The sequence below is a fragment of the Nothobranchius furzeri genome, chromosome 14, assembly GCF_043380555.1.
Source record: "Nothobranchius furzeri strain GRZ-AD chromosome 14, NfurGRZ-RIMD1, whole genome shotgun sequence".
In the NCBI taxonomy this organism is placed as follows: Eukaryota; Metazoa; Chordata; class Actinopteri; order Cyprinodontiformes; family Nothobranchiidae; genus Nothobranchius; species Nothobranchius furzeri.
In genome coordinates, this window is record NC_091754.1 from 33,488,011 (window position 1) to 33,632,189 (window position 144,179).

At 43.9% G+C, this 144,179-nt stretch overlaps 2 protein-coding genes across 2 annotated transcripts; both read left to right on the plus strand.

Annotated features, from left to right (window-relative positions):
• Positions 1 to 11,497: 11,497 nt before the first annotated feature.
• On the plus strand, positions 11,498 to 35,333 carry wars2 (tryptophanyl tRNA synthetase 2, mitochondrial). Its single transcript, XM_015965836.3, has 6 exons — positions 11,498 to 11,630; positions 24,868 to 25,128; positions 30,663 to 30,743; positions 31,776 to 31,858; positions 33,089 to 33,207; positions 34,678 to 35,333. Exons 1-6 carry the CDS (start codon positions 11,526 to 11,528, stop codon positions 35,124 to 35,126), a joined length of 1,098 nt encoding a protein of 365 aa, XP_015821322.1. The 5' UTR covers positions 11,498 to 11,525; the 3' UTR covers positions 35,127 to 35,333.
• Positions 35,334 to 38,242: 2,909 nt separating this feature from the next.
• tbx15 (T-box transcription factor 15) lies at positions 38,243 to 76,141 on the plus strand. Its single transcript, XM_015965835.3, has 8 exons — positions 38,243 to 38,659; positions 41,019 to 41,226; positions 43,053 to 43,154; positions 53,939 to 54,110; positions 62,743 to 62,910; positions 62,997 to 63,061; positions 67,592 to 67,689; positions 75,076 to 76,141. Exons 1-8 carry the CDS (start codon positions 38,473 to 38,475, stop codon positions 75,906 to 75,908), a joined length of 1,833 nt encoding a protein of 610 aa, XP_015821321.1. The 5' UTR covers positions 38,243 to 38,472; the 3' UTR covers positions 75,909 to 76,141.
• Positions 76,142 to 144,179: the final 68,038 nt, after the last annotated feature.

Here is a 144,179-nt window from a genome sequence, read left to right on the forward strand (position 1 = left end):
TTACATCTCCAATCTGGTTTGGGAACGTCTTGGGGTCCTGCCGGAGGAACTGGTGGAGGTGGCCGGGGAGAGGACGGTCAGGAGCTCCCTAGTTGGGATGCTGCCCCCGCGACCCGGATAAGCGGAGGAAGATGACGACGACGATGATAAACAAAAGAAAAGCATAAAATCCCAACATGTAGTAATCTCACGTGATGGCTCTTTTAGCTCCATTGACTTGCATTCATTATTTTGTTCTTCTGGGGATCCATGAGCCGACCGGAAAGGAAGGAGACTTATTAGACTCCTTAAAGTCCCTCAATTTGCAATGACTCCAGTTGGGTTTGGAGAGTGAGGAACCCATCCAATATGGCCGAGATGCTGTTACGTTCTGCTGCGTAGGTAATCGTGTTTATGGTTTTAGGGGTATGAGAGTTAATCAGCCTTAGGGAATGCAAAAAAAAAAAAAAAAAGGAAACCTCTCTGGCCTCCTCTGGGCTAAGTTAAGAACTCAGCTACTTTTCACTGATTTATGGGACGTCTTCATGGTTTCCAGGGCAGTGAGGGAACGTCAGACCATCGTGCGTTCTTTGCTCCGGCTCATATGGAAATCTGCACTCTGTGTGTGTTCCATTCCCGGCTCAGGTTCTGTTGTCATACATCTTTCACTCGTCATCTTCTTGTCATTTGTTGCAATAAAATCTGGTAAAATAGTCCAGAGCAGCGTCTGCCCACTTTCCCTTCGAAGGACTTCATTAAAGTGCAGCTCTGAGCGGTGGCTGTAATAACAACGCTAATACCGATGCTGTTGCTCGCTGGCAGGAATAACTCTTCCCTGAGATTATATGAGGTGACCGTGAGCAGAGCTGAACCCATGTGACCTGAAGACAAGGGCAAGGAAGCTGGAAACACACTCATGATTCCTTTGGGCGGGTGGGAGATCTGTGATTAAGACAATAAACAGACAAGACACCCCTGGACAGTTGCGGGTGCAATTCCCTTGCTGCTGGAGGCAGCTGAGTAAACTCAGCTGAATGACGTCCAGACTGGAGACAGTCAGTAGAGAAACTCCTCAGAGGGAAACAGATCTAGTTTAGTGCAGGATTATGTTTTAAACTTAGCTGCAGAGCAAAACGTTTACCACTCACACTTAATGCAATCCTAAACAATGTGTTCCACAAATGACTATTCATATTGATTTACTTAATATTTAATAAGAAGAATGGCATTCGCATTTTATTAAATTAATGCAAGGAAAGTGATTTAACCTCATACTTTTGTTAAAAAGCAAAAGAAATTTTCCTAAATTAAACAAACATAAATGTCACGTTGTGGGGAAGATTAGGACCCAAAATGCAGATTACCCAGGATGACTCGAGGCAGGAGTTGGTAAAAGTAAAAATCCTTTATTTGGCAGGATGAAAACAAAATAAATCCATAAGGCAGCGAGCCAAAATCCAAAAGTCCTGGAGCACAGGACACCAAAAGCTCACTTAGAGCACCAAAGTCTGGGAACAAAAGTCCTGGGACACAGGACATCGAAAGCTCACTAAGAGCACCAAAAACCTGAAGACACAAGCTCACATAGAGCACGAACAACGCAGACAAAAACACAATGGACCGACAACCACACAGAGACAAGACAGGGCTTAAATAGACTGGGAAGATGAGAGGGAGATGAATTGCAGGTGTGTGGGGAGAGGGACCAGGTGAACACAATTACTAACTCAGGGAGGAGGAAGAAAACACTGGTGGGAAAAACACACTAAATATTGAAAGGCTGTAACAAAGGAAAATGACCTAAGAGAAAAACAAAAGACCAGGAGGCATGAACCATAACTAATATTCTAAGGGGAAGCTGACACTAAAGGAAAACACTACAGAAAGAAACTACAGGGGCGTGGCTAAGAGGGGGCCAAGAGAGCACAGGACCTGGGAGAGGGAAGTCTGAGGAGGGAAACCTAGAGGGCAAATGGGGAACACCAGAAGACACATGAGGAAGATGCAGACATGACACATGAGGGCGCTAGAAGACACAAAAGGAGCACCTAGAGACGAATGAGGACAAAAGGAGACACATGAGGTGAGACGCAGAGACAGACCATGACAATAAATAAATCCAAAAAAGCTGCTAAGTTAAACTTTGTTTCCCAAACTTCTAATAACAGGTCTGATGAAAACAGAGTATAATAGAGCCAGGAGCATGTGCTGGATCTCAGGAGCTGCTTAAGTCAATATTAGAAGCTAATTTAATTTAACTGTAACATAAAACTAATCCCAGTGACTGCATGTCTAAACACTTCTCCCTCACTCACTCCGGGGCCATTTGACTGATGATGTCACGTCTTTTCCTGAGCTCTTTCCTTTGATGTTTGCAGAATTCAGATTTTTATGAAGTGAAAACCTGCAGGAACTCCAGCTGGCTGATTGTGATGCTTACAGTTGACCCACATACAGTGGGCTGGCATGCCTCATCCTTTTAACTTAACTAAATCATCTCTTTTCTGCATGAATTTGCTTAAGCTCTAAATGGAAATGGACTTTATCATTGCAATAAAACTCCTTCTAGCCTTAAAGCCATGTGGAGTATAAGGATTAGTACCATCGTCAGGAACCGGCCAAATCCAGTCTTGTTCACGTCCACACAGGTGACACGGCCTACTTTAATCTTTTATTACCGTTAAATTGTTATAGAACTACATAGTAAGATGCTACTTTTTTTCAGGCTTTAAAGGGTGAAAGTAGTCAGTTTTAATTGAGCTGAGCTGTAGCAACATGAATGGCCTCATTTGTGACCCAAAGGTCACACTTCCTCAGCTGGGTCGAGCTGTCCTGGCTGTACTTCTATCTACAGATTATCCATCACAGGAGGCACAAAGTCTGCTGTAAACCATCTTTAATCTGACTGCTGTTCTATCCGCAAGATGAAGGACACTTCAAGATTTAAAAGAATCATTTAAAAAAACCTCTTTTCACTGTTTATTACAATGTTCATAAATAATCATCATAGTTCATTATTAATGTATTTAATTACTGAAATGAATTATTATTATTTGGTTAATAATTATTATTATTTATGATAATCAGTAATGTCTAACAGTGACAAGAAGGTCATGTGCACTTGTACACACCATGCAGGACTCAGACATCAGGGTTAAAGGTAACTGCTCTCACATGTCTTTGCTCCATAACCAAAGCTTTCTATCTCTGAGAGGGCGTGTCCTGAGGTTTGTTAAATCCTAAACTCCTCAGTTCAAGTTCAGTTTTTATGAGCTCACCAAAATTCTCTCCGTGGCGACGAGAGTCCCAGAGGATCGAGACGGCCAGTGGCGGCTGGTGAAAAATATTTTTGGTGGGGCTGTGCTATTTTTTTTTAAACAAACTTGTGCTTTCTGAGCTTTGTGCACAACTTCACTATTTCCTGAATTAAGCACAGCTCTTTTATTTCCTGTCTTACATTATTGGACAAACTGATTAATCCAGGTGTGTCTGACTATTGGCACGCTGCCTTGCGGACCAAGGTTGAAAAATACTGCATTAAATTGCACATAAAATAACATGACCATAAATGGTAAATAGGCAATGCAAGAAGCAAGTAACAAAAACATTTTGTTTAATTTCAACATTTGAGTGAACACGAAAAATTATGAGCAGGTCACTGTTACAGTAATGGTAGTAAACACTACTTAGACAAAATGCCAGAAATTTACACTGTTAGGACTTATGGAAAGTGGAAACACTTTCATAGGAACTAATGTCATCAGTATCCTCTTACAAATGTCATATTTCCCACTTTTTGGGACAATAACACATTTCTGGTTCTCAATTAGATGTTTTTACTTCAAATGTAAAAACATCTCATTGAGAATCAGAAATGTTTTATTGTCCCAAAAGCTGGGAAATTTGTTTGCTGCAGCAGAAGTGTAACAAGTAAAATGGAATCAGATTGATGTATGTACAAATTTACTTGAAATACACATTTACATGATTAAATATGTATAATAGGTATGTGTGTTGAAATTAGTTTTTACAGTTATTGCACATTAAACAATTTACATGTTATTAAACAAATGTCCCGGTTTGTGGGACAACCAAGGATTTCTGATTCTGATTGTCTTGTTTACAGAAATGTAATGTACAGCTTACCTCTGCACCCAGCTGCTGTTCTCCCTGTCCAAACGTCCTCCGTTTCTTTGTTGGCTGCTGCACTGATGCGCTGCATTCCTCAGTCAGAGAATGAATGGGGTCCCCAATGAGACACAAGTTCCACATCCACCTTCTGTGGATCCCAGCCGTTTTGAATAACAAACACAGAAAGCAAAATAACGCATTAGCGTGATTGCATCCAGCTAGCCACTGCTTCCTGGTGTACCAATTTTGGGATAAGCGTCGTGTGTACAGTTTACCTCTCTCCTTCTCCTGCTGGCTTATCTTTGCGTCGGGCTGATCTGGTCCAAGCTCTTTGACATTAAGTTTTTCCACCATAGTTCTCCTCTCGAACGGATACTGGAGAAGAGAACGAACTGAATTCAGTGGCTGCTGAGATCCGGTATCCATGTTGTAGGCGCACTGGCGTCCATGTCTGCATCTACTCCATGTGCGTCACGAGTCACGACCAAAAACGTGCTGGAGTCGAGACTCTCCGAGTTCTACCGAACACCAGCGAAAGCCTTGGCGGTAGCTCTATCGCCCATCATGCTTCTGAAACGTTCTGAAACAACGTCGACGCTGATTGGATACATTCCCATTCCTACCCTTTGATGTTCTTGTCATCAATTGGACAACTGGTCTCGTCCTGTTTGGGCGATTGAAAAACAGCACACAGCCTCCACCGCTTGGCAGAGACCGGCAGAGACCAACATAGATATATAATATATGATTTATTTTTGTTACAAAACACACAATTAACTTAGAATATGTGATTATTGTTAATTTTATTTATTTATTTTTTTAAATAAAAATTAAAAACAGTGGGGAAACTGAGAGGGCGGCGCCCTATCGCCCTCTACTGGCCAGCCGCCACTGGAGACGGCTGCTCGAAACCTCTACTAAGCTGCTCTGTCACGCTGATAGAATTGCTTCAACAAGAAACATCATCTGCAACCAGCTGAGTCAAAACTCCTTCAGAGTTATTGATTTTTGAGACGCAACCAGTTTCATCAGTCGTTGTGATCCGGAGACATCTCAGGACCGATTTGGTCGCACTAAGGTTCTTCTACCCACGTCATGCTTGGGGGTCATCAGCTCCTCCTGACATCTCGGATCCAAGAAGGGGGTCTCCTAACTGGGTGAGGTAGACACTTCCGACAGACTGCGTCCGCATGCCTGTTTCTTTAAGAAATAACTTAGCTCAGCTGCAAAACAACTCTTGCACCCAGAACGCGTTTTCTCTATCTGATAGGAACCTTCTGAGATTCCATTCACACATCAAACACACACATTTCATTTTAGTTCTCATACAGACACAGGTTGCTTTTAATACCAAGTTTTAATATCAAAGTTTTATAAATTGTCATTTATGAATTGTCTTTTAAATTGTCATCTTTAAATTGTTATTAATAAATTCTTAACTTACTCTTCTTTGAATAAAACACAGAGTGGTGTGTATTTGGTCATTGAATGAGCAAAGATTTCATTAAACCTTCTGATTTAATAAATAAACTTTTGCTATTAATTAAAAACTCTTAAATTAAATATTGATCTTTGGATTAAATATAGATCAAGCCAGTTGGTGTATGAACTTCTATTGATTATATAAATATCCGTGGATATCTATGTAAATATAAGTTCATAAGTCAAATTGTTTGATCTTTCTCAGGATTTAACAGAGCTGAATAGCAAACAAGGTTAAATCCTAGTTATGTAGATAAACCACGCCACAGAGCTAACTGTAGCATCCAGCCTCTGCTCTGAGATCAGCTATGAAGCTGTTTCACATCTTTATTCATCATCAGACATTCCTGTATTAAAAAATGTAAATGAGGCATTAGAACGTTAGAACACTGTTGCTGGATCCCTGGAGGAGTGGACAGTTTATCTAACACACACACACTCACACACACACACACACACACACACACACACACACACACACACACACACACACACACACACACACACACACACACACACACACACACACACACACACACACTTGGGAATCAACCGTTTTTATTCACCCTCCTTTTCTACTTAGTGATAAGTCCCAGAGTATTTGTTAATAAAAGTTAATAAGAGGTAAAATAAATGATCTGAATACAATTCAAATGTTTTAACACTAACAGAAAATGCAAGTGTCGTCTAAAGTTTGAGTTCATATCTTGGGTAACATGTTTCAGTATTACCAGCTGTAATGAATCAATAGAGGGTAAATTGGATAAAATAAATTGCTTCAGAGCTATTTACTTTTACTGTCATTACTTGTGACCCATAGCTGTGATAATCTATTCATTATAGAATATCACCTGCTTGGTCTTTAAGATGATTAGGCAGAAGATTCTAAGACGCTTTGTTCATTCAGGGACTGTCATCACTTTGTTAAGGATTTCAAGAACAAGTCAGGTTTGCAAACAAATAATAATTAATTTAACAATTTTAAGCCTTGACAAATGGTTTAAACTATTATTTACTGTGAGTGGATGCGAACTAAGAGATGGGTGTCTGGAATTAGGTGTGACTATAGAATTTCAGAGTCAAAGTCTCCGTATCTCAGAGAGAGGTGAGTTCTGGATAATAAAAGAATTTGGTTTGCATCTGAGCTCAGCTGTAAGCTGTTCTTATCAAACTGCATACAGACGCTATCTCACTGTGTTCTACGTACCCAAGTGGAGACGCCCTTGCGGATCCGAGATGCCAGGGGGTTGGAGATCCCAGGTACAGAAGTCCGTAGACTAACTCCTAGTACGACCAGGATCGCTCCAGGTAACACAGGGGGACTGGATGAAACCAAGCGTCTCAAAATAACTCTGAAGGAGTGTTGCAAAATCAGCTTTGTTCTGCAGGAAAAATCTCTCTTTGTCCTCAGCTTTGCAGGTGCAAAAGCTTAAGGTTTTGACAGTGTGTCAAAATCCTTTGGTAGCTCAGCTAAAGATGGCCAGTCTTAAAGCTTTGCTCTCCTACCCTCATTCTGTTGGAGGTTGGAACAGAGCGGCTGGTTTTATAGCCCGCTGTTTATCTATTACCAAAGTCATCAAGAATTCTCAGGACGCACTCTCTGTGATGCAGAGCCGCCGAGTCTGCGAAACAAGGTTAGTTTATGTGTAATGCTTCTTAATTTAGCCTTACTTCTTGTCTGGTGTGAGTGATCTAATCCAGTAAACATACTTAGCATTGAACAAATTCGTGAAACATTTCATCATTTATAATTATACTTGGCAATATTTAGTGATTATTAATTGTAAGATCTTCTTTTCTTCAAGGATTATTCTGAAAAATAAAATAATTACTTATATTATGAAATCTTCTTTTCTTCTGGGAATAAAAGTTTATTTTAGAAGTTCTCTTGTGAGGAACCTTGGGGAAAGGAATGCTACTGTCATCTTTATTATCTGATGAAGCTTCAGTTCAGCTGATGAAGTCATCTGATTAAAGCCCCTGCGTGCAGACATTCCATCTCCTGTCAGGGTAAAATACAGCAGAACGTGTGTAACCAGGGTTATTTGCTCTGGACGTGCACATGAACTGTGGGATCTCAAAATCAGTCCATTTGGTGACGTTACACAGTGAATGATTTAAGTAATACTACTACTACTACTACTACTGTGCTACTACTTTGGTTTCTCGTTTTTACAGCGTTAGAGGCTTTTGTGTTCTCAGGGTAACTGATATCTTGATTTATTCTTCTACTTTTGCAGCAGAAATGTTTACTCATAAAAAGGAACAAATTAACGAGGGCTGCATTCCATTTCTGCTGCTGAGCACGCTGGCTTTTCTTTAGGAAAGCTAACGAGGAGACTTCGTTAACACACCTGTGCCCTCTCTGCTCTCCTGTTTACTGTGCAAACATCACTGTTTTTACTGTTAACACAGACCCAAACGGTGGATTCAGCCCTGCCTCATTAGCACAGCCGCTAGTGTCCCATTTTTCAGAGGTGAGTGCTGTTAGGTGTGTTGGACGTGTGTTCATGCTGGTAGAGGTGAGGAAGCATCCACACCGTTACAGAACCTCCTCTGCTGATTTACACCATCTCTTGGTTCCTGGATGTTTGTTATGTTTGCTGAGGCATCCCTCCTGAGGTCAGCACTCCATCGGCCAACTTGAATTCTCTAGTGTGCAGGTCATCATGTGACTCATGACCCCTCTGGTTCTTCAGTCCATCTGCTTGTCAAAGTGTCCATCATTCTGCTGGCTGTCTCTCCATCCATCCGCCCATCTAACCACTTGGGTGGTGGACGTCCTGTGGACTCGGAAGGCCTGAGGTGTCAGAGGGGAGAGCCTGTCTTTCAGCATGGGGACCCCCGCCTCCCCACACTTGCTCTGCCTCCTGTATTATGACAGGTGGAGCTTCAGTTTCTACCAAACCAACAACCCCACTCAGCTCAGGATGGCTGCTGTCATAAATGTGTGTGTATGTTTTCTACACGTTGTGTGTGATGTTTCTAGCTTGGAGGAACAGAGAGTTTAGGGACGATTACGGTAAAGATAATTAAATCCAGCGAGCAGGATGAGGTGATGTTGACGGTAAAAAGGGAGATGTGATGATATCTGAGATCTTGATTAGCGAGCAGAATAGATCACTTCCATGGTGAAAGCAGAAAGGATTAGTCATGAAAGCAACAAGTCCTCACTCACCACCTGGCTTTCCTCTTGTTTCTCTCAGGAGATCAGACTGCTGACTTTTTGTTTCTGTTTCTCAGCTCCTCACTGAGTGATGGATGGATTCGACCACGTTAAAGAGCCTCTTCACCATTACCTTCTTTGAAACGATATAAAGATATTCATATTTATTATTATGGCCAATGGAAATGGAGGTAGATTTTTTTACTGTGTACATGTGTGTGATTGGGGTCAAAATGAGTCATTGGACCCATTTATAAAATTCTCAGAAAATATTGACTGGATAAATATCAACCACTGATCAGAACTGCAATAGCAAATCTGTGAAACAAGCTAGCTTTTAAAGGGGACCAACAAGTTAATCAGCAGTCTAAAACTGGGCTTTGAGCCTCTAAAAAACATAAAAATATTTCTTTCAGCTTTCATCTGTCCCAGGAGCCGTGATACAGGACATTCAAACTTCCCAGTTTCAGTATTGCTCTGAAGAGAGCTGTTTACCCCCCCACTCGGCCAGGACATGAATATGTTAATGAGCTGATTGCTGATTGGTTGGATCCCCAGAAGGCCTCAGACTCAGCCCAAACCACACAGCTACAGTTACAGCAGCGGTGTGTAGCATTAGCAGCTGGTAGCAGCTAGTATCTTCCTAACTTCTGGCATTCAACCTTATATGTTTGAACCCAAGGATGTGCAGTGGTGCAGTGGTTAGAGCTGTTGCCTTGCAGCAAGAAGGTCCTGGGTTTGCTTCCCAGCCTGGGATCTTTCTGCATGGAGTCTGCATGTTCTCCCTGTGCATGCGTGGGTTCTCTCCGGGTACTCCGGCTTCATCCCACAGTCCAAAAACATGACTGTTAGGTTGATTGGTCTGTCTAAATTGTCCTTAGGTGTGTGTGTGTGTGTGTGTGTGTGTGTGTGTGTGTGTGTGTGTGTGTGTGTGTGTGTTTGTTTGTTTGTTTGTCCTGTGTGTCTCTGTGTTGCCCTGCAAAGGGCTGACTCTCAGTCCAGGTTGTACCCCGTCTGATTGCCCATTGACCGCTGGAGATAGGCACCAGCCAGCCAGCCCCATTGTTATCTGAAGTCTTGTGAGGAAAAATCCTGTCAGTCTGATGACATAAGAATAAATCCCAAGCCTTTACATATTTCCTTCATGATCAGATTTTGTGCATCATGTCAACTAAAAAATAGAGGTAAACATTTTATTTAGCCCTGGTAATTAGATGGTTGTGGTATTACATTAACAGGATGAATCTCACTCTGCAGAGATGGCTGCAGGATGTGTTTGCCAGAAAATTACTGAACTCACCCCAGTATCACAGGAAATGTATTGATGAGGTTTCAAAAAACAAAAAGCATAATAATTATGTGTAGTTTATTTTTATTTTTATTATTCTTAGAAAAAAGTACAGATGAGGAAACAAAGAAAAGGGTGAGAAAAGATGAAGTAGGAACAGCATTCTTTCCTGGGTGGCCAGAAAACAGGATCTGAGACAAACACACACACACACACACACACACACACACACACACACACACACACACACACACACACACACACACACACACACACACACACACACACACACACACACACACACACACACACACACACCAAACAAACCCTTTCTCTAAGTTCCACCAAACTAAGATCTCCCATCAACCAGGCGTGGGAGAACACACCAAAGAGCTCAGCCTCAGCGCCTCAGGAAATATTAATGAATATGGAATGATAGTTTTGTTCTGCAAATGCAACCAGATGCATAAGGTGGAGGGGAAAAATCAGCAGCAGATGTTTAAGAAATGAGAAGTCCCTGTGCCCTGCAAACATGCTGTAACCTTACCCAGCATGAAGTATAATCACTTGTTCTGTGTATATCGCCACTTTGTAATGAGGTATGGTATAGAAGAGAGGAGCTGTGCAGCTGCTGCTGGGAAATTTGGTTGTTGAGCAAGCAGTCAGACACAACACCACTTAATTAACATGGAGACGAGGAAACCACACATGTCTGACACATTTCTATAGCCTACTGTACATGTTGTGGTGGGAGTGTGTGTAGCTGCATATCTTCCTCTTCTATAGGCTGCAGAGCTCACACATGCATTAGTGAAGAAAGCTGACGTACATCACAGCAAAGAAACCAGAAGGTTTCAGCTTGTCTCATTTTAACCAATCAGCAGCTGAGGGTTTTCCAACAGTCATCCACACAAATATACTTTCTATGTTTGATTCATTTGTTTTTTCAAATTCATTACGAAATAATTAATAAATTCTAGATAAAAAAGGTGGGATCTTGTACTGCTTAGATTCATCAAATAAAAGTTTCTTCTTTGTCCAGTAAAATGAAATAAATGCCCTCAAACCAGCAATTAATCTCTTATCTGATAGACAAAGTTATACAATTTTATGGTGGAAAAGTGATATATAAAAAACTAAATATTGCCAATCATAATAAAATTACATTCATATTAGTTATAAATGTATGTGAGGCTTAAGTTATTAGTGTGATCATTTTTACCATTTAAAGATTTCCTTTAGAGAAGGTAGGCTGCATGTTGTTGGAATGATTTCCTAAACCAGTTATTTTACTTTGAAGCAGCAATGGGGTTTAAAACAAAATAAAATGTGTTTTGAAGTTTTTCCTCATTTTTATCAAATGAGGTTTTAGAAAATGATTAATTAGTAATCACCCATTGTTTTATTTATTTTTCTTTTCGCCAGCTGAAGCTTTCTGTCCTTTCACAGCCACCGTAGTGGGAGTCTAGCCAAACCAATATGGCGCTGCCCTGTCGGAATAATCTGAAGTTTCTGTTTAGTTTCCTTCCGAAGTCTAACTACTGGAAAAGGTCATTTTGCGCTGCGATGTCTCCGAAAAACCAGGTACGAGCTGTGGAGAAATAAGAAGAAAACCTGTTTTTATATCTTGTGTTTATTCGTGTTTTCACGCTCTCGTGTTCGAAGCGGACCGAACTCGTTAATATAAATGTCATATTAAGCGATTTATATTCTGTCTACTTTCTCAGACGCTTAGAATAGCGGTTTGAATCTATCTAAGGAGAAAACTCTGTCAAAATGATGTAACTGCATAAAGTGTTTCTGGTGCATTTAATAGATTTGGCACGGCAAAAGGAAGTACGGAAGCCCGTTAGTCCTGTAAGAATGGGAGGAATTATTTCCTCCAGCGGCTTTTTGACTTAGTTTAGTTAGATTTGTTTAGTTCAGTAACAAATGAATGAGCAGGGCTTGTGCTCTGTCGCCTGTAGCATCACTCCTGTCATCATGAATCAGAATAAACAGGTGCTGTGTTGCAACAGAAAAATGCAGCTTTGTCTGAAAAGCTTCAGTAGAAAATATATTTCATGAAGTGATGGAATTTACTGATTCATAGGAAACAAATTTTTATGTTCTCTATTGTGTTTTCTTGTAATCAGTACAGGTGCCGGTTATTAAATTAGAATATTGTGACAAAGTAGATTTTTTCTGAGATGTAGAATTTGTTATCTTCATTAGTTCTCAGTTATAATCAAAATTAAAAGAAAAACATCTGAACTATATCAGTCTGTGTGTAATGAATTTATCTAATATACACGTTTTCCTTTTTGAATAGAATTACTGAAATACATCAACTTTATCATGATATTCTATTTTTATGACCAGCACCTGTAGAGCAATGGTACCTACAGTAAGGTATGCCATATTTTAACTATGGCTGATGTAAAAGCTAAAAAATAATAGTTGCAAATGAAAACTAATATAAGTTTGAGACATATTGTATGGCACTATCCATCCATCCATCCATAATCCATCGATTCATTCATTTAGTTTTACATATAATATAAATAAATTACATTTTTATATAGAATATTAATAAAAAATATAAATATTGATGAAAAGCTGAATACATATTATGTGTGTGTGCGTATGTTTGCGCGCACGCGCGTGTGTGTGCATGCTTTTCTGTCATCTGGGGAGTGTTGCAAAGCAATTCCCCACCAGGTCAACAGAGGGCAAAGCACTTTTCAGTGTACCCTGTCACTATAACACTCATGTATCCGGTCCATGATGGTATATTTACTAATGTGTTTATATTTCAGAGACTTTATAACACGGACACATTTTCCCTTCATTCTCCTCCACACATTTAAACCCAAGTTTCCCGGCATTTCCGTTCATGAATAAAACGTTTGCTCCATATTTTGTACTCCTTCAGTCACGAGTGAATAAACATTCACATTTTTAGACTTTTCTGCTATGCGTTCTTCAATCTGCACTGGGTCTGCCGCAAAAAATCTTTTTACTTTTTAACAGGGCAATGGTCATAGTGGTGCAACAGGGAGCCTAAGTCACGCCCATCTACTTCCGGACCACGGGTCCCCGGAAGAACGAAAAAATGAATCCAAGTCAATGGGGATAAAAAGGCTTTTTTCGAATTCCGCTTGTTATATACCATGGATTTCACATATGATGTCCTTGAATTTTAAAGACACATTTTATACCAAGAACGCACTTATTTTTGAACAGGTGGAAATGCTATTTTAGGTTTTGTGCGAAAATAAGTCTAGGACTACAAATGCTCTTCACGAAAGTGACGTCATCGAACCAGACACGGAGAAAACTGAGGGAAAAGGCTGTAAGTTCAGCAAACTTCCCACAGGAGGAAAGAACCTCCATAAATCTGGTCTTTTGGTAAGTAGCAGCTAATTTTGGGAGAGGAGATTATGTGGTGATGTCACATATGCAACATGCCGATTTCTGGTGTGTAGTCATGCTAATTACGAACTTTTACAAGCTGATAACTCTCAAAGTACATGACTGGCGTGGTCGAAACACCCATCATTACTTCTCATTTAAATTGCAGTACAACATATGTGTGATCCAGGGCGTAAGCCAGGCAAAGCGTATTAGAAAATAGTGTTTTTTAGCCCCGTTGACTTGCTTTCGTTTTTTCATTTTTCCGGGGACCCGTGAGCCGACCGGAGAGGGAGGAGACTAAAGCCTGATTCATGCTTCTCCATCAGTGCGGAGACACGCAACCTCCATGCGTGCCTGCCGGAGAGCTCCGCAAGGACGGACGGAGTCGAGCTCTCTTTTCTAAACATCCGTCAGTCGAGACGGACAACGCAAGCTTGTGATTGGTCAGGACGCCGCTGTTGTCTACAGTGCCGCCATTGCGCCCTCAAAAACATAAAGAGAGCTGAGGATAACTAGCGGCAGACACGGAGAAGCTTGAAGAATACCTCGCGAAAAAACTCTAAAAACATGAACGTTTAATTCCCCGGGACTGGAGGAGTGAAAAGATACGCAAGCGTTTTATTTGTGGACGGAAATGACAGGAAACGTGGGTTTGGAGGTAGCGAGCGCATGAAGAGGTAGAGGAGGATGAGAGACAAATATGTCTGTGTTAAAAAGTCTCTTATTTACCAAAAAAAAAAAAACCCCACAATATAAACGCACTATCTTGAACCGGATACATGACAGGATACCACAGAACAGTGCTACGCCCTCTGTTGTCCTGCCGGGGAATTGCTTGGCTACGCTCCCCAGGAGACGGAAAAGTATGAGAGCAAACCGCTTCCGTCAATCCGTGCGTGTCTGTCCCTTGTGGAGCTGACGGAGAAGCATGGATCAGGCTTTAGGCTCCCTATAGATGACTTTACAGGACGTGGCATCCTGAACAATCACTAGCTTGCGGTTTCCTTCACTTTTTAGAGTCATTAACTTTGAGAATCCCTGCAGCTCTGTATGTGTCACATCTTCTGTGACATGTTAGCATTGATGTAGTTTTTGTCATTTATGTGTTTAGTGAGTATCTGTAGTCATGACGGCCATCTTGGAATGGTTTGGTTCCGGTGGTTGATGGAAGCTCAAACGCTGTAGCAAGTCTATTCACCTGATAGTGGGTGATAAGACGGCTAACATGACTTATTCCAGTTATTTAGATTTGGAGCTTCAACCCTCAGTTTGTTTATGTTTGTATTTTGCAGGTTTCAGACTCCAACTCCCCCGGTGTAACAGTTATTTAGAGTGAACAAAGTAGTTTAGTGCCTTCAGTATTTTCAAAGCTTGAAATAAAAAAGGAGACTTGGTTCCTCTGTAGGGGACGTTTTGGTTCCTCTGTAGGGGACGTTTTGGTTCCTCTGTAGGGGACGGTCTCATGTTACATCAGCAGTAAAGAGAAATGTAGGTTTAAGTTATTACTGGTTACCGTCTCCACAAGTCTGCTGGTCTGGTGAAAATCTGAACATTGATGTTCGTAAACATATTTATGGCACATCAGCAGAGTCTCTGCAGGTTCTAGTATTTGTGACATCTGCCTTCATAAAACCGCTGCAGTACCTGTCAGCTTTGGTTTTAGTTTCCCAGAGGCTGTGAGAGAAAGACAGATGAAAGCTAACTCCCCACCCAGGAGGAAATGCACTCTGGGAAACAGAGGAAACCATAAACTGATGCTGAACTAAAAAAAAAAAACTAAACAATGTTAAGCTGCACGTAAAACCTTTTCTCAGAGGAAAGAAATGGTGGAATTTGTTGGTTGTGGCTAACATGTTTTCGTTAATGTGATGCTATTTTTATTGACCTTGCTAATCCCTGGTTTCTGTGTGAGGTTAAGGCCTCCTTAGTGGATTTGGGAGATGATTTTGGTGTTTTAGAGGGGAATCAGCCCAGAACCCTGCTGCTGTATGAGCTGTATTATGGTATGTGTGTTCACTGCTGGCCTGTCTGTAGACCGTTAGGAGGTGTGAACCATGAAGAATGGAGGAGCTCTGAAAGCATCACAGCAGTGTCTCATTATCGTCAGTAACATTAGGGCTGGGCAATACGGTCTAAAGACAAAATCTACGATTAAATGTTTTGAAATTCGATTTACGATTTTTTTTCCCGATTCTCTCTCCCCCTCAATTATTAAGAATAGCAATAAGTACAAATGGAAGGCACCTTAAAGCCATTTTTTTTTTATTTAATCACAAGCAAGACAAAAGTAACCTTCATTTCTGAGATGAATAATGAATACATGAACACCCTCTTGGAATAAAAGAGCCACGCTCCACGTCCGTCGCAGCAAACCCAAACCAGCTCCAAACAACCGAGGATTTCATTCCTTTCTTAGGAACAAACTTCCCGCTCTCACCGGTGGCCATGGAGTCGCTTGCTGTTGCTGTTTCGAGTGCGCGCTGTGACGTTGTTGTCACGGTTACGTGAAACTAACGCTACGGAAGCTCCAGGGGGCCAAAAAGGCGCCATTACATAAAAATTCGATAAACTTTTTTTTTAATTGCCTGCAACAAAAAATTAGAATTAATTCATTAAATCGATTTATCGCCCAGGTCTAATGTCGGTCTGCATGTGTTTTATTTTTCTGCATGGTGACTAAAGTCAGAGGTATGATGGAGTAAATGCTCCATGTTTTATTTACTCAGATTGTAGAACAAAATCAGCAGTTTGTTGTTTAGTCGTCGCTTTAGTTCATGCTGATCCTTGTAACAGAAATCTGATGCTTTGCTGTCCTAAAATAACTAAATTCACCCCTAATCTGTTTATTTTGAGCAGATATGTGTTACTTACTCCTAAGGGATCCTACCTAAAGCCATGGTGAGGGATGTTTTCACATCTGCTGCAGCTCCCACCCAGACAGCCTCTTATTGGCTGATATCAGTCATGTCAGCTCAGGACTACAGGAAAGAGGAAGTGACTTCTAATTTGCTCCCTTCTTTTCCCTCAACCTCAAAGTCAGTTTCTCAGGTGTCAGCTAAAGCCATTAGAGCGCCCGCGCACCACATGGGAGAGGTCAGCGAGAGTGAAGAAACATGGCCTCCACTTTGAGGATGTTCATTAACTGCCCTATTTATTTTCAGCTGTCAGAAGGGCCGGTTAATTCTCAGCAGTCCCTTCTGAGTGATTAGGTCTGTCATGATCCTTCTCCAGCCAGAGCCCTGGCTCTGATGCTTCTACCCATCTCTTAAAACACTCCCATATGTCTCCTCAGTCCTTCTAATTCATCTCGCAGAGCCGGGCCGTGGAACCGCAGCCACAGCGGTGTCTGGGTAGTCCTCCCGTAGTTGAGTTGTCTTCTTGATCCAGAGCTTTCTCCTGATCATGTGACATTTAATTGAAACAAACCAGCTCTGAAACTGAGCGTCAGACTGTGCTCTTAGGAGGCGGAGGTGGGGGAGGTTTTCCCTGAGCCACGCCATAATTACATACTGATAAATTTACAATGCTGTGCCGGTTTCTGCTCTGGTGGGACTTTTTCTGCGTTTCTTCAGGTATTATTAGCTCTTATGTCAGTCAGTTGCTTCCTACCACTAAAGACCTGGGGGACGTTACAAAAGCAGGCTGATGTTACCTTTGGATGTTGTGATAATTGTGCTAAAAAAATAATTTCACATTTTTACTTTATTTTTTCAATATTCTTATGAAAATCAAACACATTTTCTTAGAAATAAAAAAATAATGAAGTTTCTAAAAGCCAAATCCAACTGTTGTATTATAATTTAAAAGTCCAAAATGGTTCCTAGAGAACATTTAACATTCAGCGCTAATTCGTTAAAGGCGCATTAATTAAGAGTTTTATAGTAAAATAATCAAAAACAGTCTAATGTTGATAGGGTTAGGGACAAATTGTATTAATCTACATTAATACAATTTGTCTTGTTTCCATACTTCCAGGTTGCCAAATCTGCGCCGGCATTTGTAATTGTACTCAATACGACAGAAAACAGCGTCGTGGACAGAATCTTAGCCAGTAAACAGGTGCGACCCAGAAGTTATTTCTTATACTCCTAAGGAGACACAGCATCCTTTTGTTTTACTCTAATATGTGGTAAAAAAAAAAAAAAAGGCTAGACGCTAACATTGAGTTAACAATGCTAACTAGTTCACAATGCTAGTTAGAAAAAAACGGGTGACTCTAAAAAATTTTTTAAGTTAATTCTCGATACTACTGTGAAATACATTTATCTACTTAGGAACTTACTGTGTGTGAGTTGTTATCTAATCTTCTGGTTCTGATGCGTAGCTGGCAACAGAGCGGACTCAATTGTTTTGATACATGGACTGCAGTACCCACATTTGACCACAGGATGTCATTCTTGCTTCATGCACCTTTAATCAGGCTCTCAGATGATGACAGAGACATGCCCAAATTTTTAACTGTCTGTTGAAATTGTCGGAGATTGCGAGGTTGTGATTGGTCAGTACTCCACTTCCTTTAAATTCGTCAACAGCACCACGATTGCCCCGTCAAAAAGTAAAAAGAAATTTTGCGGCAAATACGGAACAGAATGAAGAATGCGTCGTGGGAAGAAGTTCGAAAATATGAACGTTTCTTCACCCGTGACTGAAGGATACAAAGATTCTCGGCGAACATTTTATCCGTGAATAGAAATGACAGGAAATGTGGGTTTGGAGGTGGAGGAGAATGAGGGACAGATTCTTCCATGTTAAAAAGAATCTGAAATACATAAACGCAATAATAAATACCGGACACGAGTGTAATACTGGCATGATACCACAGAAAAGCACTGTGCCCTCTAATGTCCCAGTGGGGAATAGCTTTGCAACACTCCCCGGGTGACGGAGAAGTCTGAAGGCAAAACGTCGCATGTGGAGATGACAGAGACGTATAAATCAGGCTTTAGACTTAATTATCAGTAAGCATGGATTACATTAATGCATCAATAAAAAATTGCTCTTTTTCACCTTTAGAGTACTCCGGGGTCCAAATAAAGACTTTGTAATACTCTAATATAAAGGTTTGGAGTGTCCTCATTGGTTTCAAAGCTTTTGTGGGAGTTAAAATGAAAGTTGTGAATGGTAATATTTGTATTTTCATTGGCTGACTTGAGGCTACATCCTGAATAATAAATAATTTTCCTGTCTGATAGATAGAAAATCATCCTTCACTGCTGTGAACTTATTTTAGCAAAAGTAGAGCATAATAAATCACCAGGTGATATAAAAACTGGCATTGGAACAAAATTAATGAGTCACTTCCCACAGACCAGAGAAGTTATTTAATGTAAGTTTCTAATGAGGCAGATAACAGTTTCCTGCTTTGAAAGACCCCCCCCCCCGAAGCTGCAGCCTGTTAGGCTTGGAGGCCGGGGCTGCCACCCCTGCCAGGTTATTTTTGGAGGACTGTCAGGCCCAGTCTGCGGGGAGGGCTGTTTTTGAAGGGCCTCCAGTCCCATTAATCAGCCCAGGGACCCCACGGCGCGAGCGGGCCCCGAGCCCTGTCCTGCCACACTGCAGTGTTCTGTTCCTGTACCCCCGCTCTCTGCACAGTGTGAAGCTCAGAGGAACCTCATCAATCTCACCTGTCTCACATGTCAACCGCAGATTGAATCAAGCGCTCCTTCTGGGCCTTCCATTTCGCCGCCCCTCCAACACGCTCCCCTCAGTGGAAAAAAAGAGAAGTCTGTGCTAACTAGAGTGACACGTTATTCTCTTCCACAGCTCTGATCATCCAGCACTATCTCCTAAGCTTCTGTGTTTGCATCAGTGTTTTCTTTGTGGTCAAACACACTTTGTTTCAAGCTGTGGTGTGTGTCAGCACCAACTTAATACACACATGCATTCAGGGATAAGAAAGGGTAATACAGTACGGCCCGTTTCCTGCTTGGTAGCAGAGCGGCTCTGCTGGTTGCCGGCTTTAACGGGTCCCAGTGTGAGCCAGCGGCAGATGAATAAAGATACTGAGGCAGGAGCTGGGTTGTTCCAGCGTGTTTCAGGGTAGCGCTGGTGCTAATGGGATGCCCAGGGAGGAGGAGGAACACTGACTCTTATGTGTGAGGCATGGAGCGGGAGCGTCCTCCATCCGTGGGCCGCTCTCGGTGCTCTGCAGACGCCCTCAGACCTGGAGCTAAGAGCTGCTGGTAAATCACAGCCAATCAGGCGGCGATGCTCCCAGAGGAGGTTCAGCGACGTGTTGAAAAAGGTTTGGTGAAGAGACGGGGATGGTCCCGACCTCGCCTCGGCTCCCTGGTGAGGTGTCGGTAGGCCGCCATGATGTGATGGATTAGTCCTGAGAAACAACTCGGAGCAGACATTGGGAGAAAAACTCAGACTTAACCAGATCTGTGTTAGATAATATGCTTAGAGACTTTAGGATTAAAATCTTTGCTTTAGCACCAATAAACATGGTTTTGTTGTGTTGTAGATGCTCTCATTCAGTTCTTTTACACATGTTTGAAGACATTTCCCTGTTTTATCTCAGTATATTCCTCAGTTAAAACTGTAAAGGTAATTTATTGTCTCAGATGTGCTCTTCTGTCTGAATCACGAAGTGAAACCATGTCACAAACAATAGAACACGTCAGTTTCTACATTCCTTCAGTTATGAAGCAAAGAAAAACATTTCCATGCATCCTGGATCCGACTTTCTCTGGATTAAAGGGAAAAAGAGCGCAGACCTTTCTCTTTCGTTCCATTAAATCTCCATCGTGCTCTTCTGGTCTCATAGTTTCCACTGAAGCCGCTCCACGATGTGAGCTGTCAAACTCTTATGAACAGACACCTTCACAGCTTCACTAATGTTGATGTAGGCTGAGACTACGACACGTGTGGACGTATGTCTATGTTTGCACATGACCTCTATCCCCATGGATGTTACCACACACACCGACCGATGAACACATATTCCCGGAAAGGTGCAGCGAGTGTGAAAACATGGCCTTTTAGTGTATGTAACCTTCTAGCTGTTGGTGTCAATGGCACACGCACATGGTGCATAATGCATCCAGCACATGGCTGACCTGGACGAGGAAGGCTTTCGTCGCCTTTGCATTAGTGATGTGTGATTAGGCCGCTCCTGTCAGGGTCAGATATGAGGAGGGGACAGCCAGTGTTGTGTCTGTCATCTCATCGGCAGGTGTTCATGCAACAAAGACAGTTAAACGGCATTGTTAACCAGAGCTGTAATCAGATTACCTTATGTTTCATTAGAATTAAGATAATTCAGGATGTTTTAGCCAGCCAGAGCATCTCCTTGTATCTGGTTCCACTATATGCATGAAGCCCCACCCCCTCTAAAAACTTTTTAACAACCAAAGAACAACGCTATTATGTCTCACACATTGACTGTATATCTAAGATGGACAAATCCTCAGTGCCGCCACCCGTAGGTTTCTGAAAAGGTGAATTGAAGGTAGGGCTGAACAATTCTGGAAAGTAATCTAATTGCGATTTAATTCACGATTATTTTCTCAAGAGGCTTTTCTCATATTTTTCAACTGACGGGAGCAAAAAAAAAATGTATGTAACTTGTACTGAATATAAACAAATGTATGTATCTTTATCTACATATCATATCTACAAGTTTATTTGTGTACATCAATCAATCAGTACTTTATTAATCCCAGAGGGAAATTAGAGTTTCAGTACACACAATTCAGAGATCAGTCATACATGGGCAAGACACATGACAAGAACTGGTGACTGTGGTCATTCGCAACCTGAGTTGCGCTACCTTAATAGAGATAAGAGGGTTACATGAGGATTGGTTCAGGTGGAGGGAAAAAAAGGTTGGGTTTTCACAGCATCTGTCTGCATTTCTTCGTGGGGGTTTTAGTTGCTTGCCGCTCAAGGCTACCCGGGCATCAGATTCAGATAACAACAATTTGTTTGGGTCAGCCTGAGATAATTTTCCTCTCAGCCTTCAGTCTTTAAACTGATCATTTCCAGTCCTTCAGTGAAGCCAATTTTGGGTTTTTAAACCTGTCCATACCGTCCGGTGAGTCTCTCCGAGATGACATCCATTTTGCGCACTAATACCGGTATCGCAGCTAGAACATTGTCCAGCTTACGATTCACCTCGAGTAACGTCCCAGTCTGTGAGGTCTCCACACAGACGGTGCTTTCCGTGGGTGCGGGTCGCCCTCCAATCGCTTCCGTCTTCCCAACTTTCCAGAAAACCAGATATCCTCCCAATCCAATCAGGAGAAATCCAGTGATCATCAGGCCGAATATCCACACGTCTTCGATGTCCTCAGTGGACAGCTGGGAGAGGCATATGATCTTCCACTCCTTCCAGGAATCCAAAATATACCCCACCGGGTGTGTCCCTTGTGGACATGTGGGAGCCCCCTGTTCCGTTCTCATTGTTGAAAATATCTTATCGATCGCATTGAATGACTAGTTTATCAAATCCATGGTTAGTAAAAAATAGAGTTTTTCAGAAGAAATGCAGAGAAGCGCTCTGTGGGCAGACAGGACAAAGAGCCTTGGGAAAAAAGATAAAGGAGTGAAAGAGAGAAGCGTCTGTACTCCTCGAATGCCTTGAAGAGAAAAACACTGGCAAGTAAAGACAAAAGGTTGTATTTGAAGGTGCGATGCTTTGCAACCAGGAGCGCATCCCTTGGCATAGGTATTAGCATCACCTGTGAAAATGTATTAGCAGGAAAGAAGTGTGTCCCATTTATTGGTCTTTTGTGTTTAGTTTTTGTCCATGCAGAGCTTCCGTAGTACTTGACTTGACTACAACAGAGCAAATAAAGACTGAACTTAAGGAGATGCTTTTACACGCTAAAAATGAACAATGGATCTCACAAAAAGAACATGACTTTCTACTGAATGAGCACCCAAGAATTCCTTCCTTCTACATGCTCCCTAAAATCCATAAGAACTTGGAGAATCCACCAGGCGGCATTGATGTTTTTAACAATTTAAGCCATGTACTAATAAAGGCTTTTATTTTTGTACCTCCTGAGTGCCTCAGATCTCCTTTTGCCAACATCTGCCTGTACTTATTTGATTAATGGCAGTTTAAACGTTTTATTAGACTCCAAATGTAATCATTTGGCACGTTCCTAATTCGTAATTTGTAAGAATGTAATTGGCGATATTAGCATTAGCGTCCCTATGGGTTTTTCCATGTATATTAGCATTGTGCTAACCACTTGCTGCCAGTCAAATCTCAGCCTTTGCGTTTAGAAAATCTCATTTTGTCACATTGCATTTAATTGTATATGCAAATTATCGTTGAGCCCTAATTGAAGCCCAGTGGGTGGTTCCCATCACCACAATCTTGGCCATGTCACGTCTCCTCACTCTGGAAAAATACAAAAATGTAGCTAAGAGCGGGGCTGTGAGGATGTGGGCAGATGTTTAGCACACAAGAAGCTCGAGACAATGCAGCTATAAGCTAACCGAAGCTAACTGATGCTTTTAGCCCGAAAACAGCAGTTGAGTGACTGCTACCCTCTGCCTTTGAGGCTGTAACTCTTTTAACGTGAGGCCTTTCCTGGAGCAAGCGGGAGAGGAATGCTGCTAGCACTGGCGGAGCATCTGACACCTGGCTCGAAGGATTCATAATTTTTAAAACTTGAATTACATCTAAACAAATGGCTTATGTGGAAATTCACCTCCCTCAGAGTTGTCATGATGGCATGTTTTTTTCTGCTGTGAAGTTGGCATTTTTAACATGGGAGTCAATGGGAATCAGCCCCTAGTGGACGAGGGGGGAACTGCAGGGTTCTTCACTTCCACGTTGGCTTCACTTTGATAGGGGGAGTTTGTGCCTTGGTCTCATGTGATCTGGCCACATTTAAAATATCTGATGAATGTGTTTTACCCTTTCAGCACGTTTCCTATCGACACATTAGACATTTATTTCTTCTCCAGATAGTCACTAACAGCCCCGCTCCAATGAGCTGTAGGAAACTGGGCTTTACCTGCTGGTATGTAAAAAGCTAAACTTATCTAAGCTGAAATATCCATCCATCCATCCTTTTATTCTGCTTATCCAGAGCCGAGCTTCAAATAAATAAATAAAAATAATCAAAGCTTTAGTAAAAGCCTGAAACTTGTCTTTATTTGTAGGCTTTGTCAGTGAAGTTAATGGATTAACAGCAGATTGCTTTATTTTCACAACACAACATTAAAAGTATTTTGCGTGTGAGAACAGTCTACTGAATATTTCTTACTGCTGGCCTTTCTGTGCAGGATTCATTACAACATTTAATAGCTTTACAACATTTCCCGTCTGCTCTGTCAACATGCCGTTGCTGATTTACCTCCTGTGTAAACTCCCGTTTCCGCCGACAGCTGCAGGGGCCGCGTTTAAGCGTCTGAAGACACCTCCTTCTGGCCAAAAGTAACACGGAGGTGTCTGGGTAAGCAGCATAATGTGTGATAGGCTGTAATTGCCCAGTGGCCAGTTAGTCATGGCGCTGACTCTTATTTGACACTCAATTGGTTCAATTGACACCATTACCATGTCTGCATGGCTAATGGCCTCCCCAGGGGCCCCAGGCAGAGGGGGAACATGCGTTAGGCGTGTCAGCTTGAGGTGAGAACACACATGAGCCAGGCTCGGCCTCGTCCACACCCAAGTCAATCCTGACACCTCTTAAGAGGCTCTCAGCATCAGTGGCACTCCAGTGCAATTACCCCCTTGGTAATGACATAAGCACCCAGTTCCTTCCTGCCCGCCTCTGTCTGCTGGAGCAGAGCCGCTCCTGCAGGCCGGTAGGTGGGGATGTTGTCGGCCACGCTGTGCTCGGACTCAGAGCCGTTGTTACTTGATCCCTCCAGGCTCCGGAGGACAGCCTTCAGGAGATGTGGATCCCTGGGCCGCTCCGGGGAGAAAGCAGCTGTTATCTGATCACAGATGCTGTGCTGAATCTGCCCTTCAGTCCGATTGGATGTGATGTAGCTCAGCAAGCTGTCAAGATAAGCAGCTTCTCAGCGGCGACCAAGCAGGATTTCCTGTGAAAGCTTCAGGTTTTAGTGATTAGTTATGATAACCTTGAAGACTGCAGCGGGGGAACACATGATCAGCAGTCAGATCTGAGGTGATAACCCACAGATCCCAGGGGTCTGAGGGGAGGAGCTTCAACAGGAGAAATCTGTACTTTAGACCCTTCGTTCAGGCACAACACAGCGCTGAACTGTTTTTAATATGTCATCACAGCCAATGAGACGGTTTGAGATGAAGCCCGGCAGCTTCATAAGCATGGACACCTCCCATCTGGGCGACATCATCACACCTTAAGTGGCCCTCCTGTCTTGGTGCAGGTTGGCTGTTGTCTGATTCTGACACTGTGGCATCCATCATCCCTACAAACACATTAAAAATCAGAACTCATCCTATATCGGGATGTCTCCTCTTTTTTCCCAGACTCCTCCTGGAAGTGGTCGCGTGTTCTCAGGTATCCAGCCCACTGGAGTACCGCATCTAGGGAACTACTTGGGCGCCCTGGAGAACTGGGTGTCCCTGCAGAACCAGTACTCGTCGGTGCTGTACAGCATAGTGGACCTGCACTCCATCACGCAGCCCAAGGACCCGGCTCTGCTCAGGAACAACATCCTGGACATGGCAGCCAGCCTGCTGGCCTGTGGCGTCGACCCAGAAAGGGCGATCCTCTTCCAGCAGTCTCAGGTGGGTCAGAGGTGGACCAACATGGCCGACATGAGTTCATCCTTACCCCCTGCTGCTAATAAGTAAAGACCGTAATCCTATTGTTTTGTTTTCAGCCTTATTTCCACGCTACTGGTATCAGAAGTGAGCAACATGCTATGTTTGCACATGACCTCTAACCCCATGGATGTCATTTATGAAATTATGCAGGGATTTGTGGATTCAAATTTTATTAACGTGAAAAAAAGGAAAGATCGATAGTTTTATAATTTTCAGGTTGAAATATTTTAGCCAATGTTAATAAAACACTAAAGTGGCTACATAAAATACCAGAAAAAAGGTACTTATGCTGCTTTTCAGCTGTTTCATTTACAATGAAATTACATTTAAAGGGACTTTACTGAGTTTTGAATTTTTATGCTCGTGATTGCCCCCTCAGGCCAAAAGCGTAACGGCAGCTTCAATAGTAGGCTCGTGCACGAGGCGCGCATGCTGTACGTGCACACGAAAATAACAGCTGAGACAGTCCTGTGTGTGTGTGTGTGTGTGTGTGTGTTGGTGTGTGTGTGTGTGTGTGTGTGTGTGTGTGTGTGTGTGTGTGTGTGGCCCGGAGGACAGAGGACAGGAGAACGTGCAGCTAATTAATAAAATAATTTGGTTCTGTACCTTTCTCTTCAGCACAGCCGACAAAGGTTTATGATGGGTCAGTCCTCCTGCATGCTCAGATCATTCCCTTCCCTTGCTTGAAAAATTGTTCCAAAATGAAAGTTGAACCCACATCTTTTTTATCTGTGAATTCAATGCCGTTCTGCGAGTCTCAAATAAAAATTTGGGCATCTTACTGTAAAAAAAATTATACCATTAATGTAAAAAAGAAACTCTAAATGAACTATGTTCACATCCAGAATCAAACCCAGGTCTTCTGCATGAGAGTCAGACTTCTTACAAGGTGAGCTACGCTCTAGTAACATTCATAGTATTTGTAACTTTTATATCCTTCATGACAGCTGAAAAAACGTCAAACCAAAGAACAGTTCGGAGCGAAAATGGCTATTTTGTTGCTAATTTGAAGGAAATATCTAGAAGAAAGTTCTACAGAAAGTAGCTAAGGGTCCTCAGAAATATAGGTTCATCACTAAGCGTTAGGAACAGCGACAACGTCGCTGAGTTGGCACTCTCTCTCTGCTGCTAAAGCTACTGATAGCAAATGCTACGGGCTATGCCTGAGCGTGAACGTGCATGAAGCAGCCTGCTCGACCCGAGCAGCTCTCTTTTTCTGTGATTTTACAGAAAAACAGGCAATCACAGTAAAAATGCCAGGGCTCATTCTACAGGACCAGGGCATTGCAGGAGAATGTATGAAGACATTTATTATTTCTATACATGTTTTGGCTGTCAAACTTCCATAATGCCCCTTTAAAGATAAAAGTAAAAGCTGCTCTCTCAAACCAATCTGCATCCCAGATGAAGGTATTTGTTATGAAAGGGATAGCATGGGACTTGTTTGTATGAATTAGGGTCGGAAGAAACAAACATCCTACGATATTTAAATTTGTTTATACTGATGCTTAGTATTTATTTCCTGCTGCTGATTCTAATCACCACCGTGGAGCTGCAGGAATCCCAGTTAAACCCTGCTCTGGCCACCTGAAGGAGCTGGGGAGGACAACAACAGTCTCTACGTTTGCAGAACTAAACTCAGATTTTAGAACGGTCCGAACAGCTGCTCTGTTTTCCCCCGACGCTGGATGTGTGTTTTCGTTTTCTACAAGCTTGGGTCTTGGAGTGTGTGCGCGCACATGTGTGTGTGAGAGTTTGAGTTAAGTTCAGTCCATCTGTGTTTCTTTAGCGCCCCCTCCCAGCTCACACACACACACACACACACACACACACACACACACACACACACACACACACACACACACACACACACACACACACACACACACACACACACACACACACACACACACACACACACACACACACACACACACACAGGCCTATTTTTATTCCCAGTTAGCTTCATGCCACATAACTTGGAAGCGAGGCGACCCCCGTGCTGAACACACCAACTCCACATGTAAAAATATGACGGGGACCAAAGAAAATACTCAACTTTATTGAAAAAGTGAGCAGAGCCAGTGACCAGCTGGAGTCGGGGGGATTGTGGATCTGCTGAGTCATGGATTCATGCCTGATGCGAGTTTTCTAAAACTATAGAACTACCCTATTAAGGAGACATTTAGCCATGTTGACATGACAATTGTCTTCTTTCTCATTAAAAATGGACTTCTGTAGGGACTCGGCTTAAAGGACTGATGAGCTAACAGCTAGTTTGATCACCATAATGACCAAAGATGCATGAAGCATAAATATCACAAGCTGCAGTAAGAAATGGTGCTTCTGTGGTTCATGTCCTGCTAGAGTTTTAGAGATTAAAGCAGATTTCAGATTTAAACATCACACGTTAGTCCTGATGACACCCCATATATTTATTATTATTATTATTATTATTGTTATTATTATTATTATTATTATTGTTATTATTATTATCAATAATTTATGTTCACATTGTTTGTTCATCAAGGGCATGAAAAATGAAACGTAAAACAAAGACCATTAATAAAACGACGTGGGAAATAAATAAATATCAAAAAGGGAATGATGGAGGGGAAAGAAAACTCAATGCAATGAAAATGTTTGGATTAAACCAAGGAACCAAATTAGTGATAATAAAAAAGTGAAATGGTAAAAAACAAATAAAAAATAAAATAAAAAGCAATGGAATAAAAATAAGGAACTAAGCAAATGATGCTGAAACAAGAAATGAAACGATGAAAGAGATAAATTGTGATGACCAGTGGATGATTTTATGCAGCAGGAGATACACAAATAATTTATGTCATGTTTTAATAAATCTGGTAAAAATATTAGAACCATTTAGAGATTATTATTCCCTCAATGATGGCTTGCGTGGCTTTCGGGGGGGGGGGGGGGGGGTCACCATGGCGATGCTCTCAGATGTTTTATAAAATGAGGACATTTTCTGCTGTAAAATATTTTTATCCAAATCATTTTTTGATGTTAATCCTTCATATAGCACACAGGCCATACACACACACACACACACACACACACACACACACACTGAGCTGCATCACAACATTGTTTCTGTGTGCTTAAAGTAGAAACAAATGCAGGAACTCAATGAGGAGTCATTTTTAATAATAATAATAAAAATGAATTCATTCTTAAAATGGTGATTAGGTTTGCAAACAGAGACACATCTTAGAGGATCTGGCTGTATGTGCGGTTGTGATACAGTCCCTAAGCTGAGCGAATCCTCCTCCCTCATCTTTAAACTTCACCGATTTACTGCTCTTCTTCTCTCCATCTCATCCTCCATCAGCGCTGTCATCAACATGTGTCCGTCTGTGGTGATTAATGAACGCCCCACATGTTAGCCCGAGGTCCTGCTTCATGTTCTGATGTCTGACACTCTTCAGACACCAGGAGGCACGGGAAACCGTTTAACTGGCTCGCACAGATCTGCTTTCGTCTGCATTAAAACACATCTTCCACATCCGTTTCTCGTTTTCAGGTTCGCCACCGAAGGAAGCCGAACGGTCCGTTTAGCTCCACCTCAGCAAATAAAATCCTAATAAAGATTGTGTTTGTGTGGATACAAGCTGCAGTTTACAGATAACATTTGTTCAGTGAAGATTAACAAACGGTTTTATTTAGCCTCTCAGCCGACAGGGACATAAAATTTGTAATAATAAACTAAAATCACATGTTGAACTGAGGAGAATAAACAAAAGTTTTGTAGTAAATGGGATTTAAAACAGGAATAAGTTGAAGAAGATGTTTATAATAAAAAATAACGTTTTTGTAACAAAATAAGAGCGCCCGGGGGTGATCGTTCTTTTAGAACAGGCACATCCAAAGCGTGGCCCGGGGGCCATTTGTGGCACTCGGAGGGATTTTGTGTGGCCCTCAATTACATTTATAAAATGATGAATTTAGTATTTCTGGGAGCGTGTTTACATAGATTGATATTTTCTAACAATTATATGATCAGATTTTTACCAAAATGCCAATTTCTGAACTATTTAGAAAAGTAAACATTGAAAAAAAATCACCATAAATTCATTTTTTAACTTTTTAAATGAAAAAATATCCCATTCTTGACGAGGACAGTTGACGATGTTGGCCCTAATCTTGAAGAGTTTGGTCAGCCCTGTTTCAGAAGGATTTATTGAGTTGTTCAGCTTCAAATTCATTTGTTTAGAGTCCTAATGCTCTGTGTGTGTGTGTGTGTGTGTGGGTGTGCGTTTGCGTGTGTGTGTGTGTGGGTGTGGGTGCATGGGTGTGCGTGTGTGTGTGTGCGTGGGTGTGTGTGTGCTCTTCTTATTCCAGTATCCGTGAATACAACAACATGTTTCCCAGTTCGGAAGAGATAGCGACCACATTTGTTTGCGCTTTAGTTTCTTCGTCACTCCAAAAGTGTGGAGCTGTGCCGCGACTCGCCATGTTGCTCCCAACTTGTTGTTTACTTCCGGTGTTCTGGCGCATACAAGACGTCTCGCTACTCAAAAGACCAAGATTCCTTGCGAACAGAGCATGCGCAGAACACACACTTTGATGGGGATATCCCGATGTGCGTTTACACGACCAAACATTCGGGTTAGAAAAGGGTTACCCCAGGTGTAGTAACCGGGTTTTTAAAAACCCGGTTATGAGCATATCCGGGTTTTTGGCGGTGTTTACACGGACCTGCGGAACCGGTTTATTGTGAATATTCGGGTTTTAAAAGGGTTACTGGCTGCATGTAAACACACTCAGTGTGTGTGTGTGTGTGTGTGTGTGTGTGTGTGCGCGCGTGGGTGTGTGGGTGTGCGAGCGTGGGTGTGTGTGTGCGCTTGGGTGTGAGTGTGTGGGTGGGTGTGTGTGTGTGCGTGTGTGTGTGCGTGCGTCTGTGTGTGTGTGTGTGTGTGTGGGTGGGTGTGCGTGGGTGTGTGTATGTGTGTGTGCACGTGTGTTTGTGTGTGTGTGTGTGTGTGTGTGTGTGTGTGTGAGTGTGTGTGTGTGTGTGTGTGTGTTGACACATTTTACTGACATAAAGACACACAACAAACCCCTGAATTACACTTACAGGTAACACAGGTGTGTTGGGCTGCACCTGTACCAGACTTGTAATACCCCTCCTTTTCACTGGGAGTCACTGTGGAGTTGACTTCTTTCTTTTATCTGCTGATTTTTTTATTCATTTATTAAAGCTGCTTGTTTTTTCTATTAGGAAATATTAATATCAGGTAATTTTCAAGAATTAAAAGTTAAAACAGTCAAAGATGTATAATCCAAAACAGATTACACATTTCTATTCTAGAAAGAGCTTTTGGTTCTCAGTCATCTCCTGTGTTTTGTTTGATTTGGGGGAATAATTAGAGTAAAACAGTAGATAAAGGGCATTTATGGAAACACTGCAGTTGGAGGCTTTTACTTTACAGCTGTTCTTGTTTTCTGTGTCTCTAAATGTCTCCATGCTGCAGGTGTCTGAGCACTCTGAGCTCTCCTGGATCCTCGGATGCCTGACCAGCATGCCCCGCCTACGGCACCTGCCACAGTGGAAGGTTAACACACACATACACACACACACGCCTGTAGTGTTTGACTCACTAAACCAGGACTAATTAAAGACTTTGATGTTTGTGCCGACTGTTTTAATCGTGCCTGATTGTTTGCAGTTGAGCCTGATTTTATTATCAGCTTTATAAGGATAAAACGAGGGATTGGTCATAGTGATGCTGATTCAGCATAAATAGAACTTGAACGATGATAAAATTCCAGTAAATCCATCATCTCTGATAAGTCAGTGTGGTTGAGTCAGGACTTTGGAACCGAGGTTCTACCCACCAGTAGACATGTTCCCTTTACGTTTCATCTGATCGTTTTGCAAGGCGGGAGTTCCAGCCACACATCCAGACTACGGTTCCAAAAATACAACATGGCAGCGCCGGAGGAGGCAGAACGGGTCATCCATCAGTAGTCGTGTGGAGGGTTCCTCCTGCAGGATTCAGCTCAAACACAAAGATCTGGTTCAGAACCAAAAGCAGGAGTGATTATGGACTGGGAGGAAGTTAAACTGCAGCTGAAACTGGTGGTGTTCCTGAAGCAGGCGTCGGCTCTTTACTGGGCCTACTGGTGGGCGTTCCTAAACTCACACAGGTTAGATGTGTTTATTAAGACCAGATTTTTTGAATGAACACGTTCCAGACGCTCAGATGAAATAAACATAAGCTATGAACACGGGCCAGACGTCGTACGGCTTTCCTGCATCACAGTTTTAGGATCATCACTCACCAGAGGTTTGGAATGCTGTCGGTTTTCCGAGCCAGATCCAGATTGTTCTCTGTCTCTTCATAAGAAACGCTTTTTGGGTTTTCCGACAGAAGAGTTGGTCTCACACGTGCTGGAAATCATCCCAGGAACTCGTCCGTGACGAGTCGTAAAACCTAAAGTGACTTTTTATAAGAGAGGAGACAAAAACTCATCTCATTCCCTCGGCCTGCTTTTGTTTCTGCTTCTTCCCTTTTTCTCCTCCTCCCTCATGCTTCCTCTTCTCCTTCATTCTTCTCGTGCTTCTGTCCCAATGGTTCCTGCAGGTGAAGAGCAAACAGAAGAACGAGGGCAGTGTAGGCCTCTACACGTATCCAGTCCTCCAGGCTGCAGACATCCTCCTCTACAAGTGAGTTTGTGTGTGTGTGTGTGTGTGTGTGTGTGTGTGTGTGTGTGTGTGTGTGTGTGTGTGTGTGTGTGTGTGTGTGTGTGTGTGTGTGTGTGTGTTAGGATGTTGGTGTTTAATCTTGTTCTTATTCATTTTTGAGTAAAACAATTTGATTTTTTTATGTTTTGTTCTTGTGAAGAGCCTCGTGATCTCGTTATCCTGAGAGAGGTTGTGTAAAACATCATTACTTCTCCTTCCCGGTGATTACCGTGTCCCTCCTCTCCAAAGCGCTGACCTGACATCAGGGCTCAGCCCTGCTGAAGCGACGCTCCTGGTCGTTGGGATGAACACACATCTGGAGACATCCTGTTCTCTGCTTTTTGAAATCCCAAACTTTTGTCTGTGTTTAATCTTAGATCTGCAGATACGTCACTTCCTAAGAGCTCCACCTGCTGCTGAGGTTGTCCTTCAGAACGTCTCTTCGTGTTTTGGGTCAATCACATTTTTATTTGTCCTACCGGGGCGGGGCGTCAGATATGGCTTGTCCTGTGGAGCTGCATCCATGAACCATGAGAACTAAATAACTGAAAGGACCAGCTTTCTCATCATCCCTCAAAGGAGTCCATGTTGTCCTCTGTTAATTCAATTTCACGTTGAGAAATGGCAGTGTTCCAGTTGCTGATGTCAGATGTTCTCATGTTGTTTTCTGAGGAGTTTCCAAAATGTCTTCAGGTGTTTGCAGGTTATGGATTCCCTCTCCTCCTCCAGGACGCTGCTGTTGCGTCGCTGACATTTTGTTCAGCATAACTGAGACAGGTTTTCCCCTCTAGAGTTGTGGCGAGGATCTGGATCTGGAGACAGCTTTGAGAATAGTTCGGGATCAGATCCAAAATAAAATCTGGATTTAAAACGGACCGAGACATTTTGACACAAGAGTTGTGACCTTGACAAAAAAGTACTTCATCATGTCACAAATCCTGAAGTTACAGATGTAAATATTTAAAGGGACAAATTAATGATTTACACTCACACACACACACACACACACACACACACACACTCACACACACACTCACTCACTCACTCACTCACTCACACACACACACACACACACACACACACACAGGAACTTAATGTTAAATATCAAACCACAGATGATCTGGATTTTAGAAATAAAAGAACCTAATGGGTTCCTGATGAGACACTGAAGACATCTCCGGTGGCGACGCTGTCTCTTTTTGTGTCCTCCAGGTCCACACACGTCCCTGTCGGGGAGGATCAAGTCCAGCATCTGGACCTGGCTCAGGATCTCGCTCGTATCTTCAACTATCACTATGGAGATGTGTTTCCTGAAGCTCGTGCACTGCTGAGTAAGAACACACACACACACACACACACACACGTGTAGCTTCACAGATTCCCGTTTGGAGTCTCATCTCTAGCTGCCAGCATGGTTCCTCTGGGTGTTTAAACTCAGGTCTTCTCATGAGTTTGATGCTTCAGTTTACTTGAAAACTCCAAATTTATAACATCTTATTTTTGTTACTGAGCTCAAAAAGAGAGAATCTAACAGCGTTATTATTTCAGTGAGTTTCTGAAAACAAAATCCTTCATTAGATTGTCTTCATCTGCCTTTTCTCTGTGGATTTATTTTAATTAGAATATTCTTTAGTTCTGATAATAAAAACTGTATTCTTTCCATGTTTTAATCATTGATGTTATAAGCGTTAATAATAATAATGATGTCATAGTTATTGACTTTTATCCAACTGTTGTTGCGTTTTCCTCTTTTTTTATATTAGTTTGAGGTTTTTGGACTGAAACCGTAGCAGCTGTGGCGTCTGATCTGAGGATATTTGTACCAATGTTATTGGATTTTTTTTAACACCAGGCCGATATTAAGTCTCGGTCACCAGAAAACTGAACTCATTGTTGCTGTTTCATTTTAAAATGAATTCTGTGAACTTTCCAAGATCTAAAAACACGTGGCCAGCATGTTCCTGGATCCCGCCCACCATCCCAGCTTGATTCTCCCTGATTATAAGGCCTAAAAAGCTGAAGACGGACTCAGTGGAGCATGAAGAGGAGCTTTGATTAAAGAAATATGATCTCCTATCAGAATAATGAACAGATCATAGCAGCAGCGTGTCCTCAGGATGACTCGTGTGTTCATCGTGTCTGCAGCAGAGCAGAGCCCAGAGGAGCCACCGCCTCTTTGAACAAACCAAACACTCAAAAGGCTTTTAATTTGTCTGAGATGAAGACGTCTCCAGAGTGATAAACAGGACACATGTGGACAGCTCATATGGAGCTGGCAAGATGGCGGAAGGATGCTGTTGATAGATGAAACAGGAAAGGAAATCCCAGCTCTCACAGTCGGCTCATCACTTCACACTGTGATACGCCTGCATCACATCGGGGTCTCACACACACACACACACACACACACACACGCATGCACAGAGACATGCACACGCACACACACTCACACACACACACAGGCACACACACACATGCACACACACAGACACCTACGTGCGCGCACATACACACATGCACAAACTCGCACACACAAACATACTTGCACACACACATGCACACACAGACATGGACGCATGGGCACACACATACAATCAAAGACACCCACGCGCTCGCGCATACCCAAGCTCAGTCACACACTCGTATGCACATGCATAGACTCAAACACGTGCGCACACACACACCCACTTGCACATGCACACACATATGCTCACACAAAGACTCCCACGTGTGTACACACACACACACACACACACACATGCTGAATCTTGCTCTTAATCCTGGTTCTGAATCTTTTGCAGGCTCCACCAGAAAGGTCAAGTCCCTCCGTGACCCCTCTGCCAAGATGTCCAAGTCAGACACACAAGCAATGGCGACCATCAGCATCACCGACTCTCCCGATGACATCGCCCTCAAGATCCGCCGCGCTGTCACAGACTTTACCTCTGAGGTCACCTTTGACCCAGAGACCCGCCCAGGTGTGTCCAATTTGGTGACCATCCATGCTGCCATGGCGACCATCACCGTGCAGGAGGCGGTGTCGCGGGCCAAAGGGTTGGACACGGGAGCCTACAAGACGCTGGTGAGTGAGGCAGTGATCCAGAGGCTGACGCCCATCAGAGAGGAGTTCCAGAGGCTGAGGGCAGACCGGGCTCACCTGCAGAACCTGCTGGAGCTGGGGAACCGCAGGGCCCGGGAACTGGCTGCACCTGTGATGGCAGAGGTCCGACACAGAGTGGGCTTCAGCTGAGGGGCGGCAAAACAACGTCCTGTTTGTACAGCAGCTCATTAAAGTGTGAGGTTTTATTCCAGCGACGGTTTCTGTCTCGGTTTTATACGGTTTCTAACTCATGCAGAGAGAAAATGTGTGGAAACGACCCAACGAGGCGGATGTGGTTTCGACGGAAAACCGTTAGCTGGTGGTGAACCCGGTTTTTCCCAGAGACTGGAACAAGGAGACTGCACACTCTTCAGGGTCTTACAGCCCAGTTTTCTGCTCTATTTACTTTTGTCTGTTATAAATACATGATCTTTACCGTAATTACCATCTGGTCTGTGAGCCACCAGGAGAGAACTAATAAAAAAATAAGAGTTAATTCAACTTTAACCTTTCAAGTCAACAATTTGTTCAAACAACAGAAACAACTTACCTGATTCAAACGTATGAACAATGGAGATTTTGTCCGTTTTCCTTTAGCTTTGACTCATCATCCTGGTACTAAACCCACATACACTCAGACTAGCTGTTAGCTTATCAGTCCTGTGGAACAGGAGCTGTTTCTTTAAACAGGTTGTTCACCAGCCTGTAAAAGCTTTATTGGTCGTTTCAGATGCGCCAAAACAATAAATCTGAAAGGCTGGACTGTAATGATTTTGTCCCGGAAGCATTGGTTATTCACGTGGAATAAAATGTTTGTTTACATATAAAAAAAGAATTGTTTTATTTATTTATTTTAGTTGGGACACATTTTTTCAGTTTTACATTTAAAGATAATCCAAACTTGCCCACCTGTATGTTTTATTTTCCCTTCAGCAGTTAACCGTCATTAACTTAGACTCTGGTTTTTGAGGGGTTTTTTTCAGCACCAGAAATAAAACGGATTTATTTTATTAACATGTGTGAAGTTCCTTAAACAGCTGAAGGGGTTCCCTGTAAAACTACACATCAGTGGTTTTATTTATAATGAGAATAAACTTGTTTTGTCTCTTTAATTTCACTCTTTTATCCAAATTTACCTCTCTTGCTTTTCTATTTTCTATTTATTTTACTCTTCATTTCACTTTGTCTCATTTATTTTTGCCTTCATCGTTTATTCTCTAATTTGTGTTTAAAATGTTGCTTTCTCCTCCGGAAGTACCTCACATCTGGATTCCGACCCATTATTTATGATGTCGACTTTATTTCTCATTTCATTTCTTTTATCGTATATTTCTCGTGCTGACGTCATCGTCGGGAGCAGCGGGCGTAAATCAGCGGCCTGTTCCCGTTTCACGCGTCAGAGATAAAAGCCTTTAAACGGAGTTCTCGCGAAAACCCGCGACGAAGAAGAAAACGTAAACATTCAGTTCTGTTAGATAAATCTGCGAACGTGTTTTATGGAAAATAGATTTAACGGTAATCAATAATCAGGTGTTGAAACAGAGTTTCCGCTGTGCCTTTGAGCTAGGCGCTGCTTTGATTAAATGGATGAAAAGGGAAGAGTTTTATTTTCCGGACCGGACCGAGTTTGACCGAACCAGACTTCTTATGGAGCTAACTCTTCCTCCTGCACGTGGCCCTAAAATATTATAAATCATTCATAATCTAGATGTGGAATTACTTTACTATAATGGCCGTTTTTCAAAAAAATTATATTCTCTTTTATTCCCAGAACCCGAGGGTTTGACACGGATAATGTTTGGAGTGAAGTCATTTAAAACTTTGTGTCATCTGCTATATATTACTTTCATTTTCATTTGCTTCTAAATCCAGTTATCTGTAAATATTTGGCTGTAAACGTATATTTATTCCGTTTTAGGCATAAATCTTATTTATTTCTTAATTTGAAAATAGATTGGACCCCTCCCAAATTTGATCATCAGTTTAATGACATCACAATCTAATTAAATTCTTACTTTTGTCAACAAAAAAAAAATCAAAAAGACCATTGTTACGGTACATTTTAGGGCTTTGGTCATTCAATTATTTTTAGCAGCTCAGGTTGATTTATTAAGACCTCTTAACGCGTATCCTGCGTGCCGTCGGAGCCTGTGGCCTCAGGCGGAACCAGCTGAAACAGACCGAGAGTCTGTCGGCTGAGCCTCAGCGACGGAATCGTCTCCTGATCAGTGATGCGTTATTTATGTATTTATTTGTTTATTATATTACATTATATTATTGTATTATTATATTATTTATTTGTTAGTGTTTCTGTTTGTTTGCTAATTAATAGATAAATTATATTTTTTATAAAGTCATTAACATTTCACACTGAATCTATAGGAGAAAAAAAAAGATTTAAGAACGTGACCCGGTTCTGGAGAATCAGAGCAGCGGGTCTCAGCGGCAAACAGTTGGTTTTAGGTTTTACTGCTGGATGTTCCTCTTACAGGGATAAACACACACACACACACTCACACACAAATATCTATCTATCTGTCTGTCTACCGTTTCTCCTGCTCTGGCCTTAATTGCGCCTGTCTGGCTCGCAGAATAAAAGCTGCTCTTTGCGTGTTTCTGGATCTGCTCCGCAGCTTTTTTCACATCATTAAACTGTTTCTGCTAAACAAACAATAGGTGGTTTAGAAATTACCCGTTTGGTTTATTTCAGCAGAACCTTTTGGTCCCGGACTATTTTGGACCATGCAAGACGAATAAAATCCACTCAAAAACATTTTCAGCCACGTTACTGAAGGTTAAACGTTACTGAAGGTTAAACGTTACTGAGTGTGCGGTACCGAGCAGCGGAGGCGCCGACGTGAAGCAGAAATGTTCCGATCGAGCCCACCTGTCCTGCAAAACCTTGTTCTGCTGCCTGAAGCTCTCGAGCAGAAATGAGGAAGACTGATGCTGCGGAACCGGGGGTGATGACGTCATAACAGCGTTCACATTTTACTGGGTTTATTGATTCTGACGTAGAAACCTGATCTGACGTGTTTGTTTCATTGAGGTTTCAGACATCCAGAACTCAGCCTCTGTTATGCAGCCATTGGACCGGACCCTTGCTGCAGTTCCGTATCCTACCTTCTGATTGGACGGAGGGGTTCCTACAGCACGAGGCGGGCCGCGCCCCTCCGCCTGGAGAAAAAAGTCCTCCAGAAGTGAGAATCAATCAGGGAGAAGTTAGAGGGTCAGAAGGAGAAAAAGAGAGTCAGAGAGAAGGACGGAGAGGAACATCCGAACCCCCGCGCAGCCAGGATGGCTCGGTCCAAAACGTTTGCTCGGCCTTTCTAGTCCAGTTCGGATTATTTGGACGCTCGGTGAGTTGACGTCCTGCTGTAAACACTGACGTGTGCGCATTTTTTTTCTTTTTCTTTTTTGAATTGTTTTGCTGCTGCTGCTTTGGACGGACGGAGTGGGTTTTTGTCCGAACCCCCTTCGGGTGGATTTGAGAGAAATGAGTGAGAGGAGGCGATCAGCCGCAGCTCTGAGCTCTAGAGCCCACGCGTTTTCCGTGGAAGCCCTGATCGGCTCCAACAAGAAGCGGAAGCTCCGCGGCTGGGAGGAGAAGGAGCTGGAGCTGTCCATGGAGAGCCTCGCGGCGGACGGAGAGGACCCGGCGCACTGTCTGGATATGGACCCGGGTCAGTGCGCAAACACGCACAACACCGCTCAAATGTCGGGATCTGCGTTAAAACAAGGTCACAAGTTCGGAGTACAAACATGGCTGCACTTTTATCTGACCCAACCTACCAGAGAGGTTCTGGTACCGGTACCGCTTTGCTGCTGCGCCACTTAAACTGACTAAACTAACTAATAAACTAATAAACAGAACCGTTTAATGTCCCACTGAGACTGCGGGATTGCGCACAGGAGACGTCAAACACAAGAATGCTAAATTTGTTGCTGCTAAACATGTTCGGATAAATCTGACCTCAGACCGGCAGAGGCCTCGGCTGGCTGCGGGAAGGAAACATTCATGTTGAAATGTTTCACTATTAAAGAAGAGTTTTAAATATCATTTAAAAACCCGTTATCCAGTGCGTAAAAGTGTGTCCGGGTAGTTGCGCAGACAGAACAAATCAGAACGTAGTTGTTCTGATCCAAGGGTAAATGGTGTGTGTGTGTGTGTGTGTGTGTGTGTGTGTGTGTGTGTGTGTGTGTGTGTGTGTGTGTGTGTGTGTGTGTGTGTGTGTGTGTGTGTGTGTGTGTGTGTGTGTGTGTGTGCATGTTTAAAGCCAGCTGAGCTGAGAAAGTAGATTGATGTTTTATTCAAACACGAGGAAAAACGGAAGCAGTGGAAAAGCGCGCGTTGCGTAAAGTAAAACAGAAAATAAAAAACAGACATGAAAATTTTATTTAAACATATTGAAGTAATATTAATTAAAAATGAAACGATGTTTTATTTTCTGTAATTAGATTGTTTAGGCAGCAGCTGTAATTAACGCGTCTCCACCGCCTTAAATGAACTTGCGTTTTAGATTTAGTGATAAAAACACAATGATCAGTCAATTTAACAGTGTGTGTGTGTGTGTGTGTACCGCTCAAACGCAGCTCATGGTTTAGACAGGATCTCATATGATTACTTGAATGCTTTTTTGGGAGATTTAATACAATTTTGGTGAAGGGGCAGCCCTTGCATCAGTATTGTTACAATGAGAGGATCTGACACACACAGGTTCACTGAATCTGAAGGTCGACTCTCCATCCTCGGCTCCTCTCGGTATGACCTCCTGGCCGCAGCGCTCCGCTCTGAGGCCGGATGAGAAGCCTCTGGCGGGTTGGTGGGGAGACTTTAGTCCGCTGAGCTTGTTGTAGCTGTCTGGGCTGTGGTGTGTCAGAGATCAAAAATAATCCCTGTTCCGCGGTTTTGCTGCTTTTTAAACAAAAACCTAAAACAGGACGTTTGATTTGACATCATGGGTTTGTGAATGTTGTCACAGAGGAAATTAAAAGGTTTTCACAATAAAACTGATCATGTTCATATGAAGAAAATTACATTTTTGTAAAAATAAATAGATTCAAAAGACAGCTAAACCGTATAAACAAAATTCACTTGTGTGTGTGTGTGTGTGTGTGTGTGTGTGTGTGTGTGTGTGTGTGTGTGTGATCTGCAGATTATGTTTTGTTCTTTAATTAATGAGTTGTCAGCTCAGAAACGACAACTTTAGCTAAATAATCCTGAAACAGGAACATATTGTGTGTGATCGTTTGAGTCTCTGAACTTCTCTTTTGAGTCTCGTCCATCTGCCCAGATCAGACACAGGACGCCTTAAAACTTCAGATGATTTTTAAAACCAAAACAAAGGCAGAAACTTTTAGACAGACTTCAGATCAGATGTTTGACTCTGGGGGACTCCGGGTCATACATGCACAACACTCATTCTCTCTAAGTGTATTAGTGGCCCGGCAGCAGCAGGCCTCGTGTCGGAGGCCGTGATAAACAAGATCATACGTTTTGGTGCCCGTGGTGTTGATTTTTAGAGGACTAACGAGAGTGCGTGTAGAAGTGCGTGGATGAATTGACAACCAGAAAATCCATCCATTAAACCTTAAAAATGTCCATTTTGATTTAAAATCAGATTACATAAGTGTTAGGATGCTTTAGGCTCCATATCTGACTGGAAAACTCCACGTGCCCTGGGATGGAGCTGATATAAGAACAGAAAATAACTGTATCCCGTTAGAATGGCCATGGGCTAGTGGGAAAGGGTGGGTTTTAATGGTCTGGTCCAGTGGATGTCTCTGGGTAGCTTAATAATAATAATAATAATAATAATAATAATAATAATAATAATAATAATAATAATAATAATAATAATAATAATAATAATAATAATAACTGTCCTCATATTTCAAAGGCGTTAGGCAGCACTGATTCTGGTTCTGACTGTGTCCGAGTTCGGAACGCAGGTGCGGATTCATCACTGTGCGACAGGCTTTCTGCTCATAAAACGCACAAATCCCGCTGCTTCTCACGACCTCCTTATTTTCCACCCTCAGACTCAGAGGCGAGTCCCGGTTCGGACGGAGAGGGTCTGGCCGAGAGGACGTCGTGCTCCTTCGGCTCCCCGGCAGACCTGACCCCGGGCCCCTGCGACGCCTCTCCTCCGGCCTCCATGGAGGAGATCCAGGTGGAGCTGCAGTGCGCGGACCTATGGAAGCGCTTCCACGACATCGGGACGGAGATGATCATCACCAAGGCGGGCAGGTATGCGGCACGTGCGGGAAATTTGATTATAAACACGTTTTCTCACAAAGGCCTAAACCCCACAGAAACACTGATTCACACACCCACTTCCACACGCACACGCGCCTCTGAGTTGAAGCAGTGCGTTAATGTGCCGCACACGCGCGTCGCTCCGCTCGGGCCTCCCTGCGTTGTGCGCGCGGAGAGCTGGTTCTAATTAGTCCCCTGTGACCTGTTCCTGTTCCGTAGCTCTCCTGAGTGCACACGAGTCCAGAAACGGAGCAGGAACACGAATTAACCTCTGGATCCTGCGGGAAGGAGCTTTTCCCCAAGCGCAGCTGCGCAAATGCCTCTACGCTGCGCAATCAGCAGCAGGACTGCGCTGGAGTTTACGGCAAATTTACCCCGAATAATAATAATAATAATAATAATAATAATAATAATAATAATAATAATAATAATAATAATAATTTTCTTGGTGCATCATGAAAAATCGAAGGTAATAATTAGGCTGAATGACTACATGCATGAAAAGCAGGTTAATTGTTAGTAAATGAGTAAGCATTGTTCCTGAAACATTCGCTGTTTAATTTTACTTCATGTTATAATTAATAAAATCAGCGGAACTCGCGTCTTCATGCGTGTCCAAATGAGTCCACTCAGCCACCTCGTAGTTTTTTGATAGAATTGTTGTCAATATTTTATCATCTGAGTATCTCTCTCTCTCTCTCTCTCTCTCTCTCTCTCTCTCTCTCTCTCTCTCTCTCTCTCTCTCTCTCTCTCTCTCTCTCTCTCTCTCTCTCTCTCGCTCTCTCTCTCTCTCTCTCTCTCTCTCTCTCTCTCTCTCTCGCTCGCTCTCTCTCTCACACACACACACACACACACACACACACACACACACACACACACACACACACACACACGCACGCCGCGCGCTGCTCCACATCAGGGTTAAATTGGTGATCAGCTCATAAACGGAGTGTGCGCTGAAGCGTCCTGTTTGCGCGTCACGGCCCGTTCCTAATTCGCCCATAAACCCAGAGGAGCGGAGAAAAGCAGACCTCTTGCCTCATCAGGCAGATTTACGAGCTTTAAATGAAAAAAAGGAGAAACAAAAATATTTTCTGTTGGCCTCTCATTTGTCCTTATTCTAAACAAAGGTCAGAGGTCAGACTGGCTGGGAGGGAAAATGTTTATTTTAATTTTTATGATCTAAAGGTTTCAAAAATATTTTAAATAAATCAGATCAGAGCAAAAAGAACTGGAATCAAAACCATAATTATTAAATGAGTTTGTCAGAGGTGAGCAGTAACAGAAGCATTTGCAATTAACTTCTGTTTAATTTAATTAAATGAGAGAAAATGATCAGTCCTAAGTTATTTTACTGTTTGTTCAGATAAAAATACAGATTGGATTTGAGTTAAATAAAAAGAAGAACCCTGAATAGAAAAATTAGAGAATTTAAATAAACCAATAATTATTTAATAGCCACAGTATGACGTCCCAGTGATTTATGGGATTGATCTTTCGTATAAAAACTCATTTTCAGAGATTTCCCTCCTTCTATTTGATGTTCATATTTAAATCACTTCATTAATAACCAAAGAAAACCTATTTTAAAAATATAAAAACACCAGAAAAACAAGCATCTCTTTTGAAAGGTTTATTTTTAACTGTTTAAATGAGAAATTGTGGATTTGGTCGAAAACTCAATGAAAATAAGAATAAAATAAAGTAGCTGTTTGGTGAAAGGTGCAGTTTCCCACATCGTCCTTCTGACCGCCTTTATAACAAATCAATCTGGGTTTAATTCCTTCTCAGATGGTTTTATTGGTTCTTCCCGTTAGGAGGATGTTTCCCGCCATGAGAGTAAAGATTGCAGGACTGGACCCTCATCAGCAGTATTACATCGCCATGGACATCGTACCTGTGGACAACAAGAGATACAGGTACGCCCTTTCCTTTCAGCAGCACTGGTGTGTCCTCCAGATCAGAGACCTGATGCATGAAAGCATCTCCTGGTCAGGAACTCCAGTCTGAAAACAGCCTGGCTGCTGCTGCAGCAGCTGGACTAACATCTGCTTTATCCTAGAGCATCTAGCATAGACACGCTGTAGTTTTGTCCGATCTACGCCAGGCTGGAGGCACTGCTAACAGGATTTGGATTAAGGAACACTGCAAAGCCCCCCCCCCCCCCCCCCCCATCAGATTCCTGGTTGTGTAACGGCACAGCAGAGATCCGTCACCGCGGCGCTCTCCATCGGTGGAGCAAAGTAAACGTGCATGTGTTGGAGGACGGGCTGGTTTGTGATGGATCTGCCTCTGGATAAGCTTTAAGATCCAAGCCTTGGCTCGCAGCCACTGCTGAGGTCCCGGCCAGAGGCAGAGATTGAAATGTATTCATCATCATCCCAGAGAAAACTCCAGCAGGGCCAGGAGCAGAACCACATCCAGCCCGTCTGAGCAGGATTCAGGAAAAACATGCAGGTGATGAGAATGTAGGTTCACCTGCAGACGCCGAGTCTGAGGCTGTTAAAACACCTCCAATCAGAACCTCATTCAGGAAGCTTTCATGTTTTTATTTATTTGTTTGTTTGTTTGTTCTGTATAATTCAGTCCTGTTTCATTTGATTCATTATATATAATAAACATTTTATTGGTTCCTCCTGAAAAACAAGAACAGATCATTAATACATTAATAGTCAATATTAGAGTCTTTATTAAATTTAATAAAAACTCATTATTTATGCAATAATTTATTCTAAACAAAAGTAAAATATCATTATTTAGTTTTAACTGAACACATTTTTAACCCTTGAAGAAAAACCAAAAACAAGTTTTTGGTGAATTAATCTTTTTTTTCTGATTAAACATTTTAACTGAGAGGACATAAAATAATGTCTAATAAAATTTTAAATGAGCTGAATCAGCCTTTAGAATATTAGTTTTATGACACTGGTCTCTGAACTGTGTGTGTGTGTGTGTGTGTGTGTGTGTGTGTGTGTGTGTGTGGGTGAACACCAGCATCAGATGAAACAGTTCCTGTTGTTCTGCAGCGGGATGATGTTGAGTCATGTGACCTTCCTGCAGTCTCATACACACATTAGTCAGTCGCTCTCTGCTCTCTCTGGCAGACCAAGGCATCATGGAGGAGTTTTAAAGGTCAGAAGTTCTTGTAAAATTAAGCAGGATTTTCTTCCTGGCTGGGAAGTCACCACACGGCTTTGCAAACTGAGCTGGGGTCTGTCACCGGAGCGTCTCACGCTCTTTGGGAGTTTGGTGTCTGGAAACCCGGTCTTTATGAACTGAGCTGTTGGGTTCAGAGCTCATGAAATCTGCCCATCACAGCACTTTTATAGAAACACTCTCTGGGACTGAAGAGGCTCACTGAGCTTTTACACGTGTAACACAGACCGTTACAGCTGTGCTGCAGGGCACACACAGGTACACACACTCAGCTTCCCACTGGGACTTGGACACATCTACTCGGTTAAACCCGATCCTACCGATCCGATCTTTGGTTCAGATCGTCCTCGTAGAGCACACGCCTCTATAAAACATGTTACACACCTTCACAGATACATTTAAGAACAATCCCAGACTGATCATCTTAAGATTCAAACATATTTTGTACACTTTTTCCTAAAAGTTTTCTCACCACAGACAAAAATAAACTCAGCTAACGTAAATCTGAAATCTAATTTTCTGAGCGCCTTCAACGGCAGCTGTCGTGGTCTGCCTGTATCTCTGTTGATCTACATGCTTGTGTGTGTGGCCTCGGTCAGGCTGCTGCGGAGACACGTGCATCAGGACTCTGGGGCACTGACAATAAAGTTGATTCTGAATGAAAAGGCACGCCCTGCTCCTGAGGGTCAGAACAGAAATGATGCCTTTATTAAGGCTGTAAAAACATTTAGTCACTAATTAAATTGTTATTTCAGGGTTATAACTGTAACAGAGCCTCGTTCTAATCTGAACCTAATCTGAAGAATTAGCTTTCATAATTTTTGTCCTCTTGAGTTTGCTGATGAACATAAAATAAATTATGTTAAATCAGGCTTTAAATATCAGCTTAACTAGATTTATTTGTATGTTTATGAGGTTATTTATTTGTTTTTAATTATATGTATTTAATGTAAATCAATCTGGACCACCGACACACACACAAACACGCGCGTGTGTGTGTGTGTGTGTGTGTGTGTGTGTGTGTGTGTGTGTGTGTGTGTGTGTGTGTGTGTGTGTGTGTGTGTGTGAAAGAAAGAATGTCAGCATGAGTTCAGTCCAGTTTTATCGGCTGCATGGTAGACCCCCTCACCCCCCACCCCACTCACACACACACACATCTGTCCTGTAAGAGTGTCGCATAAAGTCGGGTCTTTATTGATCGTACCGGTGCCAGATGGCAGATTTATGAAAGATGAAAGCGTGTGTGTGTGTGTGTGTGGGGGTGGGGGTGGGGGGGGGGGGGGGAATCAGATTTCCAGTGGTGTTTGGAGCTAAGGTTTCCTCGTTCCTCAACACTTTCCCCGTTACGCCGAGCGTAACCATAAACAGCGCTCCAAACAGGAAATTACAGAGACGCCTGGCACCTTTTGGAGTGTGTAGACGTGTGTGAGTGTGTGTAACAGTCAGAAACCAGATAAGGATGTTGGGTTTTACCGTAAAAACGAAGATTTCACTTTTTAGAAATGAGAGTTTAATGCATTAAATTTACTAAAGAAACACCTTTAAAATAACCTACAAACAGACTCTGAGCTAATTAATGCAACAGATGCTTTATGATGTCATAAAGGTGAAACTAGCTTCTATCATAAACCTGCAGGTGGGACCTCACAACAAAAGAGTCCTGTCTTTGTGCACTAACACAGATCTGGAGTCATGGAGGGTAGAAGGTGAAAGGATAACGCTGGTTTGTTGTCATGGCAACACTGGGAGTGAGGAGCTCAGTGTGTGGGTCATGATGGTTAGGTGGACCTCACTAAGACAATAGCATGTGTCAACCTGGTCATGTTGTTTTTCTCTGTTTGGCCGTTGTCACGTGATGTTGTCTGCCTGTTGTCGGCTAAGGAGGTCCAGACTGTTGGGGAGCCAAAAGGCAGAGCTCTGGGTTTACTGGTCTCTCTGTGTTCCAGCCATCTCCTCTGCTTAGGAGAGCTGGGTCTTGACTTAACCCTTCCACTTTCCTATCGGGTGACCCCACCAGCACAGGGGGTGGCTAAACAGGGTTTAAAGTTTATGCCTTGGCAGGGGTGAAGTGATGCACCCCGTAAAAAATATTAAAATAAAAAATAAAAATACGCCAGAGCTCCATCTGACCCCGTTAACGATGCGGGAGGGTTAAAGCACTAGATGAGGTGAGGGTCTCCATCGTCTGAGGGGAGTTTAGAGCAGAGCTGCTCCTGGAGCAGTCGCCTTCATACCCAGCCTTGGGTAAGCAGAAGAACATGGGTGGTTGGACAGCAGCAGCCTGTTGGGTCTTGAGAAGATTAGTGGCAGCATAGTGTGATGTCTCTTATCTGTACTACAGCTTCTTCATGTCCTGTTGGCACGATGTAGCAGCATCCTGATGTAGCAGCATCCTGATGTAGCTCTGACCTGATGCACCCCTGAGGAGCGGAGCCTAGATGACTGGCTGTAGGCTGATGTGACAGAATGCAGGAGAGTCTAGTGGAGGAGAAGAGCAGGAAGCATCAGTGGTTGCAGCATCATAACTCCTGAGATCATGCTCTAATGTGCAGCTCTTTCTTCTCTCACAGATTTATGCTTTCTACCAACATTAATGGTCCCATTTTGTCTATCTCCTCAGCTCAAACTCATCTCCACACATTGCAGGTCTATTTTCCTATCTGAACTTTGGATGTTTGGTGACATTTTATCTACTGATATGAAGATCATGCATGAGCTCATGTGCTCAACTGCTGCAGGTTTATCTCCATTCACTTTTACATGGTGGTTGCCTCCTTGTCTCAGATCTGGGATGTCCATAGTGTGGCCTGCGGGCCATTTGCAGACCTTGGAGTGATTTTTGCAGCCTCGGCTCCACCTCTGGACTTTTCTCTTTTCAGCAGTCTATTATACCTATGCACATTTATCAGCAGCACAAATAAAAATCACAATAAATACATTTGGCACTAATTAATTTAAATAAAAAATGTGTGCACCACAAAGACTTTTAACTCAACGGTGTTGTCGTGTAGCTCCTTTGGAGCCTCCTGTTTTAGATGAGTGTAGCGTGAGCTGCTGGTTGCTGCCACAGCTGGAGGGAAACTCAGTTTGACTTGAAAACAGCAAAATCAACGTGATAATGGATGAATGATGCACTTGTTGAACAGTAGATTTATTTATAAATGTTATGTTGGAGAAACAGCTCCCAGGTTTCTGATATGACAGCCAGTGTGTGTGTGTGTGTGTGTTTATACTGTAGAACAGGGTGGCGTAGGTCTTCCAAGGCCATAACAAAAGGACCAAATGAGAGTTTCTGTCCATGTTTCAGGCGTGAGTGATGACTTTGGCAGAAACGCTGCAGATAAAACACGTTCTACTGAGCGCTGGGCCAGAACTAAGAGCAAACAGCTGTGCTTCACAGTCTGTCTCTCACTTCCAACCACACTGTCTCACTCTTCTTCTCCTCTTCCCTTTCAGTTCTTACCTATCTGCTTTCTGTATTTATTCCATCCAGTCTTCTTTTTCTTCTTCTCTTGTTTGCCTACTTTCTGTTTCCACTCGGTATTTTTCTTGCTTTGCACACTGTCTTACTCTTTTTTTTAGCATCTATTTGCTCTTTTATTTATTTATGAAAACAGAATTAACTTTTAGTTTTGAAAACAACACCCTCATCCTTTCTCTCTCCCTTTCTTCTTGCTTTCACGTGGGTAGGACGCCCACAACACCATCAACTATTGTGGCTGAGCTTAATTGAAACTATGCAGCCACGCGTGTGACGGCATATGGGTTATTGTATGTTGGTCCTGTCAGAAATTGAAGCAGAATGAAGAAACGGCGGATGAGTTTTAACAGCCGGTTTTGTGGCAGTGAGGTGGAGTTTGGAGAGCGCTCCAGCCCCCTTTAATCCGACCAGGCTTTATATTAACCGGAAACACCATGAAGTGACCTCCGATGAGTTTTGAAAACAGTGAGGTGGCGGGGGAACATCAGACCTCTGGCTGGTTTCTGTGGAACATTAACATGATCAGCAAAAGCAGCTGAAAGCATCAGAAACCACGATCATAGGAAGGGGATAACCTTTGTAGTCTAAATAACAAAAACACTTCTGCTTTATTAGTTTATGAAAGTTTTGTAAATGAAAAACTATTTTAACGAAAATGTAATCTCATTTCAGTATTAAAGCAACATTTAATAAGGTTCCGCTTCTACCTCCTACTGGCTGAACGCAGAATTACAACTTTGGTAAACACCCTGCCTCAGTTCGCTGTAGCTAGCACTAACAACAAGATAATGCTAACGTAAGCAAACTGATGCAAAATAACCCAAAAAAGATGAAAATTGTTGGACAAAAAACAAAAATTCCGGTAGCAACAAAGCCAGGTCACCATCAGTCTGTTTTTTTGTAGCCTCCTTCAGCTCCATCAGAGACGTGAGGGCCGTGTTGATGTTTACTCGCTTCTGAAAACATTACTCACTTAGTTTTACTTTCTGGGTCCTACATGACAACAAAAACAGCAAATGTCTTTATGGCTCAAGAACCACTGAAACCAATGTGAAAGCAATAGTGTGATAGCCTGGCAAGCCAGACTAAATAAATGTATTATTTAGTCTGGCAACGCTCCATTGACGGCTCTCGGTTGTGGGGCGGGTTCTACCGTTGTCTTTCAAATGATCTCTGCATGCTACTGGACAATGAATGTGACATACTCTTGTTTCACTCTGTTGCATCATCCCACCCACCAGGCATATAGAGTGCCCTGATTGGCCCACAAAGCGGATAAAGCTCTGTGATTTGTTCACTAAGCAGATAGAGCCCTATGATTGGCCCACCATTATGGACCAATCACAGCTCTTAATGTTTTTGAAACCCCTCTAGAGAGCTGTGATTGGCTAGCCAGAGTCCTGGTAGGAGCTGCTGAGGTTCCAATGGAGCGTGCCTAGACCATTCTTTGCAAAGCAAGAATTTGGTCTAGTTCACTAGGCTAATAGTGTGGGACACTGAAAAACAATTTTTTAATGATGACTTCTGAGTATAATTGATCACTCTGAGATTTTCAGGCATGTAAGATTAAGATTAAGATTAAGATTAAGAAACTTTTATTGTCATACCAGTTCACATTTACATGCCTGTGATATGAAATTTGAACTCAGGACCTGACATAGAGCCATAGGAAAAGAGCAAAAAGCACTAAGGATAAATACTAGTACTGAGCTTGGCATGTACAGTATTCAATAGACAACTAAATATGATAAATGTGTGTGTGTGCGAGTGACATTAGTCCACTCTAAAGGTGCTCTCAGTACCAATGTGTGTATGTGTATGTGTGTGTGTGTGTGTGTGTGTGTGTGTGTGTGTGTGTGTGTGTGTGTGGGGTGGGGTGGGGGGGCTCTACCAAGCATGGCCAGAGTTCAACAGTATGACAGCTTCAGGGAAGAAGCTGGTGATCCTGCTCCGGATGCTCCTCAACCTCCTGCCTGAGGGGAGGGATTGGAAGAGTCCATGTGCAGGGTGTGTGGAGTCCTTCATGATGTTGAGGGCCCTACCCCTACACCATGTTGTGTAGATGTCTGTGATTTCGGGGAGGCCGCTTCCCACAAGCCTCTGGGCAGCCCTGACCACTCTCTGCAGAGCTTTCCTCTCAGTGACAGTGCAGCTACTGTGTCACACAGTGATGCAGGTGCACATGACACTCTACTGCACCATGGTAAAAGTGCTTCAGGACTGAGCTCCCAAGTCCAGCTCACAACAGCTTCCTGAGGAAGTAGAGATGCTGGTGAGCTTTCCTGACGAGTCAGGAAGTGTTGGTGCTCCATGTAAGGTCCTCAGTGATATGCACACCCAGGTACCTATAGCAGGAGAATACTTCCACAGCTACTCCTCCAATGTACGGGGGGGGGGGGGGGGGGGGGGGGGGAGGGGCAGCGGTTACTTCTGAAGTCCACCACCATCTCCTTGGTTTTCTTCACATTGATGCAGAGATTATTTTCTCCGCACCACTGCACCAGATGTTCCACCTCCTCTCTGTACTCTGACTCATCGTTGTCAGTGATGCATCCTACTACTGTTGTGTCATTTGCAAACATCACGGTATGGCAGCTGGGATGTCTCGCCGAGCAGTCATATGTAAGCAGAGTGAACAGGAGGAGGCTCAGCACATAGTCTTGGGGTGTGCCTATGCTGAAAGTGATGGAAGAGGAGATTGTGTTGTGGATCCTGACAGTCTGGGGTCTGTCAGTCAAAAAGTCCAGCACCCAGTTCCCCATTATGGGGCTCAGTCCAAGAGTGGAGAGTTTCTGTACCAGAGTCCGTGGGATGATGGTGTTGAAGGCAGAGGAAAAATCCAAGAAAAGCAGACGGACGTATGAGTTCCTGCTCTCTAAGTGAGTGAGAGCTGTGTGGACCACTGATGAGATGGCATCATCAGTGGTCCGGTTTTTCTTGTAAGTGTACTGGTGAGGGTCCACAGTGACTTCGATGGAGTCTTTGATGAGAGCCATAACCAACCTCTCAAAGCACTTCATGACTACGGGGGTAAGAGCTATGGACCTGTAGTCATTGAGGCATTTCACTGTTGAGCACTTTGGGACCGGAACAATAGTGGCAGTCTTTAGGCAGGTGGGGACGGATGCCAGATACAGTGAGGTGGTAAAATGGTCTGCCAGCACCCCAGACAGCTGGTGTGCACAGTCCCTCAGTACTCGCCCAGGGATGTTATCAGGGCCAGCAGCTTTGCGGGGGTTAATTCCTTTGAGGGTTTTAATTGCGTCACCTGTAGACACACTAAGGGGCGTATCACCAGGTAATGGAGTGAGACTGATAGAGTGAGGGGGGGTGTCAGGGTCCTCAGAGCAGGCGTAGAACCTATTGAGTGTATTTGGCAGAGACGGGTCATTCGGGCATTGTGCATCTTTGGTATTATAGTCTGCGATGCACTTTATTCCCTTCCACATGCTCCGGGTGTCATTGGAGGAGAAATGCCCCTGGATTTTCTGAGCATATGTGGCTTTAGCTCTTGCTATGCCTACTGCCAGTTCTTTCCTTGCCACTCTCAGTGCTGATGTCTCACCTGCCCTGAATAAGGCATCCCTGGCTTTCAGCAGACCTCTCACCTCATAATTCAGCCAGGGTTTCTGATTAGGGTAGCATGTTATTGTATTGGTAATGGTGACATTCTCAGTACACTTGGAGATGAATCCAAGTACCAAGGAGGTGTATTCCTCTAGGTCCACCTCTCCCTCTTTTGTTGCCGCTTGTCTGAATACCTGCCAATATGTGCAAAGGAAGCAGTCCTGGAGCACAGATGCTGCATCAGTGGGCCACACAATGACAGTCTTCTTTATTGGCCCAATCCTTTTCAGCAGAGGGCGATATGTGGGCGCCAGCAGGAGGGAGACGTGGTCAGAGAGGCCAAGTTGGGGGCGAGGAAGAAATCTGTATGCGCCACGGATGTTAGCGTATACACAGTCCAGCGTGTTGTCTCCTCGAGTAGAAATGGTGACATGCTGGTAAAAACTTGGCAGAATGTCCGTCAGCTTCACGTGATTAAAGTCTCCTGCAACCACATAAAACGCCTCAGGGTGCTTTGACGGTAGCAAGCTAATGGCGTCATTTAGCTCCTGTTGCGCTATCCTAGCATTAGCGCTAGCATTAGCACCCAGTGGGATGTAAACAGTGGTGACGAACACTGCTGTAAACTCTCTTGGCAAATAGTGTGGTCGGCATTTTACCGTCATTAGTTCTATTGCCTCGGAGCAGTAGCTTTTCACCAGCACACAGTTTGTACACCAACCTTCATTCACGTAAGCACACAGTCCACCTCCTCTTGTTTTCCCTGACCTGTGGTCGCTGTCCGCTTTGAACAGCTGGAAGCCATCGATCTGAAAGGCTGAATACGGCATGTTGTTATATAGCCAGGTTTCAGTGAGACAAAGAACAGCACAGCGCTTCATCTCCATGTAAACACTCAGTCTCAGGCGTAACAGATCCATCTTACTGTCCAGGGAATGGACATTTGCCAGGAACAAGGTAGGAACCGGTGGCTTCTTAGCCATTAAATGGGCCTGCACGCTTGCCCGTTTTGCCCTCTTCTGTTTCCGGGCACATCGTTTCCTCTTGCCTGCTGCTCCTCGCACTCTGCTACACCACTCTGCAGTTCTCAGAAGCTGCAGTCTTCCAAGCATTGATTTTAAGTTGTGGGATATTGTGGTGGTCGTGCTTTTTCCGAAATCGATGATTTCGACCGAGCTGTACATCACACGCAGATCCATCACAGAACCAGCACCAGCAACGGCCTCAGATTTGTTAAAAAGTAAGGCTTAGTTCCGGGAGCTTGAGAAGCCGCTGCATGACTGTGCGCCGCCATCTTCGCCATCTTACCTCAGAGGCAGGTGAGCTTTCCTGATGAGCTAGGAAGTGTTGGTGCTCCATGTGAGGTCCTCAGTGATATGCACACCCAGGTACCTATAGCAGGAGACTGCTTCCACAGCTACTCCTCCAATGTACAGGGGTGGGGGGTGGGGGTGGCGGTGGGGTGGGGTTGGGGGGGGGGGGGGGGCACCGGTTCCTTCTGAAGTCCACTACCATCTCCTTGGTTAGAACATGAAAATAGTCACCTATACCTATCTCCTGCATTAGCCTCTGATAGAAATTAGATGGTGAAACTCGGACTAGAAAAGCCTGACAGATCTACGTCACACTGAAAACTGGCATTCATGGACTCACCCATCTTGACTCACAATGGCAGGGGTGGTTCTAGGCCAAATTTTGTAAGCAGGCCACAGAGGGGCAAAAAAGGGCATTATCTAATTGTTTTCATTTCTCTTTCACTTTATTGTGTCTTTCTTTACTATATGTTATTTATCAGTATTATCATAATTGTTATTTTACTTTTCTTTATTCACCCAGAATCCCATGATCTGTTATGGCTAGTTCCTTTCTCCAAGGCAGTGGCAAAAAAATAAATTAATAAAACATCCTATCTCTGTAACACATGGGCTGTAACAGAGGCCAGGGCTGGTTCTACAGGGGTAATGGCTCCAGTGTAGGCCCCTGCTTAAAACCGCCATTGCATGAGGGGGAAGCTGATTTGTAGCATTAGCAACTCCTCCACACGGCAGAAGCAACTCCAGGCTTGTGTTGTTTGTGGAGATAAAACGTCCGTGTTGCAAGTCAGTGGAAGAGTTACGTTGCTGTTATCCAATCCAAGGCGAGATGTCCAAGTATCAGGAAATACGACTCCGAACCTTGCCGTTCGAAGCTCAGCTGTGATGTGGGTCACTTCTAGTTCCTGAAAAGAGTATACCAGACCCCCCCCCCCCCCCCCCCCCGGCCACACATACGACTTCCAAGCCATTCATTCCTGCTAGAGACCACTGCAGATGTTTTGATCAAGCAAGTGTTCAACACCTTTAAAGTGTTACAATGCAAGCGTTGCTGTAGAATATAATGAAAAGGCATTTAAATCAAAGAGGACAAACACAGAACCACTGTTATTTTGGAATCAGAATTATTTAAACATGTGTTAAATTTGATCAGTGTGTCCGTTCTAACTGTGGTATTTCATTACAGGTATGTGTATCACAGCTCCAAGTGGATGGTGGCAGGAAATGCAGACTCCCCGGTGCCCCCTCGGGTTTACATCCACCCAGACTCTTTGGCTTCAGGAGACACCTGGATGAGGCAGGTGGTCAGCTTCGATAAGCTCAAACTTACCAACAATGAGCTGGACGACCAGGGTCATGTAAGTCAACCCATGTGGGTTTCTCACTTCTACAGATCATAACCTTTAGTCACAGTTTACCCTCAAGGTACCAGGCATCTGGGACTATTTTGAGATTTCATGTAAATGTTTGGACAAAGAGGCTGCTTAGTGGAGCAGTGGTTAGAGCTGTTGCCTTGTAGCTAGAAGGTCCTGGGTTCGCTTCCCGGCTAGATTCTTTCTGCATGGAGTTAGCATGTTCTCCCTGTGCATGCGTGGGTTCTCTCCGTGTCCTCCGGCTTCCTCCCACAGTCCAAAAACATGACTGTTAGTCTGTTGGTCTGTCTAAATTGTCCTTAGTTGTGAGTGTGTGTGTGTGCATGGTTGTTTGTCCTTTGTGTCTCTGTGTTGCCCTGCGATGGACTGGCTCTGTCCAGGGTGTACCCCGCCTGATTGCCCATTGAACGCTGGAGATAGGCACCAAACCCCCCACCCCCACCCCCGCGACCCCACATGGACGCACGGGCTCAGAAAATGGATGGATGGATGTTTGGGCAAATGTAGGGGATATAGGAAGTTGAGATTGACCAAATTCCATCTTTCAGAAAAGGTTTAATTACCTGCAACATTTCATTTGTGGCTGCAACATCATCAGGCTGACGCCGATGGTGGCGTCACTTCCTTTGTTTATCCGTGGGCAGCAGAGGACGTTGTCGCCCTCTGCTGCCCACTCTCACTCCAAAAGCACCAACCCAAAAAACCATAGGCATATGTAGCCCAGTGTTTTACCAAGTTACGGTGAATTCCTGCACTCTTCTGTCATTAATGCACCATGCCTAAGTCATGTGACGTTGATCACATGATCAAAGGCCTGCACTGGCTTCCTCCCTGCAGACATGTGGGGGAAAGCCAAGTGACAGAGCTGTTGCAGACACCGACTACTGTGAGCTGGAGACTTGTAGGGTCATCATACACCATACAGAAGCTGGAATTGGCCAGGTGACCCTTTAAGGGTTTAAGGATGGCGAGCTAACGATTGGCCAGGGGCCAGAAGACCTCTCCTTCATCTTCCTACTGGTCTGGTAGGAAGTTGTCTCAGACAGCGTTCAGTCCACCCCCAACTCCTTACTCAATTCTTGGATTCACACACCTCCCTCTTCAGTACTCTTTGACAAAGCACTTGGATAATTTTCATGCACACTCGGATCACATCCTGGACAATTGATTCGGTGTGAATCCATTGGGTCTTCAAGTCCTGCAAACAAGTGTTAACTATTCAGGAGATCAGACCGAAGTCAGAGTGTTCCTCTAGAACTTTCACTAGAACTATAACTTTCAAAGTGCACTTTAACTTATTTATCAGTGCTGCAGCAGTGGGACCTGTTAATTTGTGTTTGTTTGTTTTATTTATAATTATTCAATATATTGTCTTTGCAAACTATTCCAACGTGTTGTGTATTCTTTAATTATTGACAACCAGCTCCAGCAGTTGTTCCTGGGTTCTGATAAAGTCAGTATACACTAGCCATACTTCATTTAACTTAATTCATTAGCGCTTCCAAAGTGTTACACATAGTAGTTAACAGAATCAGACAGGACAAGACTTTACACAAAAGAACAAACCTCACAGCAGACGACATAGCACAACTGATAGGACTGGTAGCTAACTCCACTTACTTCACATATGACAACACAATATACAAACAACTGGAAGGCTTCACCATGGGTAACCCGTTATCAGCCACCCTGTGCGAGTTTTTCATGGAAGACCTAGAGCAAAAAGCCATAGCCACTGCCCCCCCCAAACTGCAAAATAAAATTATGGAAACGCTACGTAGACGTCATACTGGAAATCATACCAAAAGGACAAACAGAAACACTAACACAACACTTGAATAACGTTGACGACACAGGCAACATAAAGTTCACTTATTAGTCAGAAACAGAAGGCAGCATAGCATTTATGGACATGAAAATAACCAGGCAGACCGACGGGACCCTAAACATAAACACATACAGGAAACCAACACACACAGACCAATATCTATTATGGACATCAGAACACCCCACCATACACAAAATGTCAGTAATCAGAACATTATATCACCGAGCAAACATGGTAACAGAAGAAAGAGTCCGTAAACAAGAGGACAAACACATACAACATGCTTTAAAGACCTGCGGATACCCGACATGGGCGATAAACAAAGGAAAACAACAAACAACAACAGAAAGAAAACAAACAACCAAAGCAAAGAACCAGAAACCCAGAAAGACAAGAACCAAAACCAGTGATAACCCACGTTTACCTCCACGTTTTAGATCCGGGGCTTATCATAAAACACTCGGGGCTTGAGCCCAAGTAGCTGGGCCTAACGCCGCCCCTGATGTAGTGGTTGACTGACATATCAGTCTATCCCCACCAAGTAGACCCAGTTTGTTTAATAAAACTTTATTTGAACAATGTTTCTGACACGAAGAAAAAATATGAAGCGTTCATTTGTAAAACCAGCTAAAAGGCCTTTTTGATCCAAACCAACAACTTTATTTTGACTGTTATCACCTAAAGTTATTAATAAGATGCATCATTTGAAAATGAATAAAAACAGATTGTCTGTTTTTTAAGTGAACCCTCCAAACACATCATACATCATCTATATTCTAAATCAGAACATCAAAGGAAGCCCAGTGAGTCTGTGTGAAAGGCTTAATCTGAGTCATTTCACTTTCCAAACAAGTATTTTGCATATTTTTACTTGAACCCGTTACTGCTAAATCTGCACAATACATCGCAATCTTTCAATTTGCCCAACATACTTTGCGTGTAAATGCTCAAGCTGCGATTTCCATTTTCCTCCTTTGAGCTTCACATCAGTTCAAGCTGCTGCGGTGATGAAATTCCTCTGGAGCTGTGCGGCAGTTCTCGAATGGAAAAGTTTTTCAGGCATTTGCTTAAATAAGTAGAAATGGATCTTCATGTGACTCCCAGAGCCATGGGACTTGTTCAGAATGGGTTTTCTCTCTGTTGTACCACACACCGCCCTCCCACACACTCTCTTTTTGAAGTCAGACCACGTTGACTGAATATGCAGGGAATATATGAGAAGTCTGGGATTTGAACCAGCATGCTTGTTTTCATACATTAGATTTCTTTTGTTCCCTGCATTTTGCTGTGAAGCAGTTTTGCAGAAGGCTGAGTGAAATGAGTTTGTTCTATGCTAACATCAGACAGCTGAGCTGATCTTGAAGCCTGACCCCAGTGGGACTGGTTTACAGTTAGAGAAGTGATCGTCTGGAATAAGCTCTTCTACATGTGTAACTAGGCACCACATTTACCTGTAAAACAACAGATGAAGCCCTTGTTGGTTTGATTTACAGCCCTTCAGATGTCAGCCTCAGTTTTATTCGAGACTTTCCTTTAATTAAAGTCGTTAAGCCGTTTAAACCACCTGCCTGAGATGGTGGATGCTGCTGTTGTTTGGGTCAAATATTTGAACGTAACTTGCTGTGGAATCTGTCAGTGATGGGACTGACTGTTAGCCAGTGTTGGGAGTAACGCGGTACAAATGTAATTAATTGCTGTAATGCACTGCTTTTTGCTGTAATGTGGTAATGTAAGGCATTACAGGGAAAAAAATTGTAGTATTTACTCGGTACAATTGTCAGTAGTGCTGTAATTACAATGCATTTTTAGACCCAGAATCAAGATGTGGGTTTCCTAAAAATTTTAATTGCGGGAAGCCTGAAAAAAGATCCAGTATCCACATATATGACGTCATTTATGGACTCAGCTTTGCGGGCATTCTATGAGCAGAGAGGACGCAGCGGCAACGGCTCAAATACTCCAGCTGCATCCTGCGCGCGGCCGCTGTTATATTCACAAAATGGCTCCACCAAAACAAAGTAATTTGTTTGCGATCGTTTACATCAGCCCATATTCTCTGGTACTTCATGTTTCTTTTCAGCTGAGTTCATAATCTGTGCCCCGGTGATTTCAACTCATTGCTGCTGGAGCGCAGAGCATATGAAGCTTTTATTTTTTTGCGTTTGGTAGATCCCTTTGGCTGATTAGTTAGAAAGTAGGAAATCTAGGAAACAGTTTTTCTGGAAGACTGAAAACATGCAGCATGCAGGAAGGTCAGAGAGAGAAAGGGCAGGAAATTGTTCAAATAAAATCAACAAAACAAAACAAAGTGCTTGAAAATAATTTTATCCCCAATACACATTTTTACCAGTGAAAAGCAATAATATATAAGCATTTAATATTTATACATGTGACAGAATCAGATCACCCCAGAAGTCAGTCCCACATCCAGGGCCGTATCAAGGCATTTGGGGACCGAGGCAAATGTAGGCTTGGAGCCCCCACCACCTTACTCCCTGCTCACTTAATATAAGATGGCAGCGTGCTGAGAGTACAGATTGTTGTTGCTTTTATTTAATAAACAATCATTTTAAAGCACTGTTATTATATCTGACTGTTTTTAACAGCAACCCTAGCTCAGACACCACATCACCTTCCACATATATGTCATGAGCTCACTGAGCGTCACATTACCAGATTCATATTGAAGTTGTATTGGTGAAAGTAACTTAAAGTAATGCAAAAGTAGTGTAATGCCTTACCTTTTAAAATCAGTAATATTATAATGTAATGAATTACTTTAAAATGAGGGTAACAAGTAATAAATAATGCATTACAGTTTTGAAGTAACTTGCCCAACACTGCTGTTAGCTGCTGGAGTCTGAGCTAGCCAATGCTGATCAGCTGTGGTGGCCATCTTGAATCAAGATGGGGACCACTTTTATGGCATCATTAGAAATCATCCATTTGTTAAAGCAGAAATCTGGAGAGGGCTGTAGCACACCTTAAGCTGCTCTCCCTACTTTCGTGAGGCTTCCGTTTGCTAGCGAGCATAAAGACTGGACTCTAGAGCAATGGAAGAAGGTCATGTGGTCTGATGAGTCCACATGGACCCTGTTCCAGAGTGATGGTGCATCAGGGTAAGAAGAGAGGCAGATGAAGTGATGCACCCATCATGCCTAGTGCCTACTGTACAAGCCGGTGGGGGCAGTGCTGTGATCTGGGCTTGCTGCAGGTGGTCAGGTCTAGGTTCAGCAACAGGATGTGCTCCAAGAATGAGGTCAGCTGACTACCTGAATGACCAGTTTATTCCATCTTCCCTGATGTCACGGGCATATTCTAAGATGGCAGGATCTTCCTGGGAGGTTCCTGCTGCATCGCTGTTCTGCAGATCATCAACCCAGTGTAACAAATAGAACCCATCACATGTGGGTGTTTGTGGGGAGCTTCTTTCCTCTTCTGCTTTGTTTTCCTGGTGAACCCTCGTGACTTCATGGTATATCTGCCACATCAGAAACAGACAGCATGCTGTAAATGTCAAGAATCATCAGACATCACAGCAGGAAAAATCCTCAGCTATCCATGTCCAGAGCAGCGCTTTGCCTAACTTTGTCCCTGTTTGTGATTTTGTGAAGAGATTCATCAGCTATACCTTCAAAATGACACAAGCAATAAACAATAATGTGAAAATAAATAAACAAAGTGAATAATTTGAACCCAATGCAACATACAACTTCACACAATCAACTTAGCAGAGCTTGTTCTGTTCCCTTGAGCAGATACAGAGCCGTTAAGGGGTCGGCCTGTGTAGCTGCTGCAATTCGGCTCTGATGTGGTTTCAATAATACAGTAGAGTCACACAAAAGGTGATTACTTACAATATATATATATATATATATCTTTTTGTTTTTCTCAGATAAAGATCTAAAATGGTGCAAAAAGCAACTAAACTCCCCAAACAGCATCTTAAGATGTATTTTATTTTTTCAACCTCGCAGGTAGAGCTGCCGTTTTTTTCGCCCACTTCCTGTCAGAAGCAGTCAGAATTGATTCTTACAGCGTCGTTTTGTTCCTAATGATGCGTTACCCCCCCCTGTACCAGCGCTGCCGGGCCAAACCTTGTAAAGCCTCACACAAACTGTTTTACAGGACTTACTCTTGAATACTTAGTTTTTTCCTAAAGACTCGTCTTCTTCTGCATTTTTGTTCACCACAACAAAAAGCTTCCAACCACAACTATTCAACGATGGGATTGCTGATCTTTTAAGGTCATCAGACGGTTTTTACCTCTGGTGTGAAAGCCCAAAAGTTTTCCAGTCATTGTTACTAAGCATGAAAAATCTAATTAAGGTCTTTATCAGAAACAGCCTCTGTCCTCTGGCTGCTCCATGAATCCTTCCAGATTATATCATCATCTGACTCCACCTCCAGCTGAATAAGTACAGGAACCTTCTGGGTGATCAAGTATTCATGTGCTTCAAAGTGTGTTATTAAATCTATATTGAGAAATAAAAGAAAATATTTAATCTTTTATTGCCTTCATGCTAGTTACCTTTACGCACACTGTTGTCAGGAGGCAGCAGTTTAAAGAGGACCTTCTATGGTTCATACAAAACACGGTTGGGAAGTTTAAATATCCCTCTGACACAAAGCAATCTCAGCAGCGCTATTTGACATTTTTAGTACCTTCCAGAATAAGTCATTTCAGAGCTGTGCCACTTCAGGAAAACAAGCTGGAGCTGGCCCTTCTCACTCTTCCACCTTTCAAGCCCTTTTTACAAGACACACCATGCCGGCAAATTGGCGTAATATTACCGCAACGGTGTGTCTTATAAACGCGCCATGCCAGCATGGCATTGCTCAAAATTTGCGGCATTCGTTCCGCCTCGCTTGAGAGTAATATTGCCATAATCAGTGTTGGGAAAGTTCATTTAAAAAACAAACTAGTTCAAAGTTCAGCTCATACATTTTAAAATGAACTAGTTCGTTTCTTAGTTCACAATTAAGAAAAAAAATTAGCTAAGTTTACTGTTCCACAAACGAACTAGTTCACAGTTCTTTTTTCTCATATATATATATATATATATATATATATATATATATATATATATATATATGTGAGGCTGAGGTAGCAAACTAAACATATTAAAAGTGCAAAACATTAAAAATGTATAATCTGTCAGTTAAGCCCCTTTTCAAATTTTCTGAATGAACTTTGACTCCTGCACACAGCATAGACGTAGAAGAGTAGACGCCGCGCCAACCGCTACTGCCTATGTTTGGCCACTTTTGCGGGTTCTACTTTTTATAAACTCTGGTTAACAGGAAGTTTTAGCTAGGCTTTAGCTCCGTGGAGATCTGGAGCTAGAACGGCGAAAGAATGCGTTCTCAAACCCGTTCACGCACGCCAGGACGAACACACTCACTTTTACGTTTGTCAGGCAAAATGCGAACGAGTTCAGTTCACGTTCATGAAAAAAAAAGAACGGATTCACCAACGATCTTTCAATTAACGCGTTCGGTTTTCGGATTCGATTAGGTGACGTCGGTGCAAAGGGTCAATAAGTTGAGAAGTTCCACCAGCATTAGCTTTTTCTTGGAAGTGGTGCTTTTTTACTTTCCCTGTTTGTGATGTCACGAATGGGGATTTTTTAAACAGTTTGTTTTAGGCGCATAATTCCAATGACAGAAAATGGATGGATGTGTTTTTTTCCACTTTTTGAGTGTTTATAGAGGCAGAGGAGACACACATGGTAGTACAAAAGATGCAAAATGTGAGTTTTACATAATATGTACTTTTTACATAATAAAAATAAAATCAATAAAAAATACATTTATTTTGTAAGTAATCAAAAACCCACATGAACACATTTAATTTAAAGGGATGTTCTGAAATATTTTTCTGTGTAGAATAAGATTTACTACCTTACATGTTAAAAGCATCCTGAATGGCTTCTGCTCAGAGAACAAGATGAGCTAACGGCTAACAGCCAAGACCAAGGTGTAAACTCTCTTTTATTTACAGAGGCCAGTCGGGATGCTTAGAAAAGCAAGATAGTAAATATTGTTAACTTTTACAAATAAACATACTTTGAAATGGCTGAAATGTTCCATTAACCTGGTGAAGATAGCCCTGGAACAGACCTAAAACAGGCCTGATCCTGGAGTACACCCTACATCTCCATTCTCAGTGCTGTTTTGTTGATTCTAAGGGATGCTTCATGCCTTTCATGGTATTAAGCCAAAGTCGAGACGTAAATTCAGGAGACGTTTCTTACTTTAGGAATAAATTTGTGAAACGAGTGAAAAGGCCCGCATCATGACCCGCACACCTTTAATTTACAGGTGATCTCAGGGCAAATGACCACAAAACAACAACAACTGCACAGATGGAGAAGAGTTTAAGAAAACAGGGTCTGCAGACTGAAATGAATGCATCATGTCTGAGAGAAGAGATGTGTGTGTGTGTGAGTGATTAGCGGTCTGGGACGTTGCCGTGTCATGTGTTTGATATTCAGAGGTGTTTCCCTCTCCTGCAGCCCTGCTTTGAAATGACCTTCTCTGTTGTTGGAGAGTGTTGGGGGTGTTTGGCTCTGGGGAGGTTTACTCACCCTCAGATTAATCAGGAGCAGACCGAGGCCTGAGGCGAGTCGGGGGCCGACACCGTCTGACGCCTCTGCTCCTACAGTTCTTGTTGCGACGCTTCAATCTCACTGTGGAGAACGTAGGAAGTTCTGTGTCTTAGTTTGGTCTAGAATTCCCTCCTGAACCCACAAGAACAATAACTGTTCTTCTCCTTGATGCATGCAGATCATCCTCCACTCCATGCACAAGTACCAGCCTCGTGTTCACATCATCAGGAAGGACTTCAGCAGCGAGCTCTCCCCCAACAAACCAGTCCCAAGTGGGAACGGGGTGAAGACCTTCAGCTTTCCTGAGACCGTCTTCACCACCGTCACGGCTTACCAGAACCAGCAGGTAAACAGCTGATTCAGTGCACACACAAACACTGGATTCATAAGCAAAAACAAAAGTAAGAAAAAAAATTCTGTTTTTCTCTGCAGATTACCAGATTAAAGATCGATCGTAACCCTTTTGCCAAAGGTTTCCGGGACTCGGGTCGAAACAGGTACATGAAAAAGCCGTCACAGTGTTTTCTGCACTTCCTCCATCTGTTACATCCTTTATATTTACTGTTTTTCATTCCAGCTTCTAATGTCCACATAGGGTCTTTGTGAGAAAATCACCAAACTAACACAGTTAGGAGTAATTAGAAACACACTTAACATTTTAGTATCCAGTTCAGCCCGGCCACTCCCCGGTCATCACAGGATCGTCAGCTAGCAGTGCCTACACCACGCTCAGGACAATCCAGACTCTTCTCATGCATCGTTCCACACATGTGGAATGACCTACCAAGCACTACCAGAGCAGGGGCTTCCTTTTCAATTTTCAAGAAACTGCTGAAGACCCTGCTCTTCAGAGAGCAGCCTTCTAGCACCCTCCCTGCACCCGTCCCCCCTCTCTACTGTCCACTCCTTGTTCCCTACTCTCCATGATTCATCATGCTGCCTCACTGCCAGTGACTAGGGATGGGTACCTTTGACATTTGAATCGATTCAGTACTAATTCTCGGTACCTAGGAATCGATACTGGTACTTAACGGTACCAATTTTAGATACTTTTGAGTGTTTAATATTTTAATTCTCTTTTATAATTAAATAAATGTTGTTCTCAATATATAACCATATTTGATAAATATCATGATAAATAACATACAACTGTTTGCATTTTAACATCATTCTTGTAGTTTTATAAGCTGATAATTAAACTGAAGCAAACATCTTTACTGTGAACTAAATTTACTGTGTATCTTCATTCCTTTTACCATCCTTTTTCATTTGATTTTTCCTACTGGGAAGTTAGAATTTCCGAGGAGAAAGCGAACGCCCCATTTGCTGTTAACAATGGTGGCAATGGAAGCTAACATATCAAGCTAACGTTATCTTAAACATTTTATTTACCTACCGGAGCAGATTAAGATGAGGATGTCTCACTTAGATCGTTGTCACTGGTTTCATCATCACCCAGTTATCCATCACATTTAGTGAAGTGGACCCAAGCTTTAGCGTGCGTTCTTTCTACCATGCTGCTCTGTTTACAACTGGCTCGCAGCGGCCGACGACATAACGCTCTTGCGCATGCGCAGCTGTCTTGGAAAATTCTCGTTGTGTAGGACGGGTACCGAAACGAGGGACCGTTTCAAATGACGTGAATTGGTGATCAGTCGGTACTATGGAATTCGGTCGGTACCTTAAAAAGTACCCAATTCTGTACCCAACGTTACCTACGACTGACTGGAAATTGCTTGTTGTTGTTGTTTTTGTTGTTAGACTCAAGGACAACATGCTGAATATCACTTGTAAGTCGCTTTGGACAAAGGCGTCTGCTAAATACATAAACATAAACTCTCATTTCCAGAAAAGTTACTTTAAACTATAATACATTTGAAAATACTAGTTACAGGTATGTAATAACTATGCGTTAGTAAAAGATGTTACTATCTAAAAATGTAACTAAGTTACAATACTTTGAGTTACTTTTGGCAAAATGTCCATGTAAAACATTTTTTAAATCTAAAATATTATAACTGACCGAGTCGCACGTTACACTAGAGTGGAAAAAACACACTACTGTATTTTCTATTTTCCGTCAGGTCACCTGTATACTTTTGCATCTGCTTGGTGATCGTACGATGTGTAACTGAAGCGTTTCATCAAAAACAATTTTCCTAATTTGCTAAGAAAGTGAGCAACATAAAGACTGGGTTTCAGACGCAGGTTCTGGACTTATTTCCTGATATTTGGACATCTTGCCTCTGATTGGCTAACAGCATTATGACTATCACTGACCCTGTTTGCTTTGCAACTTCGTTGTTTTACCTTCACAAATAACACAAGTCTGGAGGAGTTCTACTGTTTGGTGGAGTCGCTAATGCTAATGGTTAGCTTCTGCTAGTGGAAACATTCTCTGCTGTTTCCAGGACCCTTATTTATGGAAAGCCCTTGTGAACAATAAGCTATCCTTCAACAGTATCCAGCTTGATCTTGTCTGCAGCAGTATTTAGGAGCTATTTGGTATTTACTCACGCAAACCATTTTCAAAGGGAAAATATTTCTGTAACTCATTTTTTTTTGTAACGCATTACTCCTAACACTGGTCCTGTGCAGAATGAGGAGTGTCCAGGGGACCACGTGTCCACCTGCCACATGGTAGTGGTTTTCCCCCTAATTAAACCAGTATCTCAGAGTCTCCTGTGTCGCCGGTTTTTCAAAAGCACCCTAGTGAGTGTCTGGAGCCCACCTGGACACCTTATTCATTTAATCTCCAAGACTCAGCAGAAGAAGTCTGACTGGACGTTTGCACATTTGACCAAAACTCTGTGTCTCCTGTCAGTTTCCATCAGTCACAGCTGCAGATACTGGTTTAAATGTGACGGCATGGCTCTGTGCTTCAACAGAAGGGGTGGAAGTTAGGTCCGACATTCCAGAGCTGATATTTTTTCAATCGTACATTTTTATTGAATCATGTGACTCCTCTTGGCTCAAGGAGGCAGCAGCTTGTATTGCAGGTGCTGTCCATGTGACTGAATGCTGTTACCGTTTTCCACATCCGACTAACTTCATCTCAGCTCCGCTGATGCTGAACGTTGGTCACATGCTGTAATGTTACCCACTGGGTTAGTGTCAGGAAGCGTTTGAAACAGAAAGCTATTCCGTTGTATTTGATGTGTCCTTGTTCTTGCTGACCCCTCCCACTGATGCACCGTGGTTTGGTTTAGCAGTAGCTAGTCCTTTTCTGATGCGAGTATAAATACGTACACGTGACAATTTTTTTTATGTCAGCCATCTTTACAGCTTTGAAAACGTCATCGGTGTTGCCTCAACGTGAAGATTTTTACCCAAAATGTGTCTGCAGCAGAGGTTTGAGTACCTAATTCAGCCACTTTAATCTTGATGTCTAGACTCTGACCTGCGCCACATTAGAGGTATTACCGCCGTCTGGTCTCGTGTTTTAGGGTTTTCCTCCTGAGAGTTTGAACTCAGCAGAAAACTTCCATTTGTGCCTCTCTCCTCTTAATTTGTCTCATTGTCTCTGCGTCCCCGAGTCCTGATGTGTATTATTACACTGAGGGAGGAGAGCGGGGCTGGGTAGGACGTTCTTCACATGAAAGCAGCCCGTTCATCTGGTCTGCATTAATGGCACACAGATTTTTGAGACATCTTTTTTCATTTTCCAAACAATAGGCTGCTTGATTTATGAACTGGCATCAGAGTTTTATTGCAGAAAAGCTACAGATGAGAAGATAACAGAAAATGAGAGATTTGTGTGGCGAGAGAGAGAGAAAATGAATTTATCCTCACGTTCTGCTAGGGGTTCCTGCTCTGCCGCCCTACTGGGGTTTACTTACGTCAGATCAAAGTAGAAAGTAACTTGTTACCTAAAATGACCCCTGTCACTGTCAGCCTTATGCTGAGGATTGTTTATTATCTGTCTTTTTTTATCCATTTACAGAACAACAAGACTAAAAGCTGATTTTAATGCTGCTGTTTTGGCATAAATATTCTGATTGTGTCTGTCCGTTTCAGACAGTTTGACTATTCTGTTGCATTCACCAGTGATTCACTCACAGAATAAAGCTCATTTTAATAACTCTCTAAAAGTTCCTGCACTAAAAGTCAAAATAAAAAAACAGAAACTTGTTGAATTATCATAAAAACAAGGAAAAAAAACTCATAATTTTATGACTTTTGTTCAAAACGAAGCCATTAAGTAAAAATTCCACCCGACTCTTTTCCTCATTAAACACAAACCTCTTTCTAACTGTTGCACCCTGATACAGACCTGATGGCAGTAATGGCGTGGAGGAGGGGTGCAGCCATATGAATGATGCAGTGATGGCGAAGGCTGGGCGGACTAGTGAAGCTCACTAACAAGCCGCCACTTTCTGGAAGGCAGCAGGCGTGAAATAACACTGGGAGCAGTGGTGGGCACTGGCTTCTCTGGGAAGAAGCTGAGCAGAGAGGGAAGTAAATCAAGCAGGACGGAGAACCATGTACAGATTCAAGATGAAATGTCACCTCAGATTTATGTGCGCAGTAAAGAACTTCCTCCTTTTAATGGTTCCAGTTTCCTCCAACCAGACTCCAGCTTCTCGCCTCTCTCTCTCACTCAGACGTTTGCTAATAATCTTCTCGTTAACGGCATCGTTCTCCTCTGGATTCAACTGATCTTTGCTTTTTTTCATATATAACATGTGTGCATGTAGTCCAGTAACAAACCCAGTTATTTAAAGTATCCGATGCTCCAGTGAATGAACATAAATATCTGTAAAAACTCTGTAAAACCTTTTCAGCTACGTTTTATAAACTCAATAATTTTAGCATACTTTTTATGGTAAAAAAAATGGTAAATGGCCTTTTAGTTGCCTACAACCCCTGAAGGCGCTGAGCAACACAACAGCAAGAAAAATGACTCGTCTCTAATAATTAAATTCCTTCTCCCATCATGTAATTATTCACATACAGGGTTAACTTTTGTTCTAGTGTGGTTTATTATGATAAAACTCTGGGCCTGTCTTCTCGTTTCTCCCTGCCAGAACCGGCCTGGAGGCCATCATGGAGACCTACGCTTTCTGGAGACCTCCGGTGAGAACCCTGACATTCGAAGATTTCACCAACATGCAGAAGCAACAAGGTATGTGGATGCACGATGCCTCAGTTTGTCTCCACCAATGCTAGCTTGTTGTCTGACTTCATTTAAGTTCTGCTGAATTCAATTGATTTCAGTTAAACTCAATTCAGCACAATTCAATTCAATTCAATTCAGTTCATATCAATTTAATTCAACTTTATTAAATTCAGTTCAGTTCAAATCAATTCAGCTCAGCTCAATTCAATTCAATTACTCAACTCAACTTGATTCAAACCATTCAGTTCAGTTCAATTCAATTAAATTCAGTTCACATCAATTTAATTCAACTTTATTAAATTCAGTCCAGTTCAATTCAATTCAACTCAGCTCAATTCAATTCAATTACACTCAACTCAACTTGATTCAAACCATTCAGTTCAGTTCAATTTGGTTCAATTCAGTTCATATCAATTTAATTCAACTTTATTAAATTCAGTTCAGTCCAGTTGAATTCAGTTCAACTCAGCTCAATTCAATTCAATTACACTCAACTCAACTTGATTCAAACCATTCAGTTCAGTTTCAATTCGGTTCAATTCAGTTCAGTTTTATTAAATTTAACTCATCTCTATTCAGTCAATACAATTCAATTCGGTTCAGTTTAGTTCAAACTGATATAATTTAACTCAACTCGATTCAATCAATTCAGTTCAGCTCAATTCAATTCAATTACACTCAACTCAACTTGATTCAAACAATTCATTTCATTTCAGTTCAATTCGGTTCAATTCAGTTCAGTTTTATTAAATTTAACTCATCTCTATTCAGTCAATTCAATTCAATTTGGTTCAATTTAGTTCAAACTGATATAATTTAACTCAACTCGATTCAATCAATTCAGTTCAGCTCAATTCAATTCAATTACACTCAACTCAACTTGATTCAAACAATTCATTTCAGTTCAATTCAGTTCAGTTCTATTTAATGTAACTCAACTCTATTTAATCAATTCAATTCGGTTCAATTTAGTTCAATTCGATATAATTTAATTCAGCTCGATTCAATCCATTTGATTCAGTTCAATTTAATTCAATTCAGTTCAGTTCTAATCTATTCTATTTCACTCAACTTGATTATATTCAATTCAGTTCACTTTATTTATATAGTGCCAAATCTCGAGAGTCGTCTCAAGACACTTTACAATTGAACCTACTCATCAGTGCATTGAGTTTAGTTCCTTATTCCAATTAGTTAAATGTTTCCCATCTAAGAAAACCCAGCAAATTGCATTGAGTCACTGACCTGCAATTTCCTGTCATGTTTAGTGTGATCCAGAGGTGTGGGCTCGAGCCATTATTTTAATAACTTCTGACTTGATTTGATAAAATCTATAAAGACTTACAACTTGACTTGTACTTGAACACCAATGACTTGCGGCTTGAATCGACTTGCATCTGTTGACTTGATGATGACTTGAGCATATTTGATATTTTAGCACAAAAGTGGCATGACATGGACAAAAATCATAAATCATTATTCATTCTGGGTTTGATTTACTGCTAAATGCAGCAGCTCTTTGTTTATTATCAGTTTCAGTTGCACTTTCTGCTTGTTTGAGCAAATAAACGAAGCTTTAAGAAGCTTTTTTTCCAGGAATTTATTTATTATCATTGTCATTAAATTGAAGTTGGACAAATGACTTGGTTATGACATGAAAATTCAAAGTTAAGGACTTGGACTTGACTTGGACTTCCACTTCATTGACTTTGGACTCAAGTTGGACTTGGTTGTCTTTGACTTGGACTTGACTCGAGACTTGACTGGAAAGACTTGTGACTTACTTGAGACTTGCAAAGCAGTGACTTGGTCACACCTCTGGTGTGATCTCTTAGCTCCAAGCAGAAACAGATGGGCGACCAACGGTAGCTCTAAAAATGCAACAAAAACATCTTTATTTTAAAGACTGAGATCTACGGGATGAGCTACAATGTTTTTACTCATCAGGACAACAAAAGAAGTGATGCCAAACAAAAAAAGTCATTTACTAACATCTCAGAGCACCTGTGATGACGAGTCATTTGGCCAGTTGCCATCTGTTTTTTTATTTATTTTTTTAAGTTTTATTGATCTCCCAGATCTTACTTAAGCCTTTATATAGATTTCTTCATCGATCAGACAGTTTAATTGGCTGCTTCTCGTCTCGTCTCGTCTCGTCTTCCTCCGCTTATCCGGGTCCGGGTCGCGGGGGCAGCATCCCAACTAGGGAGCTCCAGGCCGTCCTCTCCCCGGCCTTGTCCACCAGCTCCTCCGGCAGGACCCCAAGGCGTTCCCGGACCAGATTGGAGATGTAACCTCTCCAACGTGTCCTGGGTCGACCCGGGGGCCTTCTGCCGGCAGGACATGCCCGAAACACCTCCCCGGGGAGGCGTCCAGGAGGCATCCTGACCAGATGCCCAAACCACCTCAACTGGCTCCTTTCGATCCGGAGGAGCAGCGGTTCTACTCCGAGTCCCTCCCGAATGTCCGAGCTCCTCACCCTATCTCTAAGGCTGAGCCCGGCCACCCTACGGAGGAAACTCATTTCGGCCGCTTGTATCCGTGATCTCGTTCTTTCGGTCATTACCCAAAGCTCATGACCATAGGTGAGGATTGGGACGTAGATCGACCGGTAAATCGAGAGCCTGGCTTTCTGGCTCAGCTCCCTCTTCCCCACGACAGATCGGCTCAGCGTCCGCATCACTGCAGACGCCGAACCAATCCGCCTGTCGATCTCCCGATCCCTCCTACCCTCACTCGTGAACAAGACCCCGAGATACTTAAACTCCTCCACTTGAGGTAGGACCTCTCCCCCGACCCGGAGGTGGCAAGCCACCCTTTTCCGGTCGAGAACCATGGTCTCAGATTTGGAGGTGCTGATCCTCATCCCAGCCGCTTCACATTCGGCCGCGAACCTACCCAGCAAGAGCTGAAGGTCAGAGCTGGATGAAGCTAGGAGGACCACATCATCCGCAAAAAGCAGAGACGAGATTCTCCTGCCACCAAACTCGACACACTCCACACCACGGCTGCGTCTAGAAATTCTGTCCATAAAAGTGATGAACAGAACCGGTGACAAAGGGCAGCCCTGGCGGAGTCCAACCCTCACTGGGAACAGGTCCGACTTACTACCGGCTATGCGGACCAAACTCACGCTCCTCTGGTAAAGGGACTGAATGGCCCTTAACAGAAAGCCACCCACCCCATACTCCTGGAGCGTCCCCCACAGGGTGCCCCTGGGGACACGGTCATAAGCCTTCTCCAAATCCACAAAGCACATGTGGATTGGTTGGGCAAACTCCCATGCCCCCTCCATCACCCTTGCAAGGGTATGGAGCTGGTCCACAGTTCCACGGCCAGGACGAAAACCACATTGCTCCTCCTCTATCTGAGATTCAACTATCGATCGGACCCTCCTCTCCAGTACCTTGGAGTAGACCTTTCCAGGGAGGCTGAGGAGTGTGATCCCCCTATAGTTGGAACACACCCTCAGGTCACCCTTCTTAAAGATGGGGACCACCACCCCGGTCTGCCACTCCCTAGGAACTGCCCCCGATGACCACGCAATGTTGTAGAGACGTGTCAACCATGACAGCCCTACAACATCCATAGCCTTGAGATACCCAGGACGAACCTCATCCGCCCACGGGGCTCCGCCGCTGTGTAGTTGTTTGACTACCTCAGCAACTTCTGCCCCCGAGATCGGACAGTCCATCCCCAGGCCTCCCAGCTCTGGTTCCTCCTCGGAATGCGCATTGGTGGGATTGAGGAGCTCCTCAAAGTATTCCTTCCACCGTCCGACTATAGCCTCAGTTGACGTCAGCAGCTCCCCATCCCCACTGTAAACAGTGTGAGCGAGTTGCTGCCTTCCTCTCCTGAGGCGCCGGACAGTTTGCCAGAACCTCTTTGGAGCCGATCGATAGTCTTTCTCCATGGCCTCACCAAACTCCTCCCACGCCCGAGATTTTGCCTCGGCAACTGCCACTGCTGCACCCCGCTTGGCTATCAGGTACCTGTCTGCTGCCTCCGGAGACCCACAGACCAGCCACGCCCTGTAGGCCTCCTTCTTCAGCCTGACGGCTCCCCGAACCTCTGGTGTCCACCAGCGGGTACGGGGGTTGCCACCACGACTGGCACCGGCCACCTTTCGACCACAGCTAGCAACAGCCGCCTCGACAATCGCAGAGTGGAACAAGGCCCACTCGGACTCAATGTCCCCCACTGCTCTCGGGACGTGGTCAAAGCTCTGCCGGAGGTGGGAGTTGAAGACCGTCTTGACAGGTTCTTCTGCCAGGCGTTCCCAGCAGACCCTCACTATGCGTTTGGGTCTGCCAGGTCTACGCGGCATGTTCCCTTGCCATCTGATCCAACTCACCACCAGGTGGTGATCAGTTGACAGCTCCGCCCCCTCTTCACTCGGGTGTCCAAAACATACGGCCGCAGGTCAGATGATACGACTACAAAATCTATCATCGACCTGTGACCTAGGCTGCCCTGGTACCAAGTGTACCGGTGGGCATCCTTATGTTCGAACATGGTGTTCGTTATGGCCAAACTGCGGCTTGCACAGAAGTCCAATAACAAAACACCGCTCGAGTTCTGATCAGGTGGGCCGTTCCTCCCAATCACACCCCTCCAGGTCAAGCTGTCATTGCCCACGTGAGCATTGAAGTCCCCCAGCAGGACAATGGAGTCCCCTGATGGAGCACTATCTAGCACTCGTCCCAGGGACTCCAAAAAGGGTGGGTACTCTGAACTGATATTTGGCCCATAAGCACAAACAACAGTCAGGACCCGTTCCCCGACCCGAAGGCGCAAGGAAGCTACCCTCTTGTCCCCCGGGGTAAACCCCAACACACAGGCAGAGAGTCTCGGGGCTAACAAAAAGCCAACCCCAGCCCTCCGCCTCTCACCCGGAGCAACTCCAGCAAAGTAGAGTGTCCAACCCCTCTCCAGGTCTCGGGTTCCAGAGCCAATGCAATGTGTCGAGGTGAGTCCGACTATATCTAGCCGGTACCGCTCAACCTCTGCCACAAGCTCCGGCTCCTTCCCCGCCAGCGAGGTGACGTTCCATGTCCCAAAAACTAGTTTTCTTGTCCGGGGATTGGACCGCCAAGGCTCCCGCCTTGGTCTGCCACCCGATTCACATTGCACCGGACCCTTCCTGTTCCTCCTGCGGGTGGTGGGTCCACAGTTGGACGAGCCCATGTATCCGGTTCGGGCTGGGCCCGGCCGGGCCCCATGGGCGAAAGCCCGGCCACCAGGCGCTCGCTCACGGGCCCCAACCCCAGGCCTGGCTCCAGGGTGGGACCCCGGTAACCCTCCGGGCCGGGTACTCCGACTCTTCGTTTTAACCGCCATGAAAGATCCTTCGAACCGTTCTTTGTCTCACCCTTCACCTAAGACCAATTTGTCATGGGAGACCCTACCATGGGCACTAAGTGCCTCAGACAACATAGCTCCTAGGATCATTAGGGCACTCAAACTCCTCCACCACGATAAGGTGACGGTTCAAGGAGGAGTTGGCTGCTTCTATTAAACCAAACATTTAGATTTTAGTCTTTAATGTTTTATGCGTATTCCTTTACATTTGGCGCTCCGTATGAACCCGCTGCCCCAGCCTGAACCCTCTCAGCATACATCAGAACACCACACATCAGCTACGCCTGTCCTTCACTTGAGCGGGGCAATAAAACCAGCTCCTGGCAGGTCTGCATGCATCTGCTGAACTTTTCCGTCACTCTCAGGCTTTTTGGAGTCGGCGTCAGCCGCGCCGCCTCTCCTTGTCTTGCCTCCTGTGCTGACGACACATGTTGATCATGGCTTGTAAGAAATGACCTCCCTGTGGTTTCCCCTCAGTCACCATGACGTGATGCTTTAGACCAGAGGTGTCAAACTCATTTTAGCTCAGGGGCCACATTGAGGGAAATCTAGTCCCAAGTGGGCCAGACCGGTAAATTAAAAACAACTTCAGATTGTTTTCTTTGTTTTAATACAATCAATATAAAACAAGGCTCGAGCCTGAGGACAGTGTAGTACAAGTACACCTGAAGTGTACTTGAAAATAAAAAAAAAATACAAAATCAATAAATAAAAACACATTCCTTAGTGATTCAGCGCTTACAGATCACATGGCTAGATCAGTTTCATGCAGCACTTAAAGTATATTTGACTCATTTTACTTTACATCTTTTAGCTTTCACCGGCACATCAATATCAGGAGTCACATCCTGAGTGGCGGCCAACTTCAGGATGTGATTCAAGTTCTTGTGTGAGCCTTGAGCGCAGCTGTGTTTTATTTATACTCATTACAGAGAAAACTTGCTCACAAAGATAAGTTTATTTTCTCTCTACATTGTAAAGTATGAAAATAAAGTTTACACAACCATCTCGTGGGCCGGATTTAACCCGCTTGCGGGCTGGATCCGGCCCGAGGGCCGCATATTTGACACCCCTGCTTTAGACCGTCTCATCAGGCTAACATCTGTTTGTCATCCTAAATCTGCTCGGCGGTAATTAAGATTTAATTAAAATAAGCTAGTGAACTCTTTGTCACCGTGAACTGCCTGCCGGTGTGTTTTTGTGTAACTTTGTGCAGTTCCGCCCCTTTGGAACCACACATCTTCTTCCCTTTGAGTAATCAGCTACTCTTCCTTTGCTGAAGCACCTCAAACTCCTCAGACCAGAGGAAAACATGACATCACCAAACTATTCCTCTGTCTTATTTTCAGTGTTTCACTCGTTCCCTTCCAGTCTCCTTGAGCCCAGCGGAGTGATTTTATCCAATGCATGTGGTGCAAAATCAGAACTTGAGCCAAGCAAGCCTTGGATTATTCAGCTCCTCGCGTCGTTTGAAGCTGCAGTTGTCCAACAGCAGAAGGAACGTTTGCCAAAGTCTCATTAATGGAGAAGCATGTGATTGATATCCTTCTGCTATTGCCTCACTTTCACTGGTGGATATGGCACAGCTCTGAGGAGCCGAACGATGAAAACACACTCGAAACTGAATATTTCTCCATATTGCAGCCATATATTTTACAGAACTGCACATGATGTCATGCCCAGCACCGGTTCAGAGTAAAGTCTGGAGTTAGTCTATGGAGAGGATCTCAAAAGTTGATCACAAAGTTATATCTTTAACTGGCAACAGGTGCATTGAGTGGATGTTCAGTTAGCTTCATTAGTCTGCTGTAGGGCTCCTGCTGGAGTAGATGAACATGGGTTATTACATCAGGAGCACGTTAGGAGACGTCTTAAACTGTTCCCATGAGTAAAATCCGCCAACGTGAGGTCACCAGAGATCATTAGTCTCTAAAATGCATAAAAAGATCAATGACTTTGTGAAACGAGTCAAATGCACAGCAGAGGTAGGGTAGGGTTATCAACATGTGACACCTTGTTTATGTTTTCCAGGTGGCAGCACTGGGACGTCTCCCACCACATCCAGTACAGGAACTCCTTCTCCATCTGGTGCGGCACACCTCCTCTCCCCCTCCTGCTCCCCCCCAGCCTTCCACCTGGCCCCAAACACCTTCAATGTGGGCTGCAGAGAAAGTCAACTCTGCAACCTGAGCTTGTCGGAGTACCCAGCCTGTGCTCGCAGCAACATGGCGGCGCTGCAGGGCTACGGCGGCCTGGCTGACGCTTCCTACGGACGCCTCCAGTCTGCAGGAGGCGCTGTGGCCTCAGCTCAGACCTCTGAATCCTTCTTGCCACAGAGGACTTCCTCACTGATCGCTGCGGGCATGCAGAGCGGTGCTCATGCCTCTTTGACCAGTAGTGGAAGTGGCAGCAGCGCCGCTGGAAAGATGGATGCCTACAGCGGCCAGCTGGGCTCTTTCCCCACCTCTCAGCTTCAGTATGTGATGCAGGCCGGTGGCAGCTCCAGCTCTGCATCATCATCCTCAGCAGGATCCACCCCTTCCTCTGCTCACATGTTCAGTGGCAGCCACCACCACGTCCAGCAAGGTTCTTACAACGCATTCTCCCTTCACAACCCCTACAACCTGTACGGATACAACTTCCCCGCCTCCCCTCGCCTGGCTGCCAGCCCTGAGAAGCCTCAGTCAGGGCTGCTGTGCTCCCCCACTCCAGCAGGGGCCTTCCCTGAGCGCCAGTACCTGTCCAATGGAAGCATGGACACTATGCACATGATCAGCAATGCCACCGGTGGCCAGCAGGGCAGCAGCTCCTGTGATGGACGTCAGTATGGCTCCTCCTCTCAGATGTCCATGCACATGGTGTAGGAACAGTGACAGAACCTCACTAGGCTCCATGTTGCTCGAGCCTTTCAGGTGAAAATGGAAACTCAAACCAAAAAGGCCTGATGCTGAGCTTGAACCAGTATTTTACACGTTAAGGTGCCAAGAGATAGAGAAGGTTGACACTACTATTTAAGTCTCTGTGTGTTAATGAAGACAACCCTTTGGTCCGTGGCTCGACACTTAGCTTCTGGTAGCTAAGAAACAACAAACTCAGCTCAAAGGGACGAACTGGTTCTGGTTCTGGTTCTGAAGGACGTGAAACATTACGGTGCAATAACAGAGAGCCGCTTTAGGTGACTCTTTCAGAGACTCAAAGGCCATCTGGTCTTCCTGCCGTCTGTAACCAAAACAACTTCCACTGTGATCCACAGATTTCTGCTCCATCCAGCACTTTTAGGTTTAGAAATGAGCGAGACTCGGTGTCGTGCTGCGGCGGTCTGAGCTTTGGGCTGGAGGGAAAGAGAGGAATCAGGATGTTTTAGCTGCAGAGCCCAGCCGAGGAAACGGGTCCTCCAGCATGCATCCTCGTTTGTGTTTTCCTCGTGGACGTAAAGGGCTTCTCTATATTTGAGTGAATTTTGTTTTCAAGTATATATGAGATGGTGAATGCATCAATAACATAAGCTTCAAAAGTTGTGTGAAAAGTTTAAACGTAAGCAATAGCATAAAAGAGTACATTGTGTTGTGGTGTGTATTACAGATGTGTATTTAAGTGTTGGGCAATATAGCAATTTTACCACCCAATGTGTTATTAAAAATGAGTGAAAAAAGGAAATAAAGTCATTCTTTTTCTTTATGGAGGTGTTTTAAAATAAATGTAAATATGAGTGCCAAGCACGCAAAACCCAAAAATAAACATTTTACTTCATAAAAAAGACAAATTGTCTTCAGTTTTGGTGACTATTTATTGATTTATAACTTTATTTTTATAATTAATGTAATGTGAACACAGGTCACCTCATACAAGTCTCATTAGCTGTCACACACACTGATGTTATGGTGAAATTTGTTCTTCATATTTGACCCATCCCCTGGGGGAGCAGTGAGCGGCAGACACGGCCGTGCTCAGCAACTATTTGGTGGTTCAACCCCCCCAATTCAACCCCTTAATGCTGAGTGTCAAGCGGGGAGGCATTGGGCCCCATTTTTAAAGTCTTTGGGATAACCCAACAGTGGATTTGAACCCACAACCTCCCAGTCTCAAGGCGGACACTCATACCACCAGGCCACTGAGCTGGTTTGTAAGTGATGTCCCACCTCTATGACAGTGACGAGCCTAAACTGTATGAGAAACCATCTCCATGGTGGAGCGTAAATCGAACATGTGCCAGGTGCAGAATCCTCATAGTGCAGGTGTGACAGATACCCATAATAATCAGGTCCTTCATTGCAGATTCTGGATATTTTCTTCATCCTATTACCAATTTATCAGTACTTACCCAAGATGTAAGTGCTTTATGGTTAATGGTCTGTATCTGATATAGCGCCTTCTAGATTCCTGGAACCCCCAAAGTTCTTTACAACACAGTCATTCACACCCTGGTGGTTATGAGCTACATTGTAGCCACAGCTGCCCTGGGGCACTGACAGAGCCGAGTCTGCCGAACACAGGCACCACCGGTCCTTCTGACCACTACCAGCAGGCAAGGGGGGTTAAGAGTCTTGCCCAATGACAGAGACAGACCGAGCGGGGCTCAAACCCACAACCTTCTGATTACGGGGCGAGCACTTCACTCCTGTGCCACCGTCACCCTAAGACGCAAGTGCTTTAAGGCCAAGTTCACTCATAAACCATTTTACTTTACTGATCAGTCACTCTGAGTTTACCATGCATGCTAAAATGGTCTTCTACCCAAGGTTCAAATTATGGGGGAGCTAAGGGGAGCTCGGCTCCCCTAAAAGCGTGATAGGCAATGCCACATATCCCCCCTCGTTACATTCTCATGTGGCTTCCTGGGAAGACTGTGTAATAGGAACCCTGCTTCTGTCTCAACTTCCTGCACCGGCTGCAGTAGAGGACAAGCAGGCAAATGCACAGATGAGAAAAGCCACTCAGAGCTACATCCCATTGAAAATTAGCGTTCATGGACTCACCGCTCCTGGCTTGTGACGGGGAAAGCTACTAGAAGCTATCCATTAGCATTAGCATCTCCACCACACGGCAGAACTTCTCCAGGCTTGTGTTATTTGTGGAGATAAAATATCAACATTCTAAAGCAAATGGAGTCAGTGGAAGGGTGGCGTTGCTGTTAGCCAATCAGAGGTGAGATATCCAAATATCAGGAATTAAGTCAATCAATCAATTGGATTTGATTTGGTGTAAGACCCCTGCAGCGGATGATGAACTCTTCTGCTCTTTGGTTGAAGTCGTGGAGGTCTGACATCACTGTAGCGTGATTGGACGGATGTATCTTTGGTCCTCGGCTCAAAACATGTTGGTGTTCTAGAACTGAAATCCTTTACAAGTTAATGTTACTGACCGTATTAGGACCTGCATTTCATTCCCATCAAGACTATTGATCATGGTAGGTGATGATTCCAGAGGTGGTGATTTAGAGTCCTGAGTACTTTGTTTTATCATAAGTCATTCATGGACCAGTGCCTCAAGTATCTGTTCTAAAACCTTGCCTGGAAACAGCTTTTCCTAGAATGTGATTGTATGATCATTTTGAGCTGACATCACTTCCCATTATAGGTGGCTTGGACCTTGGTCACCAGGTTGTCCTCTTGGCGATCTTGAGTCAAATGTGCCTTCTGTTTTTTCACAGGTGCAGTTGGCTGCGTTGTAGCTCTGGAAGCTGCTCCACCTGGTTGGTCAGCCTCAAGGCCAGTGACACTGCACATCGAGGAGCACACTCACATCTGCTCTAATCCACATTACAGGCTCGGGCTTCAAACCCTGATGCAATGCATCAATCATAAACTAGAGTGAGATGAAAAAGGCCCAGAAACAGACCAATTTTCCTCCCTGCTGGTTCTGTTTAACACAAGAATAAAGATTCAAGGTCTTGTGCAATCAGCTGCACTGCTGTGTGCTTGGTGCATGAAAATGTGGCACCTGTTTAAAAAGACAGAGAAATCCTCTGTAATCATTGAAACCTCCAGGAAGTGGGGGGTATGCATTTAGGATCAGGCCTAAACCAGCATTGTGGTTCCCCCCTTGTTGCTGACACTCCAGGGATTCAGCCAGGACCAATCAGCATCCATTACATGGATGTCTTCTGAGCAGCGCTCCCCAGTCACTTCCTATCTTGTGCACAGCTCCGAGCGTGAAATATCATATCTGACCCTGCATCAGAAAAGGAAGGGGCTGTGGAGACACAGAGCCAGTATTAGAAACACCTGTTTTCCAAGCATGACTTCAAATAATGAGCAGGGTGATGTACCAAAGAGGAGCCCATGATTTCATAGTTTGGCTAGATTCCATCTATCTGGTCTTATTTTCAATAATTATTCACACTGTTGTTCTGATATAAGCCCAGGTCATCTGGGTCTGCAAGGAGAAGGTACGTAACAACACAAAGCATACACTCTTTAGGCTCTGGTGCTCACTGATGCTTCTCCAATTAGGATAAAAACAAGGAAAAGGCTCCACTGACTGCTTATTGCTACAGAGTCGTAAAACTGGGACAAGTGGAAATCCAGGCCTTTGGACTTTAAACTAGCTCCTCTGGCTGTGGTGCAGCTTTGAGCATGCTTGGAGTGGCAGCACGCTGACCGAGAGGTATCCCATAATCTCCCAGTGTCAGCCATGGATCTGTCCCTCAGAACACGTCTCAGACCAAAAACACAGTTAACTCTGAGATCAGTGAGTCTGTTTTCCATAAAGTGTGAGTTGATATGAGGAGTTCCTGGTGAACTGTTGCCCTCTTGTGTTTAATCCTCTTATTCTTCAGCTTTGTCTGTTCTGGTCTTAAATCACAGCCACAGCAGACGCTGTTCCGAGGTGTTGCTATGTGTCTGACACGTGTATTAAAACACTAAATCATTTTGTTTTTCTTACCTTCAGCTGATCCACACCACTCTTCGGTTCTTCCAAAAGGAACATCTTGAAACCATTTTGGGGATGATAGAGCCGTGATGCAGATGTCAGGAGGAGAATGGGGTCTGGAGACGTGACCTGTAGGAGTCCAGGTCTCTCACGTTGGCTGGTGTCGGTTTGTCTCAGTGGTTCAGAAAAGTCTTCGTATTAGGTTGGTTTTCTCTTCTTATTTGATTAGAAAACGGTCCACATCTCTTCTCAACTTTTATGACAAGAATAACACCAAGCCAAACTAAAATTTGGGTTTTTAGAGATACTGATTTAGATCCAAGTCAGTGATCCAAAACGTTGCATCACAGTGGAGTTATCAAATCAAATCAAATCAAAGATACTTTATTAATCCCAGAGGGAAATTAGAGTTTCAGTACACACAATTCAGAGATCAGACATACATGGGCAAGACACATGACAAGAATTGGTGACTGTGGTCATTTGCAACCCTGAGTCGCGCTACCTTAATAGAGGTAAGAGGGTTACATGAGGATTGGTTCAGGTGGAGGGAAAAAAAGGCACTTCAGAGTTACCTTCCATAGGGACAGACTTCAGACAACACAACATGAGACTCCAATAGGAAGGCGGGGGGGGGGGGGGGGGGGGGATCCTGTTTCCCCCAGCGAGATCTTCGGAGAAGCGCAGAGCACATTGACTCCTGCAGGTTGATGACTTCACCACGCTGAAGTCCACCAATCCGAAGGCGCGGGGGGGGGAGGGGGGGGGAGGGTTTTCACAGCATCTGTCTGCATTCCTTTGTGGGGGTTTGTTTGTAGCCGCTCAAGGCTACCAGGGCGTCAGATTCAGATAACAAGATTTTGTTTGGGTCAGGCTGAGATAATTTTCCTCTCTGCCTTCAGTCTTTAAACTGATCATTTCCAGTCCTTCAGTGAAGCCAGTTTTGTGTTTTTAAACTTGTCCATACCGTCTGGTGACTCTCTCCGAGATGACTTCCATTTTGCGCACCAATACTGGTATCGCAGCTAGAACGTTGTCCAGCTTACGATTCACCTCGATTAACGTCCCAGTCTGTAAGGTATCCACACGGACGGTGCTTTCCGTGGGTGCGGGTCACCCTCCAATCGCTCCTGTCTTCCCAAATTTCCAGAAAACCAGATATCCTCCCACTCCAATCAGGAGAAATCCAGTGATCATCAGGCTGAATATCCACACCTCTTCGACATCCTCAATGGACAGCTGGGAGAGGCATATGATCTTCCATTCCCTCCAGGAATCCAGCATATACCCCACCGGGTGTGTCCCCTGTGGACATGTGGGAGCCCCCTGCTCCATTCTCATTGTTGAAAAAATCTTATCGATTGCATTGAACGACCAGTTTATCAAATCCATGGTTAAAAATAGGGTTTTTCAGAAGAAATGCAGAGAAGCGCTCTGTGGGCAGACAGGACAAAGAGCCTTGGGAAAAAAAGATACGGGAGTTATGCTCTAGATCATGTCATGTTGTGTCCTCTGTGTCTGTTTCCCAGTTTCATTTCCTGTGCGGTGGTTTAAGGTTGAGAAAGACACAAAACTCACTAGTTTCCTGCTAAATAGTGAGCCAGCTCTGTTCACTTTTCAATTTAATCTAAAGCTGCTGCTAAAATGCTGCTGCTACGGTCTTAATAAGAACCAAGAGAGCCGAGCACATCCCTCCTGTTCTTAGATCTCTACACAGGTTACCAGTAACTACAGAATCGATTTCAAAGTGCTCCTACTAGTATAGTAGTGTAAATCACTCAATGGCATGGGACCAGACTACATGTCGGATCTCCTTCCTGTAAATGCGCCCAGCAGGAATTTAAGATCCTTAGGAAGTAGTCAGCTGGTAGAACCCGGGTCAGAAACAAACCAACACATTCTCACACCCAAGGCGTCAAAATATGACGAGTGTGACCAAGCCTCAATACATGATGTTTCGGGATGCCCCAGTGAGTCAGGAGACGATGATCAGGGACACGCTGGGTCACGTGGCTCCACTGGCGTCACTGTTTGACGCCGGCGGTCACACGGACATTATTCAACTATTTACAGTGTTGCCAACTCAGCGACTTTGTCACTGTTCCTAAAGATTTTTTGACCCCCCCTCAATGACTTTTTTCCAAAAAGCGCCTAGCGACAAACCTAGCGACATTTCTCAGGACCCGTTGCTACTTTCTGTAGAACTGTCTTGTAGATATTCCCTACAGATTAGCAACAAAGAAACCATTTGCACTCTGAACCGTTCTTCCGGGAGTAAGGAAAGAGAACGATAATCTGCACATGTGCACGAGGACTGACCAATCAAAAACCGTTTTCGGCCGGGCTGATTCGCCGAAGACAAAGGTACAGTTGCAGAGCTGGAGACCGCCGATTTATGTCTGCTGCTGCTGCAGGCTCACGCTTCTACTAGAGACGGCGCAGGCGTCAACCTGCGATCTCTGGTTCTGCAGCCGTCAGACACTTTGGCTTTTCCTGCATTTGGCAAATAAAGTCAACGGGAGTTTCAACTACCGTCCCGTTTACACACGCAGCTCTGTGGCTCATCTCAGTTTCCTTCAGTGACACAGGGATGGTTATACCATGAGACACCCGCTCCCTTTTGCTCGGTGCGCCGTTATAACGATGGAGAGAATACACAACAGAGAAGTTGAGAAACTAGGAGGTGTAAAAAAAACAGCATTTTAGGAAAATGTCTGTGAAAATGAGGCGAGCAGGAGGTCTGAGTTATATACTACAACAGAAGTGTTTGGATCACCACACCATATCTGTCTTAATGCCACTTTATTGATACTTTTGGAATTTATTGTACATATCAAAGCAATTTGGGCCATTTTAATCATACTAATTAATAACTTTAACACATAACAGTTTTTATATCTTTTAGATGTTATGGGGAAAATGAACGCCAATGTGGCGTGATGACATCATCAATATGTAAATTAGCATGTGACGTCACCTGGCGACATCTAGCGACTTTCGGGGGGAACTTCAGCTACTTTCAGTCAAAAACAGTTGGCAACATTGACTATTTAACCTTCCCCTCGCCCCATTCCTAACCTTAAGGTCAGTAACTGTGACCTTAAGGTTAGGATTGGGGTGAGGGGAAGGTTAAGTAGTTCACAAGTAGTTCTAATGTCCGTCTCACCACCAACGTCGAATACCGACGCTCTGGGACGCTGCTTCAGCTGTTTGTCCCTGATCGTCGTCTCCTGACGTGCTGGGGCGTCCCGAATCATCATATATTGAGGCTTGGTCGCACACATCATATTTTGACGCCTTGGGTGTCAGAATGTGTTGACCAAACAGGGTGAAGCTGCTTTTAGCTACAATGCTGTTCACAGATGGACTCAGCTTCCTCGTGACCTACAATGTGTCCAATTCTAGAAACTTTGAAATCAAAATGAAAAACCCTCATGTTTTCATCAGCCTTTGAATGAATGTTCTTATGCTGCACCTTCTGCACTGTAACTGCTCATCCTTTAACTTTGTTTCTTGTAAACTTTTTTATTGTATTTTCTGTCATGTTGATTTCAGTGTTCTTGCTATTCTTGCTAATGGAAAGCACATTGAATTGTTTCTGTGTATGAAATGTGCTACACGTAAAAACAAAGTTGCCTTGCCTTGCCTAAAGTTGCAAAAATAAACATCTCAGACAAAGTTACTATATTGGAAGCACAATGAGCATTAGTAAAAAATAATTTAACAGATAGAGAAAAAAAAGTATTTAGTCAGCTTCCAATTGGGATGAGAGTGGCCTGTCATTTTCATCATAGGCATACCTCAACCATTAGAACAAATCCAGAAAATCACATTTCAAAGAATTTATTGTCAAATTATGGTGGAAAAGAAGTATTTAGTAAACAACTGAATTCCATCTTAACATTCTTGTATACCCTTTGTTGATAATGACAAAGGTCAAACATTTTCTGTAAGTCTTCAGAAGGTTTTCACATTCAGTTGCAGGTATTTTGGCCCATTCCTCCATGCAGATCTCCTCTAGAGCAGAGATGTTTTGGGGCTGTCACTGCAACATGGACTTTCAACTACCTACATAGATTTTCTATGGGGTTGAGATCTGGAAACTGAGATGTTTCTGTAATGATTGAAATGACATGTTATATAATAAGCTATAATATTCCATAGGAATTATGAAATCAAGCTTATGGATCTGTGAGGTTATTTTAACCAGAAGATTGGAACTTTTTATTGCAGAGATTAGATAACAGCTTCGTATTAACTCAGAGACAACAGAAGAAAGAGAGAGTCGAGTTTAAAAGTTTAAAGATTTATTACTAAACAAATTAAACTAGACTAACTTTAAACACTAAATGTATGGTGTAACTAAGGCGAGTGAGACGGAGAATGGTGTAGTGTGGAATGTTGCTCAGAACCAGCAAATCCGAAGAAACGATTAGTTCTGGTGGGAAGTGAAGGGGATGTGTTTGCGCTAAGCTTTGGTTAGAAGATTCATAAACACATTCAACGCCATTTGTCGGTCTACGTACCCTTAGCGGAAGTCCTCGTCTAGAGCAGGAGGTGTAGAGGTCCAGCTTGACCTTCTGGAGCCGGAGCATGTAGAAGCAGCCGTGGCAGCCGACCACCAGTCTTGAGATACTCCCGGGTCACAACAGTTTGTTGGCATCTAGAGAGACCCAAACCGGGGTCGTGATGGTTCAGCTTTTATTCTGAAAGGAACCGTTGCAGCAGGTGGAACAGCAACAGATTTTATCCAGCTTGTCGTTGGCTCTTTCGGCTGAATAGGAAAGTTACGGATTGGCCACTCTGTTAACTTCTCTAGAACGCTTTGAACTGGCGTTAAAGATGGTGTGGGCATAGTTTTATACTTCGGATGTTTTGGTTTATGGTTGAATGAAAAGTTGACAGATTTACCAAACACCACCAAAACCACGCCTCCGTCAGATCTGGCAGATTCTGATCGGATCAGTAAAGCAATGTGTCATGTCTCTTAACGCTACGTGTGATCAGTCCTAGTGGAAACGTTTAAAGTCATATTACTTATTATATTCTATAGGATTATAATAAAGTAATTAATATTTTGATTTCACAGATTGGTCACAACTTATTATTGACTATCACTTTGATTGATTAGCCTAATTAAAATAGAGTTCTTTGATTAATTAAAAGGAGAGAGTCCATTCTTCATTCTTCTCTTGAGCTGGAAAGGAAAACAGTTTAGAAGCAAATGCATGAGATCTTGAGGCCATATCTCATGCAGCGCAGTTCTGTGTCAGAGGAGAGGGGGATAATGACTTTTGGTGGAAAACAGTCATATCATTCTGTTACATATCTAAAGCCGGGTGTCCACGGTATGACTTTTTCACTTTTTGAGCCCATTTTCCCCTCTTGAGAATCTACGAAATCAGGGCGAGTTTTGCGCCGAGAGTCGTGTATACAGGGGGTAACGAGAGGTGATTAACACCACGTGACCAGCTCTCAATCAGCAATCGTGAACTCGCACGGATTTGTTCCGTGATTGAATTTAGCTCATCCCTCATGAGGGCATTGCACTGTTGAAGCAGCGCTGTGACCCAAAAAGTACCAGAACCGCACACGGCGTAACGCGCAAACATCAGTCAACACAGCTCGCCTGCTATTTCCCTATTAACACAATTAGTTTGTTTTTATTAATACACTTTCTTTCCCTACACCATGATAAGAACTGTCAAGAAATAAAACACTTTCTGTCTTTCGTCTTCCTCCTCCAACCCAATGAAATCCCCGTGTGTCCTCCTACAGCACTCCCGAGGGACAGCAGGCATCAATAACAACCAGTGTTGGGAACGTTACTTTAAAAAGTAATTAGTTATAGTTACTGGTTACTTTGTCTAAAAATTACTCAGTTACAAGATTATAAAAGTAACTAATTACCAAGAAAAATAAGTACTTTGTTACTTCTTTTCATTAAAGAATGCAAGAAAAATGGGTTCCCCTCCTAACTGAATTCACTTAATTTAGTATAAATTACTACAATAGTGAAATATAAATGACTAATGACTGGAACATAATAAAATGTATGTCCAAATGTTTTCTATAAAATGGAATAATTGAAATAAATGGGCACTTCACAGGAGGAACTACTAACAGGAGCATTACACTGATCTAGACTATTAAAATGTCACTGTGTGATATTTAACAACACCTGTAAAGTTCCTGTGCCTTTAAATGGTCTCTCAGTCTAGTTAAATTACAGAAATAAATGTAATTATGACAAGTATTCTAATTTTTCCAGGCTCTCATAACTGTGTGTTTTTAGTAGCATTTCTGTTGCTGCTAATCTAGTAACGGTTAAATAAATAAATACAAATCCTTTAAAATGACACTAGAAGAGCCACAGATCTGATGGAGGACTTACATGTACTAACGTGGGTCAGACCCTACCACAGAAGAGCTGAAGCTGGGTGGTAAACACACACAGGTGGTTCTGATAACACCTGAGCTCCATGACGTCTGAGACTGATGCATCAGTGTTACAGCGGGACTAAAGACATGATCAGGATCAGGTTACAGCTGGATGATCTAGGAAGGTAGAAGATCAGGACGTCTGAGTGATGAACAGGTGAGTGGACCTTCGAGATGTCCCGCTGTCACGCTAAGAAGAACACGGCTGCAGCTGCGAATCTGCGGGTCTGCAGCTGTAGACTATTCATCACGTCTTCCTCGTTCTTCACGGGCATGATGCGTTTGGATGAAAACATCCACCTCTTTAGCTCCTGATCTGCTGATGACGGCTTCAACACACTGAATTAGTAACGCACGCATTTTCTTATCAGTGACGGAAACGGCGTTATGATAAAAGAAGACGGTAACTAATTAGATTACTCGTTACAGAAAAGTTTTTTGTTATTTATTTAATTATTTTAAGCAGCATTATTCTCATCACTGATAACAACACATTGTAAAGTCCAACATGTCATGTAAAAACAGCTATATTTAGAATACTTGTAGGTCCGACGTGTTAGGTCACATCTCAGAACTGGGTCGTACAGTGTGAGAACATGACCCAGAGACATGCTCTGTGAGGAAGTGGTACAGTTTGAGCTGAAGCTGAACTCTACGAGAGAAAAAGTCACACTGTGTCTGCCCGGCTGAAGCCACTACATTCTTCCTTTCCTCTACGCGGATTAGCCATCCTGGTCCCTTTGCAGAAAAACAGCCCCAAAGCATGATGTTTCCACCCCCGTGCTTTACAGTAGGTATGGTGTTCTTTGGATGCAACTCAGCATTTTTTCTCCTCCAAACACGATGACTAAAGTTTTTACCAAAATGTTCTATTTTGGTTTCATCTGACCACATGACATTCTCCCAATCCTCTTCTGGATCATCCAAATGCTCTCTAGCAACCTTCAAACTGGTCTGCACATGTACTGGCTTAAGCAGGGGACACATCTGGCACTGCAGGATCTGAGTCCCTGGTGTCATGGCCTTCTATTACTTGGTTACGAGCTCTCTGGAGGTCATTCACTTGGCCCCCCCGTGTAGATCTGGGATTTTTGTCCACCATTCTTGTGATCATTTTGTGATCTTGCACAGAGCCCCTGATTGAGGGAGATTATCAGTGGTCTTGTCTTCCACTTTCTAATATTTGCTCCACAGTTGATTTTTTCACACCAAGCTGCTTACCTATTGCAGATTCAATCTTCCCAGGCCAGTGAAGCTCTACAGTTTTGTTTCTGGTGTCCTTTGACAGCTCTTTGGTCTTGGCCCTAGTGGAGTTTGGAGTGTGGCTAAGGTTTGGACAGGTGTTAATCGGTTCCAACAGGTTCCTTGTTATGATCTACACCTTATTCAATTCACTTCAATTCAATTCAATTCAATTCAAGTTTATTTATAAATCGCCTAATCACGACAAGAGTTGTCTCAAGGCACTTCACATAATAAACATTCCAATTCAGGTCAGTTCATTAAGCCAATCAGAAAAAATGTTTCCTATATAAGGAACCCAGCAAATTTACAGCAATCCTCATACTAAGCAAGCATATAGCGACAGTGGAGAGGAAAACTCCCTTTTAACAGGAAGAAACCTCCAGAGGATCCTGGCTCAGTATAAGCAGCCATCCTCCACGACTCACTGGGGATGGAGAAGATAGAGCACACACACACACACACACACACACACACACACACACACACACACACACACACACACACACACACACACACACACACACACACACACACACACACACACACACACACACACACACACACACACGCGCACACACACACACACACACACACACACACACACACACACACACACACACACACACACACACACCAAGCAATGTGTCTATGGTTATATTGTGTTTTCTTAGTAAATATTCTATTTGGTGAGAGATAATTTTTATTGCATTTATCCTAGTGAATCTATTGTTAAACGGGTAAACTAGCAGTGGCATATCCAATGTCATTATTGTTATGATTGTATATGGTTTGTTCTGTTCTGTGCAGGTCGGCCGAGGCTCCTCCTGCAATTCCCGCCCCTCTGTGGAGCACTGGGGAGTGCCGCAGCTGACTGCAATCTCCTGATTGCCACACCTCTTATTTAAGCAGATGTTTTCAGTGCACGGTGTGGTGTTTTGTAGTACTGGTTTGAGTCTGTGAATGGACAATAATAGTTTGATTTAGAGTAACCTGTTAAGCATTTTTGTTTCCCACTTACATGGTGATTTTTTTATATTAAAAACTCTGATCTGGATCAACTCATCCTGCCTCCTGCTTTTGGGTTTAATCCTGTGTGTGTGACGTTCCTATAATGCAGGTAACGAGTGGAGGACAGAGCCTCTTACAGAAGAAGTTACAAGTCTGTGAGAGCCAGAAATATTGCTGGCTTGAAGGAGACCAAATACTTATTTTCCACCATAATTAGTGTAACGTGATGGAGGTGCTGTTCCACCGAAGGTTATCTACCCTCTCTCCACAGATTCCTCTGACACAGAACTAATCTGCATGAGATATGGCCTCAAGGTTTCATGCATTTGCTATAAACTGCTTCTTTCCAGCCCAAGAGACGAATGACGAAAAGGACTTTATCTTTTTAATGAATCAAAGAACTCTATTTTTAATAAAGCTAATCCAACAAAGTGTTAGTCAATAATAAGATGTGACCGATCTGTGAAATCAAAATATTCATTACTTTATTATAATCCTATAGAAAATAATAAGTAATATGACTTTAAATGTTTCCACCAGGACTGATCTCGTGTAGCGTTAAGAGACATGACACATTACTTTACTGATCCAATCAGAATCTGCCAGATCTGACGGAGGCGTGGTTTTGGTGGTGTTTGGTAAATCTGTCAACTTTTCATTCGACCATAAACCAAAACATCCAAAGTATAAAACTATGCCCACGCCATCTTTAACGCCAGTTTAAAGCGTTCTAGAGAAGTTGTCGGAGTGGCCGATCCGTAACTTTCCTCTTCAGCCGAAAGAACCAACGACAAGCTGGATAAAATCTGTTGCTGTTCCAACTGCTGCAATGGTTCCTTTCAGAATAAAAGCTGAACCATCACAACCCAGTTTTGGGTCTTGCTAGATGCCAACAAAACTGTTGTGACCCAGAAGTATCTCAAGACTGGTGGTCGGCTGCCACGGCTGTTTCTACAGGCTTCGGCTCCATAAAGGTCCAAGCTGGACCTTTACACCTCCTGATCTAGACGGGGATTTCCACAAGGGTACGTAGATCGACAGAATGGCGTCTTATCTGTTTATGAATCTCCTAACCAAAGCTTAACGCGAAGACATCACCTTCACTTCCCATCAGAACTAATCTTTCTTCGTATTTGTTGGTTCTGAACAACATTCCACACTACACCATTCTCCGTCTCACTCGCCTTAGTTACACCATACATTTAGTGTTTAAAGTTAGTCTAGTTTTAATTTGTTTAGTAATACATCTTTAAACTTTTAAAACCTGACTCTCTCTCTTCTGTTGTCCCTGAATTAATACGAGGTTGTTACATAATCCCTGCAATAAAAAGTTCAAATCTTCTGGTTAAACAGTACCCACAGATCCATAAGGTTGATTTCATATTTACTATGGAATCCTATGTCTTATGGCTTATTGAATAACATGTAAATTAAACCATTACATTAGCAAATAAATTCTTTAAAAATCAGACAATGTGATTATCTGGATTTTGTCTCATAGTTGATGTAAACTTATGATGAAAACGACAAGCCTCTCCTCTTTTTAAGTGGGAGAACTTGCCGAATTGGAGACTGACGAAATACTTTTTGCCCCACTGTAACACTTTGTCACAGCATTATAACTATCCTATACTATCAAAGAGAGCATTGCTGTAAAGTGGAATTTCCATTAGGACACAATTTAGGTGGAACAATGAGTGGAAAAAGGTCATATGAGCTGGGAATTGCATGCATCATGTAAACAGGAGCAATATTTGAAGTGGACCTTAAAGCCAGTCAGGGAAAACCAGATTTTAATTCTTCCTCCAGAGGGAAAGAAAGATGTCAGAGATACGGTCCTCCCGTCTGGCAGGTGGTTCTGATAAAGACAGACCAGTCCATGGCTGTACCATGCCTGCTGAGAGCAAAGACGCCCTGCTGGGTCTAAATGAGAGAGGTCCGGTGCAGCACCGGGGCGTGGACTCTGGTCCTCAGAGATCCAGAGGATTGGGTGACTGATCAGGCAGGTGACCCGGATACTGAAACCCCCACGGAGGCCTGATGTGAGAGTGTGAGACCTGCAGTAGTGCAGCATCAGAGCAGTGTGCACAAGTCAAGCTGGGTCAAAATGTTTCTGATTAATCCTTCAGCTGAATGGACAGAAGCCACCGTCGACTCGTTTTGCCCTCTGGTCATTTCCTCTGCATCAACAGAGCCCTTTGACTGCTCAGCAGCACAAATTCACTTTTCAGACTTGTACTCAGAATCACACGTTCAGAACGGCTGAATTATCCGTCTGAGGGCTATCGTGTGTGTGTGTGATTGGACGGGCTCCCCGCTCTCGCCCTTGCGGCGCCCTCTGAGAGGTTTCTGTGCTCTTCAGCCTCGCAGGGAGTTTATTTAACACTCAGACAGAAACGTTATGAACAACGAGACTGATTAGAAAGTGCAGCTACAGATTCTGGTACAGCCTGCGCCGGACACACATGTGCTCCATAAATCACCTTTATAATGCTTGTCACATAAAACGCTACTGCCTATGTGGGCTGGAGAGCGTGTCCGCTGCAGACGCCCCCGCCCTTGTCCCCATCAATCTATCTATGGTGGCCGTACATGCCGATGCGTGTCTGAATGCGAGTTTGAGAGTGACAGCTGCGCTGTGTCATGGACCTCACCTGCAGCGGGTGGGCCGCGGCCAGGGACAGATTCGCAGCAATTTCACGGTGACATTTCCGAAGCCGTCAGAGAGCAAAGTGTCCGACTCATTACTCTGATAAAACTACATTGTACTGTGGTCGGGATCACGCTATTAACCCACGGCGAGCTAATCCCTGGTAACAGGCCTGTTGAAAGCTGAATCACACCCGTGCTCATTGTGCTGCCCTAAGCTCAGATTACAACGTGTGCTCGGAGAGCAAAACAGGAAGCCGGGCTCCTCTTTCCTTCTCTCTGGTGTAATCTGGGGCGGCTGCACATGTTTGCTGAGCTCCTGAAACCTTTGTCAGAAACATACGCGGAACAACTGCTTGAACTGGGCCAAACCCTCTATTAAGTCCCTGAAATGCACAGCTGGAGCGCCAAAGCAGGCTGGGATGTGTGTGCTGTGTGAACGGCTCCAGCCTTTAGTTCCAGTGTTTAAACGGGGACACACATAGGCTAGAACTCCACATGACTGAGGGTATACAGGTGCTGCTGACTATATCACTCTAAGACGTTGCAGAGCTCCTCCTGGGATCCCTAGGGAGGAGCTGGAGACTCTCTGGAGCTATGGAGGTCTGGACCTGATGCCCCTCCACCCCATCTCTAAGTGGTTGCTTCCTAAGCCTTTTGACCACAAATCCCATTCACCCATTGGGTGACGGTGACACAGGAGTTAAGTGCTCGCCCCGTAATCGGAAGGTTGCAGGTTCGAGCCCCGCTCAGTCTGTCGCTGTTGTTGTGTCCTTGGGCAAGACACTTAACCCACGTTGCCTGCTGGTGGTGGTCTGAGGGACCGGTGGCACCAGTGTTTGGCAAGCCTCGCCTCTGTCAGTGCTCCCCAGGGCAGCTGTGGCTACATCTTAGCTCATCCCCACCAGTGTGTGAATGTGTGTGTGAATGGGTGAATGACTGATTGTGTTGTAAAGCGCCTTGGGGGGTTCCAGGACTCTAGAAGGCGCTATATCAAATACAGGCCATTTACCTTTCACCCATTTACACTGGTTTCTGAATCAGGGACTATACAGCCTACTGCTCAAGGACACTCCAACATGCCAGGATTGAACCACCAACGTTCTTATTTGTGATAACAGTCAGATTATGCAGCAGAACAAGCAGAAAATATTGGATTAAAGAACCAAATGGACTAAAATGCTGTAATAAACCAAGGCTCTGTGTTTCTGAGAGCATAGAGTTTGTCCAGAGACCATGTCTGGAGCTCAGAGTGAGACCTCACGCTCAGGACAACAGGTTGTGTTTGAACTCCACATTTCTGGCTGAAGCTGCTCTGCCCTCCCTGGCATTTAATCCACTTAAAGCCAATTACAAGACTGTTATTGTGGTCGCCTTCCTGACAATGACAGTGCAGCCTTTGGTGTTGGGAGCCAGAGAGCTGCCCTATAGCTCTTCTGTCTGCTCTGGATCTCATTCCCTCCTGCATGGATGTTATCTTCATTAGCTGCAGCAGCAGTGGCTGATAACATCTCTGTTGTGGCTACAGAACAGCAAAAGGTGTTGAAGGAGGAGTTCCTACTTTAGCTAAATGTATTTTCAAAAGTGTTTGAAGCTGCTTTAAGGTCAGAGGAGGCTCCAGACTCGTCCAAGCCCTTCAGACGTCAACACTTTAGGTAATTTAAAACACACATGGGGAACTACTGGATTTGCTGTCAACAGATTACCTGTTTTGTTCTTCAGGAAAGGAGGAAGTCAACAATATATCATTACTGTCTGCTAGCAGCAACCCCCTTTTAACGACTTTATATTTCATATGGGGTCAAATAAAGGAGTTAACCAATCAGAATATTTCTGTTAAAAATGTGATCATGTGGGAAGATCCTACATCTACTGAGGCTCTGTTTCATCATGATTGGGTCAGCATTAAAATGTAATGTGAAATATGCAATGTTTTTCAAAGTTCACCTGCATTCTGCCCCCTTATCTGAATATGAGAGGATGGAATAAAAAAAAGCCCCAAAATGAAGACCGAATGAAAAATAAAAGTCCATAATACATAAGATAGCTTCAATAAATAAGGAAATTAATAAATTAGAGGTAGGATTAGATAAAAAAGAGTCTAATTAATCAGGGGCATTGTAATTAATTAATCTTGATTAATAGCTTTTAAATCATTCAAGAAATTTTGTCCCCAAAGGAATTTTTTATTAAAAATAATGAGGCAGAGAATCAAACAATATACATTTATTTTAAACCCAAGTTCTATTTCTAATTTCTAAAAAAAAAAGCTTTTAAATTGAACTTCAATTCAAAACAGGAAAAAATTATATATATATATATATATATATATATATATATATATATATATATATATATATATATATATATCCCTGGCAAAAAATAGGTCAGACTGAAAAGTACAGTACAATTTTAAGCATATTTTGATGAAGGTATTGTTTTAAAATAACTGTTTTCATCTTTGAGCAACACCTACCAGAAAGGCAGACAGTAGAGTTTATCTCACGGCACATTTTGGAACCACATGGGATAACATCCATTCCAAGCAAAATATTCCATTGAAGTAATTCCATCTTTTAGTTCTTTTTAAAACGCAGCACAGATTTCTATGTTTTAAAAAGAACTAAAATATGAAATTAAAATCTCAACACAGCAAGAACACACCAAAGATTCCATTTAGGTAGCTGTTAGCAGAGCAGGGCCATCAAGTGTGTGTCACTGTAATCGATGTACCAGGAAATCATGCACTGACAAAGGTTCCACCTTATTTGAAGTGGAAGCTGTGATAAAGTGCATTCATTTTTATTAACGTGGTATTCTTTTCTAACTGATTCAACATGAAATTTCACCCCTAAAAATAAATAAATGACCCGTATTTATTTAGCACCTTCTACGGTTCTGCAGTCCCCAAAGGCACTTTACAACAATACCAGTCGTTTACACATTCACTGGTGGTGATAAGCTACATTTTAGCTACAGCTGCCCTGGGGCATGTTGATGAACGCGAAGCTGCCAAACACTGGCGCCCCCAGTCAGTGGGTGAAGTGTCTTGCCCAAGGACACGATGAATCCAATGGATGGGGCTCGAACTTGCAACCTTCCTGTTGGGGGTGGGCACTTAACTCCTCTGTCACATCGCCCCTAAATAAATAAATACTTAAATTGACTAAACGATCCCCAATAAAATGTGTTTTGCCTCTATTCTTCTGTTTTAATTCCATGGGTACTAATATATATTTATATATATAATGTTTATTCATGATTGTTTGTCCATTTGTTTTTGTTGATTTATTTTTTAGAGAGAAATGGTTTTTGATGGTGGGCATAGTTTTTCCTTGAAAGGAATGTATGTTTTCTCTGTTATGATCAGCACCAGGTTAAAGTTTGTACAGACAAAAATAAAGTGTGTGTGTGTGTGTGTGTGTGTGTGTGTGTGTGTGTGTGTGCATATGGTGAACACTCAGGCAGGAACACATGAAGCTCTACATGTTGAGTTAATGACTCCGGAGGAAGGCCCTATCTCCAGCAGTCAACGGGCAATCAGGTGGGGTACACCCTGGACAGAGAGCCATTCCATTGCAGGGCAACACAGAGACACACAGGACAAACAACCATGCACACACACCTAGGTACAATTTGGACAGACCAATTAACCTAACAGGAAGGCCCTATCTCCAGCAGTCAACGGGCAATCAGGTGGGGTACACCCTGGACAGAGAGCCATTCCATTGCAGGGCAACACAGAGACACACAGGACAAACAACCATGCACACACACCTAGGTACAATTTGGACAGACCAATTAACCTAACAGTCATGTTTTTGTACGGTGGGAGGAAGCCGGAGTACCTGGAGAAAACCCACGCATGCACAGGGAGAACATGCTAACTCCATGCAGAAAGATCCCAGGCCGGGAAGCGAACCCAGGACCTTCTTGCTGCAAGGCAACAGCTCTCACCACTGCACCACTGCGCAGCCCTATGTTAAATGCACTGGGTTTAACCTATTACATTTAAATTTCATGGTTAAACAGTACATGTTAAAATCTAAGCTCAGCTCGGCAGTGACCTAAAATACATAAATGTAATTTTACTTACCGAAAAAAAAATTAAGTAGAGACTCCTTGGACGCTCTATTAGTGCAATTAATGCCACAGCAAGTCATTTTGTCCAACAATTGCACAAATAATATCCAACAAGAACACACAAACGCTACAACTAATGGTCTAAGTTGAGAGACTGAAAATGACGGAACAGTTTTCAGGCGAGGCCGAGGCTCAGACTGAGGCCTTTCCCCGGAGCTAGCTCTGCAGTCACGTGGGTCTGATGCTCATTAATTATGCAGAATTTTAGGCTTTTAATACACTTAAACAGAAGAGTGAGAAAAAAATGCACCCCCCTCAGAGTTGTCATGAGTGTAAACTAGATCATTTAAACCAATAACATGCTTTGGAACCAGGCTGTAAACATGTTTATTTCTGCTGTGAAATTGGTATTTTTAACATGGGAGTCAATGAGGATTTGCTCGCTTCTGACACCAGCCCCCAGTGGATGAGGGTGGAACAGCAATTTTTGTCACTTCCGCGTTGGCCTCAATTTTTCACCCGCATTGTGGGGGCTTGGGTGACACAGAAAGGCCTCCTGTTTGAATCTCTGCTAGGGCCTTAAGGTTGGTTTATGCTTGACACGTCCGCGAGGTCCGCATGGCTCCACGCGGAAAAGTTGCGTCATTTTGTGTCATTTTAACAACCACGCCCCTCCACCGCGCCTCCGCACGGCCCAAAATTTCCACAACGCGCACCTAGGAAATTTTCTAACCACGCGGACGGTCGGACGCGGAAAAACATGGCGGACTGGCAAGAACTAGTATGGCAGAGGTTCGTAAATACAGACCTTTGTATGATTCAGCTCTCAGAGATCACCGTGATCAACATGTTAATAATTCTTGGAGAGAAATAGCTTGCACTGTCGGAAAAGACGAGGACGCTGTTAAAAACAGCTGGAATGCCGTGTTGTAAACAACAGTAATTTCTTCTTCTACTATGGTGTAGTGTTGGACGCATGCCATGTAGAGCTCCATGCTGCCCCCTACAGTTTGGGAGAATATTGGCTCACCGCAGAGACAAGCCGCATGAACCATAAACGCTGCGAGTTGTGAAGGACGTTCCAGCCGCGAGCCGCATCACCAAGCGGAAAGTGAATGCATCAAGCCTAAACCAAGCTTTAATGTATGGATGTTGTCTGGGTGAAAAGGTTTCCTCCCACTGACCAACAACATGCAGGTTAAGGTACAGATTCTTCAGGTGTGCGTTTTATGCCACTGGCAAATCACAAACGGCTGCTGGGCCTTTTCTACTAGCACTTACTCAGCTCAGCGCCATCCTACATGGTTCCACAGGCTTTTCCACTAGTAACAGCCACATGGAGGACTCTTCCTTTTTTAGGACTGACTTAGCTCTGGTTAAGCGTACTGTGTTGGACACTGATTGGCTTGGAGTGGATTCCCTGGTTGGCTAGTGGTGGAGTAACTTGTTGGTTATGAGGGGAGCTCACTGGTTGGCTAGGGGTGGAGTAACTTGTTGGTTATGAGGGGAGCTCACTGGTTGGCTAGGGGTGGAGTAACTTGTTTTTTATGAGGGGAGCTCACTGGTTGGTTAGGGGGTGGAGTCACTGGATGGTTATGAGGGGAGCTCACTGGTTGGCTATTAGTGAAGTCACTGCTAAACAAAAGGGTTGAGTCACTCATTGGTTAAAAGGTGTTGTCACTGGCCGTTTAGGGGGTGGAGTCACTGGTTGTTTTAGGGGGTGGAGTCACTGGTTGGTTGGGGGTGGAGTCACTGGTTGCATCACAGGGACTACTCTCTACCCATTATTTGTAACAACTCAGCACCAGGATGTAAATGTGGAGCAACAATGGAAACACAGAAACCAATACCGTAGTCCTATGATGTGGTGCAGACTGAGTAGAACATCTCCACCACTCCTCTGTTGTCACCTCTTGCTACATTTCAACCTCAGGGTCTCATGAGCCCCTCTAGAGCTGTATAATTATAATTACACAGCTATTATAAGAGACACCTCCCAAACCAAGTGGAGCCACGCTGAGAATGTGTTGAGGAAAAGGGCCTTTCTCCCTGAAGGAAGTGTGAGCTGGACTTCACTACTGTGAACCTGTGTGCTACACATCAGTGAGGATCTTGTCTTACTGCAGGTTAAAGTTCCGGAGCTCAGATGCTGCCAGCTTCGGTTGTATAGGTTACAGCGCAGGCTCAGGGGGACCTATCTCATTACTACAACCTCTGTGTGTGTGCGTGTGTGTGTGCGTGTGTGTGTGTGTGCGTGCGCGCGTGTGTGTGTGTGTGTGTGTGTGTGTGTGTGTGCATGTGAGAGAGTGGCAAAGCGTTTGTTGAGTGGAAAATGGCTCCTAAAGCTCCTCTTCTCACCTTTCGCAGTGACAACATTTAGCGCAGTGTGTCACACACACACACACACACACACACACACACACGCACGCACGCACGCACGCACTCACCCGCATGCACGCACGCGCACACACACACACACCCCGCCCCGTAAGTCTCACCCACATTTTCCTTAAAGACTTCACAAGCTTCTTTTGAACCAATTGAAGAGTGAAGTAATTCTGCAGGATCTGCTTGTAGCAGATGGTGCACGGTGGGGTTGAGGGTGTGTGTGTGTGGGGGGGGGGGGGCCCACCCCACTGTGGACGAATGTGACAAAATGCAAAGTGGAATTTGCCGGCCCCTCCAATCCAGAATTGGCCCAGGGAAAGAGCATGTGAGGGGCATGATGGCATGTCCTTCGCGGTCCGTACGAGTCTGGGTGACAGCTGCGATGTTTATAGGGCAGCTTCGATGACAGTTGGGGGGTGCAGTCCGGCTCTTTTCAGACAGGAATTAGGTTTGTCATCAGATTCTAAAATCCTTTTGATTTATGACATTTCCACTTCGGTTTTCCCCTCTACCCCTTTGACCCCCGCCGGCAAACACCCAGCAGGGAGATGATGACATTCAGCATAATAGTTTGTTTACTTTTTACTTTCACCACAAAGGATCCATTTCTCACACTGATATTCACCATGTTCCCGTACATATGCACCGAAACGTGAGCTGTCTTGTTAGGAAGGCCCGGTAGGATGGTTAGATTCTCCTGGTTAGTACAATAACAGGTGTAGTTATAATATTTGACAGGAATATTAAATTGTTTCTTTTGAACGGCTATGATCCAAACCTCACACCTCGGTCAGTTACATTTTTGTTAGAGACTGGTTAAATGAAGGTGTGTGAAGCACTGCTGGACTTGAGCAGAGACAATCTCACCTGAAAGTAGGTTACTAAGCAGATCATGAGGGAAACTTTTCTTTTTTGAAGAGCTGGGGTTACTAGATGTAGGGATGGGTACCTTTGACATTTGAATCGATTCAGTACTAATTCCCGGTACCTAGGAATCGATACCGGTACTTAACCGTACCAATTTTAGATACTTTTGAGTGTTTAATATTTTAATTCTCTTTTATAATTAAATACATATTTTTCTCAATTTATAACCCCATTTGATAAATATCACGATAAATAACATACAACTGTTTGTATTTTAACATCGTCCTTGTAGTTTTATAAGCTGATAATTAAACTGAAGCAAACATCTTTACTGTGAACTAAATTTACTGTGTATTTTCATTCCTTTTGCCATCCTTATTCATTTGATTTTTCCTATTGGGAAGTTAAAATTTCTGAGGAGAAAGCGAACGCACCATTAGCTGATAACAATGGTGGCAATGGAAGCTAACATATCAAGCTAACGTTATCTTAAACAGTTTATTTAACTGCTGGAGCAGATTAAAACATTGATGCATCACACTTAGATCGTTGTCGCTGGTTTCATCTTCACCCAATCACCCGTCACATTTAGTAAAGTGAAGCCAAACTTTTGAGCGCGTTCATGTTCTTCTAGTCGGAAATTCGGAGTTCCGAGGAGAAAGCAAATGCACATTAGCGGAACGGAAGCTAACATATCAAGCTAACGTTATCTTAAACATTTTATTTACCTACCAGAGCAGATTAAGATAAGGATGTCTCACTTAGATCGTTGTCGCTGATTTCATCATCACCCAGTTACCCATCACATTTAGTGAAGTGGACCCAAGCTTTAGCGTGTGTTCTTTCTACCATGCTGCTCTGTTTACAACTGGCTCGCAGCGACCGACGACATAACGCTCTTGCGCATGCGCAGCTGTCTAGGCAAGTTCTTGTTATGAAGGACGGGTACCGAAACGAGGCACCGTTTCAAATGACGTGAATCGGTGCTCAGTCGGTACTATGGAATTTGGTCGGTACCTTAAAAATTACCGAATTCGGTACCCATCGCTAACTAGAGGTGTACTTTCAGACCACAGGATGGGGGTTTCTTTTAGGAACTGTATGAAATGATTTTGAAACAGCTGATTCTGGAATCAGAGGCTGTTTCCGATCGTTTGAACCGGTCTCTGACTGGCCTTCACAAAGATACAGAAGGGCATTTATAGTACTAAGACAGTCTGGAGTGGGTTCAGTAGAGATGTTCTTGTTGATTGGTCAAACAGTGAATTTGTTTGTTTTGTGTTAATTTATAAAATTTACAATAGTCAATAATCAGTGATGGATGAAAGCTCAAAAGTACCTGTGTGAACGTATTCAAGGTGCCTCTACTAGAGAAGCTGTTTTAGCCTTGCCAGGTCTGGTTCTCGTCCTTTGGACCTTATTTTCCCCTTTGAACAATCCTAAGCCATTTTTACAAAACAATGCCATCAATTTGCCACAACGCCGTGGCGGCATCAGGAAGCCTTAGGTCGTTTATAAGTGGTCAGAGCGTGGCGGTAATGTGGCGCAATTGTGTCCTTTTTATAAAAGATGACATGATGGCAGCATAAAGGGGTATTGGGGCGGTCTCTGCGCTGTCGTGGATTTCCGTTTAACTTGGACATAAATGCTTTTAATTGTTACTGAAGCCGTGCTCATTAAGGTTTGTGACAAGCCGCTGTCTGTCCTCCACAGTCCACGTGCAATCTCTGGTGATCTTACCTCCAGCTCTAACAGAGAGAACCTCCTGGAGCGCTGCATCGCTTCAATTTTACATTTCAGCTGATTCGGTTTACAAAAGAAAAACTTACAGCTCGTGTTCACTTTCATTTTCAATGTAGTCACCGACCGGAGCTCAGTAGTAATGCCCCACGTGATCATGACGCCTCCCTCTGTTGTGTCAACAGGCAAATTGTTGTTTTTAAAGATATCGGCAAGAGGCAAAATTCGTTTGAACAGCACGTGTAAGTGTGTATTAAAACCTCAGATGAAAAAGGTTTTTGGATTTTCACGGCTGGAATTTTAAGAAAATCCGATGTTTTTTTACTGACGCAGGAAAAACAGAAACTAACTTCCGGTCTAAGCCCTGGGCAGCTGGTGACGTTTCACAAGGCTCTCTCTGCCAGTGCTTAATTTGAGCCGGTGTCGGTACAGGATCAGCTCGGGTGCAGGATCGGCTCGGGGTCCCTCGACTGCCGATGACGTCATATTACTGGAAATCTACTCGGTTTTCACACACACGTTTTGGAAAGACTTCAGCAGTTCTGTTAATAAATTCTTGCTTGTTAACACCTAAATGTTTTCTTTATCATTGTAATTTGTTAATAAAACACCATATTATCTTTGTTTTATAAAGAATGTGAAACTGCATAAAACCAACATTGGACTGACAAAATATAGAACAGTTCTTATATGTGAAGCCATATCTGTTTGTATTAATGTGGAGTTCGCCTGTATATTTCCTTAGTTGTTATCTAAATACATTCTTTGACTCAAAATATTGCTTGGTGTCTTTCAATAAAGTTTTTATATTTTATTTTGCACCATTTCATCAACATCAAGAGCTTTTGAGGGTCACGTTTATCATTTGCTTTTATTTTACATTTCCATTAGAAATTCAAACATTTTCTCCAAAAAGTGTTGATTTTTGGACTACAGGACTACAACCGCTAACTACGACCGCAAATTTGTTCTGACCAATCAAAATCATAACGTGATAACGTAACTTCCGTAAGCTTCATGTTCAGTCAATCAACTACTTTGACGTCATCGGCAGTCGAAGGACCCCGAGCCGATCCTGTACCGACACCGGATCTTGACGGCAATTTTAAATACTTGTCCGTAGTATTAGCGTTATAGCAGAGAACAATGTGTCATCAGTCAGATGTAGCTTCTGAAGCCTCTACTAGTCAGTCAGATTAGTTTTTTCTCTGGGATTAAATGACGAGAACGGATATTGGATTACTGGAGAAGTTCAACCGAACTCCGACCCCGCCAGTTAGATATCACTACCAGAGGTGCAGACATGTTTTAAACTGTTTGACTCAGAAGACCCATGACCCGATTTGGACATACAGTAGGATTCTGTTCATCTTGAGAACCAAAATTGGTACAGTTTGTTTACTTTTCTTAAATATTTCATTTCTGTGCTCCACTGGGAGCTCTAAGCTGACATGTTTTCAGCTGATCTTAGCTCCATCATGTGTCCCAATATAGTTCAGTAATCTACAGTTTTACTGCTGTGTGTATTTATTGATATAACTCTGGAAAATATTTAAACGACAATTTTCCAGAATAAATCTTCCTGATGCTGGAGTAACTCCGTAGCTCAATTCATTGGTTGCACTAATGGCACAGAGGTTCTACCGGTCCATGGAGGATCTAATGTTGAAATGTACAGATCATCTTTTAGATTACATGTGTGTGTGTGTGTGTGTGTGTGTGTGTGTGTGTGTGTGTGTGTGTGTGTGTTGTAGCTATCCCAAATGACTTCTTTTTTTACCGTAGCTAACACGGTTAGCAGTTTTGCTGCAGTCATGCTAACGGGACTCGTCTAGAGTCCAGAAGTAGCGGTGCGGTTCTAGATGGATTTATAGATGTAGGTTATTATTTTAGATGAGACCTGTTATTTAAAAATCATACTGATAACATCCATGACATAATTTGGTCCTTCGAAAGCCAGGGTCCCGTCACCTCGCGGCACCAAGAACCGACGCCGGGGGACTGTCGACAACCTAAATCTCCTCCAGCACTGAGTTTTGCTGGGGGATCGGTGTGAGGGTCTTGATGTTGCTGGGAGGAAAATGCAGATCCACAAACCACTCAAGACCTGAGTGGAGAGATTTGGTGAGACAAGTTGTTTTGTTGTTTGTTTTGTGGTACCGAGAGAAATCCTAGGTGGCCAGAGGTTAAATTTGGTATCATCAGCTGGAGATGATGTATGGACAGATTCTCTGAATACTGTCTGAGTTTGGTTGGTTTTGTGCAATGGTGAAGATAAGATAAGATAAAGATAAGATCTGCTTCAAGCTTGCTGGTTTCACCACATTGCTGATGTTGGTGCACGTTAATGGCCTGCATTGGGCCACCTCTCAGCACCTGATGGAAGAAGAAGAAGAAAATATCATTTCAATAATGCTTCTCAAGATAAAAAGCACGAGGCGCTTCACAAAAACAAAAATTGTAAAAATATAAAAAAGCATTTAGAAAATGTTTAAAAATATATTAAAATGAGCAAAAATAGACAATTGTGATTAAAATAAATGTTAAGAAAGAGAGTGAACAGGAAAGAGGGAAATCAGGGGATCCTGAGGAAGGTGGAATAGGTGGGGAGAGCAGAATAAAGAGAGAGTGGTGAAGAAGATCATACAAAAGCCAGCTTGAACAAGTGAGCCTTCAGCTGCTTTTTAAAGGAGACCACTGAGTCCACTGATCTCAGGCTCAGGGGAGAGAGTTCCAGAGTCTGGGGGCCACAGCAGCAAATGATCTGTCACCTTTGGTCTTTAGCCTGGTGCTGCACAACCAGTAGGCTTTGATCACTGGACCTCAGGGACCTGCTGGGGGTGTAGGGACTAAGAAGATCACCAAAGTAAGATGGTGCTTGTCCATGTAAGGCCCTATAGACCAGAACCAGGATCTTGAAATGAACCCCGAAGTTGACTGGCAGCCAGTGAAGCTGAAGGAGAAGCGGGGTGATGTGGGTGTGTTTGGAGGACTTGGTCAGAAGCCGAGCACAGGCATTCTGAACCACCTGTAGACGGTTCAGGGAGGTTCTGCTCAGACACGTGAAACGACTGGGACAGCAGCATTGAGGGGGTACAAGAACTGGAACTGAAACGACGGACTGGGGCTCCTCCCTGACCGCACACCTACATGACAACGTAACCTGCATCCACCTCGGCGGACGACTCCCTGGACAGAACTACAACAGGACACAGCGAAGAAGAGACGCTGGGAAAGGATCGACTACTTCAAGCACCTGCACCCAAATCTCCAGACTGGTTTCACGGTCAAGGACCTGTAGGACCTTTTCGGGGACAAGATCAGCTCACTGACATTTGGACAACCGCCTCAACACGCCACGGAAGGACCCTGGCATCTTCCTATTGAGAAGTTGAATTGTGCGCTCACATCCCGAACTCCATTATTGCACTCCGGCCCTGGACTCATCAACGTAAGACTGAAACCATCCTGATCAACAGAAGAAAACTCTGACTTTCAAAACTATTCTCCAACCAGGACTCTCAGTCCGCGGACGAGCCGTTTGATGAAGAACGCCTGGTTACCCGGAGCTCTGACATGGTTAGAGCTGCATAAATTAATATTACACGTTCATTTTTTCCACATTCACAGAAAGACTCGTCTGCAACTTGAAGTTTAAATTAAATTCATCTGATGTTTCCATAAATTATACTGATTATTTCTGTGTATTATGTCGTTTTGCTAACCCTTCCCAATCTCCTTACAGGAACTGCCATAAGTCGTAGAATTGTGCATCACAGTAAATTCATTTCAAAATGTAAGAAATAGCTTTTCTTAAGTTTATAATTGTGTTGATTCTATTCTCTATCTCTGTGAACTGCTGTAAGATATTATTGTCAGTTGTGTTTGCCTTATCGTGTTTATTACCTTATTTGTTCTTATTATTTTGCTGATTTTTGTCTCACACTTTTTATGAAATGATTTTTTGGACGATGTTATCAGGAATGAGATTACAATCTGCAATAAACAAACGATTGCAGCATCTCATGCTGTGTTGATTCTGAACCTTTCCTATCTCATCATGGCGTATATTACTATTATTATTTTTCTTGTTTGATTCTTATCATTTTTGTCTTGAGTCGCTTGATTTGTACCCTGTTGGTCTGTATGACTACCGAGATGATCACCTTTCCTGGTTTTACCCCTTCCCTATTCTTTAAAGGGACATTATGGAAGTTTGACAGCCAAAACATGTATAGAAATAATAAATGTCTTCTTCATACATTCTCCTGCAATGCCCTGGTCCTGTAGAATGAGCCCTGGCATTTTTACTGTGATTGCCTGTTTTTCTGTAAAATCACAGAAAAAGAGAGCTGCTCGGGTCGAGCAGGCTGCTTCATGCGCGTTCACGCTCAGGCATAGCCCGTAGCATTTGCTATCCGTAGCTTTAGCAGCAGAGAGTGAGGCAGTGCCACTTTGTCGCTGTTCCTAACGCCTAGTGACAAACCTAGCTACATTTTTGAGGACTCTTAGCTACTTTCTGTAGAACTTTCTTCTAGATAGTTCCTGCAAATTAGCAACAAAATAGCCATTTTTGCTCCAAACCGTTCTTTGGTTTGACGTTGTTTCAGCTGTCATCAAGGATATATAAGTTACAGATACTGTGAATATTACTAGAGTGTAGCTCACCTTGTAAGACGTTTGACTCCCATGCAGAAGTCCTGGGTTTGATTCTGGATGTGAACATAGTTTATTTAGAGTTTCTTTTTTACATTAATGGTATATTTTTTTACAGTAAGATGCCCAAATTTTTATTTGAGACTCGCAGAACGGCATTCAATTCACAGATAAAAAAGATGTGGGTTCAACTTTCATTTTGGAACAATTTTTCAAGCAAGGGAAGGGAATGATCTGAGCATGCAGGAGGACTGACCCATCATAAACCTTTGTCAGCTGTGCTGAAGAGAAAGGTACAGAACCAAATTATTTAATTAATTAGCTGTGCGTTCTCCTGTCCTCTGTCCTCCGCCCCCCCTTTTAACAGGAAGAAACCTCCAGAGGATCCTGGATGCAGTAATATTACTCTGATTTGCTGGCACGGTGTGTGTTGTACAGAGGGCTTTACTGATGTATCCGACGACCGGAGTGACTCTGAGGATAAATATATCAAATATTCCTGTTGTGTGTTGTTTCATGAATGGTGTCTGGTCTGCTCAGAAGCTGGAGAGTTTTTAGCGATATCTCCCGTCTGACCTTGGAATGCTGGTGTGTGAAATTCATTCATTGTGTAGTGTGGTTTTGATCCTACAAACTGTAGGATCAGTGATTTTTTTTATCACCTCGTGGGGGTTGTGCCATCCATTTTCTGTACCCGCTTATCCTCACAGGGCCTATCTCCATCTGTCTCCAGGCAAGGAGGTACAAGGTACAGCCTGGACAGGTTGCTAGTCCATCGCAGGGCAACACAGAGATGCACAGGACAATCAAGCACAGACACAGACACACACACACACACACACACACACACACACACACACACACACACACACACACACACACACACTCAAGGACAATTTAGACTGACCAATTACCCTGACAGTCATGTTTTTGGGCTGTGGGAGGAAGCCGGATCACCCGGAGGAATGCACAGGGAGAACATGCAAACTCCTTGCAGAGAGACCCTAGGCCAGGATGTGAACCCAGGACTACCTTGCTGCAAGGTAACAGCACTTACCACTGCGCCACTGTGCAGTCCATATGGGACCTGCCATGTATTCAAAATCTTCTGACAATTTTAAAATCCTGCCGTGCAAACCGGGACTAAAGCTGAGCACATTATCCGTGATTCCACCGAAGGAGTTCTGGGACATTTCTTGGAGAGTGACCAGGAGATACGATGGCTCAGTCCTCTCAGATCCCTGCTGAAAAAAACAGCGTTGTGTTCTGAACACTGGTATGCTGGTCCAAAATGCAATGATAGTCCAGCATAGGACTCAGTTGCGATGGAAATGTAACGTTTAAGGAAATACTGCTCACCTCTAAGCATCCTGTGAGGTTTTTTTTTAAATAGAGCTTTCTTTAAAACTGGTATTCATCCAGTTAAGAATAAAAATGGACTGTAGTTAATTTGGGTGTATTATCTAAAAATGGACCAGGGTGTGTGCATGTGTGTGTGTGTGTGTGTGTGTGTGTGTGTGTGTGTGTGTGTGTGTGTGTGTGTGTGTGTGTGTGTGTGTGTGTGTGTGTGTGTGTGTGTGTCACACACATGGATTAGAATCAGTTTGTTAACACACCACCAACGACTCCATGAACCTGGCGAGGGAGCTTATCGCCAGCCGCAGCATAGTGACAACACTGCAGGGGTTGGATGTCACACTGTTTCCCACATTTTCTAACTTTCAGCTACATCGGTAGAACGTTCCGCAGCCTCGGAGAACTCCTCACTGTCTCCGTCCTCGCTTTTTTTCTTGAGGAAACCAAGCTGGGGCAGCATTTTCTCACATGCTAAAAAAATGACACCCAGCTATGTGACACTTCCCCTCTCCTTAACGTGGGAATTTATAAGCCCTCCTCTGTGCCAGGTGGTGTGGCTGAGGAATGCACACACACACACACACACACACACACACACACACACACACACACACACACACACACACACACACACACACACACACACACACACACACACACATTTAAGGATAGCTTTTGTACATTTATGTGTTGCACTAATAAACCTGTGCATCAGTTGCCCCAGCACCCCCTACCCCCCGCTGTTCTCCTGCTGTTAACAGAGAGATGCACAAGCTGTAAATTCAGGGCAGATATATAAATCACAAAAGGCTCAAGGGGGCCAGGACTAGATCTGTAGACGTTTGGCCCCGGGGTCAGCAGAGCTAACGTGGATCTGTGCAGTCATGGGTAGTGGGGGGGGGTACTCGGACAGGTTCAGCAAAATTAATTTTTCTTTTTTTAACAAAACCTTTACGTTGATGCAAGACAAACTTTTGTAACAGCAAGTGTGAATTTTGATTGAATATGCAGAATGTCACTGGGCTGGCCGTCACAAACCATGAGAAGTGCTAGCAAGGGACTTTTCTAACGGTCCTACAATGTTTATGAGGAATCTCTTTTTTCTCGTGTGAGATTCAGGACCCGGGCTTCTTTTCAAAATCCTGAATAAAGAGTTGTCCTTCTGGAGCTCTTCTCCTGGCTATGTCTAAAACCTCCAGCTGAACATTTATAGGTACCAATTCAATGTGACTCCAAACAAAAAGTCGTGTCTCCATGAGACAAAGGTCATCAAGCATGTCGTTGGTGGTGACTCTGTCACAAGCAGCCAAACTCTGGAGGTGAGCTTCCCTATTTAGCATTCTGAAGTGGTTTCACTGATAAAACCTTTCTGTAAAACACACATTTGACACATTTACCAGTGCACAGAATCCATACAGAAACGTCCACGCCTCCAGGTAAATCCACCATGCCTTTCATGCTGTGTGTCAGTGAAGAGGAGTGTGTTTGTTGTTTTATTAGAGAAGTATTAGTAATATGAACATCGGAGGAGATGCACTAAAGGAAGGTGTGCAGCTAAAGGTCTGGGGTCAGGTGGAGATTAAATCCCGGGAATCACGTGGAAGTGGATGGAAAGCACTCCGTGTGTGGTTCAGACCAAAGAAAACAAACTGTGGCAGGTTTGATGCTCCAGCACCTGGCTTGGTAGCTGTCTTTTGTTTTTCCTGAAGCCTGCGTCGTAACCAGATCTGGTCTGCTCCATCGTTGGCTCACAGCAGGTCCACGACGGATTTCTCCACAAATAGACAAGCTTGACTTTTCTTAGCCTCTCCTGTTATCTACAGTAAGTCATGTGTCGTATGTGTCCCGGTTTGTGAACAGATTCTGTCCACAGACAAGCAAGCCGACCCCCTCACCCCCCAATCAGGATATTTTAGGCCCCCAACCCCCTTCCTTTGCTTTAATCCATCCTCCTGTCTTTCTCCTGTTTCTCCCTCTCTCCCTTCTCTATCGTCCCCTCATCAATAATCATCCTCCTGCTGGAAGTGAAAACAAAACACAACATCACCACCCCCAAGCAGGACACAAGGGGCAATTTTCAAGTGGTGGCAACAACTTTGCAACTTTTAGAAAATATTCTGTCCTCGGTAGGAGGTTGTCTGCTGCGAATCTGCCAGCTGACAAAAGTTAGCACTCAGCAGAGTGTCAGTAACCTCAGCTCCTGTTTGATAGAGAGACATCCACACCAACAATTACCACTTAATAAATCAGTTCCCTGTTTTAACACCGAGATGCTCCTCACCAAGGGAGGCCATGGCACGGCACCTTCGGGTTTAAGTCTGAAGCTGCACAGTGAAATGCTTTTATTTAAAAACGCTAAATATATTGTGTGTGTGTTCTAATCTACCTGTGAAGAACACACACATGACTTGACTGCATGTGACAAACAGGGAAGCTGTTACAGCCACATTTATGGAGAATGACTTTACCCAACAAACATTGGTCCGACGCCGACGTGGTCTCCACGTCCAAAAATGGTCGCGGTAGGACGGCCCGCAAATATAACAGAACATGCCTTCAAAATCCGTTCAGATACATTTGTACATGCCTACAGTTATATGTATAACTGTTATTTTGACAATTAGTTCCGTGTAGTTCAACATAGCATCCCAGCAAATATTGGACCGGCGGCGACGTGGTGTCCACGGTCAAAAATGGTCGCAGTAGGACGGTCCAATTTAAAAAAATTTAACATAGCATTTGCTAAAAATCCACTCAGATTTGTAGTTACATGTATAACTGTTACGTGTAATTCACGTCCAGAAAAGACGTCGGTTCAACTTTCATTTTGGAACTATTTTTCAGCCATGACGGGACGCGTCAGCCCGACGTCTTTTCAACGTTGATTAAACGTCCGAATGTTTGCTGGGAAGTTTCTTTTGAACGTTTCCACTGGACTGCAATGATTAATGCCCAGTGTGTGCGCGCATGTGTGTGTGCGCGCATGTGTGTGTGTGTGTGTGTGTGTGTGTGTGTGTGTGTGTGTGTGTGTGTGTGTGTGTAGAGCAGGGTATGAGTGAGGAGAACACCTGTGTGACAGGCAATCTGTCTTTGCCTAAAGAATGTGACAGTGACCCCGACTGAAGGTGAGCGTGCGTCACTTCTCTCTGTGCAGAAGCAGGTGCTCAGTCTTTGTTCGCCATGGTGACAGACGGTAAGACGAGCCGGTGTTGAGAGTAGTGCGCTAGCTGAATGCAGTTTGGAGCATGTTTACTTCGGTTTGGTTCATTAAAGATTTGATTTCAGATTAATAAGGTCGTGAAACCTCTAGTGGTGGGTTGCAGTGCAAGTTTTCAACTCTGCCCCCTTTAATGAAAACAAATGGATTTTGTTTAGATTAGGATTAGGAATAGAACAGCATGGGTTATGGTTAGGATTAGGGGATGGGTTAGGCGTAATACAGTCATAAAAATGAAATAAAAAAAATGAACGGAAATCAATGGTGGGTCCACACAAGCATATAAATACCAATGTGTGTGTGTGTGTGTGTGTGTGTGTGTGTGTGTGTGTGTGTGTGTGTGTGTGTGTGTGTGTGTGTGTGTGTGTTTAATTTGACAAAAAGTATCTCATGAGTCACCTGACTGATTTCAAGAAAGCCCTCACCTACTTACCATTCAAGATGGCCGCCTCAGCTAATTGAAACTTTCAAAAAGGAAAAAAAATTAAATTTGACAGATGTTGAGATTACGTTTTATGAGCTAGTGTGTGTATGATTAACAACACCCACTGTGACTTCTTGCAATATTGGGTGACTGAGCAGATATCTTTGAAGCACTCATCTTCTTCCAGTGATGTGGGTCACAGCACTGCTGCACTAGGGAAACCCAAACTGTCATCTCCCTAGCAACCTCCACTTCTCCTTGAGGAAGGACCTCTACCAAGACCCAGAGAGCGTAATCTACTCTTCTTCAGTCAAGAACCACGGTTGCAGATTTGCAGGGGCTAAACCTCCCCAAAAAGAACTGATGGTCTAAGTGGAGCTAAGAGGACCACATATATCCCCACGACAAGATCTTCCCACCTCCACACTTACCTGCTGCACCGGGACCATACCATATCTCATCAGTATCCCTCGCCAAGGATTATTTCCTCCCATGTCCTCTTCACCATCAGTCTGTTCTCATTTAATCATTTTTTGATCCATTCATTTTCTTTATCTGTTCAGGACGATAGGTGCTGGTGCAGATCTCCAGCGGTTGGTGAGATGCATAGACAGCAGGTCACTGGTCCATTACAGGGCCACGAGACACATGGACACCCACACCAACATTTAGAGCCAATAATAGATCCGTTGATAAACCAAACATGAATGTCTATGGTTTGTAAGAGAAAACCAACACATGCATAGTGACGACATGCAAGCTCCACACAGAAACACCTGTATATGTTTTCTGGTGCACTCTGACAGGTTTCACCATGCTGTCTTCTGGTTTGGGGTGCTTTCAGAGACTTCACTGGACCTTGTTAGTGCATTTACCTCGGTACCCTCAGAACCACAGTTTGTCTCCGGAGGCCATGTAAATGCTGGATGAGAAAAATGGTAAATGGCCTGTATTTGATTTAGCGCCTTCTAGAGTCATGGAACCCCCCAAGGTGCTTTACAACACAATCAGTCATTCACCCATTCACACACACATTCACACACTGGTGGGGATGAGCTACGATGTAGCCACAGCTGCCCTGGGGCGCACTGACAGAGGCGAGGCTGCCGAGCATTGGCGCCACCGGTCCCTCCGACCACCACCAGCAGGCAACATGGGTTACGTGTCTTGCCCAAGGACACAACGACAGCGACAGACTGAGTGGGTCTCGAACCTGCAACCTTCCAATTACGGGGCGAGCACTTTACTCCTGTGCCACCGTCACCCCTGAACACTTTTTTTCATTCTTAATGCAATAAAGTCTTCAACAGCTGTGCTCAATAGCAAAAAAAAAAAAACATACATAACAATTTTGAGTAGCTGTCCAAAGTAGTGACCATTATGCATGAAAGGGTTAATGTATGCATACAGACAGTATTTACAGTAAAAACAAAAGACAGGTCATTCGTGTGTATATGCATTAATGCCAGCAGAGCTCCACTAGTATCACAACAGAAGTTTTCTTGTCAGCTGTTTTGGCCAACCTTGCCACCCATCTAATTTTTCATTAGTCTAAATGTTTTGTTGACTGCTACAACATTAGAAGGTCCAGTGAAACCCAAACCTCCTTCCATACGCCACCTCTCGTTCTCACTTGGTATGCTCTGGATGGTCAAGTGGAACATTCCTGCAGGCTGCATTTCACTGGCTTGGCTCAGATCTGCTTTAATCACCTCGTGACTGAGCTTCAGGTGTTAAGTTTCAGTACCAGGGAAAGACGATAAGAGAAAGGGAGTAAGAGAGCGTGGTACCCAGAACTGCTCTACCATCACTGAGCCAGGGAGGGGTTTATGGGGTGAAAGTGAGAGTGTAGCACCTGGCACTGCATCTGTGTTTTAAGGGTGTTTTTTAATTTTTTTATTTTTATTCTTGTCTTTTACAACTCCAACCATGTTGTTTTACCAAAGTCTTGCAAAGTTTCCTGTATAAACCTCATTTCATCTGCTTCCACAGCTTTAGATAGATCTGTGTCAAAAGAATGTTTTGAGTCCCCTTGTAGGCGTCTGGTATTTTTGGAGTATTTAAAAAGTTCAAAGACTATCTATCAGAAAGATAAAACCATAACAGATTTAAATTTGGCTGCTCTGCTCTTCAAAGTAGTGACCTTGTGCAATGACAGGCTGCTCCCAGTGTTCCGGCTCCACTTAAGACACTGATGAGAACTGGTGGTACACCTTGGTATGTGCCAACATGCAAACACTCATAACATGTTAAACAACTGAGATTTGTGCCTTGCTAACACCTGGTAGGGAATGATGGACAAACCATGCATTAAAAGTTTTTATCTGAAGCTTGACTTAGGAAGAAGCCAAGTCTTAGATGTAACACCCCCATCTCACTTATGCATATTTTCCTGTTTTATGGCGTATTGGGATATGAGGGTGTAAGAAAATAGCCTCGGCTCTCATCCGTGGTGACCTGGCATTGCTGGGGATCACGCTACATGTTCTAGAGTATCAGACAAGAGCACATACATCTATCTCAATACACCATGGAAACGCAAAAGTGAGACGGGGGATCATGAGGATGGGTTTATCTGAAAGCATCTCAGAGATCTTATGTCAGTGATTCATCAGGATATTACTGCTTGTTTTACACGCACGATAAACGATGTAAAACATCTGTTTAAATGTCTACAGAATATTTTATCATCTGCTTTTATGTCATCTTTCTTAAAGGGACTTTACAGACTTTTGAATTTTTATGCTCGCGGCTCGTGCATGAGGCGCACATGCTGTACGTGCACACTCCTTAACGAAAATAACAACCGAGACAGTCCTGTGTGTGTGTGTGGGGGGGGGGGGAAGGACAGAGGACAGGAGAACGTGCAGCTAATTAATTAAATAATTTGGTTCTGTACCTTTCTCTTCAGCACAGCCGACAAAGGTTTATGATGGGTCAGTCCTCCTGCATGCTCAGATCATTCCCTTCCCTTGCTTGAAAAACTGTTCCAAAATGGAAGTTGAACCCACATCTTTTTTATCTGTGAATTCAATGCCGTTCGGCGAATCTCAAATAAAAATTTGGGCATCTTACTGTAAAAAAATATACCATTAATGTAAAAAAGAAACTCTAAATGAACTATGTTCACACCCAGAATCAAACCCAGGTCTTCTGCATGGGAGTCAGACATCTCACAAGGTGAGCTACACACTAGTAACATTCACAGTATCTGTAACTTTCATATCCTTCATGACAGCTGAAACAACGTCAAACCAAAGAACGGTTCGGAGCGAAAATGGCTTTTTTGTTGCTAATTTGCAGGAAATATCTAGAAGAAAGTTCTGCTGAAAGTAGCTAAGGGTCCTCAGAAATGTAGCTAGCTTTGTCACTAGGCGTGCTACGGGCTACGCCTGAGCGTGAACGCGCATGAAGCAGCCTGCTCGACCCGAGCAGCTCTCTTTTTCAGTGATTTTACAGAAAAACAGGCAATCACAGTAAAAATGCCAGGGCTCGTTCTACAGGACCAGGGCATTGCAGGAGAATGTATGCAGAAGAAATGTATTATTTCTATACATGTTGTGGCTGTCAAACTTCCATAATGGCCCTTTAATAGTTTAAATAGGTCATAGAGTCCAAAACTACACTTACCTTGTTAGTATGTTGTGTCTGCAGTAGCACACCAAAAGCCTGTGCTGTTGAAGACCTGCTTTCCTATGCAAATGAGAAATGATTTAATGGCCATGGAGAAATGGTTTGTTCTCATAAAAGCTGGTTAACACATCATCAGCTTAGACACACCACCCTAAATCTGCATGTTCCCACCCACGTCAATGTTCCAACTCTAACCGCAGAACAATGCTAGCCTGAGCTACTGTTAACGCTAGCCCAAGCTTATTGTTACAGTTTTTCTCCATTGGTTTGGCTCATTCCTGGAACATAAATTACATTCTCAAACCTCTAAGATCATTTGGCTAAACTTACAGTTTAGCACAACACTACAGCTCACCTGCAAAAAGCTCATATCTCTCCCGAAACTGTTCACTCAGGCTTCCCTCTATATACCTTCCTCATTTAAACAGTCAGTGTCCAAAATGGCAAAGATCCTTCTCAATAGCTTTGGCTCATTTCTCGGCACAGATCGGGCATTCTCATCATTCTTGGTGCTTCTGTCAAAATAACCCTGGATGGTTGATCACAACAACATGGTTTACCTGCAAAAGCTCATATCTCTCCTAAAACAGTTCACTCATGTGTCAAAACTACATTTCTTTCTAATCTGAATAGTCAGTGCCCCCAAGATGCATCGTCCTTTTGGCATTGTGTGAGTACTGCCATAAAAAATGTTTAGATGTTTTGTCACTATGGCTGCATGGTGGCGCAGTTGTTAGCACTGTTGCCTCGTAGCACGAAGGTTGCAAGTTCGAAACTCGGCTGTGGCCTTTCTGCATGGAGTTGTGTGTTCTCCCCATGCATGCGTGGGTTTCCTCCGGGTACTCCGGTTTCCCCCACAGATCACAACATGCCCTATAGGTTACAAATTGTAAGTTGCTTTGGATAAAAGCGTCTGCTAAATAAATAAACATAAACATGAACATAAACATTGGACCAACAATATACAACCACAAAGAGTAGCCTCCAAGATTTGAAATCACAGATTGCACTCACACTATCGAGGAAATTATAACCATTTTTATTCACACGCAAAGAAAGTTTCATACATATGTAAAAAGAAAATGTACATTACAGTAATACAGTAAATTGTATGAACACAAAATGAAAAAACAAGGACGTATTCAGTGGTCGCTGCACTCATTCTCCTGCTCTTGTCCACTGTCTTCACCCTCCTGATTATTTACGTGCTGTTGTCCATCTGGCCACAGATTCTCATCCACATCACAGCGGATACTTTCTCTTACGATGCAACGAGGGAAGAAACGGCGTGCATGCCGCAACCATCCCCTGCATTGATCTCCTGTAATGTTGTCACACGCTGCGTCCATAGCATGGAGCAGGGACGGCTGATCCTGAGCATGATGCTCATACACTCTCCACCTCCAAGCAGAGAAAAACTCCTCTATCAGACTGAGGAAAAGAGAGTAAGGTGGTAGGAACTCCAGGACCATCCTTGGATTTGTTGCAAACCAATGAGTGAGCTATGGTGGAAATTGACATTGTCCCACACAATTACACAAATGGGTAGGTGAGGCCCTATGAGGCCTCTCTTCTTTTCAGGGATAAAAATCGGTATAAAGGCGATCCAAGAAGATGAGGAGCTCGTGTGTGTTGTATGGGCCTAGACTGGGGATGTGAGTGGCCACACCATTGTCAGAAATGGCAGGGCACGATCATGGAAAACACCTGTGTGTTACACTCCCCGTTCGTTAGTCTAGTTTCACCTGACTGTCAATGACTCTCATCAATGTATCAAATATTCAAAGAAATTCATATATTTTATTCATGGTCTTATGTTCTTGAATTCTGACAGTTGAACAGACAGGTGTGCATGCGAGTACTTATACAATGAAATCATGCTGACATGGTTTGGAGAGAAAGATCATTAGACAGAGAATCAACGAATCAGTTTAGATCTACAAGATCTATTCATTTGGAAAATGTGCTAAATGTGGGCTAACTGTATAACTGTAGGCTACATGTGCTTAATCATTTGCAAAGATGCACTGAGACAATTGAGACATGTACTAAGGCATTTGCCGTTTGAGAAAATGAATGAGAAATGCCATTCTGTTGTGAACATTTGCCAAGAGGTTTGGAGGTTTGTCCGTGTTACTTTGAGAATGTAATTTCTGTTTCAAGAAATTAGCCAAACCAATGGAGGAAAATTGTAAAGTCCTTGTTGGACAAGACGAAATAAAAGAATAATGTTGAAACACCCACACGGGATGTACTGGGAATATCCAGACTTGGAATGAATGACAGATTAATTCCCAATTAGCTTATTGAAAAATCCGGATACTGTATTCAGCTGTACACATAGTTTCTAGCTTCAGGCAGCATCACAGAGCCACCGGGGTTTACCAGCCAATCAACATGCAGCTCATTTACAGTTTAAACATAAAAAAAGTTGCTTCCAGACCAGCAGTGGGAATGTCTTTGGATCTGTAGATCAAAGTTACCTGTTCCAAACCAAAGAACAGTCTCAGACATGCAGATCTTCCAGACTTTGCTTTTCTCACTTCAACACCAAAAAGATAAAGAAAGAAAGAAAACGATATTTTACTTAGTGCTGCAGCTTTCACTACTCTACACTGTTCCTAACGTTTCAGTAAAAACTTTGAAGGCTTGAGAACTAAAACAAAATGAAATTTGACAGCAATGATGAAGATTAAAGAAATGATGATTCAGTGTGATGAACAAGCATGAAGTAACCCTTCCATGTATTTACAGGTATTCAATGCATTCTCCAAACAAACCAAGATACTTATTAAATGATCACCATAAAACTCCTGCTCCCCAACCAGGGTGCTGAAGGGCTGGAGTTGTGAGATGTGAAATCAGGGAAAGTGCTGATTAATTAGAAGGCAGCTAATTGGCGGTCGTCTGGAATAAACATAACGACCTGCTGACACTCAGTATGAGCAGTGTAAGTGATCGGGCCGTGGCACAGAGTCAGGGGTGGGGGGATCACAGGAACTCAATCTGCTACAGATGGATGAGTCATACCCTAATTCACTTGGGTGCTGCTGTTTGATTTTGAATCCAACTAGATGATGGAGCTTTGACACAGTTGTAACGTTTTGTAAATGGTCACAATTATTAACAAAATATAAAAGGTATCCGACAAGGTATGATGTTATAATAAAATTATGAATCTTTAATATTGTTGGACCTTTAATATCCGATTGACTCTGGAAATAGGTACTCTGGGTAGCCAGAAAACCAGCAGTGTTGGGAAAGTTCATTTAAAAAACAAATTAGTTCAAAGTTCAGTTCATACATTTTAAAATGAACTAGTTCGTTTCTTAGTTCATAATTTTAAAAAAAATTTAACTAAGTGCGCTGTTCCAAAAACAAACTAGTTCACAGTTCTCTTTTCTTATATATATATATATATATATATATATATATATATATATATATATATATATATGTACATTTTATATATATATATATATATATATATATATATATATATATATATATGCACACACATATATGTACATATATACATCTGTCTGAAGAAAACACATTTTTTTTAAATTAAATTCCCTTTAAATGGTTTCCCAGTTTAAGATGCCTTACTGAAATAAACGCAGTTTTGCATCATATTCTAATTTTTCCACTTTCACCTTTATAGCACGTTTGTATAGCAGTTTTCTAAGTCAGGGGCTCTAAAGTGCTTTACACTAAATTCATCATCGCACTGGTGGTGAAGAGCTAGATTGTAGCCACAGCTGCCCTGGGGCACACAATCAGTGCACCTGGTCCCACCAGCCTCACCTGCAGGATAGCAGGGTGACGTTTTTTGCCAAAGGACACGACTGACATGGATGGAGCCTGGGTTTGAACTACCAACCCACTGATTGTGTGTGTGTGTGTGTGTGTGTGTGTGTGTGTGTGTGTGCATGTAAGGGTGCATGCATGTGTGTGTGTGAGGTTTGCTCGTCTATGGCGGTTTGATGGTGTTTTAAGAAGCTGTTAATTCTGAAAGTTAATCACCATTTAAATTTTACTCGATCCAAGCAGGTTTGTTAGCAAACCTGATGAGCTAACCAGTGAGGTCGGCAAAAACTAAAACAAACAAACCTGAGAAAGTGTATGTTTTTACTCCTGCAAGGTGCATCAAGGAAGACAATTCCTAGAGTAACTCCTGATTTGATGGTTCCATCCATGGGAATAGCCAGCCATGATAATCGTTTCAGAAGTCATGATGTGAGCCTTTGCTGACTGATGAATAGCTTTGTCTGTAATTATATCTAAGCTGATTTATGTGGTTGCATTTCCAGAAGGCTTCAGTGTAAAGTTTCACCTGTTCAGCCAGACCAGGGTATAGAAAGACTTCAAGGTACAGACGGCACATATGCACAATGCATACGGCACAGAAATAGAAAACCTGCGTGGTAATACCGCCTCACTTGAAGTGGCTTTTCACTGTGAATCCTGCAGGATTATTTAGTGTTTCAACTCAAGTTTTTGCCCTTTTTAAAAGTGGAGAATCAATAAAAACAGCAATTTAAGTCTCTGCTTGCTTCTTGTGATATCAATAAAATAATAAATCTATTCTATTTGTATTAGTATGTTATATTTCAGCTGTTGAAAGATTAACTGTCCGGACTTGGCTAATTCCTGCATGACATCGCTTGCGGTTGCAATAAAGTTTATATTACCACTTTCTTGTTCCGTTGCTTTTTAATAGCCTGCTGTTGAGGCACAGGGTCAACGCAACCTTTCCCGTCAATGAGTCACTCCTCGGTTTCAGGGGAGGACGGGCTACACCAGAGAGGGCTTTTCACATTAAAGGCCAGTGGAAACCATGAGGCAGGATGGAGCGAACCCCCAGGCAGCACGATGATGGGCTGCCACAGCGTGTTCTAGATATCGACACATCTGATGGAGATTCCTCACCACACATATTAACCTCTCACCAGCATGGCTCAGGCTGTCAGTGTGGATCTGGTTTAAGGTGCAACATAGACCAGCAGGTGATGTGTGTGATGTCATCACGTCTTCTCACATCTGTCATGGTTTATGGCTTCTTTTGGGAAATTTAAACGGACTCATTTTCAATGTCTTTAGCTATCGTTTTTGTTTCCTGTTTTACTCCCTCCTCCTGTGTTCTGTGCAGTTGCAGCTGTGTCTCACCTGGTTTAAAGGTGCAGTATGTAACACTATAGTGAGAATTTTACAGTGAGAATAATGTTTAATGTTTATGTGCTTAGCAGACGCTTTTACCCAAAGCGACTTACAATTTTATTTTATTTTATTTTATTATTATTTTTTTTAACCTATAGGGCATGTTGTGATCTGTGGGGGAAACCGGAGTACCCGGAGAAAACCCACGCATGCATGGGGAGAACACGCAACTCCACGCAGAAAGGCCACAGCCGAGTTTCGAACCTGCGACCTTCGTGTTGCGAGGCAACAGTGCTAACCACTGCACCACCATGCACCATGGTGAGAAAATACCAAAAGAGTCTAAAGTTTCAGTCTTGTGGGAAGGAAGGTTGTACTGAAACATGTTTCATATCCAGCTGGCTGCAGGGATTGCCAGTGTGACTCCTTTCAAAATAAAGGGAGAAGGGACATAACAACTGTTTACCATCAGTACATCTGCAGCGCCGACAATTTGAATTTGATGACGGCCGGCCATAAACTCCAGAGTTGTGGTTGCAGTAACCAAACTTTACCACAGGATGTCATTTTTTGCTTCATTTTATTACAACTTTAAAAGGGACATTATGGAAGTTTGACAGCCAAAACATGTATAGAAATAATAAATGTCTTCATACATTCTCCTGCAATGCCCTGGTCCTGTAGAATGAGCCCTGGCATTTTTACTGTGATTGCCTGTTTTTCTGTAAAATCACAGAAAAAGAGAGCTGCTCGGGTCGAGCAGGCTGCTTCATGCGCGTTCACGCTCAGGCATAGCCCGTAGCATTTGCTATCCGTAGCTTTAGCAGCAGAGAGAGAGGCAGTGCCACTTTGTCTAACCCTTGTCACTGTTCCTAACGCCTAGTGACAAAGCTAGCTATATTTCTGAGGACCCTTAGCTACTTTCTGTAGAACTTTCTTCTAGATATTTCCTGCAAATTAGCAACAAAATAGCCGTTTTTGCTCTGAACCGTTCGTTGAACATTGTTTCAGCTGTCATCAGGAATATAAACATTACAGATACAAAAGTTGTTACCGGCGCTTTAGCTCACCTAGTAAGACATCGTACTCTCGTGCAGAAGACCTGGGTTTGACTCTGGATGTGAACATAGTTCATTTAGAGTTTCTTTTTTACATTGATGGTATATTTTTTTACAGTAAGATGCCCAAATTTTTATTTGAGACTCGCCGAACGGCATTGAATTCACAGATAAAAAAGATGTGGGTTCAACTTTCATTTTGGAACAATTTTTCAAGCAAGGGAAAGGATTGATCTGAGCATGCAGGAGGACTGACCCATCATAAACCTTTGTCGGCTGTGCTGAAGAGAAAGGTACAGAACCAAATTATTTAATTAATTAGCTGCTCATTCTCCTGTCCTCCGGGCCACACAAACACACACACACACACACACACACACACACACACACACACACACACACACACGGGACTGTCTCAGCTGTTATTTTTATTAAGGAGTGTGCACGTACAGCATGCGCGCCTCGTGCACGAGCCTACTATTGAAGCTGCTGTTACGCTTTTGGCCTGAGGGGGCAATCACGAGCATAAAAATTCAAAACTCCGTAAAGTCCCTTTAAATTTTGCTGCTGAACATAAAGTTAATGAAAAGGGTTAAAATGCATGTAGTTTTCTAGCTTAAATCACATGTTAATTATTTTTAGATTTTTCTTATTTTATGTTTTGATTTTCACAAACCATTGATGAATACTTTGTATATACATAGAAAAACTTAGTATGTGTGTGGCAGTGAGAGCGTCCTGTCACAGTGTCCCGATGGATCATGCACCCTGGGTTCTCTGCCAAGGCGATGTCCCTTTGGCTGACCGGTTAGTGCGCACGACTCTCACCCGGCAGTCTGGGGATCGGATCCCGCCCGAGCCCTCGTTTCTCTACCTTGCCACATGTGCATATTGCATAACATGAGTTATCAGTGCTTAACATCAATGTGGGAGAAAAGGGGAAGAAAGAAAAGAGAAAAAGAGAAAATTAAATAAAAATAATAGGGGGGGGGGGATGTAGAATCATCAGGGGAGACTGAAATCTTCACCATTCATTATAAAAAAGCATCGGGCTTCCGAACTGTTATATAATTAACCCCTTTTGCCCAGCATGAATCAAATCTATCAAGATTATGATTTACAGCAACAGTCAGTCTTTCCATTTTATAAATATCCATTGTTATATCCATCCATTCTTTTAGAGTAGGCGTCAAAGTTTTCCTACTAGAAATCAGTAAAATAATAATTAAATACTTGCCTTTTGTTGTCCAGCCTTGTGCCATACAACCAAAATACACCATTTTCATTTCCAGTGGGAATATTTAGTCAAACATGGCCTGAGGTGTCATGTGAATATCTTTCCAGTATTGTTTGATTAGAGGGCAATCCCATCGTATGTGGAAGTAATCTGCACTTTGATTTCCACATCTCCTCCAGCAGAGTGGAGGGCTTCCATCATAACGCTTCTTCTGATATGGAGTAATAAAGTATCTTATTAGTGTCTTCCATCCATATTCCTTCCATATTAGAACGGAAATAGAGACATCAAGATCTTCACACGGAGCGGCGTCATGTGGAGGACCTCCATGTCTGCCGTCAGCTGGGAACAGTTTGATGTGACGATCGGCAGCACGAGAACCCGTCAGTGCACCAAGACTTTTGCTGCTCTGACCTCTGCTTCACTTGGCACAGTGCTAAACCATTTTTGTACAGAACATGCAACTCAAACAAACGTGCTCAGGGCCTCTTCCTCACACTTTAGGTATGGAAGAGCCATGCACTCATCATTTAATCCTACCTCTGACTGTTAATCAAACTTATTTGTTGTTTATGTTGTTTATGTGCTTAGCAGACGCTTTTACCCAAAGCGACTTACAATTTTTTTTTTAACCTATAGGGCATGTTGTGATCTGTGGGGGAAACTGGAGTACCCGGAGAAAACCCACGCATGTGTGACACACTAATGTGTAGTCCCATTAGAAACTAATGCTGAAATGAGGAAAAGTGGCACTGCTGATGTCTTTCTGTTGGTTGCAATTACAACACCAGGCCACAGGATGGCGCCTTGAATAGCGAGGCAGAGTAGCAGGGTTAGAGGTCCCCTTCTCCAATTCGGCGGGAGCAAGGCAAAGACTAACAGCACCGGTTGTCTCTGTCTCATCTTTTTCCTGTTTTACAGGTTAGTGACTGAGTAAAACAACATGAAAACGGTTGTAAGCTATTGATGGGAAACACAGCTCAATGTGGAAGTGTAAATGCTGTGATTGGTTTAATATAAAAGGTAGAGAGACGGAAAAATGCCGAGGTCGGGCCAGCCGCGGCCGCCATGTTGATTATTATTTTACATTTATTCCACACTTATTTCATGCTGTTTTAGCTAGATAAGCTCCGGTTGTCTCCTGATACGTTTCATAAATAGGTTAAGATGCCGTTGGCAGTAAAGAATGTGTGGTTACTGGTTCTGAAAAGTGATTTTTAAAGGAATGTTTATGCTTAGCTGCCAGAATGTACGCGATTCCTCCATGATGTTTTTGTGAGCTAATGAGCTAACTGGGCGTTATAACAAGCCCGGGTACTGTTGTTAAAAGCAGAATAAATATTTAGACCTGAAGCAGAATAAATATATTTTGGTTAAGAAAACAGTAAAGATATGTTGGACTAAGATAAGAAATAGATATATTCTGGATTAAAGTCACAGGTAAAAGGTATTAAAGCATACATTTCATACAGTTGTGAAGGTACCGAAGGTTGTGAAGTTGTGAAGGTGCTAAGAGGAACCGAATGCATGTATGATTTAAATTTTAAGGATGCTACATACTAAGTGTTTTGTTTGACCATGTGAAGGATGATGGTTTTGCAACTTGAAGATACATGATGAGATTGTATTAATAAAAATTCGGCGGGAGCAAGGCAAAGACTAACAGCACCGGTTGTCTCTGTCTCATCTTTTTCCTGTTTTACAGGAACAGTTAATCTTGTCAACAGGCCCAACTCCTGGGGCTTGTTACAGATTCTTGGTGGCCCGTACGGGGATTGGTTCCACATCTCAGAGGGATCCTCACACATCAATGAGACCTGCTGCGGAGCTGACGGTCCAAGTAGAGCTGATGTAACGCGGAAAAGCTGCTGTCCACTACAGAGGGAGGATCCAGCTTTGAACGACCCATCACAGGACAACAAGGAGCTCATCATGGCGGACAGCGAAAGGAAGAGCCTGGTTTGGGACATCAGGAAGGGCCTCTTCGCACTCACGCCGAGTCAATTGTTTGAAATTGCTTCCAAGGTGGGTTCAGTACCAGGCAAGGATCCCTCAAAGCTGTCAAGTGAGGATGCAGAAGGAAGCTTCGAGTACATCAACTCCTTCATGTACAGCGAGGTAATGTTAGAAGCTGAGGACAGTGGGATGGGGGAATTGTTAGCACTAAAGGACATAGTAGATGAGCTCCTGCATCCGACAGACATCCACACCAGTGCCCTGGAGACAAAGGTAGAAACATCAATGCCTGACCATGCATCTCACACTTCCCCAGAGCCCAGCCAGTTTAATGCAGCTCAAATAAACATGGACCAGTGCAACTCTAGCCATAACATCCCACAAGAAGAAGTCCTTAAAATGATTTCAGACTACGAGAAGGTTGGTAGGACTCTGCAAGATTTAGTAAAAACTCCTGCACTACAAAAAGCCCAAGGACAACTTGCTTTGCAAAGTAATGCCACACCACCACCAAGCCCCGTGGTTTCCCTCAAAGACCTACCCTATCTTCCGAGACGCGAGTTTAAGGTTCAGGGAGGGCAGGTAGGAGACCACATGTCAGACATCAGCTACAACAGTGTGTGTAGGCAGATAGAGGAGGGTTTTAAAGACAACTTTACAGAGGCTGAGATTGTTAGAGGGGTGTTAAGAATCGTGAAACCAGGCAGTTTCAAGGACATGTTGGTTAATAAAGATGACATGACAGTTATTGAGTTGAAAGGATTCCTGCAGTCACACCTTGGAGAAAGGAGCAGTACAGAGCTGTTTCAGGAGCTGATTTGTACAAAACAGAGAGAGAATGAAACCACCCAGCAGTTCCTTTACCGGGTGATTGGCCTAAAACAAAAGGTTCTCTTTGAGTCTAGAAAGGCTGATTCTGAGATTAAATACACAACGGAAACAGTTCAAGGTGTCTTCCTGCACACAGTTTATCAGGGAATAGGGCACAAAGACAAGGATATTAGAAGAGAGCTGAAGCCCTTGTTGGCAGACCAGTCAGTTACAGATGAGATGATTCTGAAACAGGTAATGAAAGTGACCAGTGAAGAGTCTGAGCATCAGCGTAGATTAGGCTCCACACACCGAGCAAAACAGGTCAGTGCCCATGTTGCCAATGTAGATGATGGGAAAGCTAAACAAACAAAAAAAGAGATTACAGAGCAAAAGTTGAAAAATGACACCGTAAAACAACTGGAAGAGAAGATTGACGCCCTCACTAGAGTAGTGGATGCACTAGCGGAAAAAATGAAAACTCAGTACTCTAGCAGTGCCGTCAGACAACCTGTAACAAAAGCAGAGAGATCTTACGCATGCCCTACATGTGTAGAGGTGGGCTCTAAAAGCTGCAACCACTGCTTCTCGTGCGGCGAAGAAGGCCACAGAGCAATTGGCTGCCTGAAACGTCCAAAGCAGCAGGGAAACGAGGTCCGGTTGCCGCGGAGGGACCAGCTGTAACCGGGATAACGTCTGAGTCCCACCCCAACACAGAGCCTGCATCATGTGACAACACAAAAGTGCACCAAGCCAAGGTCAAGACACTGAAACTAAAGAAGGGCAAAGATGAGCCACCCAAAGCCACAGTAAGCAACAGAGAGCCAATAGTTAGACTAATAGGAAAGAAAGCAACAACAAAATGCCTCCTTAATGGCTTAACTGTGACTGCTCTTGTAGATACTGGGGCTCAGGTTAGCTTGATAGACAGAAGTTGGAAAAACAAATACATTCCAGACGTTGATGTTCGGCCGATAGCAGAGCTTATAGAGTTAACTGACTATGGGAAGGTGCCGAAGATTTATGCAGTTAATGGGGAATCTCTCCCGTTTGATGGGTGGGTAATATTAACTGTAAACCTTCCAGGTAACGAAGACCCAGAGCTTTCCATGAATGTGCCATTTCTAATCAGCTCAGTGCCCTTAGACACACCACTCATAGGGTTCAATGTGGTGGAAGTGTTAATCCAAGGGAGTCCAGAGCAGGCTGCTTCTAACTTAGCTAAGCTACTCGGGGTGCATTGTCTATCCCAGTAGATGAAGCACAGGGAATAGTACACTTCATCCAGACAAATCAGGAGAACACAACTCATGGGCGCCTAAGGGTGGGTTACAGAGATACAGTTATCCCAGCAGGCAGCACAACCTGGGTTAAGTGTAAGGTCCCACCACAACTTGACCCAAGTGAGCGTTTAGTGTTGTTTGAGCCCGAAGAGAGTTCGGCCCACCTGCAGCAGTTGGGACTAGGAGAGGGACTCCTAGAGATTCAGCCCAGTAAACTACCTTACGTAGTTGTGCCTGTTGAAAATCACACTAGGCATGACATTGTTTTAACAAGAAGGACTGCTATTGGTAGTGTCCAGCCGATTAAGAAGGTGGTAGAGACAGATACACCCATTAATAATGAAACTAAGGTGGAGGCTGCTACTGTTTCCCAGACTGAAGCAAACCTCCCAAGAACCTTGTGGCAGCCACCAGTAGATTTAAGCCACCTTGAGAAACATCAGCAAGACACAGTGGAAAAGATGTTGTATGAGGAGTCAGGAGCTTTCGCCAAAGATGTACATGACATCGGTTGTATTCCTAGTTTACAAATGTCACTCAACCTCAAAGATGACATCCCGGTGCAAAAAGCCTACTCCTCTGTCCCAAAGCCTCTGTTTTCTGAAGTAAAGGAGTACATTCAGGACCTCCTGGCAAAAGGGTGGATTGTTAAATCCAGGTCACCATATGCAGCTCCCGTTGTTTGTGTCCGGAAAAAAGACGGTTCATTACGCCTTTGTATAGACTACCGCCTACTGAACCAGAAGACCATCCCTGATAAACACCCCCTCCCTAGGATCCAAGACCTAACCGACACCCTTGGGGGGCATTCGTGGTTCACTATTCTTGATCAGGGAAAGGCGTACCACCAGGGCTTCATGGCAGAAGGGTCACGTCACCTCACAGCCTTCGTCACTCCCTGGGGGCTTTATGAATGGGTGCGGATACCTTTTGGCCTCTCCAACGCACCGGCGGCTTTTCAAAGGAGCATGGAGGAGATGTTGGGGTCACTCAGAGACAATTGCTGCATCCCATACTTGGACGACATCTTGTGCTACGCACCAACATTTGAACAGCATGTTGAGGGTGTGAGACAGGTATTAAAAGCGCTCCAGAGACATGGTGTAAAGCTAAGACCTGAAAAATGTGAACTATTTTGCAGAGAAGTAAGGTATGTGGGCCGCCTTGTGTCTGCCGAGGGGGTGCGAATCGATCCGAAGGACTTAGACGCAGTACAGTCTCTAAAAACAAAGACACCTCAGACAGTTGGCGATGTAAGGCGCCTACTCGGCTTCCTCAGCTACTATAGGAGCTACATCAAAGACTTTTCGAGGATTGCAAAGCCTATCTATGAACTGTTAAAGGCCAAAATGGACAGGTCAACCCATCCATCACATCAACCAAAGACTAGAGGTCCCCAGTCGTCATCTAGGACCCCTGTTGAGTGGACCAATGAACATCAGCAAGTGCTTGAACACTTGATTAACATGCTCACCAGCCCTCCAGTCCTTGCCTACCCAGACTTTAACTCACCTTTCTGCCTTCACACAGATGCCTCGGAACAGGGCCTTGGTGCTGTTCTCTACCAGCGCCAGGATGGAAAGCTACGGGTGATAGGCTATGGGTCCCGGACGTTGTCAGCAGCAGAAAAGAACTATCGCTTCCATAGCGGTAAGCTAGAATTTCTAGCACTCAAATGGGCAGTATGCGAACGTTTTAGAGACTACCTGTACTACGCCCCACACTTTACTGTCTATACGGATAACAATCCATTAACGTACATAATGAGTACTGCCAAGCTTAATGCTGTGGGACATCGCTGGGTTGGGGAACTGTCAGACTTTAACTTTGAGATCAAGTACAGACCCGGCAGGGCCAATGTTGATGCTGACACCCTGTCCCGTCTTCCCCTTAACATGGACACGTACGTTAGTGAGTGTACTGAGGAGTTATCACCGGAGGTGATTCAAGCAGCCTGGAGCGGAGCTAGAGTGGCTCAAGAAAGTGATGTGGCGTGGGTTGCTGCCCTAGCCCTTGCTGAGAATAAAGCCCAGGAGCCACCAATTGTTATCCCTACCATCAACCAAGAAGAACTCGCTCAAGCACAAAGAGAGGATAAAACTGTTGGGGAAGTAATCAGACTAAAGGAGAAAATGACAGTTTTAACTAATGATGTCAGAAACACCGTGAGCAGAACAACAAGAAAGTTGTTGAAGGAATGGAACAAATTACATTTTGAAAATGGACTAATGTACAGGCAGACAGGTGAGAGACGACAACTAATCCTCCCTGCTAAGTACAAAGAAACTGTGTTAAAACACTTACACGACGATATGGGACATGTCGGCAAAGAGAGAGTCCTGGCGCTGGCGAGGGAGAGGTTCCACTGGCCGCACATGAAGAACGACATAGAAAACTATGTTACCAGGAAGTGTGCATGTATAATCAGCAAAAACCCAACAACCCAAGTACGCGCTCCTATGGGCACCATCACATCCAGCTCGCCTTTGGACCTGGTCTGCATCGACTACCTCCACCTGGAACCAAGTCGAGGGGGATACGAATACATCCTGGTCGTCCTGGACCACTTTACTAGGTTTGCCCAGGCGTACCCAACCAAAAACAAATCTGGAAAAACGGCGGCTGAGCGGATCTTTGGAGAGTTCATCCCACGCTTTGGATACCCTGCACGACTCCATCACGACCAAGGGCGTGAGTTTGAAAATGAACTTTTCAAGACACTGAGGGAGAAATCAGGTACTGGACACTCAAGAACGTCACCATATCATCCTCAAGGCTAGGGCTGCTCAATTAATCGAATTTTAATCACGATTACGATCTGAGTTTTGAACGATTATAAAAAACAAAACAAGCCGATTATTTGCTCCTCCCGCTTGCGCTGCCCTGAGTTGCAAATGAAGCGCTCCTCCACAGTGTTGCCAACTTAGCGACTTTGACGCTATTTCTAACAGCTTTTCAGACCCCCTTCTTGACTTTTTAATCCTAAAAGTACCTAGCGAACACCTTAGCTACTTTCTGGATAACTATCGTCGACGTTTCCTGCAGGTTAGCTAAACACTCCGCCTGCACTCCGGACCGTTCTTCAGGACATTAGGAAAGGGAATGATGTAGTGATGTGTCGGTCGCTAAAGACAGCTCTCGGAGCCGCCCTGCTCCCTGTTGGATTAACCAGAGTGAGTGACACACACACCGCACCTGCGGACTCCTGAGCCGCTAAAAACAGCTAAATGTGCGCGTGCGGCGCGCTAAACACACGTGCAGCTTGCCCCTGATTGCTGTGAGACCGGGTTGGGGGGTGGGGGGTGCAGCTGTGTTTGGGACAATTATTACATTAACTGATGGACTTGTAAATAAATAGTTTGTAAATAAGGTAGAAATAACTTCCTCACGCTGATAAATAATAACTAATCTCTCTGAGGACACGGTGCTAGTGCACTCTCCTACAGCACCTTGACACGACTCAATAAATGTTATGCAACATTTTGTGAACATCAATTTATTTGCATTTATTTGTTATAAATGCCACTGTATAATTCTTGCTGTCAGTATTTGCAAGATATTGGTATTTGGTTCTGTACTGGTTAGACTTAAATGAGTTAAACCAAGGTCTACAGCCCTTGGGTCATAGACTATGAGCTATAAGTATATTGGTCTTTTATACAGGGAATCAGGAGTTCTTTTAGTGATCATCTTGTTTCTTATTTTTGTCCTGATTGTGCTCTGAGCAATTTTATGACTGAATAAAAACAAATAAAATCAACATAAATTGAAAAATCGTCCTAAATAATCGTGATCTCAATTTCAGTCACCATAATCGTGATTATTATTTTTGCCATAATCGAGCAGCCCTACTCAAGGCAATCCTGCCGAGAGGTTTAACAGGACTCTTTTGCAGATGCTTAGAACATTAGGTGAGAGACAAAAGGGAAATTGGAAAGAACATTTACCACACGTAGTTCACGCTTACAACTGTACGCGTCATGAGTCCACAGGCTTTTCCCCGCATTTTCTATTATTTGGACATCACCCGCGTCTTCCTGTAGACATCCTATTTGGTCTAGTTGGGGAGAAACAGATAATATCACACAAAAGTTACACAGAAAAGTGGGCGAAAAGGATGACAGAAGCGTACAGAATAGCGAGCGAGAAAAGTAGGTTGTCTAGTTTGAGAAACAAGTCTTACTATGACAAAAAGCTGAAGGGGGTAGTTTTACAGCCTGGAGATAGGGTCCTAGTTAGAAACTGTGGTGAAAGAGGGGGACCAGGAAAGCTTCGATCTTACTGGGAGAAAACCATTTATGTAGTTAAAGGGCAAGTAGGTGACAATCCAGTTTATGCAGTCTACCCTGAGGGCAGTGAGGGGAGTAAGACGAGGGTTCTACACCGCAACCTTCTATTACTAGTTAATGACCTCCCAGTTGAGCCCCCCCCCCCTCTGAGACCTGCACAAGCACCTGAGAGACCAAAAAGACAGAGGAAAGCTAATTTAAGGGACCAACATCGACAGAAAGATGACTCGAGTGACTCGGAATGTGCTGAGGATGCAGTAGGGTACTGGTTTAGGTTCCCCAGAGAGTCTGGTCAGGGGGGAAGGGACACTGATTACAGTCAGCCAGACATACCCTCAACAAACCAAACCCCAGAGGACCAAAGGGACCACTTCCTGCAACCAGCTAGAGACGGTGAAATTGCGGGAGCTCCCAGTGAGCAGGAACAGACGGAAAGAGACAATCTACCGGTACCACAGATGCCCCCTGTTCCGGTGGTAGAGTCACAGCCAGATTATCCAGATCATCCACAGGCTGAATTGCGAAGGTCCACCAGAGAAAGGAGACCTAGACAAGTATTCACTTATGAGTCACTGGGTGAGCCTTCGCTACAGCCTCAAGCCATGGTGTCTGCACTAGCTACGCCATTCTTCCCATACCAGCCATGGACGCCAACGCCGTTTGTGCCATTTGGGCCAGGGTTTACATCTTGTGTTCCTTACCCAGTTATACCATACTCTTACTCCGTGCAAATGCAGTGTTAAATATTTGATTGTGTTACGTTTGAAAAAGTTTTGTATTTTGAATGTCGGGAGCCATTTGTATTTGTCAGGGAGTGTGTGACACACTAATGTGTAGTCCCATTAGAAACTAATGCTGAAATGAGGAAAAGTGGCACTGCTGATGTCTTTCTGTTGGTTGCAATTACAACACCAGGCCACAGGATGGCGCCTTGAATAGCGAGGCAGAGTAGCAGGGTTAGAGGTCCCCTTCTCCAATTCGGCGGGAGCAAGGCAAAGACTAACAGCACCGGTTGTCTCTGTCTCATCTTTTTCCTGTTTTACAGGTTAGTGACTGAGTAAAACAACATGAAAACGGTTGTAAGCTATTGATGGGAAACACAGCTCAATGTGGAAGTGTAAATGCTGTGATTGGTTTAATATAAAAGGTAGAGAGACGGAAAAATGCCGAGGTCGGGCCAGCCGCGGCCGCCATGTTGATTATTATTTTACATTTATTCCACACTTATTTCATGCTGTTTTAGCTAGATAAGCTCCGGTTGTCTCCTGATACGTTTCATAAATAGGTTAAGATGCCGTTGGCAGTAAAGAATGTGTGGTTACTGGTTCTGAAAAGTGATTTTTAAAGGAATGTTTATGCTTAGCTGCCAGAATGTACGCGATTCCTCCATGATGTTTTTGTGAGCTAATGAGCTAACTGGGCGTTATAACAAGCCCGGGTACTGTTGTTAAAAGCAGAATAAATATTTAGACCTGAAGCAGAATAAATATATTTTGGTTAAGAAAACAGTAAAGATATGTTGGACTAAGATAAGAAATAGATATATTCTGGATTAAAGTCACAGGTAAAAGGTATTAAAGCATACATTTCATACAGTTGTGAAGGTACCGAAGGTTGTGAAGTTGTGAAGGTGCTAAGAGGAACCGAATGCATGTATGATTTAAATTTTAAGGATGCTACATACTAAGTGTTTTGTTTGACCATGTGAAGGATGATGGTTTTGCAACTTGAAGATACATGATGAGATTGTATTAATAAAAATTCGGCGGGAGCAAGGCAAAGACTAACAGCACCGGTTGTCTCTGTCTCATCTTTTTCCTGTTTTACAGGAACAGTTAATCTTGTCAACAGGCCCAACTCCTGGGGCTTGTTACACATGCATGGGGAGAACACGCAACTCCACGCAGAAAGGCGAGTTTTGAACCTGCGACCTTCGTGCTGCGAGGCAACAGTGCTAACCACTGCGCCACCATGCAGCCCAGACACAGTTGCACACACGAGGATCCAGACTGGCAACAACTCCTCAATACTAATCTTTTTATATTTTTCCACATTTATTGAAATAATTATAATGGTGAGTCCGTACATTTAAACTCAAATCAGCATAAATGAAACTACAGCTGTTGAGGTTTAGTGTATTAATGCTAGTAATCAGCAGCCCACACATTCCCACCAAAGATCCACACACTCAGTCACAGTAATTCACTGTTAGCCTGTAAGCTAATGCATTCATTCATTCTCCCCATCCCGCTGTTATCCTCTGACACTTTGCTGCTCTAACCTCTACGTCTCGGCGAGCCGCGGTGCAGGAATGTGAAAATCAAATAAAAGCATGGAGGAACCAGAGAGCTGGCCTGGGGGAGGAGGGGTGTGAAAACCTGCAACACCAACGATTGCAGTGTTTTGGCCAGAGATGCACCCAGAGATATCCAATGCCTGAGATTACATCTTTTTCAAAGTAAATAAATGGAATGGAGATGTTTTTCTTGGCTGTCCACTTTGTTTGTGAAAGTGCAGAGAGAGCCGTCCGTTCACACTTAGGTGATAACTACAGTGGGCGGTTGTGAAGGCTGGACCTGAAGAGTGGTTTACTTTGGAGGCTGAAAATGAGCTCAACTTTCTGTGCAAAGTTGTCAGGATTTGTACCTTGCTTACAGACCATAAGCTGGATGTGAACTGCGTTGTGAGACACTGACTTGTAACCTCTGATTCAATCACAGTCAGCAGCCTCCAGATCATCCTGATTATATTCTTTACAGGCTAAGTAGAAATCATTGTTTACTTGTTATTTTTTAAATGTGATCCACCACTCTGAGTTTAACATGCAGACTGAACATGAAAATAGCCTTTTACCCTATTTCCTGCATCAGCTTCTGACAGAAACTAGATGGAAAAATGCTCGGATTAGCTAAACCTCACAGTTCTACGTCACTGAAAATTAGCATTCATGGACTCGCCCAGTTTGACTCGTGACGGGGAAGGCTGTTGTTGGGTTAGCGTCCGGGAAACAGCAGCTAGCAGAAGCTAACCATTAGCATTAGCTACCCCACTGCAGAACACCTTCAGACTTGTGCAATTTGTGGAGATAAAACATCAACATTCAGAGCAAAGTGTGGAGCTGTGTTAGCCAATCAGTGGTGAGATGTCCAAAGATCAGGAAATAAAAGTCCAAAACCTGCATTTTCTCCTTTCCTCTCCTCCAGCTAACGTCCACTTTCTGAAACAGGAGCACCAGAGCTTTTTTCCTCACAGAGGACGACTTACAAGGCATTTGTTTATACTAGAGACCACTTCAAATAAATTGGGGGGGAAAAGCAGTGAACTTGGTCTTTGAAAACAGTTTCTTTATTCAGAGGTGGAGCTGTTCTTGGTGATATAGTGTACCACCTCACATCCTCCCTGCTGCTTACTGAGAATATCTCTGATAAGAACTGACAAGTCCTTAAAAACAGAAATATCATCAGCTTTGTCACCAACATGGCTGCCAAAATACCCCCATGACGCTGTCCACTTCCTGTCCAAACATCACCCACCATCATCATTTTTTGGAAAGGTGATAATTTTATGACACCAAATCGCTCTGTATGTGCACACTTGACTGCCAGGGAGCAAGATTGGAAAACTGTGTTTCCTGTCTTTGGTGGTTCTGGTGCCAGTAAAGCTGACATGTGGTTCTGGGCTACTGCTGCTGCCCAGACCACCTCGGCACTGCTGCTCAACACCTTCCTACAAAGAGGTGTTTACTGACTGTCTTCACGCGTGTATCACAGTAGATCAAACCAAAGCATGCTCTCACACATCTCTCCTGCTAACCATCTGTAGGATTCAGGTCCAGCAGAAGAACTAATCAGTAATGTTTTATTAAATAAAGGTACTTTGAAACACTTTTAGAAATTGTTTATTGCTTATTAATGCATGATTGCAGCAGTTCAGCACAAAAGGTAGATTTTTGTTTTTTAGAGATAACAATTTTAGCATTAGGAAGCAGTGGAAGAGCTACTGTTCACGAATCAGTTTCTAAGAGAAGACAAAGCCCACAAATAAAACTAATTCCAGCAGGTCTGAGTTATTTCTTCAAGCAGAGGCATTCAGGAAGCTATCTAGAATGGGTGGGATGGGATTATTTATAACCTTTCCACAGAAGCACACTTAAAAAAAAAATATATATATATATACACGTATATATATATATATAATATATATATATATATATATATATATATATATATATATATATATATATATATACATGTATATATATAAAATATTTATATAGAGAGAGGAGGTGCATCACTGTGTCCTGTAATGCTACTGCATCAAGACACGATTTGAAGCATCCCGGTAGCGATGGATTTGGTCAAAGTAGAGCCTGCTGAGGGCGTCGCTGTGCCCTCCAAAGCAGCAGCGCCACACGTACGTTCTCCTGTTATGTCAGGCAGGTCAGCATGTTGAGACAACGTTGTTTTGCTGTTGTCCGACCCTTTTGATGTTCTATTTCAGATCTCACTTGAAACACCTCTCTGTCACATTAATCAGGGCTGTAGTGAATGCCAGGAAGTGTTTTCTGTCAATCCAAAGGCCTCCGCCTGCACCAGCAACGATTTATTGGGAGAAATGCATCTATATTTTTAGCAGCAACCTTTTGCCAGGCCTCACCAGCCAATGTCACTTAATTATTTGTCCCCTGAATCTAATACTTTTTCTCTGTGCCAAACCTCTGAGCACAGAGGCAAGGTCTCCACACACACTCAGGGGCACTCAGACCAGGAGCACATAAATAAACACACTAGCAGATGCTGTGTCTTACTGTCAGTCACTGCGGAAAATCAGACGATCCATCCATCTGCTTGTGTTATTCCTAACAACCAGAGTTACAGTGTTGTTGCTATGGGGGAAAAAATTCCCACATGAACTTGTCAATCAAGCAGCAGCGGCTTAACGTTTTTATTGTTTTGTTTTTCTCCTCTGCTCGTCCCACTAACCTCATTTGGGTTTTTGTTCTTTGCCAACATTATATTTTCAGCGCCTCGTCCCTTCAGCAGACTTCTTCTGCTAACTTTAGCCCTCATTAAAAGATGGCTGCAGCACGGAGCCGACTCGCTCCAAACGGCAGGAAAGAACTTGATGTTCTTCAGGCCAGAAGCAAAGCTCTCCATGTGTTCGGTCACCACTTCCTGGACTGAATCAATCACAATTCTGTATCAGGGACTGAAAAGGTGCTCTGTGCAATTTGTTCACCCCGGTGAGTAGAACTCACATCTGCTCAGTCACATGTGCGATTTAGTGTAGCTGGTTTTAGGGGGGGGGGGGGAAAGGCCGGGGAAACTGGCTAAACCACCCAAATCCACCGTAACCTCCAAAAGCCCCCGTAAACCAGAGTAATGCCCAAACAAAGTGTGAGAAAAAGGAGGAAAAGAATGACTTTGTAATACCTTAAAACGACACGGTTTACTCTAGGATGAGTGTTGGGTTTCCCCCGAAACATGACAGCATCTGAAATGTGGGGCAGCATTCGGCTCATTTTGCACGCTGACTTACGGGTTGAGATTACGATGGAAATAGTTATGCTTGGATTTGATCCTGTTGGGCTTTTGCTCCGACCTTCTTCCACTTCCACTGAAATTATACTACAGCATGTGGGCACTGGCTGGGGAGGATTTCTGGGTAGTAGCCGCTAATTTTATCTGAGACGTTTTACAGAGCAGAGAAAACATACTGTGGCCGTAAGAACAAACACAACATCTGGGCAGTCATGATAAAACTGGATTTTTGAGAGTTTAATAGACGAAGATAGGATGACCATCAATTCAGTTCAATTCAATTCAAGTTTATTTATATAGCGCCAAATCATGACAAGAGTCGTCTCAAGGTACTTCACATAATAAACATTCCAGTACAGGTCAGTACATGAAGCCAATCAGAAAAAAGTTTCCTATATAAGGAACCCAGCAAATTGCATTGAGTCACTGACTAGTGACTCATACTAAGAGCCATCACAAGTCTAGGGATGGGTACCTTTGACATTTGAATCGATTCGGTACTAATTCCCGGTACCTAGGAATCGATACCGGTACTTAACGGTACCAATTTTAGATACTTTTGAGTGTTTAATATTTTAATTCTCTTTTACAATTAAATATATTTTTTTCTCAATATTTAACCATATTTGATAAATATCACAATAAATAACATACAACTGTTTGTATTTTAACATCGTCCTTGTAGTTTTATAAGCTGATAATTTAACTGAAGCAAACATCTTTACTGTGAACTAAATTTACTGTGTATCTTCATTCCTTTTGCCATCCTTTTTCTTAGATTTTTCCTACTGGGAAGTTAGAATTTCCGAGGAGAAAACGAACGCACCATTAGCTGATAATAATGGTGGCAATGAAAGCTAACATATCAAGCTAACGTTATCTTAAACAGTTTATTTAGCTGCTGGAGCAGATTAAAACGATGATGCCTTATACTTAGATCGTTGTCGCTGGTTTCATCTTCACCCAATCACCCGTCACATTTAGTAAAGTGAAGCCAAACTTTTGAGCGAGTTCATGTTCTTCCAGTCGGAAATCCGAGGAGAAAGCAAACACACCATTAGCGGAACGGAAGCTAACATATCAAGCTAACGTTATCTTAAACATTTTATTTACCTACCGGAGCAGATTAAGATGAGGATGTCTCGCTTAGATCGTTGTCGCTGGTTTCATCATCACCCAGTTACCCATCACATTTAGTGAAATGGACCCAAGCTTTAGCGTGCGTTTTTTCTACCCATGCTGCTCTGTTTACAACTGGCTCGCAGCGACCGACGACATAACGCTCTTGCGCATGCGCAGCTGTCTAGGCAAGTTCTCGTTATGAAGGACGGGTACCGAAACGAGGCACGTTTCAAATGACATGAATTGGTGCTCAGTTGGTACAATGGAATTTGGTCGGTACCTTAAAAAGTACCGAATTCGGTACCCATCGCCAATCACAACCAATCAGAGCTCTGTTTGAGGCGTGTGGCCTTCAGGTGTTAATATGAACAAACAAATGGCTCGTCATTCCTGTCCTTCAGATTCTCAAGGTTCCGACAGACAATAGGGAGCCTAAGTCACACCCATCTACTTCCACACCACGGGTCCCCCGAAGAACAAAACAATGAGTGCAAGTCAATGGGGCCAAAAACACTATTTTCTATTTCTGCTTGTTATGTTCCATGCATTTCACATATGAGGTCCGTGGATTTAAAAAAAAAGCTTTTTGATATCAATAATGCGCTAATTTTCAAACAAGAGGAAACACTATTTTAGGTTTTTCTGAAAATAAGTCCAGGACTACAAATGCGCTTCATGAAAGTGACGTCATCGATCCAGACATGGAGAAAACTGAGGGAAAAGGGCTGTAAGTTCATTTAACTTCAAATCCTTCCCACAGGAGGAAAGAACCACCATAAATCTAGCCATGTGGTAGGTAGCTACGCTAGGGGAGATTATGTGGTGACGATATGCGACATGCCGATTTCTGGTGTGTAGTCATGCTAACTACGAACTTTACAAACTGATAAAACTCAAAGTACGTGACTGGCGTGGTCAAAACACCTATCATTAATTTTCATTTAAATTGCAGTACAACATAAGTGTGATCCAGAGCATGAGGCAATGCGGGTTAGAAAATAGCATTTTTAGCCCCGTTGACTTGCATCCATTTTTTCATTCTTCTGGGGACCCATGATGCAGAAGTGACTTCTCCCTATAACGTATACTAATGCCCCCTGGTGGCTGGCTGGAGTTTACGTTATAAGTCCCGCCCCCTCCAGGTAAAAGAATGATACTTTTACCTGACCACAAATTAAAGTACACCTCAGGGGCCTCATCTATAAAACTTTATAAAACTTTGCACAGCAAGAAAACGTTCTTACGCAAACAAATTTTCCGATCTATAAAACTCTGTTTACACATGGCTGCATGCACCTCCTGCTTAATAAATCTGTCACACCCGGTCATGTCTCCCCGTTTAGTTCAGCCTTGTGTCTCGTTGATTACTCCCACCTGCCTCTCGTTTCCCAATCACCTTAGCTCCCAACCCTCCTGTATTTAAACCCTGTCTGTTCTTTGTACTGTGTCGGATCATTGTTTCATTGTCCAGCGTGCTTAATAAATCCTGGTTGACCGTTCCTACCTGCTGCCTGTTTACTCCCCGGTCTGGATCCACGCCTTTCCTCCGCTCCACTCCGCAGCGCGCTGACAGAATGATCCGACCCGAACCCATTGATGGATCCAGCCGGGAGATTCTGCCTTGGGAGAATCTGCTCCAGTGGCTTACCCCGACCCACCAGCCGGCTTCTCCCTCTCCAGCACCAGCTCCGCCTCGCCGCCGCCGGCATCGCCGACCTTCGGCCGCAGCGTTCCTCCCTGTCCTCCCGGAACCGGAGGCATGTTTGGACCGGGAGCCGCTGCCAGATCGCTCCAGCTATGAGGGCACGAGGCTGGCGATCTGTTCCCCCGGAGTCGGTCCACGGCGTGGGGAGAGACGCCGGAAGCCACCACAGCCCAGCGCTTCTGGAGGGAGTTTCGAGCCCGCCGCTGGCCGTGCCCGGCGCGGCAGTTCGGACACGCCCCCGGCCAGACCACCAGTCCCGTCTCTTGCCGAACCGGAGCCCCCGTCGGTTGCAGAGGAAGGAGCAGCAATCGCGGCCCGGCTAATGGAGCAAAGGGCGGAGCTCGGCCGGTTCCGCGAGCTCCTCAGCCGCAAGGAGTCTCACCTGGACGCCCTATCCTCCTCGTCCCGGGGCCAGAGGAGCGAGCGCAGGGTTTCCCCAGCGGAGCTCGCCAGTCAGCGGGCTGAGCTGGCCCAGCTCCGTCGGACGCTCAGCCTCAGGGAGCTAGAACTGGACGAGCTGACCTCCCGCCTCTCCTCATCGCTCCAAGCTTTCTTAGCAGCGGCCCTGCTGCCGACCCGGAAGCAGACAGTACCGGATCCGGTCCAAAACTCGGCGGTCCAGAAGTCGAGGGACCAGAGGCTGACTCCTCCGGGCCAGAAGCAGACGGTACCGGCCCAGAAGCCGACAGAGCGGGCCGAGAGACGGAGGGTACCGACCCGGAAGCAGATGGAGCCGGATCCGGTCCAAAACTCAGCGGTCCAGAAGTCGAGGGACCAGAAGCCGACTCCTCCGGGCAAGAAGCAGACGGTTCCGGTCCCGGTCCAGAGGCCAGCGGTCCAGAGGTCGACGGTCCGAAAATCGAAGGACCAGAAGTCAACGCCCGTGGACCCGAAGTCGATGGTGGTCAACGCCCCTTCCTGTTCTGAAGTCGACGCCCCTTCCTGTTCTGAAGTCGACGCCCCTTCCTGTTCTGAAGTCGACGCCCCTGATGACGACGTGTCCGAAGTCGACGCCCCTGATGACGACGTGTCCGAAGTCGACGCCCCTGATGACGACGTGTCCGAAGTCGACGCCCCTGATGACGACGTGTCCGAAGTCGTTGCCCCTGATGACGACGTGTCCGAAGTCGTCGCCCCTGATGACGACGTGTCCGAAGTCGTCGCCCCTGATGACGACGTGTCCGAAGTCGTCGCCCCTGATGACGACGTGTCCGAAGTCGTCGCCCCTGATGACGACGTGTCCGAAGTCGTCGCCCCCTCCTCTGATGACGACGTGTCCGAAGTCGTCGCCTCCTCCTCTGATGACGACCTGTCCGAAGTCGTCGCCTCCTCCTCTGACGACGACGTGTCCGAAGTCGTCGCCTCCTCCTCTGACGACGACGTGTCCGAAGTCGTCGCCTCCTCCTCTGACGACGACGTGTCCGAAGTCGTCGCCTCCTCCTCTGACGACGACGTGTCCGAAGTCGTCGCCTCCTCCTCTGACGACGACGTGTCCGAAGTCGTCGCCTCCTCCTCTGACGACGACGTGTCCGAAGTCGTCGCCTCCTTCTCTGACGACGACGTGTCCGAAGTCGTCGCCTCCTCCTCTGATGACGACCTGTCCGAAGTCGTCGCCTCCTCCTCTGACGACGACGTGTCCGAAGTCGTCGCCTCCTCCTCTGACGACGACGTGTCCGAAGTCGTCGCCTCCTCCTCTGACGACGACGTGTCCGAAGTCGTCGCCTCCTCCTCTGACGACGACGTGTCCGAAGTCGTCGCCTCCTCCTCTGACGACGACGTGTCCGAAGTCGTCGCCTCCTCCTCTGACGACGACGTGTCCGAAGTCGTCGCCTCCTTCTCTGACGACGACGTGTCCGAAGTCGTCGCCTCCTCCTCTGACGACGTCGCCGTCACCTCTGATGACGTCCCGTCCGATGACGTCGCCGTCACCTCTGATGACGTCCCGTCCGATGACGTCGCCGTCACCTCTGATGACGTCCCGTCCGATGACCCCACAGTCGTCTCCTCTGATGACGTCCCTGAAGTTTGCTCGTCCGATGACGTCGCCGCTGCCTCGTCCTCTGAAGTCGGCTCGTCCGATGACGTCGCCGCTGCCTCGTCCTCTGAAGTCGGCTCGTCCGATGACGTCGCCGCCTCGTCTGGGGATGCTCTTTGCAATCAAGAGGCCGACGCTCCATCCAGCCCGGCGTCTCCACGGTCTCCGGTTCCGATGGTGGTTTTGAGGGCAACGCCGGCCCAGCCTGCAGTGACTTTGTCGCCGGCCCAGCCTGCAGTGACTTTGTCGCCTGCCCAGCCTGCAGTGACTTTGTCGCCGGCCCAGCCTGCAGAGCTCCTCCTCTGCCGCAGGCGCCGGCCTCCAAGGGCCCGTCGCCTCCTCATCTGCCGCAGGTGCCGGCCTCCAAGGGCCCGTCGCCTCCTCTTCTGCCGCAGGCGCCGGCCTCCAAGGGCCCGTCGCCTCCTCTTCTGCCGCAGGCGCCGGCCTCCAAGGGCCCGTCGCCTCCTCTTCTGCCGCAGGCGCCGGCCTCCAAGGGCCCGTCGCCTCCTCTTCTGCCGCAGGCGCCGGCCTCCAAGGGCCCGTCGCCTCCTCATCTGCCGCAGGCGCCGGCCTCCAAGGGCCCGTCGCCTCCTCATCTGCCTCAGACGCCGGCCTCCAAGACCCCGTCGTCTCCTCCTCTGCCTCAGACGCCGGCCTCCAAGAGCCCGTCGTCTCCTCCTCTGCCTCAGACGCCGGCCTCCAAGAGCCTGTCGTCGCCTCCTCCTCTACCCCTCTGCTGGTCCCTCTGTTCCTCTGGGCCCTTCCTCCTGGTTCCCCTCCTCCCGCCCTGCTCCTCGTTCCTGTGGGCGTCTGGGATCCGCCCCTTGAGGGGGGGGTACTGTCACACCCGGTCATGTCTCCCCGTTTAGTTCAGCCTTGTGTCTCGTTGATTACTCCCACCTGCCTCTCGTTTCCCAATCACCTTAGCTCCCAACCCTCCTGTATTTAAACCCTGTCTGTTCTTTGTACTGTGTCGGATCATTGTTTCATTGTCCAGCGTGCTTAATAAATCCTGGTTGACCGTTCCTACCTGCTGCCTGTTTACTCCCCGGTCTGGATCCACGCCTTTCCTCCGCTCCACTCCGCAGCGCGCTGACAAAATCACACCTGTCCTGGAATAGTTCTCAGGTGTTACTGGATCACATCCCACCTCCTGCACACCCACTTTCTGCCATAAATGGAAAATCCAAAGGGCCTGATGAATGTTCTGCATACATACACCTGCTGATCAGTGGCATAACCATGACGGTTGAGATGGAAATCAAGGCTCTGTGGCATGGCGTAGAAACAGAAAATACATTTCATTGCCTTCCAGCGGCTCTGCGCTGTTCCAGAGGTGATCTGTGGAGCTGCGGAGCGATCACAGCAGCTTTATAAGAAAAAATGAATACACATAAAAAAGAAGTGGTCAGATTGCACAAAGAGGAAGATGGTTGATTTGTGTGTGTGTGTGTGTGTGTGTGTGTGTGTGTGTGTGTGTGTGTGTGTGTTCAAGTTTCAAAAAGTCTGAAATGTGTCCTAAATTAACCATCTTACCAGCTGTGCTGCAGGTTTCCCACCTCCAGAATGTTCTTAAACCAGGTGCAGAGTTTGTTTAAAATTATCACATTTTTTCATCAAGTTTTTCTTTATAAATCACAAAGTTTGTGAGAACAACTTTCAGACCCTGTTTTGTGCGTAAGCAAGCTTCATAAGTGAATCCCCTGCTCCTTTTTCCAGGTGTTTTCTCATGTTGTTGTTTTTACTTTGCTGCTGTACATTCAAACATCATTTGTTTTTGTTTAAATATTTAATGTGTTTAAAGACGTATTTGATGCCTTTAACCACGAGTGTGTGCAGGTGAGTCGGCAGGACCTCCAGTCCTTCCTCTCTAGTGGAGAGACGTAAACAGCTTATTGCAGCTCCACTTTATATCAGCAGAAAATAAATCTGGTTGCTATGATAATTTATGAAGAATACATGATTTTAATATTTAATTCAGGTAATAACAGCCAAAATGGCTTTTATTTGGTTTTACAATCGCCTTATAAATACGAAAAGGTCAAATGCCAGGGTAAAATACACTGCCCTTTCAAAAAAGGTCACACACTCTAATAATTATATAATGTTTTGATTAAGACCAGCATTTGCTGTGGCATTGTCTCAACAAGCTTCTACAATGTCACCAGACTTATTTCCATCCAGCGTTGCATTAATGTTTCACCAAGGTCTTGCATTGATGATGGTAGGGTCTGACCGCTGCACAAAGCCTTCTCCAGCACATCCCAAAGATTCTCAATGAGGTTAAGGTCTGGACTCTGTGGTGACCAATCCATGTGTGAAAATGATGTCTCATGCTCCTTGAACCACTCTTTCACTATCTGAGCCTGAAGAATCCTGGCATTGTCATCTTGGAAAATGGCCGTGCCATCAGAGAAGATGGAATAACCTGGTCATTCAGTATATTCAGGTAGTCAGCTGACCTCATTCTTGGAGCACATCCTGTTGCTGAACCTAGACCTGACCACCTGCAGCAAGCCCAGATCATAGCACTGCCCCCACAGGCTTGTACAGTAGGCACTTGGCATGATGGGTGCATCACTTCATCTTCCTCTCTTCTTACCCTGATGCACCATCACTCTGGACCAGGGTCCATCTGGACTCAGACCAGTTTTAATAATGCGTTGGACAGTTCTTAACCCAGTTTTAGTCATTTCTGCAATCTCCTTAGATGTTTTCTCTGCTTGATGCCAACGATCTGACCCTTCTCAAACAGAAGAACATGTTTTCCACGACCACCAGATGTCTTTCCACGTGGCTGCTTAGGAAATGAAAAGCAACTCACTGCACCAGTTGGGTTAAATAACTTCTTGCAGCTAAACGATGATCACCCGTGCAGTAATTATCCAATAGGAGGCTCCTACCTATTTGCTTTGTGAAGTCCAGGCGGCGACTCTTTTTAGGCATCCACAGTATTTCCTTTGTTCTTTTTTCTTTTGCAGCCAACCACTTGGGCTCTATTTGGTTTCAACTTCGGTGTTTCATTCTTGCAGGTTTGTTGTGTGGATGGTTGCACGACGCTTTGAGTTAACAGACGTTAAACACATTTCTGGAGGCTGACCCTTCACTCCCCAGTCACACCAGTAGGACATCAACTCACCACAAACACCTAAAACTGTTTTCTGAATGTAGAGGCAGGCTAGGTTTCTGTTTGGGCCCCTGAGGCCTAGCTAGTTCTATAAAACACATCTTTAACAGCGACGCAGGCAGCAGGTGGTGGGCTCAGTGCGCCGACAGGAATGTGGAGAGGGGACAAGTTTCTACGGGGCTTTAAAGGTGCCCCTTGGCACAGCGGAGGAGACCTCGGCGGGGTTGCCCTTTAAGGCTGCATGATCAGTGAGGACGCAGCTCTGCTTGAAGTCCCCACATGTGAACCTGTCACTCTTTCAGAGCAGAGGCTCGGCGTGGAGGGTGTGGGAGCGTATGAGGGGGGTTGGATTTAGACCATTAGTTCTGCTGGCACCCACATTCATGTGTGCAGAGAGTCAGTGAGGTCTTTCTGCTAATTATAGGTTGAAATCTGACAGAGAAAAATTAGAGGGAAAAGGGACAGCTGCGAGGAGCTGTGGAGGACAGAGTCAAGAAGAGAAGGAAGAGGACGGGTTCTGATTTCTTACTAAATCCCCAAACCCCTCCTTCAACCGAAGAACAAAATTCAATCAGCTTGGTGTCCCTTTTCGGTCTTATCCCCTTTCAACACAGCCCCACAGCTTTCCTCATCCTCTGGGACAAGGGGTCAAAGGTTAGTCCCCGATAGGATCACCACAAGTTCCATCTTCTCCGTGATCTAATGCCGTTTTCAGAGCGGAGCTTAGCTAGCAGCTCCACCAGGACTCTGAGACCTCCCAAAGACGAGGCGTCAGCAGAAACACGTATTAAGCCGCTTCGATGTTTTCATGCCGCATAATCTTTAGGAAACAGACAAAAAGATGCAGATCTGTAGACGCCAAAAATGTCACATGACCTGGATCTATAGATGCCATAAAGGTCACATGGTCTTGGTGACACTTTAAAAGTAGGTAAAACACCAAAAATGAGAAATTAAAAAGCAAAAGACTAAATGTGGAAGAAAGAGCTTCAGTTTTCATTCATGTCTGACATAATTAGAACTCTTTGTGACTTACAGGTGCTGGCCAGTAAATTAGAATATCATCAAAAGGTTGAAAATATTTCAGTAATTCCATTCAAAACGTGAAACTTGTACATTATATTCATGCAATGCACACAGACCAATGTATTTCCGATGTTTATTACGTTTAATTTTGATATTTATAGGTGACAACCAATGAAAACATCAAATCTGGTATCTCAGAAAATTAGA

What these genes read in the sequence shown, in the direction of transcription:
- wars2 (XM_015965836.3), top strand. Translation starts at nt 11,526, where the DNA reads ATGGCGCTGCCCTGTCGGAATAATCTGAAGTTTCTGTTTAGTTTCCTT. An exon ending in TCCTCTTCCAGCAGTCTCAG is followed by an intron (nt 25,129 to 30,662) that starts GTGGGTCAGAGG and finishes TCCATGCTGCAG; the next exon opens with GTGTCTGAGCACTCTGAGCT. An exon ending in GCAGACATCCTCCTCTACAA is followed by an intron (nt 31,859 to 33,088) that starts GTGAGTTTGTGT and finishes TGTGTCCTCCAG; the next exon opens with GTCCACACACGTCCCTGTCG.
- tbx15 (XM_015965835.3), top strand. Translation starts at nt 38,473, where the DNA reads ATGAGTGAGAGGAGGCGATCAGCCGCAGCTCTGAGCTCTAGAGCCCAC. An exon ending in AGCTGGACGACCAGGGTCAT is followed by an intron (nt 54,111 to 62,742) that starts GTAAGTCAACCC and finishes TGATGCATGCAG; the next exon opens with ATCATCCTCCACTCCATGCA. An exon ending in CGGCTTACCAGAACCAGCAG is followed by an intron (nt 62,911 to 62,996) that starts GTAAACAGCTGA and finishes TTTTCTCTGCAG; the next exon opens with ATTACCAGATTAAAGATCGA.